The sequence below is a fragment of the Platichthys flesus genome, chromosome 4 (assembly GCF_949316205.1).
Source record: "Platichthys flesus chromosome 4, fPlaFle2.1, whole genome shotgun sequence".
Taxonomy (NCBI): domain Eukaryota; kingdom Metazoa; phylum Chordata; class Actinopteri; order Pleuronectiformes; family Pleuronectidae; genus Platichthys; species Platichthys flesus.
The window spans coordinates 10,450,480-10,594,658 of record NC_084948.1 but is presented as its reverse complement, the minus strand read 5'-3'; the positions used below and the strand labels follow the sequence as shown (position 1 = coordinate 10,594,658).

At 40.5% G+C, this 144,179-nt stretch overlaps 6 protein-coding genes across 7 annotated transcripts; 4 read left to right on the top strand and 2 right to left on the bottom strand.

Moving 5' to 3' along the window:
* Positions 1 to 56,077: 56,077 nt before the first annotated feature.
* LOC133951991 (microfibril-associated glycoprotein 4-like) lies at positions 56,078 to 59,151 on the top strand. 2 transcript variants are annotated; one of them, XM_062386263.1, is made up of 6 exons: positions 56,078 to 56,186; positions 57,039 to 57,197; positions 57,757 to 57,795; positions 57,867 to 57,963; positions 58,066 to 58,236; positions 58,736 to 59,151. In XM_062386263.1, the coding sequence occupies exons 1-6, from the start codon at positions 56,118 to 56,120 to the stop codon at positions 58,993 to 58,995; spliced, it is 795 nt and encodes a 264-aa protein (XP_062242247.1). In that variant the 5' UTR covers positions 56,078 to 56,117; the 3' UTR covers positions 58,996 to 59,151. The 2 variants fall into 2 exon arrangements, with proteins under 2 accessions (XP_062242247.1, XP_062242248.1); XM_062386264.1 differs by lacking the exon at positions 57,039 to 57,197.
* A 7,366-nt stretch (positions 59,152 to 66,517) lies between these two features.
* On the bottom strand, positions 66,518 to 96,754 carry snx19b (sorting nexin 19b). Its single transcript, XM_062386269.1, has 15 exons — positions 96,740 to 96,754; positions 96,225 to 96,289; positions 94,366 to 94,651; positions 94,019 to 94,213; positions 92,502 to 93,698; positions 91,690 to 91,888; positions 91,359 to 91,459; positions 91,118 to 91,237; positions 90,786 to 90,910; positions 89,293 to 89,386; positions 89,033 to 89,192; positions 85,972 to 86,101; positions 72,468 to 72,652; positions 71,804 to 71,891; positions 66,518 to 70,153 (listed from the first exon to the last, which is right to left on the bottom strand). Exons 1-15 carry the CDS (start codon positions 96,752 to 96,754, stop codon positions 70,030 to 70,032), a joined length of 3,084 nt encoding a protein of 1,027 aa, XP_062242253.1. The 3' UTR covers positions 66,518 to 70,029.
* Positions 96,755 to 97,294: 540 nt separating this feature from the next.
* On the top strand, positions 97,295 to 102,647 carry il4i1 (interleukin 4 induced 1). Its single transcript, XM_062385784.1, has 8 exons — positions 97,295 to 97,339; positions 97,512 to 97,617; positions 98,365 to 98,579; positions 99,711 to 99,823; positions 100,352 to 100,553; positions 100,846 to 100,914; positions 101,016 to 101,152; positions 101,879 to 102,647. The coding sequence occupies exons 1-8, from the start codon at positions 97,295 to 97,297 to the stop codon at positions 102,645 to 102,647; spliced, it is 1,656 nt and encodes a 551-aa protein (XP_062241768.1).
* A 968-nt stretch (positions 102,648 to 103,615) lies between these two features.
* On the bottom strand, positions 103,616 to 106,349 carry timm8b (translocase of inner mitochondrial membrane 8 homolog B (yeast)). The gene is made up of 2 exons (XM_062385787.1): positions 106,137 to 106,349; positions 103,616 to 104,302 (listed from the first exon to the last, which is right to left on the bottom strand). Exons 1-2 carry the CDS (start codon positions 106,236 to 106,238, stop codon positions 104,135 to 104,137), a joined length of 270 nt encoding a protein of 89 aa, XP_062241771.1. The 5' UTR covers positions 106,239 to 106,349; the 3' UTR covers positions 103,616 to 104,134.
* Positions 106,350 to 107,442: 1,093 nt separating this feature from the next.
* On the top strand, positions 107,443 to 116,011 carry sdhdb (succinate dehydrogenase complex, subunit D, integral membrane protein b). The gene is made up of 4 exons (XM_062385786.1): positions 107,443 to 107,595; positions 108,435 to 108,545; positions 111,953 to 112,103; positions 114,271 to 116,011. Exons 1-4 carry the CDS (start codon positions 107,547 to 107,549, stop codon positions 114,434 to 114,436), a joined length of 477 nt encoding a protein of 158 aa, XP_062241770.1. The 5' UTR covers positions 107,443 to 107,546; the 3' UTR covers positions 114,437 to 116,011.
* Positions 116,012 to 123,821: 7,810 nt separating this feature from the next.
* bco2b (beta-carotene oxygenase 2b) lies at positions 123,822 to 138,294 on the top strand. The gene is made up of 13 exons (XM_062386674.1): positions 123,822 to 123,956; positions 133,285 to 133,449; positions 133,575 to 133,773; positions 134,150 to 134,361; positions 134,540 to 134,655; positions 134,816 to 134,918; positions 135,059 to 135,187; positions 135,804 to 135,964; positions 136,051 to 136,218; positions 136,330 to 136,464; positions 136,825 to 137,007; positions 137,248 to 137,358; positions 137,683 to 138,294. Exons 2-13 carry the CDS (start codon positions 133,413 to 133,415, stop codon positions 137,797 to 137,799), a joined length of 1,671 nt encoding a protein of 556 aa, XP_062242658.1. The 5' UTR covers positions 123,822 to 123,956; positions 133,285 to 133,412; the 3' UTR covers positions 137,800 to 138,294.
* Positions 138,295 to 144,179: the final 5,885 nt, after the last annotated feature.

The following is a 144,179-nucleotide window of genomic DNA, read 5'->3' as shown; positions in this document are numbered from 1 at the left end:
TAGATTTGGTTGAAGAATGAACAAAGAAGCCAAAGCTGTTTTTGTATTGTATGGCTGATAATGGATGCAACCATGTAGACCATGTGCTGTGAAGAACATCTTTTCTCACTATGTTTATATCTTGGCATTTCATGATTAAATAACTTTGTAGTGTGTTTACTATGAGTTTTTGATTATATTTGAATTTTATACTTTTTATACTAAAAGTGAGTAACTGTAAAGCAACATCTTGGAACCTTGTGTGTGTATATATTCTTCAAAAGAAAAGTCCAAATCCAATAGATATCTGACGATAGTTAACCCTGATCTGAAATGATCAGCTACTACAACAGCACTGTCAACCACTAAATAATGCTTGATCAAAAAAAGAGTAACAGTCATTTTCCTGCATTGTGGCCTCTTGGCTTTACACATTCTGAGACCATATGTGAGATACTACACCTGAAAATATAACAGCACATAAAGCTATTAACAGAGGAGAAGCTAAGTTTGAAAAAAAAAAAAGCCCTGATAAATGAGTTACTGGATCCGGTCTTAACTATAAGCAGACATGACACATTTTATAGTGATGAACCCACCGGATGAACCAGCTGACTCTACTCACCTTGTCATAACTGAGCTTTATATGTGGTTTAAGATCAGGTCCACAATTTAACTTGGAAAAGACAGACCCAGTTAGCAGCTTGGAGAACAGTAAAGAACATTTAGAAGCTAAAGACACATATTTTCCACTGGAGTTAGTAGGGACAACAAAAACCATAAAAGCTAAAAGAGGGTGAAACTAGTACTGCATGCTTTTATGTTTTTCTATCCAGGCAGAATGATGAATTATTTCTAATGTTCATTTATTTTTGCAAGTATTTAATTTCAGTGTCAACTTTTCTTCAACAGCAGAATCCTGCCAACTACAACACACGCTCTGTTCCTTTGAAGAGGTAACTAGGAAAATTATTTATTTCATACCCTGAATTAAGAACAGGATGTATACATGATGTATAGATGTTAGCTACAGAGACAGACTGGTTGAATTGATGATAGGAGGTATGAACATAAGTTTTGAGGGAGTGATCCCCAAGCACGGCTGCAGCACTGATGTCAAACATTTACCTCCTTCCACTGGGACGTTAGACCTGTCATACTCAGTGTTCACTCGTCCAAAACAACAGGGTAGGGAGGTATGCCATAAGGATTCATACATCCTCACCACAGTCTCCTCGCAACACCATTTTAGGCTAAGCAGCTACAGCTAAGAGGTCTTTGAGAGGATCCCTAGGGTGACAGATGATTCTGGGCTTTCTCAGAGGACCCAAAGCTCCTGTTGCTAACCCCCCTTGCCTTGACGTTATTCCATTACAGGCAGAGGGAGACGGATTTTTCCAAGCTGGGAATGGGGATTGTTTGACGCTTGGTGCTTTTAGGGGTCAGGCCTTTCATGATAATGTGTTATTCTGACAAACGCTACATGGGAAGTTGCAGAAACTGCTGAATGCTGTACCTGCCAAGTCTCAGCCCCAGCATCATATGTCCTGTTTATGTCTCTAGCAAAGTAAGCTGATTCCATGTAAATGCAATGTTGGTTAAGTGGAACAATGAGTCACACTGGGGCTGTGAGACACAGCATAGTCTGCAGTGAAAAGAAGACAAATAGATGAAATGGAAGTAAGTAGATCAAACATACAGAATTATGAAGGAAACCCTTCTCTATTATTTTTCAAGGTAAAAATAAACATAAATACATGTTAAAATCCAGATATAGTTTTGTTTACACACTGTGTATCCATCTCCATTGGCTTAGTAATGCTGAGTCAGTTCATCTTTGTTTTTGAAAACAACATGCAAATGTAGATAAGCATCTTTACATCAGCCCAGAGGGTGGTGATGCACATGAAGCTGTTTGGTTAAAATACTTTCACTGTGTCTAACCCTGACACAATCTGAAGCTGTTTCTCTATCACCTTTAACATTCTGGTCTTTGCCCTGCTTTTATCAGACTCCTGCAGTCAACTGCAAGCTCCTTGAATTCTGTCCGTAGCTTTCTGGCCTAAGATAAAGCGCTACATGTCTCTCTGATATCCTTATCCACACCACTGATTCTGCCAAGCCCATTCCTCTTCTGACCTCCAGCCCTGCTCCCTAGTGAACACCACTGCTATTGTGAATGAATGTAACTCGACTTGTAAGTGTCGTGGACAATGTTGTTTCTCTCACAGCCTTGGCTTAATGATAACATCTGTTCAATGTTAGGTGTGAACAATTCAAAATGAATTGTCAAAATAGTTTTCTGATCTTACAATTAAATATAGACACAGCTTTAAGGCAACTATTTTCGTCTATATGTGCAAAATGCATGGAGCTAATGCATTCACTGCGTGTGCAGTTAATTTTTTAAGTTTAACGGCATCAAAACAAGTTCTTTGAGCCTAAGTAACTAAAAGTCACTAGATCGGATAATATGCTATTATCCGATCCGACAGATTTATGACATGCCTTTTCTGTGCCTAGTATCATCCAGTTTAACCTACCCCTTTTCTGTCTGCCTCTTTCCTAGTCTGCCTGCTCAGACACAGTGGAGTGGTAAGCACTGTTGCCTCACAGCAAGAAGGTTCTAGATTTGAATCCATATGGCCGGAGCCTTTCCTTGTGGTGATTGCATGTTTTCTCCAGGTACGCCAGCGTCATGCCACAGTCCAAGGACTTAATTGGAGACTGTGAATGTGAGAGTGATTGTTTCTCTGTAACTTGGAACTGTGATGTAAGCAAGGACTGGTTTAAGTCCCCTGTGACACTGTAAACTTTATAGACAATAAATGGATTTTTCTGTTGACAGACAATAGAAATAGTATTGACTGAAATGTGACCCATTTCAGACCACATGTAAATCAGTTCAGTTGAAAAATAAAGCATAAGCTAAGGGCTTGCACTTCTCTTCAGGGCAATGCTTAGCTGAAGGCCAGTTTATTAACATTGTGGCAGGGCATACAGTATTTAAGCTGACCCTCGCTCCTGTGGGAAGAATTAAGCCCACGCATTGATCTTGAGGATCGATCACATTTCAGATTTTTGATATCAGATCTCTCCATTAAAAAAGGCTGAGTCATGCTTCTTCAGGGTAAACACATGCAGTGTTTAGTTTTTTTACGATTGTGATTACATTTCTTATTGTGTCTCAAGATAGAAGTTAAATCAACACATCTTGCACCCGCAGTACACATTGGTCTGCATGACATGTTGAGACAGGAAGGTGTGTGCATTAGTTTCAAAGTGACCAATGGGAACCCAACACCTCACTGACATTTTATGTGTATTTAGCAAGCACATAAAGCAAATGATGGCTGATATTGATGTCTGGTCATTCTCTGGAAGCTTAAGGAGCCATATATTTCAGGAGCTTAATTGAGAGCGAATTCCATCTGAAGTGATGCTCCGTTATTTATTTCTGTTAATTACAGCCTTACATGGAGCAGGCTTGCAGCTGAGTTTCAAAGTAAACACAAACAGCTTTATCTCATTTCTCTGGCGCCTGGGTCATCATATCTAAACCTCAGATCAGGTGACACAGGAGTTCCTCCTCTGGAGGCAGAGAGGCTCTGGTTTAACTCTATAAATGTGAATGATCTTGGTTGTGTGGGGTTAACAGTGACGACTTCATCCACGGTCATTTACTGGTGGTGTCCTGTGACCGCACCAATCTTGTTTAAAAGTGAAGGATTGAGGGTCTTCAAACGGAGATTAGATACTGTAATATTCCCCCAGACCACAGCCTGTGTCATTTCAGCTGTATGGTTGATTAAATCTTATAACAGAATGTAGTCAAAAGCACATCAGCACACACACACACACACACACACACACACACACACACACACACACACACACACACACACACACACACACACACACACACACACACACACACACACACACACCTAACCTTACTGTAACCCTATCACGTCTCTGTGGAATGATTTATGTGATGGAGACTTGATTTCTGTCCCCAGAAGTAAGACGAGTCCCCCATCATGTGACTGTGACAAGATATTTAGGTCCCCACATTCAGTCATAAAAGTGAGGGGGTTATTACTCCTGAAATTGTTTTACGACATGTTTTAAGACATACATGCTGTGTAACTCAACTGTCACTAGAACTCAGTTTAACTTATCGTTTCCAGTCTGATCTGTCTTCATGATAATCTAAAGAGACATAAGTCCGTCTGTATCCTTTCCCTCTCACTTCTTCCCTCTCTTTGCTCCCTGCTAATGAGGACTAAATTGGGGGTTTTCCAGCGCCTATGTAGATTTAAGTTGCCATGGAAACTTTGCAAAATAAGGGCTGGGTTTAGTTAGCAGCTCACCTAATGTTTCAGCAATCATCTTGGCTGTAATGAAAAGCAGCATGTTTTAAAAAACGACACTGTCAGCAGCTCTTTACAGTCCACTCCTCTTGTGTTTTGTAGTTTTAATGACTATAGCAACAGTTTGTGAAATGTGCATTTAGACTCTTAAAATATTGTGAATAGCACCAGAATAAATTATCTTGATATGTTTTATAAGCTTTTCCAAAGCAGAGACTGTTCTTCTTGTTGCAGACTGTGACAAAGTGCTCAGAAGTGCTACACTGACTCCCAGTTGGTCAAAAAAGGTCAAGTTGATGCTGCAGACACCAACAATGAGTGAGGAGGTGGAATCAGTGGATTGCAGGATCTCCTGAAGATGGCAATAGGCTTTGATCCCACAGAGCGGCTCCTGCTCTGCTTTGGCCAGCAGCCATCGTATCGTCACGCTGGGAATTGGGTTTACTGGAGAGAAAAGGGAGTAAAGAGGACACTGGGAGAATCAGCTAAAGTTAAAGGAGAGGAAATCGAGTAACAGAGAGCTGTTTCCTCGGCTGTGGGGTGAGACAGCATGGTTTTAATCACAACACACGGTGTTTGCTTAACAAGTTTACACTAGAGCGCTTCGCTTTGGCTCACACCGATGAGCCTCTCCGAGGGGAGGAAACGTTTCAGAGGACGCTCTCACAGGAAGTCAGTCAGGTGGAGTCAAAGCAATCTAGGGGACACATATACACACACAGTTTGCACAGCTATCCTTATAAGGACTTTATACTCACTTCCATTTATTGTAGACAGCCTACCCCAAGCCTTATCCCTAACATTTACCATGACCAATTCATGCCCAACTAAACTTTACATCTTACCACTAACCTTATCCAAGACGTCAAAAATGACGTTCTGCCCCATTTGGACAGGGATCTGGTCGCCATGAGCTCTACTGGTCCGGACAAGGTCAATGGTTATACTGGAAAGGATCCTAAAAGTTCAAATAAAGTACAGTTTTAATTTTCTCTCTCATAACATGCTCCTCAGATCCTTGGCCTCATGCCCGTCACTGTAACAAACACAAAGTTTTTTGGGATTTTTTATATTATCAAAGTTTCCTCGCTGAATAACAGAGATGATCTTCGATTTAGTCTTTTTTTTTTTGCTGGGCCTGATTCTGGCAATGATTCTGCTGACTTCGACTTCACTTAAATGTCGAGTTAACTTATTTAAGATATTGCAAAAGACGACCTTAGCATTGACTTGATTGCGACATGATGACAGGCTGATAGTTGGGAAACATTACTTACTGCTAGTCCTCATTGTGAATTCATTCTAACTTTGACCTTAAATGAATGTACCGTCCTTGGTTGATCCTTGGCTTGGCTCGCTGATCCCATCTGTCCATCACTCATCACATGTCATGTGTTGAGTAAAGTTTAAGCCTCAGTTATATTCAGCTCAAACTGCTAAACCCTGGTATTACAATGGTATCAATCATATCAATTTGTGACTTCCTTTTTACTGCCTTGCCAAACAGTGAGAACATTTTGATTTGACTATCTAATCCACAGGCTTGAGTATATTACAAAATGCTTGTATTCTTTCACCTGCAGGAAATGTGCAAATACAGTACAGATATGCTCATGCCATAAAATGTAGGCATGTGTGCGTGTCATAGCATTTTAAGAACACAGCAGAGCAGGGAAAGCATGTGGTCAAGTCTGCATACGCACAACCAGTAAAGCCCATTTTTTATGATTGGTGTTCTCATGCTATTCACAGTCTGTTTTCAATGTGACAGCATTGGATCAAAGACCACTACTCGAAAACATATGAAAAACTAACTCTCTTGATGACATTATCTTTTTGGTTTGACAAGGTATCAGGTGTCATTTTGTTATAGAATGTGAGAGAAACACAGTGACGTAACCAGCACAGCATAAGCCTCACACAGACCATTAATCACAAATGTATTCAGAGTAGTCTCATGCTACACACTGGACCACTTACTCAGCCAGGAACTGGTTCCAGAGTCTGTAAAGTAACTTTGTCCACAGCAGCTTCAGCGTTTTTTATTCTATATATGAACTACTCCACAAAAACAGTTTTCTGAAATTTGTATAGGTAGATTTCTCTGAAGTCAATGCAAATGAGGGTAAAACTTGACCATAATACAGTATCTGACCCAAAACTGCAAAAGAGATAAATGGGAAAAAAATTGTGCAGAGATATTGTCTCATTTCTGCATGCTTATAATCAAAAACAAAGTACTGCTTTGAATTGCATAGATTAAAAAAAAAAATTATAAATAAAAGCTTGTATAATACTGATTTTCACAACATTGGCAAAGAAACAAGCCATTCACTTACTTGCTAGCTAACAAGCAAGCTACTCACTACTATTTTAATACAATTTTGCGAGTTCGGAGCCAGAACCTGTCTAGCACCATTCGGGGAATGGAGCCATTGTAGAGAGACCCATTTGATACTCACGTTTGACCAGTCATGTGTCAATCTCATGATAGCTTTAAAGAACTTTAAGTAAAAATTAGCAGTTGAACATACATCCAATGGATTACAGCTAAAAAAGGAACTGCATGATATAAAAATGTTTTATATACATCGCTTACTGTGTATACTTGAAGTCATCACCAACGTAGGGACATCTTCAGTAACATACAGTGTTGAAAACATACTTTTTGATTTAGGTTTAATGGACATTAATAAGTCAAAACAGAGCAAAATAACTGTTTAATATGAATTCATGTCTTGTTTCTGTTTTGCCTGAGGTACTTTTCCCAAGTGCCCAGATTACAGTCAGTCACTGACATTACAAAGGCCTCCTGCCATTTCAGATGAAAAGTCTAGTTAAAAGTGAATACATTTTAATGCATGCAAGTTTTTCAAAGATTATAAATGTTCAAACTCACGCACAATGAAAGCTAGAAACAAAACGTCAGGAAGAACAATTGTCCAGGTATCTCAGGAAAGCTAGCATTAGCATGCTAAAACATAAATTAAGCAACTTTATCAAACCCAAATCTATTAAATTAACCCAGAGTTTACACTGTCAGTGATATTATTAGCATTAGCACTTACACTTTGTTAAATTTAGCATTTTTATTCAAAAAATGTTTCATCGATAGACATGACAAAGTTCTCAGAGATGTAAAAGTTCTTGAACATCACCATCAAAATATACCAAAAACATGGCTTTTTGGAATTCAGAACTTTTGGGCTGTAAACATGACAAAAACTGAGCTGTTAACTGGAGCAAGAGGAACTTTAAAATCTGCGCTTAATAACACTTTTGGAACATAAAGAGCTTGTGATCTGTGAAGTGTGCGTGCCCAGGCACTGGAACCAATAGAGAGGTCTTTCTTTTATGATGGGTCGTCTTGTATAAAAGGTTCTCAGTTCTTTGGAACAACTCTGACTGCAATTCTTTTTTTTCTGTAATTCCCATGAACTCTGCCAAAATACATCCAATGTGTGTGCATATGTTCATGTAAGTAAGAAAGAAAAGAAAATGAAGGAAAGACAGATTAACTGCAGCATTCAATTAATTGCTAATCAAACTAAATGATTGAACACTGGAACTTATGTGAAGTCAAAAGGATGTATTCTACATTTAACACAATTTACTTAGAGAACCAGGGACTCGTAGTCAGGGGCTGTGGCAAACCACAAGGACAACTTCTAAACCAGAAGGGAACACAGGAACAAGTGACTCTGGCTCTAGAGAAATGGGCAACAGCCAGGGGTACAAATCACAGAAACCAATCCTTTGACCACAGCAGGACTCAATTTCATTCGATGGCAGAGCTGCAGCAGTGAAAGCACTGGCAATGATTATCTTACATGCTGCATCAAAGATGTGACAGTTGCTGCAGTTTTAAACAAGAGGGTTAAAAAAAAGGAATTGTGGTTGTGTCTTGTGAGTGATTATAAGTTAAATATCTGTGAAACTAAACATGCACAGTTCATTCTTAATGTTGAGGTCTCAATCTACTTTAGAATACCATGCTAATTTGATTTCACCCACTATGCAAATGTTGGCTGCTATTTCCTATTGCAGAGTGAAAGGGCCAAATGAAGAAACAGGTTGTTGAGATATTGAGAATTACGTGACATTACGAGAATTAGGTCAAAATTCAATAAGAAATATTGTTGCCATGGATATGGTTGGTGCACATCTAAGTCACAAATGTTGGAATTGTAGGATGCAATTGTAAGATTGAATCCTTTGATCCTTGGATCCTAAGATCCTTTAATGACGGTAGGTATAAATTAAGTGAATCAAGGTTCAATCCTCACTTGGTTTACATGGTTCACTCAGTTCACCTGGTCATTACTTAGCTACCTGCTACCGATTTGCTTGGTTTACTTATCTTTCTGGATGCAATTTGCTTTTTAATTTCTCTGACCTCAACAAATAAATTACAGAGAAACATGCAGTTGGAAATTGGGGGCGATCTCGACAGGGGTTCTCACAGGGTTATGATGGAAAGGAGCAGACCTGCTCAAACCAAGCCACAGGTGGATGGCGACGCTTTCGTACATCATTTTTGACAGTTTCCGAGATGAAGCTCAAAGAGATGGAGAATCTCAAACCTGCTCAAACTGAGCAACCAATCAGTAACCAGACTGACCCAACTACCTATGTCCTGCAGTGGAAGCTAAAGAGTGACATTTTCAAGGGTTATGGTTGGAAGGAGCCATGCGTTTTCAAGATCAAGACCGAAAGGAAGATGAAGTGCAAACCTGCTCAAACTGAGCAGCCAATCAGTCAACAGACAGACCCAACTACCGATGTCCTGCAGTGGAAGCTAAAGAGTGACATTTTCAAGGGTTATGGTTGGAAGGAGCCAGTCATTTTCAAGATCAAGCCCAAAAGGAAGATGAAGAGCAGACCTTTTGAAACTGAGGCTGTTGCAGCTGCTGCCTCCTGTGAAGAGCAGCCACAGGTGGAAGTGGATGTTGATGCTTCATCAATGCTTCAGATAACCGAGGAGGAGACGCAGCCAAGATCCATTTTCTCAACCATGGCAGCTTTGAGAGCACTGTGGCGAACTGTGCGCCAGGCTTTTGTCAGTTTGAAGATGGTCCTGACACGCAGCTGGAGGAGAATGGGCCAGTGCTGGAAGACATCATAGGTCAGACATTGATGAAGAGGTGCCCAGCATCTGGCTGTACCTCACTGAGCTGATCTGCCCGCTCCCTCCGGAGGCGTCTCCGTTGACCAACATATTCAAATATCTTGTAAAAAACATTCCATAAATAAAAGTTGTACATTCCTGATCCCTTCTCTGCTTGGTCCCATCACTAATCCAGCTATGAGATTAATAAAAGGAAACTTATGAAGAGTATATATGATCTAGAATTTTGTATCACGACAGTATCCTTGATACTAATATTTTCATTGACATGACAAAACCTGAATTATTGCCATGAAGTATCAGTTTACATACATGTCTTTAAGTTTTATATGAGGTCACATTAATATTTGTCTCAAATTTGATTACAATGGTTGTCTAGTTCACTACAGTTGTCATCTTCTGAGTCTGGTAAAACATTGAGTTCCACTTCCTCCCACTATCAAGAAATACATTTTAATTTGTATATATCATGTAGATTTGTGCATAAATGTACACAAAAATATACAAAATGGATATAGACATACTTGTTTAGGACTGCCCATACAATTTCCGCTAGGTACAACGTCTCTTTCAAGAGCAAACATCTGTCTGTCTTGTCTGTGGGTGGGTTTTATTTGTCTGTATCCCACGACCCTGCCAGACCTGTCACCCCAAATCCAGTGGCATACTCAAGAAGTGAAAGACAAAGAGCAGCACACAAGAGATGCAGGGATCATTGAACACAGGTGAAACATATTAGGAACAGGTGCAGATTATCTCAAGGGCGGGAAACACAACAAAGGAAGGAAATAAAGCTTCAGACACACAAGGGTCGTAATTTCAAAATAAAACAGGAAACTGAGAACTCAAGGGGTATTAAAATCAAAAACAACGCGCACTAAGCAGAAAGCCCGCAATCCAAAAAATCTTTAATTCAAAGCCATGACAAGTATTGATGACATTGCAATGAAATTTTGTTGGCATTCTTCACATTAGACTTTCTCAGTGAAACGGGTCAGATCATCCAATCCCAGTTATCCAGAGGAGACTTCTGTAGAGATGCCCGATGGGCAAGTTGAAGGAAGAGATGGAAGAAAGCCAGACATCGACTCTTGACAATATGCTCTAGGCAAACTGCATCAAACCACAGCTCTGGCAAAGATGCCTGAAGAAGGAAGCCCATGCAATATCACTGCTGTGATTGTGACATTATCCATCATTATCACAATCAGGCCTCTAGGATTCATGGCTTCAGCATGCTGCTGCCGCCAGTAGTTGTTGTGAAAGATGCTACTCGCATCAGACGGGGCTCTACATGAATATATTATCTTTTCTTTTTTTTCTTTTCAAAAATAAAAATCGATTTATTAATGTTTTTACTCTCCTCTCCCCTTAGTTGGAATATTGCCCATGGAAATGATTTAACATATTTGTGACTGCCCTCCAGAGAGTGTAACTGTTATTCCAGGGAAGCCTTATAGTCTTCATCAACATGAAAGGTAACTCACACTTTCTAAACTGTCTGACAATTTTTATTTGAGAATTTAATATGATTTTTTGTTTCTGCCCAGGGCGATGCTGTGGAAGCCGTTTTTCTAGCTGGACACCAGAGCTCTATGATGATGAGGTGAACAGCTACTGAGCAGCCACCATCAATTTTTACATAATGTATTAAGTAGCCATATTCAAGGGTTCAAGGAGAGTGTGTTACTCCAGGAAATTCTCGCTCGACCTTTATAAGAATGCTAGAAGCACAAATATTGATGCCCTTTTTAACTGTATTTTAGTTATCAAATCATGGATGGCACAGAACTTTCTCCAGCTCAACCAGGACAAAACTGAGGTCTTAATTATCAGGTCCTGAAGTTCAGGGATGGAAATTTAACGCAAAACCTGGGTGTTATCTTTGACTAAGATCTAAACTTTGTACAACATATTAGAACCATAACCAAAACAGCATTTTCTCATCTTATAAATGCTTTCAGATTGTGACCAATTTCTCTCTCGAGCCAACACATACTTTCATTACTAGCAGAATTGACTGTAATGCTTTACTTTCTGGTCTTACCAAGTCAAATATTGCGCAACTGCAATTATTATAAAACTCAGCTGCAGGCATGCTGACGAAGACAAGAAGGGGTCACACATTACACCAATTTTAAAGTCTCTGCATTGGCTACCTGTGAGCTTCAATTGATTTTAACATTATTTTACTTGCCTATAAAGCTCTTAATGGTCTTAGTCCTAGCTATCTATCAGACCTGCTTTTACCCTATGAACCAACCTCAAATCCTCAGGACCTCAGACAGTGGCCTTTTAATTATTCCCAAGGTAAAAATAAAAACTCACGGTGAGGCATCCTTTCAGTATTATGATCATCGTCTGTGGAATATTCTTCCTGAGGACCTGAAGGCCACAGAAAGTGTTGCCCCGAGGTGACTTGAATCAATAAAGTTATTGTTTAATATTAAAACTTGGAATAATCATATTAAAAAAAATTGATAACCAAATTTATTGAATGCCAAAAGGCACACCATTTAATGGTGTCACGTTAAATGTATCAATTGCACAACACTATCAACTATAAGAGAGAGGCAGAGGAGAGGACATGGAAATAAACATTTCAGCAGATTTTTCATCTTTCAACCACTGATATATCATTTTAGGAGTACCAATACTTCAATTTAAATCCAAGAGAGGTGTAAAATATTTAGCCTTTAATCTCAGAGAGATTTCTTTTTAAAAAGGAAAGACAGTCAATTAAAATTCTGTCGGTATAATTGCACAACATTACATTAAATTCAAATGAGACAGAGAGGTGACGATTCAACTATGGCAGTAAAGACCGCACGTCACATTTTGTTTTGAATTCTGACATCTGGTGACATCTTGACATCTGGCCGGCATGGTATCCAGATTCCTTGTGTCTTACAGAGAAGAATAACAAGGAGAAAGGACAGGGGGGGAGAAAGCTTGGAGGAGGTCGTGTTCCAGTAAATGACACGGAGACATACAGGTGGAGTATTTTGTCTCCTTCGTGTTGCAAATGAAAGCTTCACTCTCCATGCGAAAGCAAAAGCAGACGCCCAGCAGGTTAAGATTTAATCACATGTGGGACCAATGCGACACCAACTTGACCAGGACAGTTCCAAGAAGAGAGTTTTCAGTCAAGAGCAAGAATCTGCCCTTATTTCTGAAGCAGTGTGTTACATGTGTCCCCGTCGTTCCACAGAGGTTTACTAAAAACTGCAGAAAGCTTCACACATGACTTCCCTTTCCTTTTGGTTTGTCAGCTTTAGATGAGTTCAACATCATTGCGTTCTAGTACGTGCACTCCATTCTAGATCATACTCCAAGATCGTTCACGCTGACTGGAGATATGAACTGGGCAACAGCAGAGGATGAAGTCAAGGTTGTCGGCATGAAGCTCCTCACTCCTCATAGTCCTGTCTGAAAACCTCAGCACAATCCATCACCGCGCAACTGTGTGATCTCTGAGCTGTATCTGCTCTAATTGACAATGAGGGAAGGTCACAAGCCTTCAGCCTCACTTTATACATTTCTTTCACAGACTTTGTCAACGCTGTCAATAAACCTGCTGTCCAAAATGATCTCAACTGCAACATGCCCAAGGAGGCTTGGCATACACAATTACCTAATCCTTGTATGGTGGTGAAATAGGGTTTGTGTGTGTGTGTGTGTGTGTGTGTGTGTGTGTGTGTGTGTGTGTGCGTGTGCGTGTCAGCCAGAGGAGAATAGTGCATGTGAGTGCATGTCTGTCTACATGTGTGGGAAATCTCAGGTTACTCCCTCATCATTCCAGCGCATTCTGCAATATATCACTGTCGCCGCAAATGTAGCTTTGTTCCAAATAGTTTAGTCTGACAGGACCCACTTCTACATGATGGCGAGGGCTTGTGTTCTGCACCTCATAGATACTCATGCTAAAAGCCTGCTGAGACAAATGGAGGACATGTTTAAGGAGTTGTTTCCTGAGGCTGGATGCTCGTGTTTATAGAACAAATCCTCCAGGTTTTCAGGGATGATTACTTAACGAATCATGTAGTTCTAACGTGAATTGATTGCATTATGCTCATAAACAGACATATTGTACTCTAGTAGAATGTGCAACCGGAGCCAAGAATGGTTATCATGTTTGAGATGAGCAGCTGCTGCACATTTTCAGGACTTAAACAAACTTCCACACAGTATGTTGTGCAATATTTCTTCTAATCTAAATGACCCAAAACATTGCAAAACCTTGTGCAATACATGAGGTATTAGCAGTTGACTCAACTTATCATCACTTTCAGAGTGAACCTGATTCTCTGCAAGGATTGCACTCAGTACTGGTTCTAATGAATCTTTGTCTGTCGACAGTTTCAGAGCAATAATTGCTGGTTGCAGCCCCTCTCCCGAGGTCCCATCATGGTGTAGTGGGAGTTAATGCATTCAATTTATATTGCCCAGTAATCAATCAGTTGAACAATCAAAATAAGAAGTATGACATGCTGTGTTCTTCCACCCTGAAATCAGTACAGTAACAGAAAACAGTAAGCAGAGATGACAACATTATACATTATCAACATTAATGAATATATATGACCTCTGTGGGTGTCGAGTAACTCCCAGGAGCTTCCGACAGATAAGTTCTGAGCCATCAATCTCCTCTTCTCTGTGAAGACGAGGAAAAAGTATAGACTGCACAAACAGACAAGAGGCAAAAAGCAAGCACATGGCTAGCAAAAGGAAACGGGATGTGGAGGAGGCAGGGATCCAAAACATCTGGAATGAGGCACCAGCAGTCAGGAGAGGGAGGTCCCAGGACGTCCGATGGTCCAACACAGAGAGCCAGGGTGAGTTGAGAGTAAAGGGGGAGGTAGACATGCAGTCTGGACTCATTATGGAACGTCATGAATTGGAAATTTATGACAAGTAATTCAGGATAATGAGTTTGTCCTCAGTTCCCGCTACACCTGACATTAAAAGCCATTAATGTGTTTTGGAAATGACGTTTCTCCTTTGTAATGGTTGAAAATTGCCATTCCAAGAACATTGTTCTCGAATGAAGATGTAATTCAGTTCTGGCGGGGATTTCATAGCTTCTCTGGGGGTCTCATCACTGGGTTATGGGAGGAAAATAATCATCCCTTGACCGTAAACTGTTCTGCACAGTATATACTGAATCTCCTTTCGGCATGTTTGATGCCTAACCGAGGAGTATCTACAGAAATCCATATCCAAGCTACTGCCCAGAGCAACTCTGTCTCTCAAAGTCCATCCCTTAGATGTTTTCATTTGAAAAGTGAAATTGTGTGATATAGAGGAGAGGTCTAGGGATCATTCGAGTCACTGGGAAACCTCATCTGGGTACCACAAACGTATTGCCCTCAACCAGGGTTGTGTTTACCGAGAGAATAATCCCTATAAACGCCCCTTTCCTGTGATATTCATGATAACCATGGACTTTTCTGAAGTTGTGATATGTTGGCTGGCTTTTTCAGAAAAGGAGGACAATGAGTTGAATGGTAAGTTGATAGTCCTCAATTGACGCCTGTGCCGGCAGAGCGGACGCGCTAACCTGATAGGGCGCATAAATAAAAAGCAAGATGAGCCGTGTCGCACACGCGCTGCTCACGACTAGCCTGGGCTTAGTCCTGTATCAGTGTACATGTTGCTGTTGCCCAGCAGCGGTGTTTTCATGACTTCACACATTTTAATGTCAAGCCCATCATGTACACAACTTCCAACAACGTAACTACAGGCTCGCAAGGTTCATTTGAAGGCTGCAAAATTCGGTCCAACATTTACACTTTTTTTACTGAAGAAAGATTTTCACCTGCCAGGGATATCATACAGGTAAAATCAGGGGCTCTTTAAAAAGCCCAGGTGGGACAAATCGAAAGGCAAAAATGCCAATCGAGGTCATGAAGAATGAAGAGAGGCAGAGTGTATGAGAGAAGTATGCGGAGGATCATACCAATGAGCTGTTTCAGGCACACATCCACACTGTTGCATCAGACACCAATCTTGCTGTGGATAGTTTCATGAAAACACTGTAGTTAAGGTTCGTGAAAGATCGTGGATTTGGTTAAATGTGGATAAACTCATAAATTTATTTTGCTTGATTTCACTGTCAAACTTTTCTGTATTAAATAAGCTCATAATTTCTTCCTCACCTTGCACAAGTGCTGTGAGAGCCAAAACGGAACCATTAAAGTTTAACAATGCAGTTCTCTCTAATAGTGAACACGTGACTTTGAATATTTTGGGGGGAAAAAAACATGTTGTCTGTGAACATTTAACCGATGCATTCAGTGTCAACCTGACTTGCTAAACATGTTAATCAGAGACACATCTTCATTATGGTAATATAAACCATAATCCGGTTGCAATTATGCTTCATAAGTCTTTGCTGTTGAAAACTAGTTAAGTAAATAAACAATTTGTGAGAGACAGCGTCAAACAAATCTGCTTCACATTCAGTCTGAACACTGGAGGAATGATAACAAATGGTTTTATGTAGAAACTCATTTCCCCTTTGTTAGGTTTGTCATTCAGTCTAAATACAGTATTATAAACTATTAGAGAAACTGAAACTTGCTGCTTTCATAGTTCCGAACAGGTTTTATAAAAGAACGGCAAACTCGGATACACAGCACATTTTGTGATTTTGATTTTGGAAAAACTGTTATGCATAAGAAAATGTAATGTGTTACGGCTGATGCTTGGCTTCAAAATTCAAACATTCCGGTATATTCAGCCAGACATTTCGCTAAAATAGGTACCAGAGTTTAGTATGGATATTGATGTGAAGATGTAACTTTTGAAGGACGCCTTACTGGATGGAGAATCGCGGAGTATGAAAAAGTCATGCCGTTATGTTCGGTTGACGTGTGTTTTTGAAAACGCAAGCAATGTGATGTTTTTTAATTGTTGACAAATTGAACTGAGATCCACTTCAATTTCAATCAAATCTTTAAGAAACACATTTGTTTTTCTTTTAATTAATATTGGGTGATGGCGCTGAAATTAGTCATTTTGGAGTACACATTCATTCCCTTTCTTCAAGACGAAAAAGTGGAGAAGTACATGTAGAAGACACCAAAAATGCAAAGAGAATCACCTTTTGACTGGAATCTCTTAGGAAAGGCAGACTCTGGAAAAAGTCTTGACCTCACTGTGCGGACATTATTCAAATTTCATGTCTGAAAACAGCTTTGCATAGAAGAGATGGGTGGCCAGCCTAGCTTAGCATAATTAACAAAAACGGACACATCTAGATTTTCCATCCAAAACACAACAATTTGTAAGTTATTTATCTCATTAGATCCTTCTGCACACAAAAAGAAATGCAAATGGAATTTATCTTCTCTATCGTCTTCTCTTGTTTTCACAGCAGGTTTGACAGTATTTCTATTTACATGGGTTAACATATAGCCCTAAAATAAAATCAACCATATATGGCTATAGTAGGACAGATCGTTCACCAGATGTGTTAGCTAGGGTGAACTTTGTAGCCAGGAAGTAGTTACATCACAGTTTGTAGAAGGATAATGCAAAGAATGTTACCATGTTAACAAGGGAGTGTCAGGGGGTTTCTAAGGCCAATTTTGAACCTGCCAAGCTACTGAGCTAGCTGCTTCCAATGCATAAAGCATGAAGTGTTTGACTGGGTTTTTGCGCGAACTACCTCAATAACCAATAACTGAATTCCTCTTGAAAATGGGTGCTGCACAAAATAAACACCTTTGTTCACAAGGATTTGAAGACTTTTTTACTCCAGGTGAACAGTTTGGCGGGCATAGGATTGGTGTCTGTGAAAGATCGAGAGAAGATGAGAGTGAAAATAACCCACTTCTCACCCACCTCACTGCTCAGGACAAAAGCCAGGCCTGATCCATTATTTGTTCTGTGTGAAGTAAAGCCACAGAAATGCCTGTGCAAATGCCATGTGAAACATCTGGCGCAGCCTGCTTTTATGATATCATCTAACAGTCATCCATAAGTGTAACTCAATAAGGAAACAAAACTCAGTTGAAAAATGCAGGCAACCGAATGAAGCCGTGCTCATCAGCAAAGGTGGATATTTGGATATTTTGACACACACATCTACCAAATGATGTGTGGATATTTTTTGTGAGCTTTTTTGTGCATTTTGGTAAAACAGGGCTGTAAGCGTTATATCTCTAGTATGACTGGTTGATCTGTTCTGAAAATATTGAGCATGTACTCTGACCTGAAGATGGTGCTCGAGGAAAACAACCATTGTAAGAGATCATTCTTTTTGCAGGGATGTAAACACAATTCACAATGTCAAACTCATGGTGGCCCAAGCTGAGAGGTCAGATGATTACAAATCGGTAGATAGATGTTATGTAGTACTTTTCTAGTCAACCACGCTTTACGGACACATTAACACAGCGCAACAGTATGCTGCACTTTTTCTAACCAACACACACACACACACACACACACACACACACACACTGCTGGCACAGCCATTAGAGGGGGGGCAGTATTTTGCCCAAGGACACTTCAGTGTGGACTGAAGGAGCAGGGGATTGAACCACCAACCTGACAATGAAAAGGTATACCTGCTGATGGCGTTCGATTGAAAGTCAGCTATCACCAAAGTCTCTAGGACTTGTTGTCTGTGCACCTTGAATATCTGTTTCAACTTCATGGATGCATGGGCGATGATAAGTCAGAGGCTCCCTCCTCTGTGGACGATGAATGAACGGTAATACAAACAATACTTGTTGGGACATTTCAGTCTGGACCAAAGGAGTGGACCGCCTGATCAAAATGTATTTTTGTGTCGGTCAAAAATGACTGACCGAATACTAATTAACCGAAAAGTGTCTCCAAACCAACATCTTTAACCTCGAAATGACTAAATCTTGAAAGAAAAAAATCACAATTAGTGCATTCACGATCTGTTGAGTTTCTTTTGCAGCAGTGGCCCGTCTACCTAATTATATCCTCCTCACTAAGTTATTAGTTATTAGAATCTGAAAAAGACTGAAGTCTACTTTGTGTTTGTTTGATTCGCTCTTGAGTTTATGAGACATGTATTTAATAACATTGACAATAACACTTTGTGTGCACTCAGTTCACCTGCTACATACAATATGAGACCAGACACGCACAGCCAGGACATCAGGGTTAAAGTGACCCGAAATGAATCTGATCCAAATCGAGTTTCATCGTATAGATACTGCCTCCATGAAATATAAGGAAACAGTGTTGAAAACTCACTTTAGAACTGTGTGACAAAATATTTGTAAGATTCTTTATTTGTTTTTATCAAACATACATTAGATAGTTAGTAGTGTCCTATTATTGTGTTTGTTGTTTTGGCTGTGTTTCTCCATGCCTTCTCTGCCCTGACTGATGAAGAAATCCATTTGGCTTGGTCTGCAAATCTGAAATGATGGCACTGGTTGAGGTGGCAGATCCTGTTATGGTCAGACATGTTTAAAACGTCTCTCAGCCTTTGAAATGTTTAATTTGTAGGGGCATTCTGAAGTTACAGTTTGATTGACATCTGTTGGTGCATGAATTGTATAATTTGTATATGTTGTACTTCATGTAAGCATGTTGATTTTTTTACATTCAGTGCTAAATCTCAACTCTAAAGACATGCAGTATATAATCCTGTCGGCTATGATCACTAAAGTATAAACGTCAGACAGGTTTCTGTCATCTAGTAATGATTAGTTACACTCTTATGACTCCTCTAGCCAGAGCTGTTGTTTTAAAACCATATCATTAAGAAACAAAAACTACGACACACATCACTAATCATTATTGACTTCAGACCTGTAAGATTGCTAATCCATTTAGATTTCCAGTTGGAGCTGGAGTTGGACATCCATCAGCAGGCCCCCTCATTGACAGCTTCCAGCCTTTAATCCATCCACTACATTGACTGTAATGTGGAAATACCTCCATGAAGGCCACATGGGAGCCGTTCATCAGGCCGCTCTTACGCTGCAGCGACATGAGCAATCTTTCAAGTCCTGTTGGAGGAGGTCCTGGGGATGCTGCTGTAACACTATTATAGTCAAGGCTGTCTAAAAGCCCTGTGTGGTTATAGACTTTTAATCTAATGTGAAATCTAAAATAATGAATTATCTAGACAATGAGTGGGGTTTTAGTGGAGGGAGGATGTTTGCTACTTCGAGCTGTGAATAATTGTGGTATATTTTAATGTACTTTTACACAGCCAGTTCAACGTTGTTGCACATGTAGTCTGCTTCACCATTTATAACACATATGAACAAGGAATAGGCCAGAAGAGGTATTGTCACCGAGCAGGAATGAGTCCCCTTTAGGTTGCAGAAGAAGCAATCCTTATAAACAGATTATGAATATGCAGAATCTGTCCAAGAGAGATAAGAGTTAATGGAGGGAGCCTTCTGGTTTCTGTTTCTATTTCAACCAATCACATTTAAGCAGTCTCTAATGATTGCCTCCAAGTAGACAGGCCGTGTGGATTGAAAAAGAAGAGGAACACAAAATGCATCACCTTAGGGCTCTTTAATGGATCTGCTAGGCGGTGGTCTAGTGGCAGAAACTTGGACTATGGGCAGAGAAGGTCTCTGGTTCGTCTCTGGTTCGACTCCACGGAGAGACAACAAAAGACAAACCTGGATTGATCTGTCCAAAAATCCAAGAGTCTCCCTACCCTGTCTAGTGCCCCTGAGCAAGGCACCTTACTCCCCCAACATCTGCTCCCCGAGCGCCGTACGCCGTCGCTCACTGCTCTGTGTGTCCTGCACCAGATGGGTAAAAAGCAGAGATTAAATTTCCCTACCTGCATGAGTGTGCCTCTGCATGTCTGTGCATGTGTTTTGGATGAATAAATGGATCTTAATCTTAATTCATATGCAGATAGCTGTTAATAGAGATCTGCCAAAATGACGCCTCGACCTAAAACTCCAACAAAAAGTGTTTGAGTTTTGTGTTGAGAAATTTTTGGCTTGTGTGAGAGAAGAAACTAGTCCAACTGTATGTGTACATCGAGTCAGATGGCCCAGATATTCTCTCTGCACCAGATTAATCCTGAACCAGCGATGTCTTTCATAAGCAGGAATATTGCAGATCACAGGTTTCAAGATGTAACTTTGTCATCCACTACCATGTTTATAACACTTTCAAAGTTATATGCTTACACTAGGTAGTTATTTTAGTTATTCTTGAACCAGTTGCCAACCCAGAATACAAATTGTTAATTAATTTTCAGATAGTTAATTCATTTTTAGGGGTTGAAATATGTGAGCATTTGTCCATATATAATCTCTTCCATAGTGACAAGAAATGTAGTATCTATTGTCACAATGGCCATTAAAGGGAAATACAAATATATTCAATCTGAAATGAAATGCTTTCTCTAAGAAAAACATCAGGGAAGTAGCACAGTCTCAAATGTTTCACTCTCTTATCACTATATCTTTAATTCAGGCATGCTCCCACTGTCTTGATAAAAGTCATGACCAGTGCACTTGGTCTTTGTCGATTTGTTGCTATGCACATCAAAATATTAGCAAAACACAAAAACCAAAGTTTATTTAAGACAAAGTCAATTTAATCTCTCTGTCGCAGTAGAGCGATAGAAAGCAGGGCTGTGAGGATGCTGGAAGGAGCTGAGATTAAGAGGCGTGGGCGTGACAGGGGTGTTTGACTGCCTCACAGTTTCCAGCTCCATTCATCATTCTCAGATTCCATGTGTACAATGTGTTACCGTGAGGGGAGGAGAGGGAGAGAAGAGGAGGCCCAGCCTCGACAGCCTCTGATGGATCACCTGCATACTTTTACGCGATTTCTAATTAAATCTGCCCCGAAAGATAAAGTATCACGCTAGTCTCATACCTTTCACACCCTTACATGTTGTAGTCTGGAGCAGTGACAGGTCTTGAAATCAGAGGAGACTGTTTTGACAACATCACTGTAGGATCAGAGTTAGAGAAATATGCTCCTATTATGAAACTATCGTCTGACAAACGTCAGCCTCTTGCAAGACTTGCATTCCCTCTGCCAGGTACATATGTGTTGGAAATCACGACTTTCATCTTCAGCTTCACACTTTGCATTTGGGCCCAAAGAAGTGAAGCCCACAGGCCAAAACTTTTTTGGCAGTTTGATTGATTTCATTTGACCATGTTGGACTGAGACCGATATTCAGAGGTGCACAGTCATGGCTACAACATGCTTAGAGTCACCTCCTCTCTAGCATTTTGTCAACTAAAGGCAAACAAATAATTTTGTTTTGTGTCGAGCTAAATTACAAAGCTTTTATTTAGAAAAGTTTTGTACTTGGGTCTGAACATTGTGTCACTTGCTCAACAGACCTCTAAAGTAGCCACCCGGAAATGTGTAAAAAAAGTACCAGTAGTTCAGTAAAACTTTCAAACTTATGTATTAAACACACATATTAACAGTACATATCTCCATTGCAGATAAACCAGGTAAAATGAGCCCAATTCATATCACTGTCACTGTATCACAGAACCAAACGCCACATCTATTGAACACTCGTCACACAAAGTCGAACAGACAAGCGATAAAAAGTGAAACTATATTGAAGAACTGTTTGAGGAGGACTCACTAATGACAAGGAATGACTGTGAAGTATTTCCAGAGCATCAACACAGGAAAAGAGAATAGTCCATTCAAACAGGCGGGTTTAGAACGGGTACCAGACTAGTTGCCTAATTCATAATCCCCCTGTGGTCAGGATCAGTTGCTTCATAGCAGGTCTATTGGCGCTATTCATTAATGTCAACATCTGTCTGAGGTAATTGTTTTGCCTTTATCCCCAGTTGTATTTGACATAGACATTTAATCTATTTTCTTTATTAAACACATCAAAATGATCGCCACACTCTGGTTGGTGTTTTTAACTTGCCATCCCTGACTCTGTCTGAAAAGACTAACAGGCCATTGTAGTTGACTTAAAGATGCTAGAATGCTCAGCTCTACTTTATGTGTGCACATGTGCACATGCAATCTTTTTAATCTTTAAAGCAGTGTAAACACAGAGGGGCATTAGTAAAGCTCAACAATAAGCATTGATTGATTAAACTGGTGAGACCTGACTTTGGCTAGCTTAAACTGTGATAAGCCTGTTTTATTCTGAGTCCCACAATTGGCCCACCTAATCTGATTTTGTGAAATCAAACCACAGCCACTCGATGGAAAAATATAATTGTACGTTTTGCCGGTGAATTTTGAGTAATGCCTCTTAATCAAAATCATTTTAAAGATACACAAAGTGGGAATGCACTGAATGTACAAATCACTCATCAAAGCTGCCCGCCATCCTGATTCCTGGAAGCCGAGGAGTAAGCTTGAAACCAATGAATTCATTATAGTCAGTTTAAGGGGGGGGGGGGGGTTAATACACTGTTGGGTGAAACAACTGTATAAAATGAGTCTTTCATTACTGATGTTTTACAATTCACTCCTTCAAAATAGACCGGACGTTGTCTTTTTATTACTCAGTTGTGTTTATATGTGTGTGTGCTCCTTTACACGATATCATGTGGTAACCACATAGTTTTGGTGGTACTTGATGTTTTTATTGTTTGTAAGAATTCTTTGTACACGCCCCTCCTAAATAAACTTGATGTGACTTTAACTCTATGCCTAATGTTTTATGTTGTGCTGATTCTGTGTTGTCAACACACCCATTTATTTACAGCGGTGATCATAACATGGCCTCAGTAAATATATATCTGGATTCATTGTTTATTTCTATGATAGTTGTCAGAGTTGTGATACACCCACTGAACAAGGCAAGAAATAACAAGAAATTAACATTGTATGTCTCCAAGTTTATTTCAACAGCATCAGTAAAACATAACAAAAACTCTCACACAACCATGTTTGCTGCTTTCTAATATTGTTTCCCAGCAAGTGCAGCAAGTCGGAGTTAACTTATCCAAACACGAGTGCAGCTGGGCGTCACTGTGGTACAAGTACGGCTGTAACACCTGCAGCTGATTTAAATGTCACCCACACATCTTAGTTATCTTTATGGGATACACTTAGTAGTTAATTTTCTCCTTATTTAGTTTGTTAACCTTTGGACCTTGCACACGTTACATTCACGATACACATGAATCAGCTAAACTGATAACTGTCAATGTTTATTTAGAATTGCTGAAAGTACCGTAGTTTTCTATTTGTGGTGCACATGTTTAATGATGTGCAATGACTCCAGTTTTCTTGATTTAGCAGTGCTGCTGCTTGAGGGCCGTGAAGAGCCTGAGCAAAACATGCACCCCCCCAACAGCAGAGCTGTTAAAGGAAGGAAGGCATCAAGAGGAGGTAGTTTAGAAAGTTTGCTACTAGCAACCATGATACTAAATATTAGCCAATGTTCAACTTTAGTGCATCTAGTAGATGAATCGTTAATACTTACAGAGGGGATGCCCCCTCCTCCAAAGCAAATGTCACAGCAGGGGATTTAAACTTTTGGAAATACACTGCAGATCCATATTGAGAAAGCAGCACTAACTACAGGATGCTCACCTGCACAGACAAACTCTCCATCTGCACACACTCTCTCATAAGGGATTGGGCAGGGCAGAGAGGAGTTGTCAGAATTGACAGTTTATCAAGAGGGATGCGTCTTTGGTCAATTTGGTTTAAAGGGAATGATTTCCCTGTTGTATACTCGAAAACTAGAAATGAAAATGGCAAAGTAAGTAAGACAATGTAGCTGTTTGGCTGTTTTTCAATCTCTTCCTCACCCGTTTCCAGGAAAAAGCTCATATAGCTGCACATGCTGTTTCATCCTTGTTTCTCATTTTAAGACCGAATCGTCATCTACTTCTGTGTCTGCTCCAGTTTATCCCACCCAATCATTTCCTTCTGTTGCAAGCTAAAAGATGATACAAACTTCATCGCAAACATTTTCGAGTGAAAGTTGCATTGAATTCTACAGGCTTGTCTGTAATTAATTTCTCAAATTTGTGCAAGAGTACTGCACTGTCTAACTGCACCCACCCTTTGGACTTCTCAGTGGATCTCTGCAACTCAAGCCCTTTTTTATGACTTTTTGGTGAGTCCTCTTAAAGCTGTTACATTTGTTGAAGGGTGAGGGTTTAATGGACACAATATTGTGCCCTGCTGAACAGATGAAAACTAACTTGAGATGAGTTATTGTACTTCAAACACTGCCTTATTTTAACACTTAGGGTTAGGGTTAGGGTTAGGGTTTAACCGATTGGCTCCTGACCTGCCAGTTCTCTCTATTTATTTAATAAACTAGTAATTTACTAACGATACTTAACATGAATTTTTTTGACACTTTATTTTCTATGCTTTTTTGAAGAGCTAAAGATTTCACAGTAAACAAGAAATGGCTTAAATGTGTCCTCCCTTCATCTATATTACATTTTCAGCTCATTCATTTGTCAACTAGTTGGTCTGTTTTGACCAAAAAAGTTGACTGTTGGTTCACTGATGTGTATGAAAACAGCATCTGGCTCTAAGAACCCAAAGTACACTACCTGCCTCGCAGCAAACATCACACACAGTTACAGCAAACAGTGAGGAATATAGTTGCTGGCAAGAGCTGTTTCCTGAGGCGTTTGCTGGAGTCTGAAAACAGAGGTAACAGAGAGTGAATATTACAGCTACATTCATCAGGTGGCCAGAAACATGAATGATAATGTTGCTGTGTAACTGTTAGATATCAACAGTCTGTCAGGAAGAACACCATGTCTACTTCCTCAGCTGTCCAAGACTGTGAAAGACAGAATCGACAAATGTTGGTAAATACTGAAAAAGAATGGTCATTATCTTTTGTCTGATGATAGTAGATTCTTATAATCCAGTCTTATAAATAATATATATGTCTTATAATAACTTTATAATTCTGTTAGATCCATGAAAAGTCATTTAGGTTTTATATTGCATGTAATGTGAAACTTGTTAAGGGGTTTTGTTTAGTCCTAAAGAAATAATGGCAACATGTTGTAATTCTCCGTAGATCTGCTCTACATAGACTCTGCCACCAGGGACGGAGCTGCCAACCAATCCAGCTGGAGCTACCTTTTACAGAGTGAGTAAGAAATGCCCATTCACACTGTGTTAAATTAAGTAAGTCAATTATATTGCTCCTTATAAATCTCCAACAAATAGTGTCTGAGTGTGACTTCCTTGAAATGCTGCCCAGACTAGAAGGAGCTCTTTGTGCCTGGACAGTATCCAAAAGGGCATAGTGTGTGTGTGTGTGTGCATGTGCTAGTATGTGTGTGTGTTTGTGTGTGTGTGTGTGTGTGTGTGTGTGTGATGTCTCAGCATGTTAATGTTAATGCATGGTCGTCCCATGAACTCAGGTGCCCATGTATGCATGAATGACAGCAGCTGGTAGAAATTACCTGTCGTAGAGCTGAGAACTGATGTAGGAGTGGAGCAGGGCTCACGCCTGGCCTGGCCTGCTGAGCCAGTAAACAGCAGGGGGGAGCTTAGCAGTCGGGTTTAACAGCCAACACCTGCCCCTTATGGACCTGAGGTAGACTGCTCTACAACCGCAGCGTAAACCTGAAGAATGAGAGCTCACTTGTGGCACTGCTCTGACTGATTCCTGCATTCTTTATGCATCTTGTCAGAGCCATTCTGACAGTCTACCTAGGGAGATAAAGTCCCACAATAGTCGGCCATTGTGTGTGCTTTTATGTGCGGAGGTGTGTTTAATTGGGTCATGCGTTCCACTTTAATGAGCTAAGCAAATTTGTTCACTTGTGTGTTTAACCTGTATATCCGCAGTCCTGAATGTCCAATGGTACATTTTGATTACGGAATAATACAAATTTTTCAAACAACTCAAATAAAAAAAAAATTATTCCAACCAAATATCTCAGGATGAGCAGGTTTCATCCACCAAATGACACAATCGAAGTTGTCAACTTAGAAAGAAAGTTACATGCGAAAACTTTTGGTATTGAAGTCTGAAACCGGTGTTAATGGTCTGTAGAGATAGACGTGATTTACACAGAGTAATATATATATATATATATATATATATGTATATATAAACTGTATATATATATATACGTAATCTCCTGCCTCCTGCATGCTTTACCCGGAGGCCACCCCTCACCTGAAAGCACTTGAGATTTTCCTGTTGTTGTGAATAAGTCTGACACAGAGAATCTCCTGCTGTGTTGTCCATAACTGAAAGGCAAAGTCCGGCTGTACAGAGATGTTTGGAGGTTCATTGAGTTTGTCTGCTTTGAGTTTTCCTTTTTGTGATAATGAATACTGTATAAAATATTGTTCATATGTTTTCTGTTCTCAAAGGGCTTCATCTCACGGAGCCAAAGAAAAAAACTGAAGACAGAATAACAGTGAGAAAGACAGTCGAAGTCGTGGTTTCAAGCCGCCAATCAACGATAAACGAGCTGTGAACTGATTGACAGACAACTCATAATGGTTGCAAATAACTAAAAGCCCCTCTGACATGAAGAGGCCTAGTCTGTCAGTGAAGCAGTTCCAGGGGATATATTTGTGTCTCCGCTCTGCATCGGCTTTTTAAAGCCTCACTTCAAGGGACAGCTAGCCACTTAAAACAAATCTCAACTGTTTTCTCGCCTGGCTCCCAAATGATGGACTGAGCTCCACAATGACATAGGGACAGCAGAAAGTCTACACATCTTCTGCCGCAGGCTAAAAACACATCTCTTCCGACTACACCTTGATTTTAAGTCAAGTTGCACTTATGTGGCACCGTCATGTAGCACTTTGTAGTTTGGCTTTCTTTAAGCTTAAATACTTTTGCAATTATTGGAAGTCGCTTTGAATAAAAGCATCAGCTAAATAGTTTTTGTTATTTATTGTGATGTGTCCGTTGAAAATCAGGCATGCTCAAATTATCAACCAACTCTGCTGTTTTTCTCATCATCAAGTAGCAACTCATAAACCTCATTACCAGCAGAAGCAAACAGCTGTTTTAAGCTGAACAGCTCTCATAAACATAAAAGCACCCCTCAGGAGAGGAGGAGACCAAATCAGAGTCAAAAGGAGGATAAATGTGGGATCTTGTTCTTTCCACTGGATGTGTATACTAACATGCTTATGGTCCGAAATACAATAGGATGTCAGTGTTGTTTGTGCAGAACTTGAAAAATCCTGCAGCGAGTGTATAGTTTGTTAGCAGTAACTCAAAATATAGCTATATGTAACCCGTGACGTCTAGCCATGTCTGTGTTGTGGTTTATACGATTGAAAGGCCCGACCATGGATGTCTTTGGAGGAGATCCTTACTCTGACAAACCAAGCAAAAACCTAATCTCAGTTTTTTAGATATGTTGAGCCACAAATTAAACATCAGAAACCATAACCTTCAACTTACGAGTAACACACAATGACATGAAGCTCACGTATAATAACTTGGATGACAGAAATGCCATAAACCGAGATGTGAAGCAGAAGACACATCCTATAAGTCTTACGGGTGCAGGACCTTTACTAAACATTGCACATTGACCATACAGTCCAGGTAATAACTATATGCAAAGATTTTGTGTAGAACAACCATTTCACAACTTTTGTTAAACTGTATTTGGAGGAAATAGAAATATAACCAAATGTGAACCAGTGTTAATTTCGTTGACGAAAACGATGACGAAATATATTCGTTAACGACCCTTTTTCCATGACGAAGACGAGACGAAGACGTAACAAAAACGGGTCTTTGAAAATAAAAACTATGACTAAATCTATTTTTAACTTTCGTTGACGAGACGAGACGAGACCAAAATGTTGGTGGTTGACTAAGTCACAATAATTTTTTTAACATCATCGTATCAGGCCGTCATGAAGTATCAGGAGCGGGCGAGTGAGTCTGTGTGTCTATGTGTGTCTGCGTAGTGTGTGTGTGCGCTCCCAGATAGCGCAGCGGTCCGTAGCTCCGCCCCCCGACTCGCGCACTCGCTCAGGGAGACACAGTGAAAGCAAGGCGCGTTCACGTGGAGCAGCCATCAATGACTGACTGCTTCTTCACTATAGAAACAGTGAAAACACAGAGTTTCTCTGGTCTCAGCTGATCAGAGATCAGCGCCTCAGCTTCTTGATCAGAGCAGAAGCTGCAGTTGGTTTCTACCGAGCTGCAGTTTCTGTGTTCGCCTCCAGTCTGACCTGCTCTCACTTTTTGTTTTCACATTTAAAACTAAATATATATTTTTAAGCTATTAGGCTGCAGCTATATGTTTTAATTTGGCTATTAAATGTGACTAAAACTAGACTAAAATGGAATTCGTTTTCGTCGACTAAAACTAGACTAAAATGTAATTTGTTTTAGTCGACTAAAACTAGACTAAAACTAAGAAGGATAAAAATGACTAAATGTGACTAAAACTGAAATGCATTTTCGTCAAAGACTAAGTCTAAGACTAAATCAAAAATAGCTGCCAAAATTAAATCCCTGATGTGAACTGGTGGTCACCTACATCTACAAAGTTGTTCAATTAGATTGATCAAATGGATCTCCAACCATAACTTGTGCTGCCCTTTGCCAGTATGTTGGAGTTACTTGGCAGCTCCAGAATATATGGAAATGATCTGCTAACTCTTCTCCACAGTTTTTCCAACATAGACCCCTTCCTGTCTCACTTTTAACATCTCATCTTGCTGCACATCTGACCACACCCATCACAGGCTTTAGATATAAAACAGACTCTGGACTTTAAGCTACACGAGGCAGTGAAACTCTGCCCGCTGTCAAGTTGCTCTTTAGAGTCACTTTACTCATGTTGAGACAGGCAGTTTAGCATAAAACATGGTTGTAGTTCAGAGTGAAGTCCAACTTGTGTTGTCCTCAGTTGGCTTTGATAACAAGCAGAACCACAACAATTGTGTTTACTGCATTCATCCCCGGCTGTTACATTGCAGGTGAGGCAAGTGATGAAGGTGAGCCTTTGTCCTGCTATAGGAGGCCTATATGCTAACTACAACATGTGTCATATGTATAGATATATATATATATCTCTATCTATCTATCTATCTATATATATATATATATATATATATATATATGGTACGATGTCACTAAAATGTCAATTTACTTATTAATGCATTTTTTTAATCATACATCACAAATACAAAAGTAAATTGTGTTATATACAGTAAAATAAATAATCCTGATATATCTATTGATGTAGTTTGTAAAAGGGACAAAAGGCTGTTTGAGGCAAAAGTAAAAGGAACTGGGTGCCATGTAGTCGCATTTAAATCCCAATAATTTGATACTTTCTACAGTATATCTATCTGTTACTGCCTTTATTTTTTTGTTTTTTATTTAAATGCAAAGGCCAGCCTGTTGAGTGAGGAGGGAATGGAAGCCAGTAACTCACACACATGCAGAACACACATGTTTCTTTGTTAAAGAGAAAAGGATAAATGAGAGGTTTGGCAGTAACAGAAGTAATGTACTGGCAAGTCTGTTTATCACCTGTGTAGGAGGGTACCTTTAAAAATCCCAATACCTCACTTTGTCACTTTGAAAACCTGCAACTATCCCATCCCAAAATGATAGGTGGAGGCTGAGGGATGATGTCCTGGAGGGACATGTGGGAGACGTGCTGTGGGTAAGACAGGTGGAATCTTTCTTCACCCTCCTCTATGACGCATTTTGTGGTGGTGCAACTGATGCGAGATCCGTGAACTGAAGAGCCAGTTTGTGGAAAACACTGACGTCACTCTATCCCGCCAGCAGGGTGCGTTGACACTTTCTTCAGAGCCAAGAGATGAGCTGGTCGTCACGAATCCTCACTGTTCTGGATCTGAAAAAATCATTTAGCAGATTCCAAGTGACGTCTCACTGACCTTTCCCTTCGAGTGTCGCCAAAGTGTTTATCAAGATGTACTCATCAGGGTGGAATGACTGGAACGACAGTGTGTGCGTGGGCGTGTGCGCGCACGTGTGTGTGTGTGTGTGTGTGATGCAACTGAGTTACCACCCCTGTAAAGATTCTCATGTGGTGAACAGACCTTGTTTAATTGGAGTTCACTCAGCGTGCAAGTTGCCAGCGTGCACTGCTATGCTTTTACATTTCCTGTGCGCTTGTCAAGCAACAGAAACGTCCAGGCCAAACATTTACGATAGAGAAACAAGTGATAAGAATTACACATGCCACGCACAAAAACACAAACACACACGTTTGTACAGCTATCTTAGTGAGAACAGTCATTGGCATAATGCATTCTCCGGCCCCTTACCCTAACCCTTACCATCCAACTAAATTATATTACATTATATTTAATTTAGCGGACGCTTTTATCCAAAGCGACTTACAATAAGTGCATTCAACCACGAGGGTACAAATCCAGAACAACAAGAATCAAGAAAGTACAATTTCTTCAAGAAGGTCAAACTACAAAGTCATAAAAGTAATTGCAATTTAAGTGCAACTAAACTTTTTGTTTAAATTTTTTTTTTATCCAAGTTATAGTCAGAAGAGATGTGTTTTTAGTTTGCGGTGGAAGATGTGTAGACCTTCTGCTGTCCTTATGTCATTGGGGAGCTTGTTCCACCATTTAGGAGCCACGACAGCAAACAGTCGTGATTTTGATGAGTGTTCAGCTTGCAGTGAGGGAGCAAGTACTAATGTTTTGAAACGGATGCGGGCCTAACCCTTAAAGGGGACATTTTATGAAAATTACACTTTTGTAGTGCATCTACACGTTAATTTGGGTATCTGGCATGTCTACTGTCCCAAGAACTCTGGAAAAATGCAACTCCCGCGATTTGTTGTGGTTCCTCTATGTCAACTATACGCTAGATGGCGTCGGATGGGATTACGACTGTAAAATACGTAATGTTCCAACCGTGTCCATGTAGGGAGGCTCGCTACATGGCCTTGGACCACCCCCCGCCATCATCTCACCAGCTACGTTGAGAGACGGCCCGGCTCCGTCGGTCTGGCTCCCCGGCTAGCGTTGGCTCGTCGGGGGAACGCTAATGAGCTAACGCTAGTGCTTGCTGCTGCTACCCATCAGACATCTAAGTGGCCGACATAAACATGCCGATCGTCGAGGCAGAGACCCCCCGGCCCCCCACACTGGCAGGGGCACTGGGGCTCTCGCAGCCAGGCTTCGGCCCATCTGTCTCTGCTTCAAAACAATATGGTTGTAAGATTGTATCTTCGTCTCCACTAGCCATATTTCTACAGAGATTATGGATAGCAAAAAATCTGGGCGCTTGTATCTCGTGAAGGAGGGATGAGGGGGAGGGGGAGCGGGGGAGTGTGTGGGGGTGGGAGGGCGGGGCACTCAAAACCGGTCAATCTGAGGAGGGCTGTTTTAGACAAGGGGAAAAGGGTGCTGTTTTAAATGGTCCTCTGTGATATTTTGACTAAAATATGTTACAGACATTTCATTAAGACCCCAAGGAACCATATCAACTGTGGTAAAATGGGCATACGATGGGTCCTTTAACCTATCCATAACCTAATTGTAACACTAAAACCAAGTCTTAACCCCAAAACAGTCCATTAAAGGGGGGGTCACAAAGTCAGGACTGGCTGAAAGGTCCTCACTTTCCCAAAATGTCCTCACTCTGTTAATAATAACAAACTTCTCATTACTACAACAAAATATGAAACTAAGTCACTGGAATTTAAATTTAAAGGTGTTTCTATTTAAAGGTCCAGTGTGTAAGATTTAGGTGAAAGGGATCTATTGACAGAAATTTTAGATATATAATCCTAGTGATGTTTTGTCGAGTGTGTTTCATCTAAATTATACAAATCTTTGTTTGATTTACCGTAGAATGGGCCCTTTTATATTGAAAATGTACTTGGGGGGGGGGGGGTCCTCTATGGAGGCTGCCATGTGTTTTGTAGTAGCTCAGACTGGACAAACTAAACACCTTTTACGATAAGATACATTAATTGTCCCACACACATGCACACAAACACGACATGCAAGGGGGAAAATTTGTTTTCAGACCCATCTGGTGTACACAGGAGGACACACAGAGCAGTGGGCAGCCATGCACGGCGCCCTGGGGAGCAGGTGTTAGAGGAGTAAGGTGCCTTGCTCAGGGGCACTTAGACAGTGGGGTCGGGTAGGCACTTTGACAGTTTGGAACAGATCCAGGTGTTGTCCAGGTGTTGTCCGCCCAGGTGTGTTGTTTTTGTTGTCACTCCGTGGATTCGAACCAGAGACCACCGTCGGATTTGAAGGTTACCACAGGTTTTCTTTCATGTTTGGAAGGGGAGGGGGGGGTGAGGGGTATTCAGCTGCAACATAAAACTTCACCACTCTGTCACCAAATTCTACACACTGCAACTTTATTACACCATTTTCTAAAAATACAAATTTTATTTAGCTAACTGGTGGAAATGAAATATTTTGGTGTATATATCTATTCATCGATATATAGAAAAATATATAGTTATATATACATGTGTGTGTGTTTTATGTTATAAATATATATGCTGTACTGTTCCAGCAAGGGAATAAGCAGCAGAAGTGTTGGCTGGGATGGAATTTCTGTTTCTATGCAGCCACGCCAGCTCTGCTGTTATGTTCCATCAAATACAATGACATCATTTGTTGAGTTTCTAATGTGTGTGCATATTCCCGCATGAGCTCCATGGCGATGTGTGTTGCACAGTCAGCTGTTGGCTTATGACAACTCCATGACTGATGGGTAGCAGAGCCATTGGCACAGATTTCCACAGCTGCACTAGATGATACTACAATGGTTCCATGCCAGGCACTGGACATTCCTCTATATGTGGGAGAAATGAGGTAGTATATGCTCGTATTAAACAATATACAGAAGAGTTCATGTGCATAAAAACATTTTCATGCATGTTCTGTAACTACGTTTCACACATGTAAACATTAAAAAGCAAAGGCACACATGAACATTACCCATAGGTCTACGATTACACTGTACCCAGTGGTTTATGCAGGATGTGATATCAGATCGGTCTAAATAACATGTCCAATTCAGAGGGGAGATGTTTGGCTTTACAGTTGTAGTTAAAAGGATTCATTGAAGCACACAGCAACCTATAAACATATATTAGAAGGTAAATATATGCCTTTGGGTAAACTGGGTTATTTAATCACTTACACTATGAGCTAGTGAGATGACGCCCGTTCCCCCAAAAAGCCCCTAATATAACCTCCCGCCAGCAGAATGAGTCATTGGAACCGTTATTGCATAACTGAGGCTTTGAAAGTCAACTACTCACTGTATGATGTGGCGTGTGTGAATCCGATTAGGATTTCACATCCACCAAGTCAATTGAAAGTGTTTTCTCTCCTGATTTGCGGTGGCATGTGGTCCAGACCTTCAGAAGTTATTCACACACTGATCAACTTCCAGGGGACCAGATGTCTGAAGAAATTTGTTTTTCTGTTAATTGATCTCATGTCTGTGCTGGAAGTCATACCACGTTGATGTGTCCTTATTTGGACTTGAAACTATATATCTGGCATTGCTCTGTTCTTCTGATTATTGTGAGACATATTGAGATAATAACTTGTTCTTTTTTTGTAACAGTGCATGTTAACAGACCAAAATGTTCAACAAAATGGTTTGTATTTATACAACACTTTTGTAGACTTGATGACCATTAAAAGTTATTTACAGTACAGCTTTGCCATTCACCTGTTCACACACACACTCATTCAGCACATCTGCGCTGCACTTGTCTGTCATACATTAATCATACACTGCCGACACAGCCGTTAGGGGCAATTTAGAGAGAATAGGAAAGACAGGGATCGAACCACCAACCTTCTGGTTAGGGGACAAACCCCTTTACCCCCTACTCAAAGTTTTCTGGGCTGAATTATATTATTATATAACTCTAATCATAATTACCCACAAGCACTATTGCCTGTGTCTCTGTCTTTTTTCCCCAATTGGGCATTGCATGTTACTCTGTTGTAAAGTCGTCACAAAAAATCATTCAGGGGCAACAATGGCAGAATAAATTGTGCTTGTGTTTTCAAAATCACGTGGGTTTTGTTTGAGTTTGTGAGAGTCTCTGGCTGACCTGAGAGCAGCCACGTGTGGATGAGTGTTGGTGGTAGCAGTCAGGGATTGAAGCAGATTAGCAGCAGTGGACTGAAGAAAGTTCAGTGGGATGAGGTCAAGATGGCAGAACATCTCTCTGCCGGGTGTGGATGCTCTCCTTAATGCGTCTGTCCTCCCGCAGAGAACAACAGCAGAGTTAAGTGAAAGGGCAGGAGTGAAGTGTGGAGGTGTTTCATCATTCATCGAGCACTGGCAGAGCCCTGGAGCAGCCGCTTCCTGTCAAGGCCAATACTCTTTGTTGATGATCAGATTTCAGTCTCTGGCTGTGTGTCTGTTATTGTGTTTAGTGTGTTAATATAAGAGCTCATGACACTTTGTATGTATATTTGTGTTTTTATAAATACATTGTTCTATGATAATGTCCAAAAGCTCCTGCAGTTACGAGAAAAAAAACTCTGACAACTGCAGGAAACTGTAGAGTTTAGTGTGTTACAGCAACAGGAAGAATCCAGTTTCTAACAATAAAATACAATGCGGTGGACTAGTGGCAGAAACTTGGACTATGGGCAGAGAAGGTCTCTGGTTCGTCTCTGGTTCGACTCCACGGAGAAACAACAAAAAGACGAACCTGGATTGATCTGTCCAAAAATCCAAGAGGATTCTCCCTACCCTGTCTAGGCACCTTACTCCCCCAACATCTGCTCCCCGAGCGCCGTACATGGTCGCTCACTGCTCTGTGTGTCCTGCACCAGATGGGTCAAAAGCAGAGGTTACATTTCCCTACCTGCACGAGTGTGCCTGTGCATGTCTGTGCATGTGTTTGGGACTAATACGTGCATCTTAATCTTAATTTTATCGAACCACACCGCAGAGACAGAAGAATCCACGTCAGGCCGCTGCAGCTGTTCCACGTGTCACACTGCTGAAACCTCAAGAAGTGTCAGTTTCTTCTCACCACACTTCCCCTGCTGTTTGCAGCTCTACAAGTTATTATATCAGGTCTCATAGCATGTTGCAAACACTGAGCTACTAGAGTGGACAAACGCAGAGGAAATGAAGTGTACGTGTGTGAGAATGGGTCCAGGCACGTACTGTATGTATGTGACACTGTTTAAACTAAAGCACATGAAGTCCAACTGTTGACTCTGTTTGTGTAAACTATTTAGTGTAAGCCAAAATACATTATTTTCTTTACCTTCTGTCAGATGTGAATTATTTCCTCTCATTGTCCAAACATCTTTGACACCCAGGCCTAATACATCCAGAGCACAGTAATGTGTTTGCATTGAAGAATTCACAGTCAGAGCCGTATCTAGCTGTGCCCCAGGACAAGGGTAACTAATGACTATTTTGTTTTGGCACGAAGACATGCTCCGGGAGTTATGTGCTGTTTTTTTTTTCTGTCTCAGTAACATTCCAGAGGTGTGCAGTACACCGAACGGAAGACATTTTTTTGCGGGGATATGACATTTTTTGAAGGATCTGTCCTGGTACAGGAAGAAAGTCAACAGATAAAAAATCCCTGCAACAACCATGTCCCCTAAAAGTTATTCCACAAAGTTTTGTGGAAAATGTTCTGTAAATTTAGTGTAATCCTGCTAAATAACAAGCAAAGTGAAAACAACCTCCTTGGTGCAGGTAATGAGTTTGCCCACATGATTGTAAACATGTAGTTAGTCAGTAAAGCACAAATACACTTGGATTATTTTTTGACAATGATGTAGAGCATCTGACATTACAACAAAATACTGTTTGTAGAGGAGCAACAGAAACGTGGTTGTCAATGCAATACTGTGTCACTAGAAACAAATCTAACATGTCAGTTAAATGTCACTGGGTGAAGTTTTGAATACTGTCTCAGCCCTGTAATCATCGTCTCCAGCAGCAGCAGGAAGTTATATAAGTGAAATGCCAGTTGTACACACCTGTCCAGCAGACAGGCAAAGGATATTGAACTCACTGTATAAACATCATGTGGACAGAAACACGACTCCTCAAGAACTCTTTGGCAACACATTCACTGTGAAAATGATGATAGGTCTGTGTCGGTGTGTTTTTATCTAGTTTCACTGCCTCGACACTCTTAAACCAAACCAAGACACAAGATACAAACCCTGAGTCCTGTCCTACTGACTGCAGTCATCAGCAGAAGATTTTCCAGATGATCCAATAATGAACCAACAAAGAAAAATCATTTTTGGCCACATGGGAAAATACATCTACATCACCGCTGAGTTTTTATGAGGGAGGATTTACTGTCATGCATGGCACTACCAAAGGTATTATTTAGCTGCAATCATCATCATCATATCTAACAGCAGTTCCATCCTCTGCATTAGTGATGTTAGTTTAATATGAGTTCAGTTGTTTAAAAACCCTTTAAGAATGTTGAAATGGACACTGATGAGGAGAAAGGTTCCTCACCTCTGTTCTAACTGGTCCGTATTTACGTTGAACTGGCCAGGCCCTATTGCCTCGTTCTCCTGATGGAACGCCGCTGCTCAGTCGTGACAGCACTGTTTCTCTCCGTTGTATCCGGGCACCAGGGTAAACCACCATGACTGCAGCCCTGGCAGAGAATAAGGCAACGAGTGGTGACAGATGCTGTCTGGCTGTGAAGATGGGGGTGTTGGGAGATGTGGGAAATGTAATACGTGCAGGACTCGAGCTGTTCACATATACACATGCACTCACCTGCCCACATACACACAGCCTTCAAGGAAAAACTATCTGGTGCCCGGTCATACTGAAGGAAAGTACCTTTCTCTCTTTTTTTCAGTTATTTTGTTCATCCCTCTCTTTTGCCAACACATCAGGGCCACCAGCCTGTTGCAGCCGACTGTGAAATAGGTCATTTCGTGTTACATTATCTCAGAGGTTTCACACATTGCTTGAATCTATGTGTCCCTTCTCTCTGTGAGTGTTTCCAAGGTCTATCACATTTCCTCTCAACAGCAGGCGGGGACACAAAACCAGAAATAATGCAGAGCCTGATGAAGTTTCCCCGTCTGACCTCCTCCATAGGTTTACTATTCCTGAGAAGGATAATGTAAGCTAGCTGTCACTCAGCCTTGGCCCCCAGCAACAAAAGCCTACATTTGTCTCAGACATCTGAACACCTTAGCAGGGATGGATTATGGGACACGGGCCCCTGAGCACAGACATAACCCCCCACCATCTCTTTGTGGTTATTTTACAGATCAATTGTGTCGCTTTGGAGTTGCATACATTTTTTATGGTCAGTGTTTTGTGTCTCCTACTTTGTATCTTGAAGCTATCCAACAAGAAACATTAACATAATGAATTAATCTTTGGCAGTGTTGTCATACATCAAAGTGTAAGAGCAAGGGACATTTAAAGATAGTGACACAAGAGAAGAAGACAAAGGGTTATAGGTATTATTGGGATTTATTCTTTGAGAAGAAAGAATGTTTGTATATTTCATGCCAATTCTTCTGAATATATTTGATCTTATCCAAATTGACTAAAGCCCTTCCAAGAGCCAAGTGTTCAAATGGCTAAAAGGTTGTTGCCATATTTTGACTCATGAATTAACATCCATTTCTGAAAGAGGCCGACCACAGAAGAAAAGCTCTACTGTAAAAATCATGTAAATATCAGTGCTGCCTTCACATAATGGTCATCATTTTATTTTGGAATGAACAAAAACCTACAAAGAAGAAAACAAAACAAAGTGCAATTTTTATCCATGGCTACATCAATGGAGGGAGCCTCTCTATCAGGGGTACATTTGTTTTCCACTATTGGGGCCATTTTACACTTGTTAGAACAATGCTTATTACATTGTATTAAATTAACTATTACCCCATTATGACAAATTTTAGTCAAATCACCACGCTGTGTATTTTGGTTGAGTAAAGTTGTGTTCACGAGGCCCTGTAGTTTCAGAAAACACAGTAGTGGTCATGTAAGTGGTCAAATCGACAGGGTTACCTGAGTGCATGTAGAAAACCAAATACATTAAAATGCTACATAGCACACTGGGCCCCCTGTCGTTTGCCTAAAGGGCGAACCATCCTGATGAGGCAACATGGGCCTCAACATGTTTAGTCTGCTGCCTGCTGAGCTCCTGTTAGGTCTCATCTCATCCTGTTCATACTGTGTCAGCCCTGTCTTGTGTAACTGCCCTGTCATATTTAACCAGGGCAAATGGCTTGTGAGTCATATTGATGATAGAAAGCTTTTCTGATACACTGGCTTACAATATGTAACACTTTAGCCAGGAATGTAAACCTTATTTTCTATCACTGGATAAACATAGGGCACAAAAAACATAGTAGTGACTGATAGCCACTTGTGCGGGCTACGATGTAGGCTCTGCATTTAACTTACAGTAAAAAAACTGCCTTCAAGGCTTAAGTAGACTTATCTTTCTCATCTTACATTTTCACTAACATTTTTGCTTTGAAGTAATATCTTTCTTTACATCTGATCTCAGGACAGTATTAATTTGGCCAACTGGCAGAGCTATGTAAAAGAGAATTATTCAGTGTTCTTAACGTAGAACAAGTGTAAAATGTCTCAATCTCTACAATTCGCTGTCGGTATAGCAGGACTGCAAGGATATAAACTGCCTGATTACCCACCTTTAAATGTAATTCTACAACAAACATGAGTTCATTTTACAACTTTAGTGTTCATTATGTTTTCTTAAATAAAGTATACAAATCTCACCTGTCAACTCTAAGGTGGTGTCTCTTGCTCTTCAATGCCTGCAGTTAAAACCATATGCAGCTGACCGACCCTGTCACATGACATATATTATTTGTGCTGCGTGCGATCTGCAGCTCTCACATGCAAATTACTGCTACTTCTCACGGACCATAAGAAACATGCCCACGGAAAAAATAGACGTGAAAAATTGCTAAATCTTTGTGCATAGGCCATATTGAGGCTATGTAAAGATGACTGTACGCAAGTTACTTGTGGTTTCGGCTGAAATGTCTGAGTCCTAGTAAAATTCCTCCTGTGGACTAATGAACATGTCGGTAGATTTAAACTGGGGAGGAGGAGGGAATTACACGCCGCATTTGGTTTTCTGGTTTTCTCGATGCAGTTTTAACATCTGTAGTGAATAAACACAGATTCTATTCTGGACAATTCCAATATCTCACCGCGGCATAACATTACAGAGGTGACAAAATGGAAGAACAGCATTTAGCTACATACTCACCATACCCTCAAATAGTCTGTTTATATTTGTAATAGGTCTAATGGTAAAACAATATATTACAGTGTGTGGATGTAGAACGTGAAATGAGCTCATGTTCTCTCTTTGAAATGTATAAAAAAACAAAGAACCACCGTTTTTTTCCTCGAGTCGACTTCATCCATCTGGTATGTTGTTGTTTTGTAACAAGAGTCACATCTTAAGAGCCCACCTTGACTCGAAGTGTGACTGAAATCCTCTCGTCACTCGATACCTTATGAAACATTGTGTAAATGTTTTTTCAGTTATGCTAATTTGGAGGCTAACATGTCCCCGGGGGAGACACTAATATTCTTATGTCATCTGTGACATATTAGCCCTTTACATGCGATTGAGAGAAAGAACGCATTAGAACACAACTATGCAGATAGTTCCACTTTATAACAGATTGGCTCTTTGTGTTTTGGTGGATGTAACATGGAGAGTGTAGAGCAAGAGTCGAAAACCTGTTCGGAACCAACATTCAACCTTAGAGTTCCTATCACAAGTGGTCAGCCGTGTCTGGAGGGTCTGAATGAATCAATGCTGTGCAGGTTGATCTACTATGGTCACTGGTTCTGGAGTTTCCATTAGCTTGTCATTAATTACTCACATACTTTACTACACCTGGTTTACAAACTCATCATTATATCGTAACTGGAACACAAGGTATTTCTGATAATATGGCTTCTCTGACCGTGAGACTTAAAGGTACATTGGACATTTTGACTATAACACCATCATCTGGTCAAAAGCTTAATATGCCCTGGTGTGCTAATCAAACAGCTTTCCTCTTAGTTAGTGGCTGATGACTACTCTTGTTGCTGCTTGTGGTCGGACCACTGTGACTCTCATCAAGGCTTAATTTCCATCTGTTGTAATGCAGGGATCCAGGCTAAGAATAAGTTAACTGGTTTTACATGGTTTGATGCCATTTATAGAGGGAAACAATCCATCAAGTGGGCAGCTGTTTTTTTTTTTCAAATAAATGGATTTTGGTCTGTTGGGTCTGTTGGGTCTTTTCCAGGGACTAGGCTGTTAAACGGAAGAATTAATCAGCTAAATAAAAAGACAAAGCAGGTTATGCAGAAGGACGAAATACACAAGCCAAGGACTTTTTTAAACGTGGTCACGCTTACAAATGAAAAAACACTTACAAATGAATCATTAATGGTTTATAAAACAGAGATAAAACATTACCCAGTAGAGCGCTGCTCTATCCTCACATCGTTGAATAAGGTATACTATATTAAGGGCTTTATAATTTATAACTTACACCTTTATCAATGGGTATTACATGTATGAAAGGGTGAATGGAGTTTGCTGTTCCACCATTATCCCTTCACTGATAGAGTTACTATAATGATGATGCTGTGACATGAAGTGAATATGCACAACAATGTACAGAGCACAACATAATTGATCACGTGATGTCAAAGAGAGAGCGAGGGAGAGAGAGAGAGAGGAGTCTAAATTAAGACAGCTGTCCAAATACGAGTGTTCTGCTTGGTCTGTATCTCATCCACATGATGTAGCACATGAAACATTAACCTTTTCGCACCACCCTCTATTAAAAACACATCACAAATCAGAGCCATACTACAACACATTCACATATACACTTATACTTAAGTAGGAGAGCACACTTGAAACCGCTGAAACAAAAGAGCTCCTAATTGTCAGAATATTCACTCTGGGAATGAACCATCGTGGGAAGTATTTACATTACAATCAGCTCAACTAGATTCCATTCACACACCCTGAATCGAATAAAGAGCAAATGTTTTATCGCCAATCAGTTCAGAGGGAACATTGTGTGGGACTGCTTTGTTATTTGTCCCAGGAAATATAACAAAGCAAAGCGTTGAGCCAAAGATAAAGATCACACTCAAATACTGGTTATCAGTGTTCACACCAATAAATAAACCGCAACAACACATATGCTTGATGGGAATGGTTTGGCAGAGACTTCATTTAAAATAGTTATATATTCAGATTGGACTTAGTTTTGAATTGAAATGACAAATATATATTATCCTCTGAAAGATTAAAATGCCAATATTTGCAAAAGCTTAACACACAACAACCTCTGTTCCAGGTAATAAAGTGTAGCACACAGTGTAACAGTTGCTTCCCTTGACTCCAGCTCTTGTAAGAATTTATTTTCACATGGCCACGAGTCTCCAGGGATCATAGCAACAGAACAGGTTGTTACTGGATATTGTCCATGCCTTTATCCCTGCACAGCTGTAAAAACCTGCCGCAGCCGGCACATCTGGCAGCATCAGCTATCTGCCGCAACGTCACCCAGTCTGAGGTCACCACTGTCACCCACAAAGAGTCACCCACCGCCCAGCTGTCACTCACAGCCAGGTGCAGATGGTTATGTGTGTCTTTCTGTGTGTGTGTGTCTGTGTGTGTGTGTGTGTGGGGTGGGTTGGTGGGTACCGGTGTATTCAGTTTGTGCCTGGTACTGTAATTTTCTTAATTAAGAACTACAACTAATGCTCATAATGAAGGGAAATCAATCACTATTGCATGGTGTTTAGCTGAAGCTGCAATAAACAATACTTTTTAAATAACATTGATTCAAAGTTATGTGTATAGGTCTTTTTGAAAACTTGAAAAATTGCTGCTCTGCTGAACTTTAAAAAAAGCCTTTAACTTTACCCTATAAATTTTGTTTTGTTTTTGTCGTATCAATCATCAACCGGGTCCTATAAATTACTTCCATTTATGACTAAATTGTTTTCCCAATTACGTTGTGGCTGGATATATAAATGAACAACTTATCCTCATCACTTTAGAGGGAACAGCCTGTTCCAGTTATGTTTCCCTCAAAACATATTAGTTTTAGTAGATTAGTTGTATGTGTGTGGATTTCAAAACTTCTATCCACCTACTGGTGAGCAAAGTGGGTGCCTCCAGAAGCCGAAGAGAACAGATGCATTTCTCAGAGCAAATATTGGGCCAAATTAGTGTAACTGAAACCACGACTGTGTCTACTGAATACACAACTTCACTCTATCAACTTTACAAGGTAAGAGAGGTATCGGTGTTGTGCAGCTTGTTGAACTGTCCAAAGGAAAAAAAAAAAACTACCTCTCGTAGGGACAAATCAATAATTCATAGAAATGTAGGACTATTTCTTTTTTTTTCTTTTGTATTGCCCAAAACTCTAATTGCATTCAGACGGCATTTATAGCAGATTATTGGGTCTCCATATCCGTCTGCATCATTAACTGGACAAATTAAGTGACATATTGAAGGATTTCATTTTCCTACGGATGACTAATAAAAAGCATTTCCTCACAAGTATTTACAACATAACATTTACTGTACATACACTTGACATTCATATACTCCAATCAGTGTGGCCCATTTACTTTAATGGATGAACTGGGGACACCCTCTGTTTTTTTTCACCCTTGATTTTGTGCAAGTGCCATGTGTGTATCACATATGTGACTGTGTGTGTGTGTGCGTGTCTGACAGAGTGAGAGTGGAGCGAGTGAGGGGCACGGGCCAGACCAACAACATTGGTTAGTAACCACACAGCACACTGGCCAACACTAATAGCTGAAGCGCCTCACTGAGTTTAATGCTCCATCATCACCATCATCCAACCACCACACCCAAAGCACCCAAAATCCCCTTCTTTTACCTCTCTCTCTCTCTCTCTCTCTCTCTCTCTCTCTCTCATTCTCTCTCTCTCTGCATGTTAGTCTCGTTCTCGACCTGCATGTTCTGAGCAAGGCACACATGGCCTGAGCCCGCTTGTTATTCACCACATTTTTGCTTAACGCTGTAACAACATCATCCTCATTAATGCCGACAGGCCCCTGGCACTCCAAATATAGATGCAGTGCTTACATGACATTTAAAAGCTTTTCTATACTGAAGTCAATGACGTCATAATTGTTTCCAGTGCGTCGGGAGCTGAGTGCAGGACCTGAGCTGGAGCAGACCTTCTAAGTTAGCACATCTTCTAGATAGCACCTCCTAGTGGGTGGATGCACGCTGTCGTTGGAGGTCAAAATGGACGGGTACAAGAAGGTTCCTGTATTTTCCTGGAGCTTAAGAGATTTAGCTGCATTTGATATGTAAAGGGCATGGTCAGTGTGGCGTAAAGTAATCCAGATCTATGGCTTCAGGCTTGTTGCAACAATCTACACTGACTCATAAGAAATACTGATTTGACATAAACAGACGGGATAGCATAATGCTTATGTCCACACTGTATACACAGCAAGAGGGCTCTGGAAATAGCTCGTAATATTGGGCCAAAACGCTGACAACAGAACCACCTCTCCCAGCCGTGGACATTTCATTGTCAATGTGAGAAACTTCTCAGCTATTTCCCTGATGTTATTGACCAGAATCAATGGTGACACCCAAGTCAAACAGAAGAGGAATGTTAATCTCATGAGAGAAATACTACAATGACCAATCAGATAATCGGATTAATAGGGGCCAGGAAAGTGCTGGCCCACATTAGCCCCTCAGTCTGAGCATGAACAAACGCACAACTGTTTGGAGACGTTATCGTCAAAATCGTATGCCTCCTCTCTTCCTCCTCTGGCCTGTTGTCATGTGGCTGGAGCCCAAGCAGATCATTAAACAAAGCTGCGGTTTGGGTCAAAGCAGAGAACTTTCAAGCAACTATTAAGATCGTCATATTATATTAATTAATACAATTATCTCTATTAATTAATGTAATAGTACGAAGAGGGCGATTGTAATGTGCACTTGAGCTCTGTGACGCCTGTGCTGAAACTGGGCTGCAGCGCTGTTTAAAGTGCTAACGTTTTCCAAATGTGCTGTGACACACTGAAGGATGACATCATGAATGCATAAACCATTTTGTGTTGGAGCTCGCTGCGCTGGAAAGTCCCTCTGTTACTGGTGAGATGTGACAGCAGTGATCACAACACTGCATAACACTCGCTTCTGACCTTAGCTACCTCCAGAGAGGCTGACCAATCACACAGGCATGTTCCCACCAACCTCTGGATCCGTGTGTGTGTGTGTGTGTGTGTTTAACATGCATGTGAGTGTGTGCGTGTATTTGTGCGTGTGGTTTTAAATGCATGTGGGTGTGGGATTTCTATGTGTATGTGTGCAAATGCCTTCTCTGTGTGTGCGTGTGTGCCTGTGTGTGTGTTTGTGTGTGTGTGTTAGTGTGCGTAGATGTGTGTGTGTGTGTGTGTTTTCCCACCAAGCAGTCCCAGGGTCTGCAACAGGTGCAGCTGATTAACTAATTCCCTGCTCTGTTAGAGGAATTTTGCGAGAGGAAAAACTCTCCTCCTCTCTTCTCTCAGTGGGAACATTTGCTTTTCATCCATTTGGCTTGTGTCCAGGTAGAATAGAGAGATTTCAGCTGCTCTCTGAAAAAGATGCTCCTCATCCATCAGCATCCAAAACTCCAGGCTCTGCAAATGGTTCAAGTGCTGTCGTAACTCCTTTGAGAGCTTTTTCTAAAACCTGAGCATCGCATCATATTTCACAGTTTTTTGTACGAAGCTTTGCTAACAATACACATCCTGAAAGATTTATGCAATAAAACAGTTCAGAAATTACAGTTTTATCTAATTATATATATTAATCAGATGATCAGATTAGATTATATACAATCAAGAATAATAATGCATACAGGAAGATGAGAAATCCTACTATAGTAAGAATATTATTCATGCTGTGGTTTGCTATAAAAAAATATAACTCATGATCCACTTAGTGACTTTTTTTCCTGAGGTTTTTCTCGTATTTCACAGTCTGTGGCTGGACAGATGGTTTAGTTCTTTTCTGCAGCAAAGACTTCGGTAGTCATTTCAACACACAGCAAAACACCACCAATGTACATATCCAAGCGATCATTAGGACTAACCAAAGCAGAGGGGCGCATTACCAAGGTTAACCAGGGCTGTTCTAGTCTGAGCCTAGTCGCAATAAAATCATGTAGTGGGTGATAGGTATGAATTCTCATCTTAAATATTTAGTTCCAATAGCTGGAGGTTATTTTAAACATGTTTCATATTTGCAAGTGACATTGCCAAGTGATGTTTTTGCTGCTCCAGTAACTAAAAGAAAGAAGAAACATGTTGAGCAATCTCATTTGCTGACTTTTCCGTGGGAAATCAAAGCATAAAGAGCAACAAGCTTCTGGGTGTCGTCTGTGTCAACAGCCGCAGAGTTTATGAGATTTTCTGAGTAGTTTACCACCAGAACTCCTGTCACTGTTTAGATCACTGATCACTGGAAATTAAAGATCTGTTGAAATTGGGGAAAACAATCTTTTGTGCTTTCAGTTTGTAGGTTTCAGTCCCAAGTCTAATCGTAAAAGACACAAAACAAATGGTGTTGGAAAGAAAACCATTTAGCCTAGCACCATTAAGTGCTTAAACAAAATACGGGGCCAACTTTTCATTAATTCCTTGAAAAAATCTTGTTACATTTGGGCCAATCCAGCATTTTAAAGAGCCTGGGTCTGGGAACCATCAGCTTTTTAATCCTCTGAAAAAATTGTAAGTGGATCTTGAGGGTTTTATTTCCTTCCTTTTTTTGGGCAAACTATTAACATTAACCAGAGAGGGTTGGGATAGTGGGATGGCAATTAAAAGAATATTGACCAAGCATCCTACAGCACGGGTGACATGGAGAGCGTGTTATTATTCTACTCATGTGTCACTCCTGGAAACCACTCTGGAGAAGTGGTTTTGGTCTGAACCTGTTTTGTCAGCCATCTGTTGAGTTTCAGATTAAAGAAATTGAGGAAACCACCAAACCACAGTGTCTCTTGAGGAAGGCCAAGGATCTCAGAGGTTGAACATTAGTGGTGGTGGTGATTGGATGACAAATTACATGCTGGTTTCTGGGCTGAGAAACCTCTCCGACCTCAGTGGATCGTCTCTTTTAAAAACCTAATTATGTTTGACGAGAAGAATGAAGCCATTCTTCTTGGGCTTTGGCCAATTGATTTAAAAAATCGTAAATATAATGAAATATTAAAGTGAAGCTACATAGGGTTAGTCAAATCTGAACATGCACCGTTAGCAATCGTGCTTTCTTATATTGTGAATGTCTTCCTCTTTTTGAAAACAGTTTCTGTCTTCGTGGCTGTGGATGATACCAGTTGTTTTACACCACTTCCTACCAATTTCCTTCGACTGGAACAGATTATTTTTTTAGCTGATCTTTTCTGGAGCACTTTTTATTTATCTACCTTTTGCTCTTAAATACTCCAAAGGGGTTCTATTAGCTTCAAGTCAGCTGACAAACTTTGGCCAGGAGATTGTTTTAACTTCTGTCATCTTTACTAACTCTTTTGCAGTGTGTTTGGGATCATCGTCATTACTCAGTTTTGCTGGACGAACAACTGGAGGAGAGTCCTGGTGGTATCGAAACTTCTTCCATTTCATGTTTATTGAGACCAATGTGCTCCTGAAAACACTCAAAGCTTAAGAGATGAGTTCCTATGCCCTGAACCGTGTCATAATCAAAGAGAGTTCCTTAAACTTCATGGCCTGGTTTTGTCCTGACATGACAGAGCGAACTGTGCGATATTATATACACACATGTATGGCTTTCATAAACTAAACAATTAAATAAAATTTGCTATTTGGAATAAAATCACATATCTCACACACTTTGCAAAGCAGCCGCATTAAACCCCCACATGTCATTATTCCCAAATTCTTTCTATGTTCAACCCTGGACCAACTTTGTTGCAAGAGTTTTCATAGATGTATACAATTAAGAATATTAACACTGTATTTAACAATCCAGTGGGTTTCTGATATAGGTTGCTGTAGGATCTGAAAGGCGTTTAATCTTCTATGTCATCACTGTAATCTTTGGAGATTGTCATGTAAAAAGCCTGTAATGTTAAACACTGCAGGCTGGAACTGGCCGGGTGAAAGCTTTTGGTAAAATAATTGTAGCCTGTGGAATTAAATACCACACAAGACACAATTTAATGTTGTCGTTGACAAATTTAAGACAGGTAGTTGGAGCGTAGGAAGGGCCAGAAGGCAAAGCTTTCGATATACCAGTTGATCTACGTTCCAACCCTCACATATGGTCATAAATTTGGACTTGAGTTAGAATGAGTTTCCTCTGTTGAGTGACTAGACTCATTATAATAAACAACTTCAAAAGCTTGAACATCTGGAGAGAGCTAGAGATGCTGCCCATTCCCTTAACCAGTTGAGGGGATTTGGGCAACTAATCAGGGAGCCTTCTGGGCAGCTTCCATTGGCAGTTTCCCAAACACGAACGCAGTGAAGAGATTGAAGAATGGCTCATGGGTACACATCGGAACTATCTAGGGTCCCTGAAGAGGAACTGGAAAGTATGGCTGGGGAGACTAGGGACATCTAGATAACCATTCTGAACCTGCTGCCATGCATCCAGAAAAGTGGCAGAAAATGGATGGATGGATGAGTGGATGGATGGATGCCTGGAGGGATGGGGCTACGGATGCTGAACTCTTTTTAAAACCACTTTCACACCTTGTTTCACTCTTAACAAAAATGGGAGAGCAACTTCAGCCCCCCCCGGATCGATCAGCGCAGGTTGAGAGCTGTTAGCCGATTGATCCTCAGGTTTAAAAGGCCGCAGCGGAACTGTCAGAGAGAATGGAGAACGCAGAGGACTGATCACAGAGACTGAGCTGCGAGGCTAGTCACCAGCAGACACTGCTGGTTCTTTGACTTTAAGGGTTTGTTAGTTTATCTTTTCTGGTTAATTTAATAAAGATGTTGAAACTGGTTTGTGTCTGGCTGTTGTGGTGAGAACTCAGGGCAACGTTGATTGCCACAATAACATTACATTGCAATGTAACAATGGCCACAGTGGTAGACACAAATAAATGTGGGAAATTCTTTCTAGATATTATTACTAGATATATTAGGCTCTATGATATTCCTGGAAGAATAAAAAAAGGTAAGATGATAAAGAGGAAAATTGATGACTCTACTGATAAGACTGGGCCTTTGCTGGTTGCCTAAACATACAAGTACTTGTTAACTTAACCTTCAGCTCAGCTATGGGGATGTGAGGAATGATTCAGTGGCTGGTTTTCTCTGAAAAACTCCTGCTCATTGTTGTTCCTCTTTCCCATATTCTTCTCCCGCCATAACAAGGCCTCTTTTTAGTCCCTCCCCAATTGCCTCTTTCTTTTTTCTTGTTTGAGAACAAGAAACAAGCTGCGGCTCGAGAACACCCCCTCCATTAATGGTAACATAAACATGTTCTTTTAATCAAATCACTGGCAACAGAATGAAAACAATATAATATCTCCACGGTGATTAGGGTGAACTTTTGGCAAGATACAGTGTGTGTAATATGTCTGTAAACTGATCAGTTTTGTAACTTTCCCACAGAAAACTGCCCACTGAGGTTTCACTGGAACATTTAGCAAGGATGACGTGTGAGATCTGCATCTGTTTCCTGCGCTCAGTATCAGCTGCTGCTTCTCATAGGTGCCACATGAAGAACAACATCTATCACTGACAGTCCAATTATCATTTCCGTAATATGCTTTGAGGTTAAAAGTGTCATGATGACTGAGACAAAAGTTATTCTACAGGCTGCATCGATTTACTTTACTTCACAGCAGGCCACCAGACATATGTGGGGAAATACACTGCATTCATGTTATATGGAGAATATTCAGAGTGGGAAAAGTGCTCTGTAATATCTCTTAAAATGTCTTTACACAACACTAACACTAAAGCCGTGTTGAGAGCTGTCCACACATAGATTCTCAACTCAGACGTGATCACCGAAACACAGAAATCTCTGGAGCATTCAGGGGAGGGATGGTGCAGCAGGTGGAGGCAGAACATTTAGCTGCAAGGTCATGTGTTTTTGTTTACAACACTTGCCTTGGCCCTTATCACCAAAATATTGTCTTTTGCACGAGTCCAAGTGTCTTATACGACTAGGAATTATTTTAAATTCCTTAATTCATTAACTTCTTTTAATTTCCTTTTAACAAATGCAGACATACAGTACATCACATCCAATCGTTTTTAACATGAATTTAGATGCCACGGGTAGTATTAGGTTATTGGGGTTAACTGTCCATGGATGTCTTGGGCCCAAGCCATCAGGATCCAGGCATATCAGAATTGAGTTACACATTAACATTGTCCACAATCACAGTACATCACACATGACATTACATTAAGACAGTATTCCGAAAGAGAAAGAGGATGCCCTGCAAATGCCCATTGCTCAAAAGGAAAATCAAAGAGAAAAGAAAAGAAATATATCTATATTTGCTGCTTATCATATCAAATGGAAGTGTAGATCAATGGGGGACCAGTGGTTTATGAATACCTCTGTTTTCAGTTGTAATAGAGCAGTCAAGTGTTCCATCCTGTACATATCTTGAATTCTATCCCTCCATTGGGTTATTGTGGGGGGCTGTGGCTTCAGCCAGGAGGCTGTTATTACTTTATTTGCTATTAGAAGAAAGGCTCTTAAAAGTTTTGTTTGGCTATTTTCTTCAATAAGGCAATATCCCTAAAATAAGGTGTGATGGTTCTAATGGTATGTTTATAAATAAACATGTTTTTATTTCCCTTTGTAGTTTTTGTTAGTATTCTGATAACTTTGGACATTCCCAAAATATATGTATGTGGTCTCCCACCTTGCCACAACCCCTCCAACATTGTGCTGAGGTATTGCTCCATTTAGATGTTATAAGTGGAGTTTTGAATCTAATTTTAATCTTCCATCCAAATTCCCTCCAGTTTGGACTACTGGTTACTCTGTGTCCCTGCTCGCATGAGTGTCTATGAATTTTTTAATCCTGAGATTTTTGTCTTCTTTTCAGTTTTTGTTTGTTTTTGCAAAAACCTCCTGGAGGATCTACGTATTCTCACAAGGGCTCACTCAACTCAGGCGAATGTCCACAGCCTCTCTCAGACATTTGTGTTCTCACATAAAGCCCCTCTGGACAATTTCAGGAGATTATCCGGAATTCAGTGCAGGTGTGAAAGCAGTTAAGACTCTACAGTCATATGTCATCAGTCGTTGACCACCAAATAGTAGCAGTTAATCCATAAATCCGAGTGAACATGTGTGCCAAATTTGAAAACATTCCTGAGAGGTGTGGCTGAGATATCACATTCTCAGGCAAAACATGAATTCAGGGTGCCACCTATTGTTTTACCTTCTGCGGTCGAGTTACACTTGTGCAACATTTTACATGAGAGTTCTATGGGAAGAGTGTAAATCAGTGTGAAACTGACACTTGAAAGTTGATGGCTGATCTCAAAATCCTCCCCCTCCCTGGACATAGGTGTGCAGTAAATCCTGTGCTACTCACTTCTGTCAGTCCATTTACCCCAAAAATGTATTCCTTGAGGTGAGGTGTGTACTGATTAGTCTTGTCATGAGATATGTCCCTAAGTGGATGTGTGGTCTCTCCAGAGTTCCTACCTTTCAGCAGACCTGCCGGAGCTTTGCAGATGAGTAATGAAAGTTCTTCAAGCCCAAACAGCAAGTACTCATACTTAAACTCCTGTGAGATATCACATGACTTGGATGAGTGAACACCTAAAGACACCAGTGGCATTGTTCCTCAGCATGGAGTCCATTCCTTCACAGCCTGTCTCTTCTTGTTGCAAACAGAACTTTGTGTCGTTCCCTCATTAGCGTAAGGCTTCTATTCTTCACCACTGAACATGATGTTGGAAGTACGTTTTCATCAGCATCTGCTCTCTGCCATGAAACAAGCCAACATTGTGAGATTGAGCCTTGTTAATGAGTTGTGTACTGTTTCCTACCAGTGGCTTTAACTGCAGCAACAAGAATATAATGTATACATTATTATATACATCATCTTTAATCTAGTTTTGTGCTTTGGGTGACAGAGAACTGCTCTTTGCTCCTTGGGCATGTCGCAACAAGATGGCTGCAGAGATCTTTGTCTGATACAGAAGCTGTTTTTCATCATTTCAAAATATTTTTGAGCAGAGTGGCAGAGCCACATCTCTTAGTTTCCGATGTTGAAGCTCACCACAGGTATGTGTCTTGAATGATAGATCATCCTTTAGTTGCATTACATATCAGACCCCCTCTCCTCTCTTGCCACTTTTTCACGTTTCCTATGTTTTCCCCTCCCCTCATATGTGTAGTTTATCCTCTTTGTGTGTGTGTGTGTGTGTGTGTGTGCGTGTGTGTGTGTGTTTTCCTGACTAGGCATGGCCTTTGGACTGGTTTCCCGCCGACTCACCAGAGACTAATTTTCTCAATAACTGCTGCATCATATAAATATAAACTTTCTAACCTTCAGCCAAACAAGCACAACCAGATCTGCATCTATTTCCCTGCAGTGTGTGCTGCTGGCTGGGCGTTATCTATATTCTCCCTCCTCCTCCCACCACCAAAATGATCGTCATTCAACTCTCTCATCTGTGTCCATATTTCATCACCAGCTTAAAAACACCTCATTGCCAAATAAATAATTAGGGGTTAAGGTGAGGAGGGGTTAGATAGGGTGGTCTGGGAGGATGTCTTGGTGACCAAGCTGAAGGAGACTCAGTGTGGGGGGTTTCCATCTTAGGCAGCCAAACAATCTTCCACCATACTATTCATAGTTTCAGGAAGTCAGGAAATATTGCTCAATATAAATTCACATTTAGCACGAATCGTCCAGAATGACTCTATCATGGAGCGAGGGGACGGAACAATGTTTAGGGATTTGTTGAAGAATATGAGGATGGCGTAATTGAGGTGGCCATGTTGTTTTTTTGCAGTAAGTGAACAGGTTCTGATGTCAGAGATTTATGACTACTCTTAGGAGAAGGCTATTGAGCCATAAATTCATTATGCAAATGTCTCAGAACTACTCTGCAGTGATTTATTGATACTTAAAGGTCACGAATGTTGCTCATGTCTTCAGACCTCTTGGTGTGCTGCTCCCATCTTGCCTTTAGGTCACACAGCTGGAGATATGAGGAAAAGAAGGCAATGGCTTTACAATGGCCATTTGTAAATGAGCAGGACCCTAAAACTAATAGTGGGGATCAGATAATAACCAGTTAATGGACTGATGGATGATATAGATTGTTCCTCTTTTCCTTTTCCTCTTTGACAGCTGTTGAGGAAGACCTGGGTCTTTTGAAGGACATATGGTTAGAATATATATGAATAATAATAAAATACTTAAGAGAGACAACAACCCACTGAGGCTTTATACCTAAACTTGCTACTTTGTGACATATGAACTGAAATTCAAGGCAGACAAGAATGAATCACTGTCCTCTGTAGATTGTTTTACTGCTCCTGACTCATTATTCTCTGTTTATTCCAAACAAATTACTTTGCAGAAACATTAATCACATCAGATATTCTGAGAATGGTTGATTTACATAAAGTGTCATGTTTAAATGTCAATAATTCACATCTACTTGTTTTCCCCGTTCAGGCATCATTAGAACAACAGAAGCAAGATGAAGTCATGATGGTTTGTCTCATTGTGACCTATTGTGTTTGAAGCCTCCTTTTAAAAGACAGAGCTCTGGAGAAATGTTGTTACTTTACAGAAAACCCTCACATTCACATTTTCATTTTTCACACCTTACCATCACTTTGCGTGCATACAACTAAATTGAAAGTGTGACTGAGTCTGAAGAGCATCTGTCTCTCTCACGGGTTGTTATCTCAGCCCTCTTTGTGGACAGACACATCTACCCGGATGAGAATGCTGCTGCCAGCATTCAACATCACAGAGGCAGGCCAACAGATTGTGAAGGTGGCAGGGGTCGTTAGTTTAAAATGATACATAGAGCTGTGTGTCATTTGCGTTAGACTTGTTGGAGGTATGTGTCTGAAAGATCTGTCTGAGAGAGAACATTTACATTGAGAAATGCAGTGGGCCCTGGATTATGATTAAAATGGGCCATAGAGGAGCAGAAATTTGCTGTGACCACAGAGAATGATACTTATTTCGCATGTGAAATTCATGTTGTACTTCTGTATGATTTTGGTGGGAGGTGTGTGGTGGTGGTGGGATCACATGAACCAGGGGTGCTGCTGCTCTCGGCTCCAGAAAACAAAGTCATCAGGGTTTACAGCCAAATACATGTTCAACAGTTTCTGACAGCCTGAGATGAGAGAGGACAGAGGAAAAAAATCTCCTGTGATCTATTGTAACATTAAAGGAACAATATCATTGCTCACTGTTAGTACTAAAACCCAGCTACTTTGTTGATGCCAGCGTCTCACCTTGGGACAGTTTGCTGTCATTGTATTTGGAGTTTGTTGGTGTTAAACGGCCTGTATCCGCCCAGCATTTCATTAAACCTGTGCATCTAACTGCCGGACCGTGGCGGAGCCGGCCTCGTATGCAGAGGTTCCACCAACATGCAAGACAGGATGAAACAAAAGAAGCAAAGTATGAAGAGCAGGCTGAGGAGATGGAGTGCTAAGGTCTGTTTCTCAAATCATTTCAAGTCTATGAGCTGCACTCGAGGGCCATCAGAGCTGGTTTCCATCAGGATGTTTTCTGATTAGATGTCTCTGTGGAAGACTCCTCCTGAGTGCATCTTAACGTCTGCATCCACTTGCTGCATCATGATGATGATCTGGCAAAAATAGATACTAGAGTGGTGAAGAGGTGACTTTGAGCGGCTACTGATGTTTGTCAATGTATCCGCTTTACCTGTTTCGCTGTCCTGGAGTTTTTCAACGAGTCGTCATGAAATTTAGTCTTTCAAAACAACATTTTCGCTTGAGCACTTTGACCACTCAGCTACTGTTTGAAGGAACGGTTCTGCCCTATGGGGTTTTTGAATGATCAGATCCCAGACAAGAGGGAGACAAAGAAAGAAAGGCAAACAGATACAGAAAGATAATATATATCTAGGCCAAAAAAGAGCCAACCTGATCACCATAGGATGCAATCACTGTAGAGCTGTTCTAATTTGACTTATTATCTTGTAGATGCAAATGATCATTAATTAACCATTTGGATTACTAAAACATAAAAGCTAGAACTAAGAGTGTAAAAATTCAATTAGCAGTGATCATAAAAAATATATTAGTACCAAAAGTAAGCAAACTAAAGGCATGTAAGTAAAGGATTATAACTATGTTGTGGGTCCTAAGCAGCTTACTAAGCATCAGTGCAGGTTGTTACTGTTGAACAGCCGGATCAACCCATTATCCCCCTCTCTGTAGCTGACATAGTCTGATCCCATCAAGTTTTCTACGATTTTTGATCTACCTAATTGGAGTCAGTGGAATTCTCATCTCAAGTTTAAAGCGACAGGTTAAGTTGAAGGGCATACAACCTGTTTATCAGGGTCATAGCAGTAAGACACCACCAAATAAGGGTTCCATCCTGTCAGGTAGACAGTATCACAGCAGTGCGACACCTGGCCAGGTCAGTGGAATTTTCCATTTCCTTTAGAAACTGGTCAGTGGAATTTTCCTCTACATTTCCCCCTTTGATCATCGATAACAACATGATCTCTGACGAAAATAATCAAGAAACATCGTAACCAACATCAAATAGAAGAATGTCCACGAGTCGTCAGCCCACGCACTTTGCGTACGTACAGGGTCACATCCACCATGGAGAGGATCTAGAACATACGATGCAAGGCGATGAGGTCACAATAGGAAGCTGCTGCTGTTTTTGTGGAAAGGGAAAAAAAAGTACTTTTCCTGTAATTGAACATCATCATCTCACTATTCATTATCAAAATGTAACAAACTGTATTGATTGGCAAAAATAACTCATATTAAAATGTAATAAAACGTTAAATGTCATTATATAGTATATCTAAGGTTGAAAATATCCAGTAAAAACTTTTTTAATTCTTGCCAGGAAGTATTATTGATCAAGTATTTACAAACTTCATAAAGTAACTCACATCAACATTACAAATTCACAGAGATTTAAATTAAGGCATTATAAAATATGAAGTTGAAAGGATAATTGCAGCAGCTGTTTTTGTCTGGTGAAATCATTAAGAAACACATAAGCAAATTGGAGGGAGAAAATAACAAAAAAACTAACATTTTGTATCGTCATCAGGACCCTCTGTGCTATCTGTGCCCAGGTAGGGAGGGAGGGACACTGCTGTGCCCGTTCGCTGTAGCGGTTAGAAGAAAACATCAAAGAATAAGGGCATACACCCTGTTTATCAGGGTCACAGCAGTGAAACACCTGGTCAGTTGAATTTTCCATTACACTGGTGGTTTATTTAGATATGAGACGTCACAGAGTCGTGTATAAAAGACGTGAAGGAGAAGCAGCAGTTTATCGGTTTCCTCTGAAGGTGAAGGCGTCTCTTCAGTTTGACTCAAAGGTGAGTTCACACAGGTGAGGGGAGACAGGTGGGTTCACCCATTGGTTGACTGTGTTTAGTTCTATTTTCAGATAAGTCCAGTTTCAGCAGAAATCTGTTCATCATGGAAGTTTCCTGGAAGCTGGTGAAAGGAGGAATCAGGCAGCAGCTGATGCATCAAGGAGACCAGAAGGTGAAAGAATATTCAAACACTAACCAGAGGGGGAAGGTAACGAATTACAAATACTTTGTTCCTGTACTTAAGTATATTTTTCTCAGGCCCCTTGGCGTGTTTGCCGTCGAGGGGGCAACGCAAGACCCTTAGCGTCCGGAGGTTGTTTGGGCTGCCTTGCTCGACCGGGGTCAAGCAGGCAACATCAGCATCTGGGTTTCAGAATTTGTCTGGTGAAACACACAAAAGGGTTGGTGTCTCTGTCTGGAGCCTCTGAGTTGGATCTGAATGTCCCTGAGTGCAGATACTACAATGTCCTGTTGGTCCTTTATCTATAACCTGACCTGGGTTCTGCTCAGAGAGAGAAGAGGGATATGTGGAACCAGACAGGCTCTATTCTCCTGTACAGATAGAATATACACTATACATAATATATAGTTACATTTGTTGGAATGTGGAATTATGTCAAAAATTCCTCAACACTGATAATGAGTGAGTGAAAACTAGATGTCACTGAACACGAATTAATAGAAAATAACTTAAAGGGGACATATTATGAAAATTCCACTTTTGTAGTGCTTCTACACGTTAATTTGGGTATCTGGCATGTCTACCAACCCGAAAACTCTGGAAAAAACAACTCCCAAGATTTATTTGTTATGGTTCCTCTAAGTCAGAAACGTCAAGGCTTGAGTGACTGCAAATGAGCTTCCGTATCCTTCTCTCGTCACAAGCCGAATGGGAGTCTCTCTTGTGTAGCTTTGGGGACAAACTCTCTGGATCTTTATCTTGATAAGGCCCACCTCTTTTGACTGTGGCCACACCCCCATGACTCAAGAGGACAAAGTCTTGAAAACATCTGTTCTGTTCCAGCTGTTTCAAGTCGTCCTGCTCCTCCTCTTGGCTCCAGCGTTGATCATCTGCCATGTCGCCCAATATCCGACTGACTGTAGCCAGATCAATGAAATCGGAGATCACCACCAGAGCGGCCCCTACTCAATCTACCTTGCAGGAGAGAACCTCAGAGTCAAAGTACGTTCACTTGTGTTTTTATTAATGGACAGAAACATGTTCACCTCTCTTACGTAGAATCATTAAATCAACATGTCACCGATATTGATCAACAGCACCAGCTGCAGCCACATGAGGGGATTGCTGTTTAGAATTCGTCATGTTTCACAGTTTCCTGCTGAATATTGGAGATAAACTCTGGTTTTTAATAACTTCAGAATCTTATGAACTGATCGCAGTTCAGCTTCACTCTTCAACTGCTGCTGATTGTGACAGTTTGTGACTCTCAGTCAGTTCTTCTCACAGGAGACGGAACCCACTCACAAGAGTTACAGATAACAGACGCTCAGGGAGAGAAGGAGGAAACTTTCTCTTGTTCACACTCACACATCAGACTCACTTTCATCAAGCTGCTGCTTTTAGGAGGAAACATTTGAATGAAGTAGATTCGATTCTTGCCATGATCACCAGTATCTGATGAATCTCTGGGCTTCAATTGGTCAGTGTCACCTAACGTGTTGAAAGTGAAAAAGACTTGAGTGAAACATTTGAACTGATCACATGTATTGATGGGTTGCAGGTGTACTGTCAGATGAGTCCAGACCAACCAGCCTGGACAGTGAGTATTTTTACTGACTTTCAATAAGCGTAAAATCAGTCAGACTCATATTCAACTGCTTACCTGCTCAGGTGATTCAGACCAGGATGGATGGAACCGTTAACTTCTACAGGCCCTGGATTCAGTACAAGGTCGGCTTTGGTTCGGTGACAGGAGAACACTGGCTCGGTGAGAAGTGAAACCACAGGAACAGCTGAGAAACGTACTGTTAATACACAACCCCCTTCAACTGAGTATGTGTGTGTTTGTGTGTGTGTGTGTGTCTCACAGGTCTGGACAACCTACATTATCTGACCTCAGGACCCACGAAATTTGAGTTACAGGTGGACATTGAGGACTTTGAGGGACATAAAGCGTCCGCGCATTACGGGTTGTTCTCCGTCGACTCTGAGTGTAACGGATACACTTTGACTGTGTCTGGATTCACAGATAAAGGAGCAGGTAAGTGTGTGTGTGGGGGGGGGGGGGGGGTGACATTTATCATTAATCTTCTTTCATTCTTGAAAATAAAAATGTTTCAGTTTTTGGTCTTTTGTTGAGTCAAAAGAAAACTATTTAGAATCTTTTCCATGGACACTCTCCTCCTGAGAAACGGCATTGAACCGTCAAACAGAAACAGATAGAGACAGACAGAGACGGATAGAGACAGATAGAGACAGACAGAGACAGATAGAAACCGACAGAGACAGATACAGACATATAGAGACAGACAGAGACAGACAGACAGAGAGAGACAGATAGAGAAAGATAGCGACAGATAGAGACAGACAGAGACAGATAGAGAGACAGACAGAGACAGAGACAGAGATAGATAGAGACAGACAGAGACAGACAGAGACATGTTTCCTTCAGACAAATCCCTCGTTGATTACAGATATTTTCAGTCTATAACACTGTGTCTTCTCTATGACTTCTCTGTGTCTTCTCTGTGTCTATGTAGGAGACTCCATGATGACCCACAATGGCATGAAATTCTCCACCTTTGACAGAGACCAGGACCGGCTTTCTGAGAACTGTGCCTCAAAACACATGGGAGGTTTCTGGTACAACTATTGTCACCATGCAAACCCTAATGGGATTTATCGCTGGGGGCAGGAAAAAACTCCCTGGGCTGTTGGAGTTATTTGGTACACTTGGAAAAACACCAATGACTACTCTCTGAAGTCCATCGTCATGAAGATCCGTCCTGTGCAGCCTTAGTAACTTTCCAGAAGCAGCAGCAGACCACATGTTGATCAGTCTTAACATTTGTCGCCTTCATCAGTCAAAGTCAAATGAAATCTCACGTTGGAACCCTGATGTCAATCATCGACTGCTGCATGTCCAAAATAAAGTAATGCAAAAAATGTGACCTGATGTCTTTGTCTCGTGTGTCTTTTCATTCGTTTCATGTGTCAACATATGTCTCATTCATGTGTCTTCATTTGTCTCATGTGTCTTCATGTGTCTCATGTGTTTTCATGTGTCTTCATGTGTCTCATGTGTCTTCATGTGTATCATGTGTCTCGAGTGTCTCGAGTGTCTCATGTGTCTTCATGTGTCTCATATGTCTCCTTTGTCTTATGTGTCTCATATGTTTTCATGTGTCTCATGTGTCTATATGTGTCTTCATGTGTCTTCATTTGTCTCATGTGTCTTCATGTGTCTCATGTGTTTTCATGTGTCTTCATGTGTCTCATGTGTCTTCATGTGTATCATGTGTCTCGAGTGTCTCATGTGTCTTCATGTGTCTCATGTGTCTCATATGTCTCCTTTGTCTTATGTGTCTCATATGTTTTCATGTGTCTCATGTGTCTATATGTGTCTTCATGTGTCTCATGTGTTTTCATGTGTCTCATGTGTTTTCATGTGTCTTCATGTGTATCATGTGTCTCGAGTTTCTTCATGTGTCTCATGTGTCTTCATTTGTCTTATTGTGTCTCATATGTTTTCATGTGTCTCATGTTTCGTATGTGTCTCCATGTGTCTCATGTGTCTTCATGTGTCTCATGTGTCTCCTGGTCTTCATGTGTCTTATTGTGTCTCATATGTCTCCATGTGGCTCCATGTGTCTTCATGTGTCTCATGTGTCTTCATGTGTCTTCATGTGTCTCCTGGTCTTCATGTGTCTTATTGTGTCTCATATGTCTTCATGTGTCTACATGTGTCTTCATGTGTCTCATGTGTTTTCAGGTGTCTTCATGTTTCTCCTGGTCTTCATGTGTCTTATTGTGTCTCATATGTCTTCATGTGTCTACATGTGTCTTCATGTGTCTCATGTGTTTTCAGGTGTCTTCATGTGTCGTCATGTGTCATGTGTTTTGATGTGTCTTCATGTGTATCATGTGTCTCGAGTGTCTTCATGTGTCTCATGTGTCTTCATGTGTCTTAATGTGTCTCATATGCTTTCATGTGTCTCATGTGTCGTATGTGTCTCCATGTGGCTCCATGTGTCTTCATGTGTCTCATTTGGCGTATGTGGCTCCATGTGTCTCATGTGTCTTCATATGTTTTCATGTGTCTCATGTGTCCCATGTGTCTTCATGTGTCTCATGTGTTTTCAGGTGTCTTCATGTGTCTTCATGTGTCATGTGTTTTGATGTGTCTTCATGTGTATCATGTGTCTCGAGTGTCTTCATGTGTCTTCATGTTTCTTAATGTGTCTCATATGTTTTCATGTGTCTCATGTGTCGTATGTGTCTCCATGTGGCTCCATGTGTCTTCATGTGTCTCATGTGTCTTATTGTGTCTCATATGTTTTCATGTGTCTCATTTGTCGTATGTGGCTCCATGTGTCTCATGTGTCTTCATATGTTTTCATGTGTCTCATGTGTCCCAGGTGTCCCATGTATCTCATGTGTCCCATGTCTCTTCATGTTTCTTCATGTGTGGCATGTGTCTTCATGTGTCCCATGTGGCTCATGTGTGCAGGCCCGGCCCTAGCACATTTGGCGCTCTAGGCAAGCTTCACTCCTGGCGCCCCCCCCCACGAAAACTTATTATAAAATGATTTATTTCTACGTCGAAGTTGCTTGGACACACACACTCTAACCATAAGCCTCAATGTGCTAGCATGTTCTGACAACACCAAGGAGGTCCGTACCTCAATTTTTGCCTCATTTTACCCTAATGTTAGATTAATTTTTTTAATGTCAAAGTATTGGTTGGAGATATATGTTATGGGTCCCAAAATTATTACCACAGCAAATAAGTATATCTGTAGAATACAGCATGAATGCAGCAGCAGTAACGACACGGAGCATTCAGTTCAACATCCAGACTGCATCTTATTCAAATTAAACACAATTTCAAGTACAAGCATTTCTTTGAGTGTAACTGCATTTTAAAGTGCATACAACATACATTCAAATATTATGGTGTCTCTTTCCTCCAAACATCTCAATATACATTATCACTCATAAAGAAATATAAGCATTTACAATATTGACCATAACATTTTATACGGAAAATGTTAACCCCATATCTCACAACGTGTAAAGAAAGCAACAATATTTCTAAACTTTGTCACATTCACTTTTTCCCTTGAAATATATTAGAGATAATATCAATATTAAATGTTAAATTTAAACCCAAATATTGCTGTAAATCTGGTTAAAAGGACTGGTAAAAGGAACAGACCACTTTTTAAAGCATTTCAAGACAAATATTTAGTGAAAATACGTTTATATTTCCCGCACTTTACTATCGTTTTTGGCGAAGGTACAAAAATATGTCAATCTGTTGAGTACTCAGTACATTTCATAGACTTTGGTTATTGATTGACCAAAGTTGCCAAGTGACTGACTGTCAGATTTATGTTGAGGTCCCTAAAAACAAGAATAAAAAACATATTCCTTCCTCTTTACCTCCTACAGGTGGATATAGTATTGCAAGAGTTTATTCTATGAAATATCGTTGCCAGTTAACATATTGCAAACTCATTCACTCCAGATGAACAGTTTGTAACTAGGCAGTAACTCTAATGAAGGTTTCTTAACTAAGTTTCCATACTTGCTTTCTATAGTTGCAGATCAGCAGTACATATATGTAGTATGAAGGAAACTCTGGTTACATAAAATGATGCACACGGACAGGGGGCCATCGTTCCCCACCTGTTTCATTCACCACCACTGCATTGTCCCAGCGAGTGAGCGCAGGGGGAGCAGCTTTATTAAATTCCCAGTTTAAAGGTGTTTATGCTGCCGTTTCACCACTGGAGGAGGATTTCCCCAGTTTCACACACATACAAATACAGCATGAGCCATTCACCCAGGCGGGGAAACAAATTAAGCAGATGAGGATTCTGGTTACCAACCCAGCTGTGGGTGTTGCTCAGACTGTGGTTTGGCTGCATTGCGACAGTGAGGTGGAGAACTGGTAACCACCAAAACAAAAGGCTGGTCTGGGAATCAACCCCTCTCTCACTGTTGGTGCTTTTCTCACCCCCTTCCTCCATGGGGCCATCATTTATTTTCCTCATTCGCAGCCTCACTGTCATCCCATTTACACTGATGCATTTCCTTTAACTCGCTGCTGACAGTAAATACCCTTTCAGAGATCACACTCATTATTTCTGATGATGATCATGGTAATTAATAATAGAAGATACATAGTCAACCCACAGACAACCCCTGAGCTGCCTCTGCTACATCCTCACCTCCACTGCCTCCTGTTCTCAGCAGTAACAGGTGCGTCACCGTTACTTTGCCCTCTAGCGCCCCCCTATGGTCACACTAAAAATGGACGAAAGGTCCACAGCTTGATTATGTTGCCATCTGGAGGTGAAGGAGCCACACGTCTCGCGCCTTCTCAGGAACAATGTTAAATCCTCAGGTTTGGTGGGCTCCATGAGACTAAGTGTAAGATCAGTTATAAATGTAATTAAAAGTGCTCTTGATGTTACAATAGTAAAATAGCAGTGCTCTAATTCACCTTGGATCTGTCTCCCATTGCACTTAAGACGGTTAAAGAGCTACTTGACTGGCATTTGATTAATTTCATTTATTACAGTTTTCATTTTCAACTGTTCCGATATGTTATGTCTCCATTTAGTAGTTTGTGATGTTTGATTCAGAAGCTGCTGTGTGAAAACAGATGAACTTACTTTCAATCATATTCATCAGCATCTTAATGCGTGTGATGGTGATGAAGATGCAGACGATTTTGTATTTGCACGGTGTCACACAAATAGTTCTTACTTTACATATGACACACTAGAAGGCGCTGTGGCGGAGCGAGGTAACGTTGATCGACAATAAATTCTTCCTGGATAGTGTCATTTAAAATATGCATGTTGTTCTCAGCCAGATTGTAAAACTCCAGTGACCATCAGGGGAGATCAACACTTCCAGATTCTAAGACATTTAACATCACGTGTTGCACGTTTTTGTTAAAAGAGCAAACTTCTCACGCAGGAAAAAAGGAACTCCTCAACTCTGAAGAGAAAATTATAAGCCCATAACTTTGGCAAAAAGCACAAACGATTATTGTTTATATGCTAATGTTGTGAATCTCTCTCACTTTTTCATGAGCTTGGACAGATTGTTTTTCAAAAGCAGCCCTCACTCTGTTGAGTAGTTTGATTCTTCCTGGCTGGTCACAGTGTCCTGAGTTGATTTTTCATACATTTATTTGTTCCAGGATGTTACAGCCACAATGAGGCGGACAACAGAGCTGCTCAAAACATCCCGGAGTGGCCTCATAGATCTTTTGTATTTGATTTTATTTGAAAAAATGCTACTCATTACTTCCAGACGTAGATAGAGCTGAAGGTCAGCAAAAGTACCTGTGGGGGTTCAGTCTCAGGTTTGGTCCTTTAAAGGGCTGTCAGCTCCAACATGTATGTCCTCAGAGCTGCTGTATGTGTTTATGTGTTTGTGCGTGTGTGTTTTATTACGTAAGAAAGAAAAGAAAACAAAGAGTCAGACAGAGAACGACCAGGTGGAGTGAGCCTCTAGAAAACAAGCGCAGACAGGGCTGTGATGAGAGGGGATTACATAATCTGTAATTAGCGGTTAGCATGTAAATCTGCCCGTGCTGCAGACTGACGCTGATGTGAAACCACACTTCTACTCCATTAACTGCGGTGGCTTCATGCTGCCACTCAGGACCGCACGCTGATGATACAGACAATTAGCTCTGTGGTCTGGAACAAGATGGACGTCCTCTAATGACGCATAACTTTTGTCGTTTGTGGTAGACTGAGGAAATTCTTGCAATTACATGTTTGGCTGCTTTTTTCAACTCTGCTGCCGAGTAAACAAACTGTACGATAAGAAATAATCGGTGTTTGAATCTGACGGAACGATCTCACCTCAAAGTGAGATCAGTTCCCAAAGTGTTCTGGAGCTGGTGATCTCACCACAGCAGTAAATCCGAGTGTGTATTCAGCGACAATAAGTTACACAGATGGCACGGCTGCAAATGTCTGGCCATCACAACAAGGATGATGTCATCCAGAGAAAATGAATAAATAAAGCCATAGTAAAGCACAAGTTTGTGTCCATCCAAAGCCTCCATCCCACATGTGATGACTCTCACATATATTCAAAAGAAAATCCTCAAAGAAAATTAAAGAGTTCACTGTCTCGGACACTTAAATGTGGCTGAAACAATTTATTATTCAGTCCGAAGAATATGCATCTGCAAATCTTTAATGGTTCCTCTCACAAAACAAGACATGGTCTGAGGCTGGAGAAGGTTGTGTTGCACATTCTCTCTGGTTTAGGATTTTTCTTTTACAGACCGAGGAATTGATCAACAAATATTTGCAGCACTAGCTGTTTTTCTTACAGACGTTGTTTTGACTCTGGTCGGTTCTGACACGAACTCGAGCACAGGGCCTTTTTCTTTCCTGGGTATCGCTCACTTTACCAACGCTCTATTGCGCCCACAGACACTGCAGTGATATCCTGAGGCTCCTTACAAATTTGTTGTCGTGCTTCAGAATCATTGCTTGAGTGTTTCTGGCTCCTAACAATGTGCTACAGGAAATAAAGCCAGTTTGTTTAAATGGGCCTTATGGTGCTAATAAGTGTTGTTAATTTCCTTAGCTGGATCGTCAGTCAAATCGAACGGGGGCTGTGGCTCAGGGGGAAGAGCGGATCGTCCATTCATCCTCCATCCCCATCCAGTCTCAGCCAGCAGCAGCACAGATGTCTTCAGCACTTACAACAGCCTCAGCGAGGACTAGCACAACCAGACATGTACAACCAGCAACCCTCTTACAGCTGTTACTGCTCCACCAAATACACCTGACTGGCCCTCAGTCCTTACAGACTCCATGAGGACAGAGTTTGTGTGCAGGGGGCCATTTTCTGCTCAGGGGTCAGGAAGCAGGGTCCCTATTTTGCTTAGAGCCCCAGAGTTATCAAGGGCGACTCTGGTTTGACACCATTCTAACTGGTTGGTTCTGGATCTCAAGGCAGTGCCATGAAGCTTCTCTCCACGTTCTGCTGTGCATACTGCACTTGATGGAAACCAATTCATTGTTTTCTTTTGCACTGCATGGGGCCCCAACAAGATATTTATAAAGAGAGGTGACATGTATTTTTTACTTTAGCTTTAATCCTCAGGAGAAGCACACAGAACATAGAACTGTACATTAATCCCTAGATGATGCAACACGGCTGAAAGCTCATGAAAAGTGAGTATATGGACTCAAAGTGGAGAGGGTTCTATCAAGTTCATTTCTGAAGTACTCAACATAATGATACACATACCTACTAATTGCAACAAAATGTGTGTTGTTAATTGCCCCAGAAAGTGTATAGCCGAATTTGGTGTGACATTGTTTCACCTTATCGGACTGCCAGAGATGCTCACTGGTTTTACATATGCTGATCTCCGTCATGGCAACAACATTCTTAGAATCGCTTTGACTTTAGCAATTTGTCTTCAAAGTAAAAGCATAATGCCTTATGTCTGAAGATTGTGTCGGTTTCTAAAAAGACCTCTGAAAGAACCAAAATGATCTCTGCAGGTGAACCTGGAGTACAGACTGTCAGTGGCTTCCAATCCAGGTCACATCACGGGCTGATATTTGTTGCCTGGCAGTGATACATCACAGGAAAATACATAAATTTAAGTTTTCAAAATCAAATCTAAATCAATTAAAGTCAAAAAACTAACTCCAGGATGTTGAAATTGAAAGTGAAGCCTGAGCTCCAGGGTCATAGACTTCAGGAGAGTCAGAAGTCAGATGAGGACATAAATATCATATCTGACTGACAAAATACATTTATTCAGTGAACATTTTCAACAAAACACACTCATGTCTTTATCTGTATTCCTCGGTTTCTCAACTTATCCATAGAGTTCTTTACAATTTTATCTGTAAATCAAATTTCTGAGCAGTAATGCAAAGCGGCCCTGCAATGGCCTCCCACCTCCCCACCACCTCATCCAAACCCTCCTTTGTTGTTAGAGAAGTGGAGCTGAACACAAACTCTTCCAAGATATTGCTCTGATCTCTATTAAAGCTCGTTTAGAGGTTTTTATCCACAATCTCCTTGTTGTTGTTGGACATGAGTCTGCTGGCTACAGCAAATTAGTGGCGGGCTGCCTGAGCACAGCAAAGAGAGATTATATGGAATACAGACATTTGTGATGAACCTCAGCACTGTGAGAAACAAGGCATGGGATACATAAATTAAATCTCATAAAAAATAAGCCAGCTACTCACCAGCCTGCTGTAAAATGTCAAACCGCCTCAGGCCAAGAAAACAAGGAGTACGAGCAACAGTTGGATGTCTTCATAAATCATGTTTGGTAACTTTATTGTGTTGGCAGATTCAGGAACCACTATCAAGCATTTTAAAAGACTATGACATAATCGGTTAATATTAACACAACCACATGTTCAAAAGTCTGATAGACAACAAGACGCAACCGTGAACACCAGTGCAGAGGAGAAGGAAATAACAGTTAATCCTTATCATACATTACTATGAAAGACTTCAACATAAACTTGTGGAGAGTTCTCCAAATAGACCTTGCTGTTCTATGTAACATTCAATATAAATATGTGAGGTTCTAATAGTAAACAGCACTGTGCATTTTTCAAGTAGGAGTTAAACATCTACCATTAACTGATTGAAGCAGGAAAGTAGAGCAGCCACCACACGACAAATACTGATCTATTTTTACTTGGGTTTATGAGGACGTTGCTTTAACATGATCCTTTTAACAATTATTTAGTTTGCCGTTGTAGCTCAACATTCTGGTTATTTCTACATATGAAATGATCACATAACAAAACAGTTGGCTTTACAAAAACAAAAACAAAAAAAAAGATCCTGGTTCCAATATTATACAGACATTTGTTGTTATGATTGTTATGATTCAATTATCCAGTCTATTCAGCACACACTAGCCAACAGGCCGGATGGGTTTTTTTCTTATATTGCTGTGAGCTCATTTCAGATTCTTTTGTGCAGATTTATATTTCCACTATGATGAAAATCAAGATAAGAGGAAACATTTGATCTTATAATATTAAAGGATTTTGTTAAAGTAGTGATCCACCAAGCAGGTACGTTTCTGTCTCTGTGCCAGTTGTAAGAAGCAATGTGATCATGCTTTGTGGCACTTTGCAGTTTAAACAACATACATGGAATTCCTTCATCGGACAGAATGAGAAAGCAAATGTAAGACCCTCCTAACATTCTGTAACATACAACAACTGTAACATACAACAACTGTAACATACAACAACTGCAATGCTTCATTGTTCAGCAGTCGCTCACAATAAAAAAAGAACAGTAAACAGGTTCACCTTAGGGAGCTACAAGGGGCTGCTTATCAGGGTCACACCTGCAGGACACACCAAACCAAACTTCCATCAATCCCCCTGTAAGGCAAAACCTAGGGGGTAAAAAGCACTTCACAATACAGCAGGGGGCCCCTCTCCATCAGCACCCCACTCCTTCTTTTATGGTTGGAATTCAGAATAAGACATTGTCATATTTCAAACACATAAATAGGTTAATAAATACACTGAATCACAAGTAAACACAATGGAAAGAAACAAAGGAATTTAAGACGAGGATGCGGGTATAAGTGCAAAAACAATGGAATGATCGTAACATTGAAATATGGCCTTGTTTATCACCACAAAGACAGAACGAAACATTTCACACGACAAAACTGTCTTAACATTTTGGAACAAAAAGAATGTTGGCAGAAAATGTTGATGAACTCTGTACTACATCATTTGCGTTAGTGTGTGTGTGTGTGTGTGTTTTTGACAATTTTAAGGTTAAAACGTTTTTGGTTCATTCTTTAACCAAGTGGCACTGACCACAAATAAGGCAATAAGATAATAAGGCAATTTTCACAAATTTGACTGTAGTGACTGCAGATTGTGTGGTGACGCCACTAAAACCCTCTTCAGATGGTTTCTAAGGTGACTGAAGGACGAGGGTTCGGGCTCATATCAGCCTCAAACTGATCTGGGGCTTGTTAACTGGAATTCCGGGATTTTTCCAATTGAGGGGAATAAAAACATGTCATCTATCTTTATTTAGAATCTATGATCATGATTATCTGCTGACTGTCTCACACCTCATTCATACCCTGCCTTTATTTTGATAATCAACAGAATGCGTAACAATAAGTGAGTTAGTACCAATGATTAGACGCTGTTATTTTAAAGAACAGCACAACAGGATGACAACACATCACTGGATAGTCTGGGCATCGACTGTATTTCAAAAATGGACGACATGACTGCTCTGAAGAAGTGAAGCCGAAGCATCTCAATTCCCCCCCAGTGGACATGGACCAAACTTAAAGGTCAAAGTACAAGTCCAATAAAGTTTTCTCAAAAATGGATTCTGTCTTTTGAAGTGGTTCTTATAACACTGACTGATGTTTCTGACGAGTTTGGTTTATAATCGTTATTTGATGATTAATAACTAGGTGATATGTCATGATTAACAATTGAAACTGACTCGTGATTAGTCGAGCATGGACATTGACAGGACCCCACTACCATTGCTCATATCTATATATTATATATTTAACATTATATACATATTATATTTTTGGCTTCACTTCATCGTCCATCTTTATAGACAGCCTATGTATCAGAGTATAACAGTTTTGTGAGCTGTGGCCCTCAGAGGCACCAAATTTCAACCCAGTCAAACACCAATAGTAGATTCTGGACCAGTATGTTTGACAGCTCCCTCCACCACCGTCATCAACCAAATGAGGAGATATCTTTGGGAAGAATGTAACTCTTCCTTCCAGTAGAGTTCAGAGACTCACCGAAGCTGTTCTGGTGGCACATGGCGACCCAACGTCTTTCCAAAACAATTTATGTTGGTTTTTCTTCATTGCACAAGAGATTATGTATGTAATTTACCAACGCTTAAAAGGCCTGTGGTTAACCAGCCTGCCAGCCCACTGTTTTTACATTAGCCTACAAAAAAGTTATTGACTGGAGCTCTGCCAACAGCGAACGTCCTTCGTATACCTGCTTTTGTGAGGCTCGGCTCGGCTCTCTTATTATTTAGACATTAACTGCACCGTGGAACTTATTAAAAGAACCTACCTGGAAAGCCAGTAAAATGCTTCATTACAACTCACATGTACTTTTCATACATTCAGATAGTTGCAGGTTTTAAATCACTGCGAGAGACCTATGCTCCCCTCACGAGGAAGTATATTGTCTCAGAGTCACGATTGGGTTTATACAGAGCCAGCAGGACACTGACGAATGAAACTGTCGTCAACAGCTAAATCTTGGGGCGATAAATCCTGCTTCACTAGATGACAGAAAGAGGTGCGAGGACCTGTTCCCAGAGCCTTTGGGAAGGGATGAGGACAGAGTGTAAAAACCATCTGCAGTGAGTTTAGTCAAAGCTGGACGTTGACAACGGACAGTGCTTTGCCACATGTTTGGATGGCACGTCAGACACATTCGATCAAACACAAACCAGGTGCTCGTGTGTAATTAATGCTTCCTCAAACATGTGTCTTTGTATACAGGACAATGTGCTCAGGAGACTCATGGCCGTACATCAATACATAATTAGAGACAGGACAGACTGACCTCAGAAGATTAAAGTGGGGACAGAGGATATTCAGTCTGAGCAGAAATATTCACTCACACTGTGATCACAGAATGTTAGCAGGACAGGAGCATCCTCGATGTCACACTGCTTTACAGCATCTCATCTGAGCTGAATGACGAGTCAGTATGATGAAAAATAAAAGCTGGGTTTGCAGGTGCTCCTGTGGGTCGTCGTCTCATGCTAGCAGCTTCTCAGGGTTTTTAGAGAGGGTCTGCAGCAGCCTCCTCTGGAAGTCCTCCTCAGGTATTTCAGGAACCAGGAACTCCAGCAGAAGGTCAAATATACAGTAGACCAGGTGTCTAAGAGAACAGGAGCGGCACATTACTCTTTTCATCTGAATTAGACCTGGTCAGGATATACTCTGATAAAGTGGCTGATGTAAATTGAAAAACAAATGATTCAGGATCTTATTTGAGTTTGTGTTACAGTCGTTCTGTATGTTGCTTAGCCTCTAGGTGATAAACACAACCGAACTGTACTATGTGCATCCTGAGTTGATACATTTACTATCAGGAGGCGTTTACTTACAATAATATATACACATCCAGGTATTTAAAACTCAAAAAAGCACCAAACAACAGCTACCAATATATATAGTCTAATCAGGACAAAATAAAGTCTATATGTTTGACCTTCAGGGTGTAAATCAAACTAGAAGCCTTGACCCACCATTGCAGATTTAGTCTACGTACATTTCCTTCCAGACTCATGAGGTTTATACTTAAGACTTTAAAGGACTTTAGCATATTTAGCGTAGGAGTTATTGAGTTAGACAAACTCAGACACTCTGTGAAAGTTGACTTTACTGCAACATAATTTGTCCCACAGTCCTTGAGATGTCCCTACTCTTATCCTGATGTTCGACACCAGAAGTAACAAAGTCACCTGAATGTGATAAAGAAAAGACATATTCTGTATCCGTCTATGTGTATTCAATGTGCTCCCTGTGCATGTTAGAACTACATGGAGGTCAAGAGGCGCTCGCACAGAACTGAGACAAAACGCTGACTACTGACATTTTCCATGATTACAAAGGACATCATTATTAACTGAAACAAGTTGGAAACCAGTGGCTATCCAGCGACCTTCACAATTCAACAATTTTTCTAAAATCTAAACATTGGAAAAGTGAAGGCTTCTCGTCCCTTGGTTAGCATCATGATCGGCGGAAACAACGTATGGTTTGTTTCCATCTGTGAACCATTTCAGACCCTTAAACTGTTGTTTAGTGAAGAGATAGAGACTGAACAACAGCTCAGTCAACAGCCTGTTGTTTAGTGGACCAACGAGTCTTCGCCGTATGATGCCGAGTGTGTTTCTGTCTCTGGAGTGAGCTCACACTCTCCCAGGCCGCTTAATTAGATGCATCTGCTTGGTAATGCAAGCCAGCTCCTCCATCATCAAACAATGTGGCTGCATCTGAGTGCACAGAGCACGCAGCCACATGCAAGAGGATCATACAGCACAGTTTTGACATCAGAGGAGACATGACCTGTGAGGTGGGCTAATGCTGTGGTGTGTCATTATTGTTACTAGAGGTGGTCTCTCCAACAGAATCAAACTTCTCTCAGATTGGAGCAGAGAGGCCAGAGGAACATGGTGTGTTGCAACGGCGGAGATGTTCTTACTGACATGCCGTACATTATTTACTAAAATAACAATTTAAATATCCCATACATGCTCTAGAATGATTATCATGAAATGAAAACTGCACAAATTTGCCTCTAGAGAGTCAGGATTTTGATGATGAGATATTCACAATGTCGAATCAGAGTTTGCAGCCATGCTAGTAGCTCTGCTTTTTCAGTTTCTGATGCATTTGTGACATCAAACACACACAGAGGGGGAAAAAAATGAACAGCACCATCAACACTTCTCACCATCAACCATCACCATCTAGGCTACGTTTCAAAAAGGGAGGGATGATCACAATTATACAGTATATTCACCTGTTAATGTAGGGGTCTTGAAGAGAGTCCAGTGCCATCTGCCAGCTCAGTTTGCACTTGTCTTGTCCCAGCATGTCTGAGACCAGATCTGTAAAAACACAATAATATGGAGGATTATCTAAAGTTATGTAACTGGCTGTGTGTGTGTTTGCATATGTTTGTAAGTGTGTGTGCGTGTGTGTGAACAGCATACAGTACAACACAGCCCAACCCATGCTGGACATTGGAGGCCTGCCCTGATATGTGTTGGTGGTTGTGGCTTGATTTGATATAAATGTAAAGAGAGAGAGAAACAGAGGGTATGACATGGAACAGGTCCACAGCCAGTTTTAAGCTATGGACATTAAGGTGCCATACACTGGAACCATTGCTCTGAGGATAATATTTTACATATATATGACAATGTATGTTGTATGTAACCTCTGATAGGGATACTTTTATCAGGGTTTATTTGAGATTGTATTTATTGTTGTATGTAATGGAGTTGTTTAGTTTAAAAGGACGACATATTTTGTGCTGCAAATTTGGTTAGCTATCAGCCTGTATATAATGCAAATTGTACAAGTGAAATCACAGCACAGTTTGTCTTTGATTGGCCACGTCACTATTTCCTGTACTTGCTATTGACCTCATCTTGTCAGTGCTTGTCTGTGTGTCAATGTACCTGGTAAGAGTCTCATCAGACAGTGTAGGGCTTGTTGTCTGGTGCTCTCCTTCTCCTGCTGGCTGCGTTCCAGTTGAAAGGTCGTAGGCAGAGCTCCACCAGGCCATACAGCCTCCTGTATAACCTGCAGGTAGAACACCCAGAACTCTGTGGATGTCAAGTTGGCTACGCTCACATCTAGCCACCTGAAATTCACAAACACAGTGATACCAAGTTAGAACCAACGTTTAGATCAAGGTAGACTATATTCTTTCTGTTACTCAAGTTTGGAGACCTTTGTTTTTTGACATCATCCGAATATGTGGGGATTTGGAATCTGGGTGGGCTGGAACACTTCTGTCTGCAAATAAGTGTGTCTAGTGTCTCGTGACCTCGGCAACAGCTGATTAACCTGCTGACTTTAAGGTCCCACAAGACAGTCTGCAAGTTCAGTGAGCTGTGACCTTTTCATCACGCCTAACCTGACAAGTACTGACTGATCTTGTCCTCAGACCAGACAATCCTTTCAGAGGTAACCCGTGCCTCACTGCATTCCCACACGGATTTGAAAGGCAGGGCTCAGCAGTGGAGTGCAGCCTATAGCACAGTCTGGAAGCAATCTCAAACTGAGTCCATTCCCCGTAGATATTCCACATGACTGTTGGATTTAGGGTTGTGTGATGAGTAAATTAAACCCTTGGGTTCTGACTGATCTGACCTTTCCCCAAACCAAAATTTACCATAGGAGGAGTGGATACCCAGCCAAAGCTAAAAATAACATCAGTTTAGCTCAAGCATTGTATGGGTCAAGCCTGTGAAGGTGACAATTGGCAGTTGTCTTAAAGACGACACAGCTACTATGTACATGCAGAATAAGTTCAATTCCATCAAGTTCAATTCCATCAAGGTCTTAGCATCATTTCAGATCCTGTGAGAGTCCAAGACTTGCAGACACCCTGGAATGTTTAATACCATGCAGATGCTGTGATGCAACATTGTTTAAAACTTCAGAAAACCAAGGAACTCCCCCAGGATTTAATGTTCTGCTAAATGTTTGCTCACTTCATGTGGGCCCTAATAAAGTTATTTCATTAGCTTGTTCTGGCCATTCACCAATTTGCTGAGCTGCTCTCAGAGAAGCTTTGGATGATAAAGTTGTGCCAGCTGCCATTTCTGGCTTCAACGTTTGAGCTTATTTTCATGGTATTTTATATAAGTGCGAGAGAAGCCAAATTATAGATTGGCTCCTCTATATTGGTGTGAAAAAACACCATTACTAAAAGTGATTTTGATTATTCAAGTTTCAAGATTTAGTCAAGATCCCATAAAAATCATTTCTCAATAAAAAAAAAAAATGCCACAACTTCTGATTAGTGGAATTTGAGTGGATTTGCTGTTTTTCTTGCTATGTGACAGCAAACAAAATGAGTTTGCGACCATACTGGTTTATATGAAGATGTCACAACCTTCACTTCAGGGAACAGTTGTTTTTTAAAGCAGACATCAGCAAGTTGTTGATGTGAAGGGCCTGTTTCACAAAGGTACAGGACTAAAATAAAGAAATACAGACTGGACATTAGATTCTGTAAAGTTTAGGACAAAGTTCAAGACACAACACATGCAACATGCTCACTGACCATTTTATTAGAAACACCACACTGACACTGGGTAGTTCCTCTTGTGGCCTCAGTTCTTCATGTCATTGATTCCACAAGATGTTGGAAACTTTCCTCACTGCCTCACATCATCTCTGCAGATTTGCTAGCTGCACAGTTATGCTGCCAAACTGCTGTTCTACCACATCTGGTGGCTGAGGAGGTCACTGAGGTTCACTGAACTCACTGTCCTGTTCACAACACCTTTTGGAGACTTTTACTTTGTTACATTGTGTTCTATCCTGCAGGAAGTAACCCTTAGAAGATGGTTAACTGAGGCTGTAAAGAGATGAACAAGGTCAGTCACAATCATCAGACTGTGACATTCAAACCATGATTGACTGATATTAAGGCCAAAAGTGAGTCAAGAAAACATTCCTGACACCATCACACCGCCAGCTGCCTGGACTGTTGACACAAGGCAGGTTGGCTCCATGGTTTTATCTGTTCTTTGCTGACAGGAGTGGAACCTGACCTGGTCTCTGATGTAGTAGAACATCCACCTCAAGGCTGGACGGGTTGTTCATTCAGAGAAACAAGTCGGTTTACCACAGTGGTAAGAGTGGTTATCAGTTCCTGCAGCCTGTCAGTTCCAACCAGTTGAACCATTATCATCTAACCTCTTTCATCTGCTCCAGAGAAAATTCTACACTCTGTAATGGGACATTTTTGCCATTTCAGCAGTGTGTGTTTATTCAGTCAAAACTGTAAATACATCATTTCTGTGGTATTATTGAATGATGGCAACTTGGATTTCCTTAGATTAATTCCAGTTCCTTCACTTTCGTAAACTACTTGAAAACTAATTATAATGTTGTCGCTGGGCTTCGACCTTAAGTCCAGACAGAAAACCTGAGGTAGTAATTAAGAGCTGTAGTAAACACACCATTAAAAAGTAATGGGTTTCTATATAATATTTGTTTAACCGCTGTGAAATACTTGGCTGAAGGGGGGGTCCTCAAACAAAGGTATGTGTTTAGTTTTTACAGGCTTGGGGAGCTGCAGAGAATTTGCACAATAGCTGCTGTTGACCCAAGGCAAAATGTAATTCAAAAACACGGATGGATGCTAAATTAAATCATTCATCCACATTTAGCAGTAAGTGATTATTAGGTCGCCTAAAGTTTTAGCTGATCAATGGGACATTTTTCCATGAAAATATTTTCCACCAAAATTTGCTCCATTCTGACCCTTTGGTATGATTTGTAGAGTCACTGGGATTTGAAAGAATCTGGATGTGGTAAGCAGATTTGTCGCTAATCATAATAAAAACCTGTGTATTCATTTGAAATAAACTGTCGAAATTCAAATTCATGAGAGCACAGATTGAAACTGGTCCACACATCATGTTCTGTAACACCTGAGAGGAAACAGCAAACATTTAAAAATGTGAACATGAAGCACTAAAACACTTTTTCCAGTGGTTTCAATGAAGAGACAAAACATCAGATCTGTGTAAAGCCATGAGGAGACCGTATCACAGTTATAAATGAAACACATGCGTCGTCATGTTTTCTTTGAGGTTTAAGTGGCACTCTTTCAATCACGTCATCTCGCTGAAACCTCTTCTTTTGCAACTATATCTAGGCAACAGGAACAACAACATCACTAGCTGCTTATCTCAAAAACAAACACAAAATGCCTCATATTGACGTCACAGTAATGAGTGGATGGATATAAAGCTAATGAGAGGCAATTAAGTTGATAAGTGTTATCTTGGGAGGTGAATTCAGAGGAGGCGACTCGACCGATTCTACTTCATTCACTCTGTCACATCCTGCTGTGTAGTAAACACCAATTAAGCTGTTAACTGCTGAAATTAAGCTGATGTCAAAAAACACAAAAACAGATGCCCAGACCAGGACCCACGCATCATAACTCTACCCAAATGTGCTGTATGTCTCTACTACCACTATCAAACAATATGAAAAAAATCTATAAAAAAGACCTCTCAAAATATGAGCAGCAATAGACACATGCACACCAATTGTCTAATATCAACCCAATTAATAAAACTAGTGCCTGTCTGCCTGTTCTCTTTTCCTGTGTTGATGCTCTGGAGCTACCACAGTATTAGTCCTTGTCATTAGTGAATCCTCCTGTGACAGTTCTACAATATACTGTCATGTTTTATTGTTTGTGTGCTGGCCTGTTATGTGCAGCATTTTAAAAACAGTCTATGTTGCAGAATGAAGTTAGAATATGTGTTCATCCTACCTGGTTTATCTACACTTGAGATTTTATAGTCAAAGTATTTCATAACATGAAACTGAATCTGCTCTATTACTGTTCACATTTGTGGATGATATACATTGATGTCAGTGTTTTAACAGCACATTTTTATCAATATCACTGTGTTGTAAATACACAAGTTAGCAAGTCTCCCCTATAGCCTCATTTGGTTGGGATTTATATTCCAGGTGGTTCGGTGAGATTATTTCCCCATCCCCCTCATGATTTCAGAGCAACAGCATCCGCAGCAGGTTATCAATCTACAAATGACACAATATGGTTACTAAAAAATAATATCACTTGACCCACGTCTGTTTTAACGGCATTTGAATATACCAGAAAACTGCTAGATATCTGGCTCTGTAATTGAAGCAATAATAGAGAGACACATGTAGTCATAAAATTATTAAAATCTATAATCAGCATACACATTATTAAAAAAAGTTATGCCTTCCCTTTTACAGAATTAAATCCTATCCAAATGTGGGTGGGGCTGTTAAAGGACAGTCTCACCCCCACAGACAGGCCATTTCAAGTAAAAGTCTGAGCCAGGCATTCACCAAAAGCAGCTGTGTTCAGACAGAGGAGCAGAGATACAATTAGAGGTTAGTCAATGTGATGAAGTGCTAATTGTCCCATGTTCACAGCCAACCCTCAACTCAGAGCCATCACAGTTATAGACAGACGAGACTGCTAAGATTAACACTACATCTGTTTATATACAACAATCTGATTATCATGTGCTAGACCCAGACGCTTCATAAGGGAAGAAAAACACTCACATTTATTTCCATAGGAAAAGCACTGATCGCTAAATCAGAACCACAAAATGTCACCAGAAGTGGTGGGATTTAACAAAGTAGGCTACATATACTTTGTTACTGCACTTGTATCTAAATTTCACTTAAGCAGATTTATCTTCAGGTACTTTTCACTCTTACTCCACTACATAAATATACAAATATTAGTACTTTCTACTCCCCCTCATTTTTTAAATGTACTGTACAATCTTTATTTTAAATTCTTTTAAGTAATCAATAATGAGAGGGGAACTGGTCCAATGATTCCTTGCAGGTCTGAACACCACAAATAAAACAGTAACTAATGCTGTTTTACAGCCGTCTGTCCTGCTGTCTGAGGTCAGCTCTGTCTCTCTGTGTTATGTTTGACTGTTTCCCCGTACAGTATGTGCTGGGCCTGGTTTTACTGGGACACTTTCGGTGTCTTGTTTCCCCGTGGCTGGTCAACCCAGACACGTGGCGTTATAAGAACCCTCAGCACCAATTCAATCACATGTTGCCGACACAGAGATCAACATTAATGACATCTTGGCTCCATGCATGTTACATTAATACCCAAACTGACACAAGAGCAACCCTGAGATGGTTCAAACATGCACGCACACACACACACACACACACACAGCTATTTGCTTTCAACCAATTAGAGCTGACAAATGCCAAGTAATTCTATATGAGAGATTGTGGTCTGGTTGAGTCTAACACGGTGCAGCATTATTGCTACCATGAAAACAAACAGCTCTACTGTCAATGACATCTTTAATGCAAGAGGAGAGCGTTTAACCAGAGGTCTGCTCTCTGGTGTGATGGCGCCGTACTAACGGGTGCCTGTCGTAGCAGCTCCTGGTATTACTGTCGTTTTTTTGTGTTTTTATAAGGTTTGCTGTTTGGTTTTTATATTTATTTCAATATTTTTTTATTCTATTGTATTGTATTCAAATATACAGACTGCTATGACGACTTAATTTCCCTTCGGGGGTGAATAAAGTAATCTATCTATCAATCTATCTATCTAACCGTTTTAAAGTCACACTGATACAAATGTTTGTCAACAATCTGGTATGTGAGCCTGAGAACTTTTCAAACTTCATGCAGATTTGTGTGTCCTCATTCCTGGCCCTTTTTAAGTAGGCAATAATCATAAAGAAAAGTGTTGTGCAGTAGGCGACTGTCGCTGACCCGAGGCCACCCAAGAGAAAAACATGCGGGCTCTCACGAAAGAGCACAGGGACAAAGCCAGCTCTTCTCTCTGCTAGTGATTACCCAAGCTCCTCTGCTGGGCTTGCCAGGAAAGAGACGTTTACAGTGCAGGTGACACACTATAATCCTGAGAGGAAAATCCCCTCAAGCATTGCATTTTGAGTTTCCAAAGGTACACAAGCAGCAGGGGTAGAGAGTAGGCAGTGCCAGCCTAATATGAGCTCAGGAAGAGATCTCTGAGAGAGTTCGACATGAAAGGGTTTACCTAGTGTTGGCTGGTTATTCTGCATTGGTCCATTTGAGATGAATGAATAAAGTACTGTACATGTCCAGTATTCCTGATTACAGACAGTATGAGTAAATTAAATTATTTCAACATTAGTCTGGTTTACATTTACATTTATCATAAAACTGGGATAAGCAAATGTGAATCAGTTTGTTTCCTTTTCCTTAAAGCCACTGCAGAAGTAGCGACCGTACCCAGCCAGAAAACACCTATATACCATTTGGTAACATTATAGTCTCCTCGCAAGCTTGAGTGACATCTGCTTCACATGCCTCACATACATTATGATTTATTTGCAAGGTCTATTTCCTTTGAATGCTGTTGCATATTTTTATCCATAAAGCACATCCGCTGAAAATTTTTTCTAGTATGCCGAGAAATGGTTTGACCCAATAATTACACAAATATACTTCCAGGATGTATATACCAATTTTTTAGCAAAAGGGAATTTTAAGTTTGACATTTAGTCATAACACCCTTCATTTACAAGGCCTCCATTAGTACCATGTGTCCTTAGAAACCTCTGGAAGACACTATGGAGGTTTTTCCAGGATCAGGCATATTTATTCAAAGTTGTAAGATAAAGACCAGTTACATTCACAAGTGCTCAAGGGTTTAAATCAACTGATTAAATTAACAACTGTTGGGCTCAGCTCCTACAATCAGCAGCAATCAAGATAAAGGGGGGATGCTTCAAATACTTGGCAGGAAATCAGTAATGTGTGATGCAAGAAAACTCAATTTAATATAAATCAGCTGAGCTGGCCTGAAACTATGTCTGTGTTAGACTCCACTGGGATTTGTTTTAGTGACCATTTATGGAGAACACAGACAAGTATAACCAGGTCACGTTTGAGCTAAAATAAGCCTACAGCCAGTTTTCAACAGACATACTTGCACAAGTATGTCTCTGGAGACAGAAGATGAACCATGACTTAGGAGCCACATCTCAGAGCCCCAGCTCAGGTGAGGGTTTGAAACACACCCCAGAGATGTGAAGGGGCCAAAGGGCCTTATTTAAGACACAGTGTTTATTATGTATCAAGTCCACTGCAAACATCCCAGCAGTGCTTCAGCATTGAAACACATGTCCTCAAACTAACTTTATCAAATGTGGAGACAATAATGGCCGGTATTACCTTTCATGTCTGGCCAGGGGAGGATTTCCAGGTCACTATAACTTTATAACACTAAATAAGGATAAATGGACAGAGGCTGGAAGTGTGTTTCATAAGCTCCACAGGAAGTAACCCAGGTAATTGATCTATGATGTCCCCTAGACAAAATTAGGGAGGTCTGAAGGCATTCGAACGGAACTGCAGAATACTGTCAGAATACTGTAAAAGAAGTCAATATTTATAGTTCAGAAATGTCTTCAGAGAAATACAAGGAAAAAAGGCTGTAACACAGTGTGAGATACAAGCTGGCTGAATCTGCCTCATCACAGGAACAGCCTGTCTGAGGATACCTCCCCCTCTCAACACAGGCTGGTAGCTTGCACCATTATGTAACAAGGATCTTTTCCATCCAATGCCAAATCTATCACGTATGGCCCTGCCATCTGACCACCAGCACACTCAGCCTCAGAGGGAATTCCTGCTGACAGAAGAAGCTTGGAGCTTCCATCCTGGTTCTTCTGTTTGCATCTCATGTCTGGCATTAGGAGCCACATGTTAGCACATTGCACCAGAGCAGAAGGAAAACAAGACTCTGATATCAGCTCCTCACAGAGAAAAACAACCAGATGTTTTATCCCTGGTCGAAGAGAGACCGCTGTTTCAGGTCCAATCATTGAGAAGAGTTAGTCCCTGGATTCCTCTCACTGAGAATCCATAGGTCTTCACACTGCAACAAGGCATGAGGTCCTTTGTTATTTTAAGACTAGACGAAAAATGATCTCTGACACTTGTTAAGTCAGGCAGAGCTACAAATGAACCACCATGTCCACAAGAATAAATTCTCGCAAATGAAGTCACAACTAGACTAAAACGGTCTTGTATTCACAGCCAGACACAGATGGCTATTTTAGCTACATATATTCGTCCATTGAGTCATTTTAGACCACAGTGCCTGAACAAAATATTCTTCTCTCTCTTGAGAACAAGGTGCCAAGCCAACACCAGACAAATGACAAACTGGCAAATGACCCAGTTGACAAGACACCAGCAGCTAGCTGGAGCCATAAGATGTGTCTGCATGGTGATGGACTGTGCTGCAACATTACATCCAACAAATAGCTGCTGTTATGCTTATTGATGAAAGCTCAAAAGGAATCAATGCAATGGCCCAATGCAACTACAACGCAATAGAAAATAACTAACCATAGTTTACTACATGTCTTTCTCATCCTGTTTTGGACTCTTCAATGTGTCTCTATAAATATAGACAAAACGACAAATAAAATATAAAAGGTATTATGTATTATTGTTATTGTTTTTATTGTCACTCTTTAACCTAAATTCACTCACACTACTTCGCTCCCTTCACTGGTTACCAGTGGCTGCCCGCATCCGTTAGTACTAGCGTACCGTGCTGCAAACGGATCGGGTCTAGATCCAGATATGGTCTAACCTTACACCACAGCCCGTTCACCATTTAGCTAGCTGTCGACTCAGAGAAGAAAAAACTGATTACGATATACTGTGCCAGTGGACTCGTGTAATAAATCATGGATTAAAATATACTACTTATGAAAGCCAGTATAATGTTGTGTTTGGTTTATTTTGGAGTTCAGACCACATCTTCTGACTTCTCTCCAAATGCCATAATGTGGTCATTGGCTAAACTGTGCAGCAGGGAGAAAGAAACCACTTTCCCCGCAGCCAAACTACTTGTTGTTCACTGCCAGTGAAACCCAAGCACCCCACTGGATGTCAGATGGAGATGCCTGGGTATTAATTAACAGTGTAGCTGGAGCAGAGGCAGGGAGAGCATAAGAAAACAGAGAGTGAGCGTGTTCTCTATGAACACTGTTGACAAGCTTTAAAGCCTCCATGCTCCCCTTCATCCTCACCTCACCACCACCTCACCAAGCTGTGAACTGAATTGTTTATGGAAGTGTTAATATGCGATTTAAGGGAGTAAAAATAAAGGATCATGTCATAGAATGACAGGTGCAGCTACAGACTGGCAGAGCAGAGGTGATCCAGTGGAAAGGCCTTCAGACCAACGAGGAAAAAAACAGAACAAGACTGATGGTAGGACAGGTGCTCAAGCTAAATCAAGTCAATTTTATATTTATGGCATCAAATCACAAGACTTTTTTAACATTGTGAAATAAGGCATTTTTACTAATTTTAAGTATCCTTAGACATGCTTGTGAGGTTGTCACAAAGTGGCTATACTCTGCTTCATCTAGACACAGTTCATCTAGAAACTGACAACAATCTGGCTCCAGTCGGATTTTCCATCCAGACTGTCTAAGAGAAAAAAACTATACTGATCTTGTCCCACTTTCCAGTCCATAAAAATCAGACATCTCCCAAACGTCAGCTTCACCTTGGACCTCATTTATATTAGCAGAGAGCCGGCATTTTCCAGCCAGATCTGTCCCAGAAACACACAAGATTTAGCCACCGAACATTGGGTCCTGGTTTCTTCTCTCAGACAGAAGCACACACCTGCTTTGTTCACTTTGAGCTCTAAATTAGATTCTTGGATATGTGCATCCACTGAAGCAGTGGACTGGCCTGGATACATTTTTTTTTCGCTGCCTTCAGCTTTCATTTCCCTCTAGCTAACAGCTGTTAGATTATATAAAACCTGTCACAATATTTGTCAAATCTTTTCAGTCCCAGTACAAAAAAAAGCTCACCAAGAGATTGTGTGGATATATAGCTATAAATGAGAAAAATGGACCAAAACAGAAAAAAGGTCCACTTCTAATTTCAAAAAACAGTTATAAGCAGTAATGCACAATGAGGTTTATGGATTTTTATAACTTAAAGGACAGAGTGGAAGCAAAACCACTTCCTCCACTGAGCTCCTCAGTTATCTCCGGTACGTAGGTTTTATCTATAGAAGTTTAGTTTCCTGATTGAAGATACTCTACTGAGTGCCATGCGACTTTCTTCTTCATCCCAACATCTCAAAGTGTTGTATCACCCCTGCAGTTAGAGAACTGAAGAAGCCTCTTGGATGGGAGGTGAAACGTTTTCAAGAAATATAAGCGAGTCTGCACCATGATGCTGGAGCCACCAACACTGCTGCCCTGTAGCTTAACTGGTAGCTTTCAGAATTAGCTACGAATGGAAAAATATAAAATAGCAACATATTTTGTCTTTTGTGTTTCTTAATTTGATGGAGTGCATTCAGATATTCCCAAGCATTGTTCTGGTAAACCTCATTGAAGACTAAAAACCCAAGGTTGTGGCCAGGACACATTAAAGCACCCTGACATATGGTAACATTTTGAACAATTATTCACATCATTCTTTAATCCCTTTTTCCATTTACAAGAGAGGTTTTTAAATTGCGCTCTTGTGTATTTTGTATTTTTTTTAGGTATTCTTGCTTGATTTTTTTCATTTCGCTTTTATGTAACTCCATGCCGGGAAAGTTTTATTGTTTGATTATATTTATTGATGTTTTTTGTAAATGGTAAGTGGTCTGTATTTATAAATCACTTTTCTTGGTCTAGATGACCACTCAAAGCACTTTACAGTAACGTTTTTTGCCATTCACAAACTCATTATACATATCATACAGTGCATCTATTGGCAGCACATTTTCAAAGCGAATGTCAGGGGCAATTTGGGTTCAGTATCTTGCCCAAGGACACTTTAGCACGCGGAATAGGCTGGGATCGAACCTTCAGGTTAAAGGCTTACACGCTCTACCAAAGTGGTCTATCTATCACTTTGCATTTGTTTCAGCTCTTCTATAAAAATAATAAATTAACAGTACATGTGGTGTTTCTATTACAAGCAATTCAAAGCATCCAATCTCCTCTGCACCGATAAATCAGTTGATGAGAGGCGATACCTGCCACACTGAGAGCTGTCACTGCCATGTTGACAGACTGCCGCCTAATATAGATGAGGCTAAACTAAAATACAAGGTCGTTCATGCTTGGCTGGTGGAACTTCTTAAAATAGAGGGGCCCGGCATCAATGTGAAGCAATTATAGTCTGATACTGACACCCCAGGGAACGTGAGGTCACAGCACGAACCATAGAACCTGAGAACATTGTCTACATGTTCAGTTTACTGGCAGCACGAGATATGTACCTCACTGTTTATGTCAGGCATTCTCTTAAGGGCCAAATAGTGCAGGCATGCATGTGCACATAAACTTCAAATGCAGAAGTGAAACGCCTTCCATACTTTTCAAAAAGTGAGTGCAAGCTAGTGGGCATTTTTCTTTACTGATTACCTTTCTGTTTTGTTTCTGTATTAATAACTGCATGGCAAGTGAGGAAAGTGATGGCAAGTGATGCCACCTATTTCTTAAGACATAGACCTCTGCAAGGAATCAGAGTCTCTTTCAAATATCAACTCTTTTGACAATCCAAATAGCACATAAGCCTGTATATAAGTCCCCATGGCTCATTAACAGCTCTCACTCTCTGTGGAATCTCCGCTGAGAAACCTATGTCTTCCTGTCCTGACCTGGCTGTGAATACAAATTCCTCCTATGCAGAAGTTTCCATTGCATTTTTTTGTTGCATGAGAAAAAGCCAGTAAAAGCTGTTTGAGAAGACAGACTCATTCAGAGGCAATCAATGTGAGGGGGGGAGATAACAAATGCTTTGCTTTATGGCAGCATCAGTCAGTAGGAAAGATGGTCGCGCAAATGCAACTGATATCTGCTGTAACCAATAATAGGTAAAGTCAATGTATATGTAGAATCACAGTGAGGTTTCTCTCTGTTATATTACAATATCATATGATAAGCATCATTGTTATGTTTGGCAGTTCCATGGATTGAGGTGACTTTTGATTTTTCAGCCACTAATTAGCCTGCAGCCTTGGCCACAAGAGGGAGACAGATAAATTACTGAAACATCAACTTTGATAATGGCTAGGACAATAAAACAACATCAATTATGATCACCAGCAAGATTATACCTAAGTCTTTTTGTTAAGTGTCGCCACTTGGCTGCAGGCCAACAATGTCAAGCTCCAATTTTATGGGGAGAGTCACAACTGCTCTTTCAATGATCACCGGAAAATAGTTGCATTATAAAATTAATGAATCAATTCTATAACAACATTTTACCACAGATAATACTTCTACAACAAATTTACAGGGATTGACCTGCATCAGTCCAACAACACCATTAGTTAGATATGTTTCCCATTCGACCGATATTCATGAGGAGGAGTATCTGTCATACAACCAACATCTTTGCTGTTATGGAGTTTTCTTCCCAGGGATCTGTATGTGGTGCGTCTCTCTTAAATCATCACTGATCACACAGCCTGGGAAAGACTCAGCATTACATGGCTGGAAAGAGAAATATCTGCGCTACTTTATTTAGATTGCAGTCATCGCACCCAGAAATACAGCAGAAATTGGCAGGATGGCTCTAACTGAGATAACTCACAGTACTATATATTATTGTGCCCTGCCCTGCTCAGCAAAGCCAAAGAGTATTGGTGCAGAGGAAGGTACAAATGAAAGAAAAACAAACATCTTTGAGGAAATTATGTAAACCCTTTCCTGTCATCAGTGTGTATGTAAAGATGGAATTAATCATTAATCCTGCCTCTTCCATTTTAGTAAATGGGACATGGGCTATACTAAAAAGAAAAATTATACATCAAATTACATTTTCTCAAAGGGGGTCTCCGTCATTTGAGGTAGATCTTATCACACTAATGCGTGTACGTTTTAATCTTTCCAGCAAGCTTGGTTTATTATCTATTTGATGTGTAATGAATAACTAACTGACTCCTGATTGGTCAAGCAAGTGTATCAGCAGGACCTCAATACTACGGCTTAGGGCTGTGTGATATGACTTCAGATCAATATCACTATTATTTAAAACTTTTACCTCTATTACAATTAATGAAGGATCATTTTATGTTCCTCTGCTCTTTTCTAATCACTCACATGAAGAACTGATCTTAATAAAATCCTGCTGAATTCATATTTATGTTCCTGGATGAACAGGAAAAAAAGACGATGTATTGTGAAAAGAATCATGCGATCTTTGCAGCAGAATTATTACATTACATACTGCCTCTGCCTGATGGACCACCCATCACAAAGGTCAATACCCAAATGTGCGGACATATGTTTGAATGAAATATGCACGATCATGGATTAACTGATTTTGGATGCATTTGACATCTGCTATTGGACATATGACTGATCTCGTGTATTTCAAATGAATGTGGCATGTCACCTGTTAATAAAAGTCCCAAACAGCAGCCTGATGGTCCTCTGAATGTTTTCACTGCACAGCCAGCTCCACTGTTCTTTCATCAGCAGACACAGGATGTTCAGAGCCACCTCAGCCAGCGCCATCTCAGAGGCTGTGCCCACGACATACAAGACACAAGAAAAACACAACACCCGGTTTTTACTATGCAGACTCATAAATTCATTACTGTGTTAGATAGACTGACAGACAGATTCCAAAATGATATTACCTTTTCTTCAGTGTGCATCTGATAAACAGTTTGGTTCTGTTGTCACATCAGCACTACATGCATTCATTAATACTGCCCTCATGTGGCAGAGAAGGAGAAATTACTAGAGGTAGGTGATTATTATTGTGAACCGGATTGCCTGATTGTATTAAATTCAAGGCAATTTTCTTAATTATTGATATAAATTACTTGATTAGAAATCTTTTGAATTTTAGATTCCGAAGAAGGTGATACAGTTAATGAATATAATATTTCATATAAATACAAATGCTATACTACTGAGTTAATAGCACTGAAATAGTGTACTTTGGAAACCATCCATCTATGATGTGACTTGGATTCTTTATTTCATTTAAATGTTCTATTCGGAGTGATGAGTTAAGAAATACAGTGCATTTTCAAGGGTACTTTCTACATTTTACTACATTATTTCTTCTCGGATCATGTGACACAACTTAAACCATGTTTGAAACTTGAACCAGTATACAATTATCTATTTTGGTGTTTGAGCTGGCTAATTTGGAGAATAACAGGTGTTGGAAAGAATTTTGTTGACTATAACTTGAATATTGAAAAAAATCAATACTATTAAAAAAATCGTTTTTATTTGTTTTATATACGTGTCCTGTGTGGGGGGTTTTCGGCCTTCTTACAACGGCCTACATGCATGTGAAAATGTAACACCTTATCTGCACTGGGTGCGTGTGTAGCGCATGACAGCTGCAAGTCTTTTTTACAATGCGTTTGTTTACCCTTGTATTGATAAACGAGGAGGGAAATATATACTTGAAAAAGAAAGGCCATTGAATTAGTATCAGTAATTCAGCAGGGACTGAATGTAGGTATTGGGTTGCTTAAAATGCAGTGTAAAATTAACACACTGTGGTTATATTGGTTGTGGAACATTGCAGCATCCGTTCAGTACAGACGCTTCATTCAACCTTCATTCACTCGGACTGTCTGGAAAAAGACAGTCAGAGTGAGGGTCAGATGCCTGAACAAGGAAGAAATGCATTTGGGATTCAATTAAACAGAAAAGGTCTTATTCCATTGTCAACTAAATGCAAAGATCGTTTCAATACAATGTGAATGAGTGACAGACAAAGATGGAGGGGTAACGTGCGTGATGCAACAAGGGGGAAAATGTCAGAGGTCAAGACAGCTAAGCGGTAGAGTTGGGGCGAAGGCATGGGTCCCAAATGATACCACCTTAAGGACTCAATCTCTGGTTGGATGAACGAGGATTAAACTTTTTGGTGTCATGTCTGGAGGAAAGCAAGCACACCACAGAACGGTGGTGGCAGCATCATGCTTTGGGGTTGTTTTTGAATAGGAGACTAGTTCGGTTTTAGGCAGGGCTGATCAGAGCAAAGTACAAAGATATCCTTCATAGAAACTGAGTCCAGAGTGTTCAGGACCTCAGACTGGGCTGACGGTTCACTGTCCAGCGGGACTATGACCCTGTAAGATCACATCTGTGACAATGCAGCAGTGGCTTAGGACCCAGATAAATATCTCGAGAGAGACCTGAAAATCGACAGCCGCCATTCAACCTGACGCAGTTTGAGAGGATCTGCAGACAGAATCGTAGAAAAAACCCAAATCCCCAAAAGGATGCATACAACAATGTGATATTAAAGTTCTTCCTTTTTAATAAATCCTGCTGTCATAATGGGAGGTTGGGAAAATTAAACTGGTCACAAATTTATTTAAAACATTTTAGCATGAACCTAGAATATAACAAAAGGAGAAATGTTCACTTTCACTTCTCTCCTCCACTTAGTCCCACTTTCATATGGTGCAGCTGTCTTCCCCTCCAATGAGTCAAGTTATATAAAGCTGAAATGTAAAAGGATTATTCCACACATATAGTTTCCATCAACAAAGATGGCTGTTTGCCAAAGCCGAGCAGAGTCCAAACTGGGTTCAACTGCAGGCTGACCCATGCCACTGTTTGTGGAAACTTTTTGGTTTGGAAAGAACAAAAAAAAAAAGAAAATCACGTCTGTCTCATCAAGGCAATTCCTGAGCTTTTGTCTGTTCAGCTACAGCAGCATGCCAAAGGTTGCCAAAACATATAACCTGGTCTGGTGAGTCTGATGAGTGACTGCAAAACACAAGCTGGTTTCGATCAGAGGGCGCTGCTGTAATTGTGATCAGATGTTGGATGGAAACTGGTGAGTGAAGCAGACAGGAAAGAAGGAAGACACAACAGGGAGTGAGTCAGTGTGCTGGTCCGACACGAAGGAAAACGAAAGCAGACAAGCCAGAGTGACGCAGACAAGCAGACATGATGATTGCACAGATAATGACAAGAGGCCTGGAGGTTAAAGGATAAGACTATTATAAATATTTGATGACAATATGAAGAATACAGAAAATTGCTGGCCTTATCATTTAAGGCTCTAGACAAATTTGGGATTTCAATTAAATTACAATATTTGATTAAAAAAATATTCAGGATCATCAATCTAGCTGTAGCAGCTCTCTTTGTAATATATGCTTAACCTCTGGTGCCAACACTGTTATGACAGGTCCTCGAGCAGTATAGACGGACGCCATCAACAGTTCAAATCTCAGAACCTGTCCTCAGGCAGTCGATGGAGTAACTCTGCTTCATATGGTGGCAGTTGGGTGTGAAGACCTGTGATGATTAGGGTTTTACTTTTAAACTGGTGTTCTTTGAGGCGAGTCTTCTGATACCTTTTAAAATGACCAACAGTCACTCTGGGAAATTGATCAACTAACAACCTGACTGACTTTTACACAAGGCCAGTGTTTCCCATTTCAGGTATCTAGGCCGTTTGCTCTTACCACGCTCCTGACTCTGCTTTCCTCTCAAGCTGTCATCCAGGTAGCCTCGGAATTCTCTGCCCACCGGGCTCTCCTGCCTCTCCGACTCAACTCTGATGCACAGTTTTTCTTGTTCAGTGATAAAGGCTTGCAAATCTCCCAAGGACATCTTGCCGAAAACCTTCGAGGGAACAGAAAAGGTGAAATAGAAAAGTAAAATGTAGTTACTGTAGATTTCAACTGATGACGAAATATCAGTCGTTCAAATGTGAGACACTTACTGTGCTGGTTTGCTCCCAACTGAACAAAACTGGTGGTCTTATGTCAGAGCCGTTCATAGAGGGACTGCTTTTACTACTGAACTTCAGACGAGACCTGAGAGTCAGAAAAAAAAATTCACCACAAAGGTAAAATCAATATTTCCCATAATTCTGTTGTTCTCTGCTATGAATGTTCTTTTTATTCACGTTCAACAAAGAGCGGGTTCAGACGCCCCAAATCCTGATCATGGTTGAATGCACTTATTGTAAGACTCTTTAGATAAAAGCATCAGCTAAATGAAATGTAATGTAATGTAATCCCCTTTCATGCAAGACATGATCCCCACAGGCTTCCCACTTAAAGTCCCCAATAGTATTTTTTCATTAATAATAATGGCAAAACTGACTTAGGAGTAAAACTGGCTCTCAAAGAGTGCCTGCTCCTCTCTTCTCAACCTTATTGTGTTTTTTAATGAAACTAAGTTTTATAATTTATAACTAGATTATTTGCCCCAGAAATCTTTTATATACACCTGTACTGTAAGACCATGTTTTTGTGTGGTAAGGCAATCCTGCCAATGCTCCTTTAGATAGAGACTGTAACATTTTCCATAACATTTTCATAATTTCACTTATGTTCAACCCCTTTTCAAGGGTAACCAGTTAGAGTTGATTTGAAATATTCTCTTGATTAAAGCCCTACATAGGTTGGCTTCGAATTACATTGCGCAGTTGCTGCTCCCCTACAGAGTAGAGTGCTTCATTAGGCAGGATTCTTCTGGACCGCAAGACCAGAGGTGACCGGGCTTTTAAAGTTTTGGCCCCTTATTTTGGAACAATCTTACTAAGGCATTTAATGATTGCTATAGAATTATTAGACACTTATCATAAAGTGTCCCAGGTATTATACATCCCTAACCACAAGAGAGGGCCATCTCTAGGCATTTTGTTACAATGTTAAGTGCCTAAAAGTGTCCCACATATTGTACATCTCTAACCACAAGTGTGGGACATTTCTAGGCATTTTGTTACACTGTAAAGTGCTTAGAAGTGTCCCACATATTGTACATCTCTAACCACAAGTGTGGGACATTTCTAGGCATTTTTCTATAATGTTAAGTGCCTAGAAGTGTCCGGCTCATTCTGATTGGTCGGGACATTTCTAGGCATTTTTCTATAATGTTAAGTGCCTACGATTATTGAGGCAAAATGCCTAGAAATGTCCCACACTTGTGGTTAGGGATTTACAATACGTGGGACACTTGTAGGCACTTATGTAACAATATTCAACTCATGTCTTGATGAGTATTTAAGGGACATTTTGTCATAACTGTGGCCAAAAAACATGTTTATTTGGGGACAGTGACCTTTGACAAATAAATTCTATTAACTCAATTTCTACTAAACTATTGCTTGCATTCATTTTTTTTATGTTTTTATTGTGAAGCCCCTTGTATTTGTGTTTTGAAAAGTGCTTTATAAAAAAGTTTGCTTTAATTTGTTATTTGTATTACTTGCTCTTCTTGTCCAAACTTATTTTCCAACCATCCACCTCTGCTTCGTTATCCTCTGTGGGGCTTTGAGGCTCTGAACGAGGAAAGGCTGTCTTCAGGGTGTCCACAATGGCATTCACCATAATCTACACACAAAAAACACACACGTGCTGTATTTTAAATCCATTATGACCCCAGCAGAGGCTCAGACCATCAAACAAGTTTTTATCATGTCTTTACATCGTTGCATCATGGTCTGATTATAGTTTTTACTAAGCATATACAATATTCTTACTGTGAAGTCAACTACATTATTATTCAGCTGTACCACAGTGAAATATTCAGGATCAAACCTTGTCTATGCGTGACACAATGAAAGGTTTCTTGACAAAGGCAATCCTGGCGTCCGTATTGAGAGCCAGAAACTCCTGCATCTCCTCACTGTTGGCTATTTCAGGGATGGCACAGAGTTGCTGAAAAAGAGAACAGAATGTCGTTCTACAACCTTAAAGATCAAAAGCCATGTCAAATGTAAAAAGTGCATATATATAAAAATACTTAATTCTTTAAGTGATAAAATATCAACCCACCAACCTTTAAAAAGGTTTCTAGCAGTCCTTTCCGGGCCTCAATCTTGTCACTGTCCATGTTCCCAAATGGCATGTCTGGAAATATTTTCCTTGGACCTTTTACACCTACAGCAAAGTAAGATAACAGTAACATGAAGGTTGTAGGCTCAAGTAACAAACATAAATCAAACGTCTAAACAATGTCCAAGGAAAAAGTGCAAATCCAGGTGCATGGATTTCTCCAGACAAGAGATTACTTGGCCACAGTGCACATTGGTGGCTCCAAGGATCCACAAGAGATTTCAAATTTTTTATTACATACATAAAATAGACAAAAAAGAACAGACTCCCCCTACCTTTGCTGAGTTTCCTTAGGTCAGTTTTCTCTTCCAGCCGTGTTTGCAGGTTGAGGAACTCGCTGTATCGTCTGTTGACCATGTGATAGGCTACTGGCTGAATGTGAGAGGGATTCTCACAAGTTGTCTGTACGACTTCGGCTTCATCAGAGCCGGACTGGAGGCTTCCTGGGCTCTCAAAACCCATTGCTGTCTCATACTGAAAACCAACACAAACAATGGTAAAGCTTAACTATATCTGATGATTCATGTCTGAATTTATATTGCGTGCAGCATATTGCAGTTTGTGGCACAGCTTTTAAAATGTCTTAAGGCATAATGCTATTATACCAATGTCCAATACAATTAAGTTTTAAAAATAATGCAGTTTAACAGTTTGTGTCCAAAATGCCAACATAAGAGCTAAATTCCGATATAAATAGTTCTGGAAAATCACCATAAAGCATTAAATGGAAGAAAGAAATAGAGGCCACTTTTCTTCTTATTATTGCTTCTTATTTCCATTTGTTGATGCATTTCTACCAAAAACTGTCAATTAGTAGAACGTCATTTATGGTTTTGTGTTTACGTGCACAAGCCCGTGCATATGCATGAATGACTCGAGGAAAATGGGGCTTATCCATTTAACATTACATTGCGACAAAGCGCTGTTAGTAGTGAAAAACTCCCCTATTCTTCATTTGTAACTCTTCTTTGAAAGTTGTCTTTACCTTTGGATTATCATATTTGAGCCCTTCATCAGCCTGGAAAAGTACAGGATAACAAATGAACAAAATAATGATTGGTGAACAGAGGAAGTGGACAGTTCTTACTTTGATTGTGTATAAAGTGTAGGGGTGTGAGCCAGTTCCTCTGTGTTCCTTAGCTGTGATGGTACCAGTGATGCGGAGGTTCTGAATGATGACTGGTCCATCTGGGCTACTGAGGGGCTGGAAACTGAATGATGGCATGGGAGAAGTGACCTGCGAGGGACTGACTAGTTCATTAGGGTTACCCAACCCAGTCTGTTCTACGCTCAGGAGAAGCTCCCTGGTTGGGTTTACTGGTGGGGAACTGGCATCCCTCTCCAGGTCCTGGAGGTTGCTGACACTAGGAGTCCCCTGTGATGCCCGAACTGATGAGAGGCCATAGCCATTTGGATTTTCTGAATTCACCCGTATGCTTTGGCAGGAGCCATCCAATGGACAGGGACAAACATCCTCCAAGTCCACACCAATGTTATTTTCAACAGATGTGGTAAACCCTTTGCATCTGTCATCCAGAGCCTCCTCTTGGCCTATCATGACCAGTGAATCGGTGGGACTCTGTTTATATTCAGCCAAAGGAGAATCAAGGTCTGAGTCATTTTCCTGGTAAAATGGGTTTGACTTGCTTCCCCTCATAAAATGCTCTAGAAAGGGTGGAGGACTTTCTTCTTCTTCAGTGTTATTCTGTGGACAGTCCACCTCCCCTGAGTCGAAGACGTCATAGGCAGCAAGCTCAGCCATCTCTGCCTCAGGGACAATTTCAATCTGTGCTCCTGCTTGAGGAATTTCAGTATTCCTTTGAGGAACCTGTGCAATCTCTTGTAATGCAGGGAGATCAGATTCATATGTTGGTGGTGATGGGGTCATCGGCTTTGTCGCAATGCATTCCTGGGGTTTGCTGGACCTTCCAAATATTTCAATTATAAGGATGTTTAACCAGTCAGGGTCAGACAGTTTGGCAATAAGAGGGAGAAAGACATTGCAGGTGATGAGCTCTCCAACCACAAACCGTCCAGTATGGGACTCCAAGTGCGGCAATGGCACCAAAACATGCAATAACAAATCTACAAATCCTCTGGTGTAGTTTAGCTCCGCTTTGTCACTGGTCATGGCAAGATGAGGTGTGGTAAGACTGGAATAGGCTTTCCACAACCGCTCGCTCTCACAACTCATGGTCATCTGCTGCTCGGTCACCAGCTCCTTCGCTCTGATGTAGTCCTGCAGGTGGCAGCCAAACAGATCGAGGATCCTCTGGGTCAGCTCCTGCAATGATTTGAAAAGTTTATCTTGCCCCTCTGAAGTCCAGTTGTTTAGAAATTAAAATTATGGTCTTCCATGAGTAAATGTGGTTTCTATTAATTCTGCTTCTATCATTTAGAGTATAAATATTGCAGTAATGGGAATTTTGTTCATTTACCAATTAATCTACGACAGAATACAGTGTGTAACAAGTGAAGGGCTCTGAAGCAACTGTAAATGTAAACTTATTGTTTTCTCAATAATATTAAAAAGGGCTATTACAGGCCGTATGGCATGCAAAGAATGCAAAAGCTGCCAACACAGAGGAATTTACATTAACGTACCTTCCTGTCGACATGTCTAGCACGTGTTTTCAGTTCCATGGCCATACAGATCATGGCCTCTTTGACTTCTGTCTCAAAACCAGTCTCAGAGGACACCGTGCAGTACCAGGAGGTGACAAAGTCCCTGATGATTTTCCTCACTGTGCTGTGGATCTCTTGGTCCAAGTTTTGATCAGCCTCCACGGAGGGTGGAACCTGACATTTGGCAAGGATAAAATGAGAATGACGTGATACAGGATGTACATAAAGCCTATTTCCCAAAAGAGTCTTATGGTTAAATCTCAACCATGTATAACCATTTAAATGGTTACAAAGCAATACACCAGAATAGTGAGTTCCAAAGTTACCTGCTCCAGTGTGATAAACCTCTCCAGATGAACCACACTGTTGGAATCGAGGACTGCCTGTGAGCCAAGCCAGCCACCGAGCACCACCAACAGGCTGGTGAACAAACAAAGCAGCCAGATGTTGACCAGCAGGTGGAACAGAACCAGCCATGCCAACACCACACCAAAGCCCAGCAAGCTCCTCTGTCCCATCACCTCAGCCATGGCACCCTCCACGGCGTGACTGTCTGGGTCGACACCGTCAGGAAGGGATATGGAGATTATACATGCCAGAGCCACATCACACCTTCAAAAAATAAAAGCAATTATGCATACAGATTAGATCGTGCTCTGTCCTGGTATAGACAGTCTGAAAAACCATTGGCATACATTCAAACTATTTGATTTGTTTTGTGTGTATGTGTGTGTGTATGTGTGCCTGTGAGAGTGTGTCTGTGTGTTTCTTTGTTTCTTTGGATGCAGATCAGTTGAGAAAAACAAACAGGTGTCACTCATGTGCAACTCTCAACAGAAGTGAGAAGGAGCTGAGGTGGCTACTGATGACACTAGGAACTATCGTATATACATGATGCTGTCTGATCACCATTTGTTTCTCTGTGATGTTACTGACATGTTTGTGCTCTCTTTAAGCAACCGACGTTTGTGCTAAAGTTGTTGAGTAAAGAGAAACTTTCTGAACTTGTGAAACGCTGTCTATGACTAGAACTTAATTATTATGAAGTTAAAGTAGTCCTAAGTAGTCCCTTGGATCAAGCATGTTAATCAGTGGTATAAACAGAGTCATCGACCCTGTTATCACTGATCAGCCGATACTACTTCAAACAAAGACTAATTGTACTAACATGATTCTTGCTGTTCTGGGTTTGTACCCTCATGATTGAATGCACTCATTGTAAGTCACTTTGGATAAACGCGTCAATTCAATGACATGTAAAGTTATATGTAATGTAATAATTTACCAGATCTTCTCATTTAACGACTGAAGTGTGACAATCTATATAGCTGGAGTTATGGTGTTATGGCTGCTTCATGTCTCTGCCTGTTGCAGAGATGTAAAAATGTCACTTTAGAAAAAGCAAAATGTGTAAATAACAGCATTAAATACAAGCGACCTCCAGTTCATTTCCATTCATAACGCCTCGAGCAGGTTTATGCTAGCAGCTAACGTCGGTATCACGATGTCTGACCAGTGTTTACTGGTTTTACTAATCTCAGCCAGTGTTCAGTTCAATCCCAGTTGTCACATTTTATTTATCCGTGATAACGAGTTCAAACAGCTTGGGGAGGTGATGAGCTAACGTTAGCTGCACACAAACTTGTTTGCTCTGCACCAAACCCCGCAGAGAAATGTGAAGTTGTTACATGACAAACATCCGCTACTATAAACCTCATGTTGTTTACTGAGCCGGTTACAAACCACCTCTTGACATTTGACAAACAGGTTAATCCACACCGGACAACACAATGTCCACTTCAGTGTGCTATTGACTGTAAGACCTACTCCTTTACATGAGGTTTATTAGACGAGAGTAGGGACTAGATGTCAAAGGCGCAGTCGAAATATTAGAGACTTAATAGTTTCTTTCCCTGTCAAGTATATTCCCGAAGTGAAGACAAGACGCTGTCGACTCGTCAGAAGTCTGTGATAATGTCACGTGTTTCGTTATAATCAGCCAAAGCGCATAACAACCTTAAATTGTGTAGTTTGTGGCCTAAGCCTGGTCGCATAAGAATATGACTCGATGGCAAACAGCAGCACCGTGCCTCTACAGGGTGCAATGTGAGGACGCTTCACACACACACACACACACACACACACATTTCAACGAGAAGACCAAAAACAAGAGACTGCGTTTCACCTGCACGAGCTGTCACAGCACGGGGGGTGGGGGGGACGTCCATGGACGTCGAACACTGCGGTCCGCTTTGTTTACTTCCGGTATCGTGACGTACCTTCGAGCGTCGGCACGGCGCGTTCACGTGGTCCGAGTACCGCGGTAACACGCCAAAGGCGGCTTGAAAAACCAAAGCGCGCCTATTTGCGGGTTTACGGTACAGGTCCCTCGATGCTGACAAAATGGGAAATTAAAACCTTTCCAATAACAGCATCATATTCAGCTACACACCATTCCTATACTGCTTGACAGTAATAATGATTCCCACTTTCCGCTGAACCAAAAACTGTTGCACTTCATACCAGGCTGTGGCATAAGCCAGCAGAGCATTGGATGTCTAGACACTTAATGCTCCTTATGTTTTTTGACATGTCTTTAAATAAAATAAAATTGTAGCTTCTAAATAACTTTCTTTATTTCTTTCACTTTCCTTTCCTACAGAAGTGTTTATTCAGAATTTTGCTACAAATATGAATCACCACCATACAGCCCATGATGCTGTCAGGAAAATGAAAGTTACTGACCATCCTGCTTTTGCATTGATTTACTGCAGCACCTGAAAGCTGTGCTTTTACCTGTTGGACCCAGACGGGGGTGGGTTAGTGGAACTGCTTTGTTATGGCATTACAGAGGATAGGACATTAAATTAAAACATCTGAAAAAATGTACTGCTGTTGAGTGTAAAACGATTCATGGGATGTATTGCAGCTTTAAATTTGAACGAGGCATTTTTTTCGATACCACTGGCTTTCAGGTCAGATATTGAAATGAATGAAGATGGAGGAAATGAGGTATGCAGATGACTAGTAGAAGCTCACTAATCTGATTTGTTCAGTATGATTGACTCTGGAGCCGGTGTGGGAAAATATTTCCAGACTCAGGTCCCGAGGAGCCACACAGTCCCCTCATTAAGATGACATTGTGTGCAATTTCACACATACCACGCGTCCAGGTTTTGCAGGTTGCTTTCATATAGGGGGGACGCAGCATTAGAAGTGAAGCTTTATCAAGGACTCGCTCATTTCCCCTCAGTCATGCAGAGGTTTATGATGACGTACGAGAATTTACCACTGATAAAGGTGAGTGGAATGTGGCCTGAGTGAAATCTCATTTGTCATTCACTCCTGCATTTGCTGCTCGTTTCAAATCTGATTTAATGTATGTGTGTCTGAGTTTATTTAGATCAGGTGGATATTCAAGTTTTACTAGTTAATCATCCACTTAACTTATTCAATTCTGTGTCTTTGGTAGGTGTCATTTCCCTCTTATGGTGTCAGGAGCAGCAGCTCAGGGAACAAATCTAGATGTTGGAGTTCCATCCTCAAGATGATCCCTCCCATGGCACTGTGTAAATTCTGTGAGTATTAAAATTTAAAGACACAACGTTCATTTAATATTTACAATTGATGCAATACTGCAATGTCTTTAGTACAAATATTTCAATGTGTTCAGTTTACTTTTGTGCAATAATTCATAACTGCATAGCTGATTGTATACATTTTTTGTATTTATTTATTAACAGTTTTTTGCTGCTCTTTTATTTTGCCTGCTTTTCTTGTCAAATCAGGCAATAATTCTAATGTAGTGAAATAATAATAATAATTATTATTATTATAATAACTTTATATGTACAGCACCTATACAAAGTGCTTGGAAAAAAAAGAAGAATGAATTAATAAATGGTATTCAGTTCAAATTTAAGTGCCAAATCATAACATAAAAAGGTCAAGACCTTAAAGGTATAGAGAAACATAACAGTTCCAACAAGGAGCAAGCACTTTGGCATATCTGTCTAAAAACCCAATGCAGCTATTGGAATTTCATAAATTATAAAATGTCTCTTTCAAGTCTAAGTGAAAAATCTAAATTAGCATTACAGTATAAGTGAATTATTGCAAAATGCATTAAGACCATAACATTTATGTGTAGACAGTCATTTGTCATGGGTTGTACTTAGAGGCGAGAGACATGACCACGTTTGTCAGCTGAGCAGATTTCAGTTTGAGTGGTCAGAAGTCTGAATAGCCCCTCACTTCTCCATATTCACCTCGTGATGCTTTGAATTAATCCCCCTTGATGAATCGGTACTTTCTGTCTCCGTCAGTTCCTCTGGTTCTAGTGGGGGTTGTGGTGATTGCTGTGAGTGGGATCACTGGAGACCCTCTGAACGACTGCCTGGCAGACGGAGACTACAGTGAGCTTCTCGACATCGTGAACAAAGGTCTCCCCACCACCAAGACGTCCCGTCATGTGGCAATCATCGGTGGCGGCATTGCAGGACTCACGGCTGCAAAGTATTTAGAAGATGCTGGCCATCAGGTAAAAATGTGTTTATGGTGATGAAAGAATGACCTGAACTGGAAAACATTGAAATCAAACCTTGAGTCAACCTCTTGATCTATCTGTGTTTGTGTGTTTGTGTGTGTGTGCGTGTGTGTGTGTGTGTGTGTGTATGCGTGTGCGTGCGTACGTGCTTGCGTTTAAACTTTAACTTTCTTCTTGTTTCACTCTTATCTTTTCTTACCTGTTCTTACCTGTTGCTTGTTTTGTTCTTACCTTTTGTGGCCTGTTACGGTGGCTTTGGATGAGCGGGTAGAGCAGTCGTCCTTTTAACCAGAAGGTCGACGGTTTGATCCCAGTCTTCCACATCTGCATAAGTGTCCTTGGGCAAGATACACAGAAAAAGTGCATCTACATGGGGGCACTGTATGAATGAATGGGTGAATGGCAACAGCCTGTACTTTAAAGCATTTTGAGTTGTCATCAAGACTAGAAAAAAAGTTAAGATAAATACAGACAATTTAGGCCGTTTAGAATCTACTCAGTGTTAATGATTCAGGAAGTTTTTAAGATAGGCAGAGTTGTCCGCAGTGGTCTCCCCTGCTTTAAAACAAACATACCCACAGGTTAAATCTAGTAGAAACACTAAATAAACAGTTTCACATTGAAAATACACATTTATGAAGTGCTCAATGCTTGACTCGGAACACCTAGAAAGGCTGTCAGCTAATCTGCTGCTAACATTTGCTCACCTTGTTTCTCTGAGAACTTACAATCCAGTTGTCCAATGACTCTCATGCAGTGGAAATACACAAATAAAATAAATTATGATATAAATAGTGCATTACAAAAATATGGAATATAATCCATTTTGACTACTTTGACTTATTGTGACCATTTAACATAATTGACAAGCAAATGAATGAATCCAATCCCTCGGTTAAAATGACATTTCAAATGACGAATGCTGGGACTTGGCAGAGGTATGCGCTCTGAACACCCTTCTAGTTTGTCTGGTGCATTTTTTTTGGAGAACATCAGGATATTTCCTTCTCTGAAAATGCACAGGTTGTATTTTAATGCCCACTAATTCCTTGAATCCTTGAAATGATTGTATGCTGTGTAGACATGTGTTTAACATGATGATCCTGTGTCCCCATGGACAACAAGGTCACCATAATAGAAGCGAGTGACCGTATCGGAGGACGTGTGGAGACCTTCAGGAACAGAGGAGAGGGCTGGTATGCAGAATTAGGTGCAATGAGGATCCCCAACTTTCATAAGTGAGTGTGTCGCTCAAGTACAATAGGGTATTCAAACAAATTAATTTCAGTGGTTGTCAACTATTCCGTGAAAGTAATTGACAAAGCCTAACATGCTGCAGTAAGAAAGTTTGATATCATAACAATCAAATATCAACATTAAGGCAAGAGAAGCGACTGCTATGAGTCATGTGCGTTTTTGTTAAATGCTGCTGCTGTTGCATTACAAGTGGCAAGTTGATGTTAAGTTTGTGCAATTTATCACATATTTAGAGACATAAATATTATTGAAAAAGTCACAAAACTCATCACACACGTCAGAAATGCAGTGAAACAATGGCGCCCCCTGCAAAAATTGTATCAAAAAATTCCAAATATGGGTTTTACAACTGTAAGCTGGACAGAATCAGGACTTCATCTGTGAGTAATTGGCACTCCGCTACACACTGACTCAAAAAGTGGACATTGCTCCTGTAAGCACTGGTCATTTTAGCTCAAATGAAAAATCTTACATATAAAAGCTTTATATAATCAGTATATATCCCACAGGATCCTGCTCTCCTTTGTCTCCAAATTATCGATTTCCCTCAACCGCTTCATCCAAGACGACATCAACACCTACTATCTGATAAATGGAGTGCTACAGAAAACCCTTGATGTGAAAAGTAACCCTGGCTTGCTGAACTATAGCCTGAGCGAAAGCGAGAGGGGGAAGTCAGCCGCTCAAATCTTCAGTGAGGCACTGTGGAAGGTTTGTTTACTTTCCTCTCAGAATAATTCCTAATGTTTGCAGGTTTGTTAGAATAATGACCAACAGTATCATGGACACACTACATAAACACCACAACCAAACAGCCACATAAACAAACAAAAACAGCTCATCTCATTAAATTAAAGTACAAACAGAAGGGATTCAAAATAGTACAAAACCGATACTAGGCAAAACACATTTTTATATAGTTTTTTTTGCAATGAAAAGTGCTATAGATAAAGTCTGACTGATAAAGACTGACTTAATACCTTCTTTCTTTGTATGTGCACAGGTGAGGGATGACCTAAAGAACTCTGGCTGCAGTGCCATGCTGGCTAAATATGATTCCTACACAGTGATGGTAACAGTTTGTGGATTTTGAAATTGTCCCACAGGCCATGGTTTGAATTTGAATGAAAGCGTTCACCACCTGAAAAACCTTTTCCATTCGACTGCTGACAGGACTATCTGGTGAAGGAGGCCAAAGTGAGCCGTGGTGCCATGAGGATGATCGGGGACATCCTGAATGAAAACAGCCTCTTCCACTCATCGCTGCTGGAGACGCTGTACATACAGGCAGACATCAATGACAACACTGAGTGAGAAACATTCCATTGTACCGTTTTACTATGCGCCTGGCAGCACACATGGACTGCATCATTTTTTTGTCTGATTTGAATACACAGCATATTGTGCACAGCATATTTTTCAATTCAACAAGCAACGATAACAAAAAACTCTCCTGCCTGTAGCCTTAAGCCACATTTAATGTTAACCTTCTAAACATGACCATATGGTGTTGCTTGTATAATACAAGATATATCATGGGCAAAATATGCAGTCAACGCCATGGCTGAGCATTTCCACCATGGAACTGCAAAGAAGGAATCTACCTCATCAACCGGGAGGCTGGGGCCGTAACAACAAGGGGAAACCAAGTCAAAAGAAGAACCTCAAAGAGGATGTTCATGCAGAGATTATCCAGTTTAAGTGATTTTGTAGAAAAACAAGGGACCAGATGCATGCAGGGGTGAGGCAAAAAGTCAAAAAGTCAAAACTGAACTAAGCAAAAAAATGAACACACAGGTGATGTACGAACGACCTACACAGACAGAAAACTGTTTATATATAAGTTATTTGATGTGTATGTTGACTTTTTAGTTTGGTCCATGTTCGATCATCAGTCAATGTCTGTCTGAATTACTTCGCTTGTCATTGTGTAGTGTACACTACTTAGGTTTGTGGTTTATTCAATGAAACTCTGGATAAGTAAAATCTGAATGGTGTATTGTGATTACGTTTTTAAAGGTGTGTCTTTGTTCCAGGTACTTTGAAGTGACCGACGGCTTCGACCATCTCCCCAGGGCTTTCCACCAGATGTTAAATTCCACAGTCCTTCTCAACTCCAAGGTCAAGCTGATCAACCAAACAAGCGGCAGCAATGTAACCGTAACATATCAGGACCGGGGTAATTCAGGCTCTCTAACCACCCTGACAGTGGACTACGTCCTAGTTACGGCCACAGCCAAGGCCACCCTCTTCATTGACTTCCAGCCGCCTCTCTCCTGGGACAAGATGGAGGCCCTGCGCTCGATTCATTACACCAGCTCCACCAAGGTGGTGCTCAGCTTCAGGGAACGCTTCTGGGAGAACGAGGGCATCAGAGGGGGGAAGAGCATCACAGACCGCCCCGCGCGCTTCATCTACTACCCCAGCCACAGCTTCCAGGGCACAGACGCAGGGGCCCTCCTGGCATCTTACACCTGCTCCGACGACTCCACCCTCTTCCAAGGGATGAGCGAGGAGGAGGTGATGGCAGTGGTCCTGGAGGACTTGGTCAAGATGCACGGAGAAGGAATAAGGAACCTGTGGACAGGGGGGCTGGTAAAGAAATGGGGCCTGGATCCTTACAGTCTGGGAGCCTTTGCCTTGTATATGCCGTACCAGCAGGGGCAATACGCCGGGGAATTGTTCCAGAGTGAGGGACGGTTGCACTTTGCAGGAGAACACACAGCGTTGCCCCACGGGTGGATTGAAACTGCCATGAAGTCTGCACTCAGGGCAGCGAAAAATATTAACAGCTTTACACTGTAGCTTTGTTTCTGACTTTTCTTTTTACATATGTTCGAACACATGCACTCACATTCAGAGAAATGAAAAACATCATTTTATGGAACCTTGGAATCCTGTTTGTTTTTCATCCAACATCCATACAAAAATACATAGTGAGTTAATTGAACAATTAGAAAAAGAGAAGCAGTAAATTTGATGTCATCTGGGACTTGAACGATTCATTAGCTGTCAAGATCGATCATTTCATGTTGATCGACCAATCGGTTAATTGTCTGATCAATTCAATGCCAGCTACTTGGGAGATGGTGAAGAGCAGCATCAGAAGATAATTGTGTTGTTTTGAGGGAGTTCCTGATGACTCACTCTTTCTACACCACTCCCTATCAAGACTTTCATTTCTGAATTGTATTATATATTATTATTATTATCATTATTATTGTTATAATTTCAGTTCAGCTGGTTTATATTTCAGGTATTTACATTTACTCATAGGCACAAGAAAATAAAATGTCTGAATGAAGTAATTGGTTAAAATGTTATTTGTGTGTCAGAGGTCTGACAAAGGTGTTACAAAAGAAAACAATGTACTCAAGTATCAATGAAAAACATCCTCCTAAAATATATTGATAGAACTAGAACACCTATTAGACCAACATTAGGCCCCAGACTGGCGTATTGGAGGGGAGTTCTCCCAGGGCCCATGTGGAGTGGTTTAGTGCTGATACATGAATATACTTATACATTCATGTTAAAATATTATTCTGTCGCAGGTCGAGGGAAATAACACCATGAACAGACATGAGTCGTTTGGCAGGTGCCACTACTGTACATGTAGCCTTTGCCAGCTTTAACAGAAAGATTCATTTTCAAAAATAACTGACAAGGCCAATATATATATATATATATATATGTCTGTGTACATCCATCCATAATATTGCCCCCCACCCCTTTGGCCAATCAGTACGTTTTCAAACAAAGATACAACTGAGGATTATTTCTTCTACTTTATTATGGTACATTTATTTTCATTTTTATTGTGTCAGTATACATTTACTTGCGCAGAGGATAATGGTTTTCTAATAAATGTTACTATGACATTGACCTTGATTGGGAGCTTTCAGTCGTTTCAAATAAATATATGATATGAGTCTGTTATTAATCAAAGCTGTCCTTCATATTCGTGTGGCCATGCTTCAATAAATTCGCATCTTCACTCCTTTTGCTCAGTTACATGATTTTGTCAATGGTGCGACACTAAAACAGACAAATAAAAAGTCACGGAAACCTGGTAGTCCAAACACATGCTGGTAAATTAACTCTGCCTAGGGAAAGCTGCTTGTCCCCAATTTTGTTAAGTAGACAAAGGATCACAGTGTCAGTTCACTAAGGTCATGTTACGTGACTCTTTGTGGACCCTGCAAACACCATAATTCATTCTCTTCCATCACTGTGTTGGGAAAACTTTATTTCAGTCTTAATATAGTCCTGTTGGCATCTATGGTCCATCATCAATGAGCGCCCTTCTGCACCATCTGTGTGAAGCGGTTGGTTATGGTCAGGGTGGTGTCGATGAAACGCTCCACGCAGCTCACCAGGCACGTCTCCGTCCTGTGGTCCAGCTTCGAGCCCGGACTCTCCACACACTTGTCCCAGCAGATGTCAGTGAAACTGTGCACCTGGGATCGAGAGGGGGAGAATAGAGCAGATTAACAGAAGTATGGGAATAATAATTCATGGGGAATTGACAGATCACAGAAAGACAATTATGTTGGATTATCAGTAGGTGGTTACTGACAGGATACAAAGCTAGACTGAGGATGGATGCAAAAAAAGCGGAAAGAAATCATCTGTAATTAAGTAATAAAAATTACGTTTTTAACATTGTTTTTACTTTAGTCCTAAAAATCTAGTTACTAAAGATTTGTGGTTAAGATAGTGAGTAGAGGTGTTTGTCATTAGTCTTTAAGTTCTTCTCCAGGTTTCAATTAAAGCCTTAAAACCCATCTCTGTTCCTAAAAATCCTATATTTACAAAACCTTTTCCTTGAAAAGAAATTCCTTCATGGCCTGAAAATGGCCATGGGTAGTTTATACTGGCTGTTCCCATCCTTGCATTTGATGGCCCATCAGATGTTAAGGGTCATTTAGGCTGTTGGTGCAACGTTTTCAAATTGGCAGGGATTGAAGAAGTTCCTTTCTCTCCTGGAGGAAAGAAACCTGTGCCATAACACGTCTGTTTCCGTTTCCTCCTCTTCATCACTTTTTTCCAGCCGTGTTGAATATTTCTTGAGAGGTAATTGTTAAAGAGAAAACTACACTGAGGCTCTGCACCTCAGGTCCGAGTAGAAAAGGGAAACCAGTAGTGTCTTCATCACAGCTGGCCGACCCAATGAACAATCCATCAAGTTCTTACATGTAACACCTTAGCAGATCTATAAAGAAGGAAATTAGCACAACCTCTGTCTTCGCCCACCCCTGCAGTTCCTACCCTTGACATCAACCACACAAACCTAGATATATATTATTGTTATATATTATATATATTATTGTTAAGCATAGTCTGATATTAATCATGACAAAAGTATGTCCAACAACTCGTTTATAATCGAACCCAAGGTGTCACAAAGCAGTTGGTGATTGCTGTATGTCGATGTTGGAAAATGCTGTGAAAACTCCAATAGGACGTTATGATGCAATTAAGATGCAGACATTGCCTACATAACGTGACTAAGGTCAGAATACTCTATTTGCCTCATTTTTTTTACAGCTTATTCAGGGTATGACCTTATTCATGTCAAGGTACTCAGAAAATGGTGTTAACATGACATTGTCTTATTCAGACTTTTGTCTTAATGAAGTAGATATCAGAATATTGGTGTCCATTTAAACTGTCTCTAAACATCTAAAACATGCTTGGTCCTTAGATTAAAGGGACTTGGGCCTGCATCTGAAGTTGCGACAGACACTTATTCTGTTACATTGCAACTTGCAAAGTTATCCTTGTTGACTAAAGATACTTGTAAAACCCCCCAAGGTACTGTGATGCTGCACACAGTTGTCATTGTGGCTGTACTTTGGATATTCTTGATTTGATTTATAATATTGTGATAGCCCTTTAGATGTATATACACTGTGCTTTTGGATGTGTTGGTGTATGAATGGGGGCTGCACGGGCGCTGTCCGGTGCTGAACGATGTGTTTGACCTTTCCTTGTGGTCAATAATGATTTCAAAAAACAGATTTATTTAAAGTAGCTGAAACGGACTGTTTTCTAAGCCTCTCGAGTCCAGCTCCCCCAAAGCACGGGTACCCTGTCACCGGCCATGAGGGTGTTATATCATCAAAAACAGCTAGAGTATCTTATAGTGTCTCAACAGTCCCACCGCAGGAGAGAGGCTGTCAGCTCTGAGATCAGCACCGGTGTGTGATCTCACGTGTTGCGGACATGGAGGCTACAGGACCCTGACAGGTCCGGTTCGTGGATTCAGGTGAGTCCGGTTATTAAACCAACCTGGGCCTGGAACTGAGCTTTCTGCTGCTCCACAGCGATCATCCGCTGCAGCTCCGACGCCTCCGCCTTCTCCGACGAGTTGAAATTATCGAAACTGTCCATGGCGTCGTTACGAGGCGTAGCTAGGCAGCGGCAGGTCGGTGCTGGGATCCTGGAGAAAACGTGGTGGACCGAGGTGACCTTCGATTCCTGCGGGTCGGAGCCGGCCGCAATGGCTTGTGGGGGAAAAGCACTGATCTACAAAGCATATGGAGCGGCTGTCTAAATTAACATGAACACGAACTGCGCCCCCTCTGGTCAATGGATGAAGAGCAGGCGGCAGCAGGGAGCATTGACACTCTCCAACAACTGATATTACTGTAAAGTGAAGAAAAGATCACATGTCTCATGGTGTTGGAAGGAAATGTGTCATGGCAACGTTGGTTCTAGTCTGGAGCAGAATATCCGTATTTGTATGCTGAACAAATATACATACACAACTACTAAGGCTTTATTTGCAATGCGGACTGATGATGAAGTTCAATACAAACAGTAAATATCACTAAATACAATAATCCTACAAGCCATTGATATGAATTATTATTTTAACATTAAAAACATGATAAAACCCAATTTACTAATCAATGTTATGTGACTCAATTATAAAACGACTCTCACTATTTTGGAACACATGAATTACATCTTGTACACTGTATAAAGCTCTCCTCTTTACTGGTGATACTGATAAATAGTTAGGATACTTAGTATTTGAAAGGTGTATTGGTGAGTTGGTCAATCTAAAGTGAAACAGGAATGGGGAAACAAGAAGTTTTTGCTTTTATTCACATTATGATATTTTCTACAGCTTTCATTTTGTAACTTTCCATTTTTTGATTACAACTGCGACACACTTATGATTTAATAAAAAACATAAAGGTTTAGCAAAAGTTCAGCCGCCTCGGTCATCTGAGGTCATATTGGGAAGGTTTAAATGACGTCAGAGCAAGCAGGACCGGCATGCATTGCTGCGCGGGCCCGCGCTCATCTGACCCATCCATGTACTTTATAACTCAGCGTTTTAATGCGACGCCAGAAGTGACACTAACAAAGATGTTTAACGTTTAAAGAGAAGTAATCTCCGCTTCCAAATGCTCGGTCCCGCTCAGTGCTGCTTTGCAGTCCTTGACATTTTTGAAATTGTATTTTATATTCAAGGTTTGACCAATTCTGGTAATAGTTAATTTCTTTTCATGCAAATTAATTGGCTTTTTGTTATTATACATTTTTTTGGTAGTATCAGCAGTAGTAGTATTAGTAGTAGTTGTAGCACTTTAGCTGCTATGATCTCCTCTCACACTCAACATCTTTGTTCCGCTGACGAGACGTCAACTACATCCGGGTAACCGTGGTGACCTTGGTTGGAGTATCATCATGGCCGCGATCGTCAGGTTGAGTTCTGTGTGTCGCAGAGGAGTTAGACGTGAGTTCTTCTGTGTGTTCCCGGTGTTTGAGTGTTTCTCAGTGTGCGCGCTGACTCCAGTGTAACTGTGTGTTTCTACTGAGAGGACGTGTTGAACCTCGGCTGTGTTCGAGACCTCCCACGTTCACCACTGTAGCGAACAAGATCAAGTCGCCTGTAGCGGGGTTATGAGTGAAAACCACCTCTGTTCGACTCGAGTCACTAAACCTCTCATCTCGTGTCATACAGGCTTTTATAGTTCATGTTTAGACAGTGACGCTCAGTCAGAGGCAGCTGAACTCACTGCGACGTTCGTGCTGTGCGCTAATCACTGCGCACAGCGTTTGTGAATTACAACTTCTCACACACGTAGTGACGGAAACTGTGAGGGAACCATCCTGAAACATGGGACTTCATTCTTAAAAAGCTGAACGTGGACCATGAACATGCAGGTCATCGTTCCCACTCTGTGGTTAAGAAAATCCGACTCAGCTCCTAGCTGGCTTAATACAATTCTCCAAAACACAAAATATGTGTCTGATGTTTTCTTTCTAAATGTTGAATTCATGAAATTCCTCCTAATAATGTTGTTTTCCCTTCATTTTTCATTATAACTTGTAAAGCATCTAATAAAGGTTATTATTATTGTAGTTATATAAATAGCATTGTGCAATAAATATGCCGGGGGTGAAGGGGGAGAAAGGTGAATAGTTTGTATGTATCGTTGCTTTTCATTCAGAAAGATTTCAATCACAGACCAGAGTCGGATATGTAAATAATCTCTAGTGTGTTGAGACATGATTTAAATAACCTACTTTATACGTTAGCTGTAAATGTGACATGTTGTCCTTTCTCCTCAGCTCTGTTGTACCAAAGCACTCTGTTGTCCAGGCCGCTGGTTGTACCTCACAAATACCAGGAGCAGCCCCACCTGCTGACAGCGAGGATTCATGCGTCCCAGGCTCTGTACGGTCAGTGTCAACATACAGGCAGCAAACATACATACAAGCATTGATGTAGCACCAATCAGTCAGTTAAACTTATTCATAGTCAGCCAAATGTATCAATTGTTTGAGTAACTTTTCATGGAACAATGCAAAAGCGCTCATCGATCGTCATTCCACAAAAGAGAGACTTGGCTATCTTACCTCATGTTAAATTGAGCTTAGCGAGGTTCGGGCTGTTTGGCAACAATAGGCTCTAGAAAATAAATGTATTGGCAATCCTTTGTCGTGTTCTAGTCTGGAAAAGTAATCGATCAATTCAGAAAAATGTTTGCAGGTTAAAAACTCAGGTCTTTTAGACTCAGTACTTAGCAAACGGAAGGCGTGGCTCACAGGAGCCTCCGAATAATCCCAGAGATGAATCAGCAGCACAACACAGGTTCACCTCCGACTGACCTGAACTCCGTTATCACTGCAGCGTGTTGTAACTTAGCTCTCACTGGTATCATGGCACAATGCATTGTGTAACGTATGTTATAGAGATTTGTCCACTCTGTTCTCTGGTTGTACAGAATTTACAGTAGTAGCGCCTGGACCAGGCAGTAAAACAATATTAATAATTGTTTAAATATAATTTTTATCAATAGATAACGTAGATAGATAATGTCAATATAATGCTTATACATTGTGTAGACACAGTTTCATTTAATTTATATTATACAACATAAATACTAAATATGAAATGAAATGTTATCATATGTATGGGGTTTGGTGGAAACCAGGAATGACTTGTATGAAAGTCTAACGGAAGTATAAAGAAAAAATGATCTTTTACATATTATAAGAGAAAAATTCCACTATTTGCACTATTGCACATAATTGCAATATTGTTTGTTCTTCAGCTGTATATATACATATTTAGATATGTATATTTTATTTTCTATTTTTAAATTTTGATATTCTATTTTATACGATTTTATTGAAATTGTGTTTTTCTTCTATTGTAATTACTTGATCATTGCTAGAAGAGAGCCTGTGACGCAAGCATGTAATTGCCAGCGACTGCTTAATGTTATTGTTGTGCATTTGATAATAAACTCTTGAATCCTGAATCTTGAATCTAGACTAATACTGAAAAAATATTTTAGACAGCAGAGCATTTTTTCTATTTTCTTTTTGTACATGGAATTTGAAACAGGAACAGAAAGTGAGGAGGTTTTACACATTATTGGTCATTCTCTGTTCATGAAGAAGAGTCTAGAACCACACCCTCGCTCAAGAGCAAAAATCGGATTTTAAACTTACAAGAAATAATAATGTGACATTTATCGAGATACCAGTCCTACACCAATGAATGGGTAAGGCTGTCAGATTCATGTCTAAGAGGATCGTCTTTGTACCTTTCTTGATGTTAGTTTATACAGGATCAACAACTGTTGGACAGAAGAAGGACAGGTCAGCTCAGCAATGCAATAAGAGACATTTTAAATCAAGCGAGCTCAAATACAGTAAAAGAGCTCAGTATAAAAAAAGTAACATGTTGTGTGTGTGTAGGTACCTCTCCGTTTGCAGGGAACCCAGTTTCTGTGTCTGACAGGACAGCAGCTGGCTCACAGCCCTGTGTGGTCGTGCTCCACATTTAGCACACCAGATGCTACAGTGGTGTCATTATTTCGACACCGGGGTTCATGTTGGGTCAGCAGACCTCACCACTGTGACCCACTGCTGGGTTAGTTACCGTCAGCTTTATCTGTCAAACACCAAAACCTGGTCACATAGAAGACAGTTTGGTTGGCTGCTACACATAAGAGGAAAATCGTGACGCCTTGTACGATAATCAGCTCCAACAGAAACCATCAAAAGCCAAAGACAGCATCACTAACCGGATGTTGTGTACTTGTACAGCTGCGCCTAAAAAACAATAAAACGCACCTTCATCCAAATTTGTCTTTTTTGCTACAAAACACACAATATTGGTCCTCCTCAATGTTTGTTTTCCTTCTGAAGTCTCGTCCAATCACGCTCCAGTTCAGAAGGTGTTGATTAATGCGTCTTAAGGTTTTTGTTGTTGCTTGTGACATCGATCATGTTGCACCGATGGAAAAGTAACGGAAAGGCAAACTCCTCTACTGGCAATGGGAACGGAGTTAATCGCCTTTTTAGACAGGTTTACCTGTGTTTAACTAACTGCGCATACCCGATCATTTTGGTGTAAACCAGGTATTATTTTAGCTTTTTCTTTCACATCCCTCACAATGTGCGATTTCCTTTGCCGACCTGTTCAGTGTCTCTTGCTCTGTAGTCAGAGTTTTTCTCAGTTTTTCTCGTATTAGCTATTTTCACTTTATGCAAAGGCTCTGATAGATTTTACTCTCTTATCGCCTTAGAACGATCTCTCTGCTCTTGTTAATCCTTCTTAAAAGCAAACACAGTAATCACAGGTGAAACCCAAGAGCAGACACTACGAGCTATTTTACGGTTACAATCCATTGAAACAGGAACACATGGGCAACAGGAAACACCTGTCATGTTCCAATATTTTAGGACATGGACAAAAAGAGTGGTTTCAATAAAGGGCTATGTTTAACATCTATGAACAGGTGCGTGGGTGTGTGTTTATGTGTTTCATTTGTTCTTTTTATTGTGTTGTCTGACTGTGTCTAACGGTTTGTTGTCACATGTTAAAGTAGAGTTGTTGAACTTTTTGTGAGACACATTAATTTACACCCTTGTTGAACTTTAGTTATATTTCTAAGTGAGCTTTCGAGGTGCAGGCTGCCACATGAAGTTACTTTAAATCAGAGCTGGGATGTTTTTCTCCCCAAAGAGACACAAAATGACAACATGGTGCTGTTTCAGCTTGGGGATGTTGCTCTGGGTCCCATTATCTGTCTTTGGCTGGCAGCATCTTCATATTTTACAATACAGACATAAAACTGGTGTCTATCTTCTCACTTTTCTCAGAATGTAAAGATGGAGGACGTGTCTCCTCTTCCTCCCTCCATCCGTAAATGAAGCCCAAGTAGCGAGGCCCCGCTGATACACGTGCCCAGCCAGAAGGAGTCCATCTCTCCTGTCAATCACAACGTTGTCCTTTTTATAGCATCAAATAACTAATTAAAACCAAACATATCTGAAAAAGGATCACTTGGACATGCATTAATAAGATCTACCTAAAAAGTTAGAAACCATCTTTGAGAGAAACATGTTTGATATATACTATACTTTTTTTAGTTGGGTTCATGTCCCATTCAGTAACATGGAAGAGGAACAGTTAAGAATATATACTGCAGCCTGCCACCAGGTGGCGATGGAGATGCATTGGCTTAATTTTTCGGAAGCAGTCCTGTCGTCCATCTTTATACACAGTGTATGGTTTTTACCAGGCAAATGATTGTGGATGCTGACACTTTGCTGTTTCTCTTGCTCCTCAGCCGGCGCCGGCTCCAAAGCCGCCTCCATGCACTGGACAGCAGAGCGAGCGCTGAGCGTCCTGCTGCTGGCCATGGGACCTGTGGCCTATTTTAGCCCCGGTCCTGTCATTGACTATTCCCTGGCGGCTGCCCTGACACTCCACGGCCACTGGTAAGATACTTATGAAGGTGTCAGACCCTCTCTAATGGTGCCACATCTTCACTTCTAACCCACAGGTTTCTAATTACATATATTCACTTCATCTTTACATGGTAACTAAGATTAAGATGCATTAATTAGTCCCAAACACATGCACAGACATGCAAAGGCACACTCACGCAGGTAATTTAACCTCTGCTTTTGACCCATCTGTGTGCAGGACACACAGAGCAGTGAGCGACCATGTACGGCGCTCGGGAGCAGATGTTGGGGGAGTAAGGTGCCTTGCTCAGGGGCACTAGACAGGGTAGGGAGAATCCTCTTGAATTTTTGGACAGATCAATCAAGGTTCGTCTTTTGTTGTCTCTCCGTGGAGTCGAACCAGAGAGGAACCAGAGACCTTCTCTGCCCATAGTCCAAGTTTCTGCCACTAGACCACCGCCTCTCCCTACACAGCAGACATGTTTTCTCTGCTGGTTGGTCAGTGGTTAGGAAAGTCAGACCAGTTAATCCCACAGTGGTAGGGATCGTTATTTACGGTCCGATACTAAAATAGAACAATTTGACCTTTTTGAAGATTATGTTCAATTTTAGGGAAGCACATTTAAAAAAAACCTCTCTCCGTGAATGTGATGCTCATTAATTGGCCACTAATCTTTAACCAACAACAATAAGATGTTCTATTTAGAGTTGTAAATGTCCGTGACATGTACAAAAAAAAACAATGTAACAAATAAATAAATGGAGCGTTGCCACAGACTTCAGCCTCTTAAGACGAGCAGTGACTTTGAGTGGCCCGCACAGACCTCACCTTTCCTGGGAAAAAGCCAACATGGAGGTTGAATTCCTTCATCACATGAGGTCCTCAGGGAAGTGCAGTCCAGTGTGAAATCGTTAATTTGACTCAACGTCACCTCTGTGATCTTAACATCCACACATTGTGATTTAACAGATCAAGAGCATTGAGGTAGAGTCAGAGTCCTTTGAAGCCTTCAAAACCTCCTTTCCCAAAGGTCTCGACCCGGTACTATGGTCTAACGGACACAATGCTAACTTTGTGCCAGTTTTTTTTTTTTTTTTGTCATCTGTCTCACCGTAGCTGCCTGCGGCTATTAATTCAGCCCTGGTTAGTTTCGGCTGTTAGCAGACTCGAGAAGGTGACTTTAGCTTAGTGTCACAGCGATGTGCTCCCCCAGCAGTTAGAGTGCAATCAGCATGGCAAGTTAAGGCCACAGACCAGGCATTACTAGTCATAAGTCTCCTTTAGCCAAGTCTCTCAGGGGCGGGTTGGTGTCTGCAAGGGTCAAGCTTTGACCTCTTTGACCATAACAGATTAGATCAATAATCTGTCCAATGTCATTTGGCGTCAAAGAAAGCAAAGTTTGTAGAACTTCCTGTTTTCATCTGGGACTGGGGATAAGCAGTGTCTGTGGCTAATAGGATTTTATGGCACTGAGGAATGTTTGAAGTCAGGGGCAACCTGGTGAATGTGGCCTCAGTAGAAGACATAGTATATAATGTGGAGTTGAGCACTCTATTAGGTCCTGGGGGTACACTTACTGCACGTGTCTTAGAAACTTCTGATCTTTATTTGTGTTTATAGTTAACGTGTAAAGTGAGCACAGGTCAGCGGGTGATTGAGGAGGAACATGCAGAGAGTAAGAAGCAAATTAACCGACATGAGCAGGATTAAGGCTGTTTGAGGCCCTATTTTTAATGTTTTTTTTTTTAATTTCAGGGATTGCACTTATTTTACTTCAAAAATCAGCAGCATCTTATTTGCCCAATGGTGGCAAAACTTTGGCACACAGGTCGGTCACTTTTGACCGAAAATCAAGTCCGAAAAAATACGTTTGACTTTTAGGTTTGGTCCATGTTGCAACCACTACCATAGAAGAGGCAAACAATTCAACAATAAAAAGATAAATAAAACAGTTTATAAACAATGGTCATAAAACTAAGTTTTACTACCGTTAAGTTTCTGCATGAATGGCAATAATGAAGCATTTAGAACCTGCTCTGTGACTGGCTTCTCCTCTGATGCAGTGGCAGCTGAGGCTCATGGGTACAACAGGAGGTTTCTAACACCCAGCTGAAGTGGAGGACATGGCTGAAAAACATTGTGAACAGCTCTAAATTTTGAATTTCATCTTTCCTGCACATTGTGTTTGTCTCCTAGGGGCCTGGGGCAGGTGTTGACAGACTACGTTCACGGGGACGCGAAGATCAAGGCCGCCAACGCAGGTCTCTTCCTCCTGTCCACCGTCACCTTCGCCGGCCTCTGCTACTTCAACTACAACGACGTCGGCATCTGCAAAGCCATCGCCCTGCTCTGGAGCAAATGAATGACTGTGGACTTGCGAGGAACCAGAGGCCGGGACGGGAGCAATCCTGTCCTGGCCGATTTGTAAAAAAAAGAAATTCAAGGTGTTCTATGTACATTCTTATAAATATATATCATGTTGACCATTTTGACAGTGATTGACATGTGTTTAATTGCAATTCATGTCTATCAGTTCGGGCTCTGTCTTTTTGTCATGTTCTTGCACAGCTAAGACTGGGTTATAATTGGGCAACAGAAATCCATGATCTTTCCTTGCATGTGGGGGATGAGCTTCTCTTTTTGTTCAGTGTCGACTAAGTTGAAGCTGCGTTCTCACTAAGCAACATGTCCGGTTATTAAATGTCATGACCCAATATTCCCAAATACAAGAAATCCAGTATCTTGATCTGCGGATGTTATATTTACCAGGGACATGCATAAAATTAGCATTGGGGTATTTTTATCCAGGCTTGGATCCTTTTTGTCGCTGACGTCTTAAATGTACTTTCTTTCAAACACCATGAGTTAACGCTTCAGGAATAACAGTGCAGCACTATCAGATTGAACCTTTGTTTGTGAGGGACTTTACCCCCCCCCCCCTCCTCCTACCATTTATAAACGATTCATAAGGTCAATGTTTCTGTTGTTGCTACAGCCTCATCAACATAGCACAGTTCAGAGTGTACTCCTGTATCTTGTCTGACAGAATCAAACGCTGTTTGCAGCTTTAAAGTGAGAAATGTTCCTCAGCCGAGTGGGCCGAGACTGTTTTGTGCAGAGTTGAGTGGATTTGCTTGTCATGGCCGGTTCGTGAAGGTTCATTGATGGTAAGGGAGGCTCGATTTCAAATCCAAGCCATCCAGCAACTCTCAGCCGACCTGTGCATCTCCGGCAGGAGAGAACACACGTCAGCAAACAGTGCACAAGCCACAGCAGGGTCTGAGTTTAACAGCTGCAAAATGCCGTCCTCTGCCAACCAAGTATCACTCAAGACCTTAACGGTGTCAGTCATATTAATGCCTCTGTAACATATTGACTTGTGTTGTATTTAATGCATGAACTACAAACTCCTTCCACTGTGAGTCAGCTAACTTCCAATGGGGGGGGAACAAACCTTTATTTTCACCGCTTGCAAATTATTTACAACCTTTAGGCTAATAGGGCGAAATATCAATGTAATCTGGGGACATTTACGCAGCATATAATTGCTAGTCCTTGCATGCAGCTATTACCAGCAGTTATTTTTGACTGAGCAGGGTTACATGTCGGGTTCACAGATTCACTCCTTTGTCACAATGTTCATGCAGTAAATGTTTATGAGCGCTAACGAGTTTGGTGTTGGTCTGTTTGCCTCCATCGTCAATTTGTCATATCTGTTCAGCTGATGTCAGATTATACGCACAAAATTGTGAGACGAGTGCACTGCACCTGCTACAGTGGAATAAACTTGTCTTCATGGTTTCATACTTGTGACATATTATCACTGAGCAGAAATCTACACTCTTTCCCAGAAGTATGTATGTATGTGGGAAAGTCACAGCTTCACTTTTACACATTGATGTGGGATGATATTAAAGAACAACATCTAAAGCAACAATCATTTCTGAATACCTGTTTGTTTCAGAAACAATAAAGTGCCACGGAGGTGAGGAGACACAGAGGCTCAGTGAAGGTAGCCTGTATGGAACTGCTGTGATATCAGATGTAAAGGCAGAAATGAAACGGAGCAATGAGAAGGAAAAGTTAGCTTGGCTGCATCACCTTTACTATTGGTCGGTTCAATATCAAGACATGAACTGAAGCCAAGCTGCTTCTGAGGGTGTGTTGGATGTAACCACAATCGATACGTAATCAGTCACCTCCATCCCTGTCCATGTGTTTGTTGGTTTGTAAGCAGGACTTCTCAAAAACAACGCAACGGATTTCCTTGAATCATGGTAAAAAGATGTATTAAGGGTCAGGGAAAAGAACTCTTTACATTTTGGTGCGGATCCGAGAATCTCTTATCATTGTGAGATTGGGTAATTTTCACCATTTGACTACTCAGAGAATAATTCATTATGCTTGAAAAGTCCAGGGGACTGACATTTCTGATAGTGTGCAGATCCAAATAAATTTCCAGTTGTAGAGATGTGGCTTCATTAGCAGACTGTTGGGCCTTGAGGAAGGTGTGCACTGTACCGAGCGCCATTGTTATGAATAAAACAAATTAAAAGTACCAGTGGGAAAAAAATAAACAACAATCATGTATAATTAAGTAAAATAATTATGATAAAACAGTGTCTATGAATGCTGAAGTAACATTTCCTTTAAAGGAGATTCAATACGTGTATTTCATATACTGTTACTTCATATCTTTATCATACACAGTAAGTTCCTCAGATTACGTATTTCATTATTTGTTATTTATTTAATGTTATTAAAGACATGTATTTTCATATGCTTAAGGGTAAGCTAAATTAAAATTCAATTTCTAAAAAATACAAAAGTTTCTATATTCCCAATGATACAGAACCACAGAGCAGCTGAACTCTGCTGACTGGTAAGATGTACCCACAATGTGTCTCTCTTTGCTGTTTCATCCATCAAGTGTCGCCAACATTCAAATTCCACTTGAAACGGCCTCAATTACACCAAGTGTTTAGCCTAAATGTCCTTTGATGTCCTCCTCCAGAGCCAGAGGACATTAAGTCAAAAAACATGGTGTAAATTACCTGTCAAGTCAAATTTGGACGTCGGGGCATCTGGACTCTTGGATGACACCACAGGAGCAGTATGGATTCAGTTAGTTTTTTTTTACGTTTGAAGAAGTGGTCACCATTTACTTCAATTGTATTGGATCTGTCTGCACCGCTGTTTACCCCTGAACCTCCAAAAGGTCTTGTGGATTCAAACAGTTCACCCACCCCTCCATTGGCACAGTGGTGAGTAGATGAGTGAATTTTCATTTTTGGGTGAACTATCCTGTTAAAGCTACTATAACTCTACAGCACTCCGTGTGGGTGGCGCTACATCAGGCACGTGCCCCTTCTGCTAGAGCCCAATTCTTTCTTCATTCATCAATATTTAACAATAAAAATTACTCTCTGTCATCAATTCCCCCAAAATGTGTTTTGTTATCTGACGGGGCATTTATTTGACTTCTTGTCAGGAAGAGAATTTAAAGGCAGTTTTACTGTTTTACAAATTAGACAAGTTCACTAGATTTGTTTCATTTAAAATAAAGTAAAAAATATAATTTTTTGAAATGAAAAGTATTTATTGAAATGAAAGGTAGGTCTTAAGTTGAGCTACATGACAGTCTGGTGAGGTATATTGAGGTATATTATTAGTGTAATGCTGCTTATGCTTCAACTGTAAGAAAACAGTAAAAGTGTACAAGTGTGTGTACTATGTGTCAGCTTTATAGAGATCATGTAAGTCACACTTGATTATTATGCACAACATTGATTTATCTCATTTACAAAAATTGCAGCATAATGCCAAGAAAAGAGAGACTCCAAAAGCAGAAGGACAGGGAGCTGCAGCAAGCAGCTCAGGGTAGCAGCTCTCATTTATCTTGGAGCAGGCCATCAACTATTAAAACAAATGAGGGAGAATCAGTTACCCTTCCTGGTCCAGAGGAGCCATTATTTATTATTCATTATTATATTTATAATTTTATAAATTATGTTGGCGATTTTTTGCCCTTTTTTGGGGGTTTGAGCACCTGCCCCCCAAAATGTCTGTGCACGTGCCTGCGCTACATGAATCTTTTTATCGTGGCGAACGACAATGGATCAGTCCTTTGCTGGGAAGCTCCACAAAGAGACAAAAAGCTTTATCCACAAGCAGGACAGCAGTTTCTTTCACAAAGCAATTTATTTTTAATGAAACAAAACAAGGTGTGCTTTTTTATGAGAACTTTTTGAAATCATTCAGTACATTCATATAAAGTAGCCTCAGAGGACTCGTCAACGCCATCGGGACCTTTACTACGCAAGACTAGTTTTTTCAGAGAGGGATTCCCGTCGACACAGGTGAATCCCAGGAATTTAGAACGGTACACAGTGGACTCGAACATGAACTTGTTAGCTGTGAGCTGTGTCAGGTAGAACAAGGCCTTGTGTCCATTATCGATAATTTCGATTGGGAGAACCTGTAGAAAAAAATAACATTAGTGGCAAACCGGATAAAAGAAAAAGAGAATCTAAGCAGCACAGCATGAACCGTAACACAAAAGGTTAAAACAGTTTACTATGGGTGATATATTTACACATAAAACTGCTGCAGCTTTAACTTTCCCATAATTCATTGCATGTTTATGACGTGGCAGGTCCTCTTTGTTTGCATTGGCAGCAGAACCACTCTGCAGGTGGCCACTCCCTACTTCTCAGCAAGTTCAATTCCAGGCCTATTGAAGGATGAGGGGGCCTTCATTTCACACATCACATCACACTGTAAATACGCTCTGTGTCATCCTCACCATTGCCTCAGTACAGATTTCATTGTTCTCCTTGCAGCACGCCACCAACTTCTTGCCATTTTTGTTGGCGTACAGCATGACTGGTACCCCCGGGCCTACCTCCTCGGAAGAATCATCATATGTGCGGATGTTGAATTTGCACTCTTAAAAGGGGGGGGGGGGGGGGGGGGATGAGAGAATAACATGTTAGTGAATATTAAAGGATTATAGAAAAGCACAAACTAGCTATGTGTTAAGGAGCTAGAGGTGGGGTAAGCAATAATATTTAGCTAGCTAGCTGTAGTTTATATGCTGGAAATAATCGGTTTAAATACACAGCTCTGGATCTGTGTCTGGGAAAGATGCAAACACCCTCGAACTTACAGGATGTTATACTCACAAGAGCTCAAGCACTACAGCTAACTTTAATAAGAAACTCTATACAACGTTTCAGTGTAGTTCCCCAGTGGCTGGTACACAATGCTACCAATTAACCACTAACTTATATAAAGTGCACAGTGTTGTTCCAGCAACAACATAAACTAGAAGAAATGATTCTGAAACGGAGGCTAAAACCATGAAACCAATTGCTGCAATTAGAACCACGGCTCTCCGACCACAACCCACAGCTGCAGGTGCAGGTTGTAGAGCTCTTATTTTTACCACTAACTAGGAGTTCATGTTTCTGTCTGCGTCTGCGTTTCACTTAGCAGGATTACACAAAGATAGGTGGATTCCTGTCAAAGTTGGTGGAGGGATGTGGTGTAGGTCAGGCGGTGGATCCAGGAATTTTGTACTGCACTTTCTTCAAAATGGCAAAGTGTTTTATCTATGAGAATTCTGTGTGAAACTGGATGAAAACCATTCCTGGGGTTGTTATTGATGTATTGTGTGTAATTTCATATAGATCCAAATAAAAATCTAGACCAAGTGGGTTTACATGAGGCTCAAAATATGTCAGCCAATGTATGAAACATGTAACTAGCACCATTGTGGAGCTGAGAACTGTACCTGGCCTGTTCTAACTTATGGTGACTGTCGGGCCTTTGCGGAGGTCCAGGGCTCTACTGAGTAAGATTCTAGATACTAATGTAACCAACAGTTATTTCACTGCTAACATTGTAACACATGTAAGTCATGAAAATGAGTACAAGATGTATAGCATGTACAAATATATGACTCCTATCTGCATGTGTCACATGCCTGTTTTGGTCTAATCATGATTGGTTGGTAACTTAAATAGGTCACGAAAAATAATAGATTATAGTGCTAATATTTTTTGTGGCAATAAGTAGGAATTTCATGCAACTAATCTATAATATATAACAGGGTCTACTGTGTTCTTTGTCACGGCTTAACTCATAACACATTGTGCATTCATGTGGTGTTGGAATAATACGAGTGATTTTTTTTTACGTGTTTTTTCCACATTCCGACTTCGAAAGCAGATGAACACACCAAAGTTGGAACAGTGACTGCACAACTGGGGAAGTTGGCTTTCCGAGCAGCACATGGGTGCACAGACAAACAGTTGCCTCACAATATGCAATAGCTATTTTCGAGTCTTGGTTAATACCATTCTGTTAGCAATCGCCTTTTCTCTCTGGATGTACAGTACATGCGTTGTGTTATAGGCCGCTGACTGTTTTCTGCCTCAGAGCTGATCAAACATCTTCAGTTGCTTGTGTAAGTGAAAGTATTTTGCCTCATGTGGCTGCATTTTACCGGGTCGACAATGCTCCTGTGTCTGTAGGTGCTGTAGTTGAAACTGGTCTGTAGCATTCAGAAGCAGGATTTTGTTGTCCTTGCACCGGAGGTTGTATGTGTGGCTCTCACCAGAATCTGTGAAACCGTCTCCATCCAAAACTGTTTGTTTTTTTTGAGAGAAAAAATATGACATCATAGACACGTGCTATCCCTGCATTTATTTTCTACTACAAATGAAGGCTAAGTGGGGAATTATGAGACTGAGGCATCTTACCATCTTCAGCATCTTTAAACAGAGAAGTAAGCAGCTGATTAGATTTTGGGTTATATTATATAACAGCATTCAAAAACAACAGGAATTAGGTAAAAATCTTAATAAATATAACAAAGAATTCAATGTTATAAATAAATGCAATAATAATATCTTATTCACCACCTGAAAAATAATTAGTATGGAGTATGAAATCGCTTTTACCATCAAAGTAGAAGGCGTCATTGCATGTACCATAAAATGTAATAGGGGAGCAGTCATTGGCAGCCATCATGAACCTGGTGAGAAACAACATATCCACAGCTAGTATCGAGTGATGCAAACTTTTTAAATTCTTGCAATAACATGTTGTGCAAACCGGAGTTGAGGTACATTTTCTCTCGCTGTGGGTGTGTCACATGTTGTCACTACAGATAAACTTATTGCAGTCAGAGATCAGACATGGACCGAGTAGAGATGTAGTGGAAGAAGGTTCTTAGATGTTACAACCTACAGCCTCCCTTAGATGTAGTTAGATGTCAGTAGAGTACAAAAAAAAAGAAGGATTATTATAGGCCAACAACATTATAGCGTTTTTATTAGATAGTGGGCACTGCTGTCTGATGCTTAAAGAACCAATGACCCCCGCTTACGTCTTAGATGCCTCTGTGTCCCTGCGCACCATGAGATCCATAACATACACCTCTGTGTCATTGTGCAGAAAACCAAAAGATAAAACAACTACTCTTGATAACAATATCCTTGATCTAAATTGAGAGATAACTCTGTGGAAAGGAGGCCTTTTACAACCAAAATGTCAGAAAATAAAAACCCACCTGTAACCCTGTGATAACAGTGTACAACCTGAAACATGCTTCTGCGACTGCGTATGCGTCTTTTCACGCCGCTGTGGCGCAAGACTCGTTTTCATTCATGCTTCCCCAACCGTTGCGCGTCTTACAAAGCCATTCCGCGCCAGAACACTAGGCGGAGTAATGCTTTTTGTCGAGACGACCTTAGAGACGCCTTCTTTCTTCTTCGTCGATTGTTTATTTACATAGCCACTGCGGCTCCTCGTAGCCTTTTTCTGGCGGACAAATCCGCCAGTCAGTGACAGGTTATACAAGTGATCATACTATCGGATATCTTCTGCCAAGTGCTCTTCTATTTGGTCCATATTCGTTCTTCTAAATCTTCCGTGATTTCTGCCGGTATTATGGGGCATGAAACCGGAAATGCAGCTCCAGAAGGGATGTAGAGCAGACCAATCACAGCCTTGCGGGCTGAGTGAGCTTGCGGAGCTTTGCCGTAAATTTTAGAAAAGGGGGTCGACACCCGTCAGCACGTAAGGAGGGATACATAAGCACGTAAGGGACCCGGAAGGGCTCTTGCGCTTACGGGCCCGTGAAAACGCGAGTTCACCATACTGCGCTGGGAAAACGGTGGAAATGTAAGAAATTGAAAAACAACTATTCTGGATCTGCCCATACATCCACATCTCAATTTGTGGATCCTTCTATTAGGTCTGGTGGAAATCCATTCAGTTTGTGTAATCTTGTTTACAAACTTCAAATCAACCCCCACCAAAGACAGGTGTGAAAACGTAACCTCCTTGAAACCTGAAACATGCTTCTGCGTTTTCACGGGCCCGTAAGCGCAAGAGCCCTTCCGGGTCCCTTACGTGCTTATGTATCCCTCCTTACGTGCTGACGGGTGTCGACCCCCTTTTCTAAAATTTACGGCAAAGCTCCGCAAGCTCACTCAGCCCGCAAGGCTGTGATGGTTCTGCTCTACATCCCTTCTGGAGCTGCATTTCCGGTTTCATGCCCCATAATACCGGCAGAAATCACGAAGGATTTAGAAGAACGAATATGGACCAAATAGAAGAGCACTTGGCAGAAGATATCCGATAGTATGATCATTTGTATAACCTGTCACTGACTGGCGGATTTGTCCGCCAGAAAAAGGCTACGAGGAGCCGGAGTGGCGATGTAAATAAACATTCGACGAAGAAGACGTCTCTTCTTTGTTTGTTTTGTTTTCGAAAAAAAAAGTTACTCCGCCTAGTGTTCTGGCGGTGAATTGCGTTGCAACACGCGCAACACGTTTAGGAAGCATAAACCAAAACGGATCCGTCGATGCGGCTGCTTGGCCTTCCGCGGTTGCAGTCGCAGGACTATAATTAGTGAGATCGAAAATTCCGTTGAGTGCCTCTTATCTTTAGCCATAAGAGCTTGTTTTGTGTTTTGGCTGCTAAGGCAGGTTTGATGAGTTTAAATCCAATAATGGTTCACTACTTATTTTGCCCAGCAGTTCTGCCTATGGATGTTTGGGTTCAGTAAAAACATCAGATCACATTTAATATCAAACAGGCAACGAGGTCCTTCCTGAGGCTTCACACACTGGACAGCATTAGCTAGCAGAAGAGATTCGACGTGAAGAGAGACATTGGTGTAATAATGTGGATTTGATGCAGCAGTGCTGAGTTAATGATGAGTAGACAAAACAACTGGAACTTACTTGTAAAGATGCAAACTGATGAGCTTCTGTCAGTCCTCTGCACGTTCACCTTCACAATCACCTTCACACAGAGAGACAAATCAAAACTTCTGCCAAAGCGCCTTCAAACCAAAGTTATACAGTGTGTGGGCGTGTCTGTGAAATGCAAAACATACTATTTAATGATTCTTTCTTTCTCGTGGTCTTTGGAAATAGGTGTGAGAGACCTGTGATACTCGTTGGGGGCAGTGTTTCCTGCCACTATTTGTGTGTGTGTGTATGTGTGTGTGTTTTTTTTACTGAGAGCGGGAGACGAACCCACGATTCCTCATCTTGTATCAGGTGAAAGTGAAACTGTCTCTAACATGTCCTGTTTTTTACATCTGCTTATTCTCTCACTTCTTATGTTTCTCTAATGTTTTTTGACATGTGATTAAAAAATGGCAATTGTTCTGCCCCTCAAATGTTCATTTTGTTTAGCTATGCAACAGCGACCCCTCAGGGCAGTTCAGGGATATAAAATTGCCAGGGGTCAAGGTGTGATTCGCCCGGAAGCATTTCAGAGTTAGTTTATCTGCGATTATTTACAGACCTCAGCTCCTCACAAGTTGTGTTATTCTTCTGCGGGCTAACGCATCGTCTGTAAGTATTGTTGTCTACGAATTGTGTCCTTACAACCAGAGGGTTATTTTGCCACACAGTTTTATGTTTACAACGGCACTTCTCCCGAGCAGCTAAGCTAGCGTGTAGCACCGTGTCATTTAATATATACGAGCCGCCGTAAGACGCTCATATGTATTTTTAAGTATCCACTCCTTTGCCATTATTAGTTCTGTTTCAATAAAAATAACTTTATTTATACTGCACTTTAATATATATATCATAAACAAATTGAGTTGCAATACGCTGTGTAAATATAAAAACAGAACAAAAAGGGGAAAAGACAGTGAAATGGAGACAACTACAAAATAAAGAAAAGCATTTATAAAAAACTATAAATTCAGTTTTGGCTCTGACAGTGCTGCAGTCCGCCACCAGAGGGCTGAAATACGCTGAAGTAAATATCACAGTGGGCTCCACACCTTCCTTTTTTTTCTTTAAATTCTCCTGAGCTAGAACAAATAAATGCCTGTATTGTAATGGCACAAATACTTCAGTACATGTGTACGTGTGCCTATATTTGTATTATTTTACTTAGAGCTCAAGTTCCTCTCTGTGTTTCTATAGTTGCCCATTGTAGTCCCTAAAGTTTAAAAAACAAATAAAGAAGCAAACTCCTGTTAAACTACGTCAGGCTACATTTTTGAACAATCAGGCTGATGGACATGTATGTAATCTAGTAAAACTCTAAGTATTGGTTAATTTGTTTAACATTTTTATTTGGATTCGCTCAAATCAGCCCTGACTTCGAGTAGCTTGTTGCTACTCATTACTGAGAACAATTACAATTTTATAATAACACCGCGTTCTTTAACTAACATATACTGTCTTTCTCCTCATATCTTCACGTCTATGGAATGGAAACCGATGAACATAAGATATTTGGTTGAGAAAGTGGCATTAACGGTCAGACGTTGAACTCCACAGTGTTAAGAGTAGAGCATTGGAATGCTTTGGGGTTTCACATGGAGCACATTACCTCATCTCATGGGTAGTGAGGCCTGATGCAAACATCCATGAGTAGCACGGCTCCTGTTTTATCTGTGACCGTTTCCCTGCAAGAGCTGAGGAGGCTGTGACCCTGAGCCTCAGAAAATAACTGAATGAAGTTAGGGCAGAAGACGTGTGCACCGATGTTTTTATTTGAAGGTGAAGGAGACAGAGAAAGATCAAACTTCCTAGCAGGATGTTTTGAGATTCTTCTGAGGACAGAGCACTTTTTAATGAAACCACCGGAACATCTTTTACAACTTCACACTGGCACAAACAAGAAACTAAGGAAAAATGAATGTCTTCATGTTAGTATGCTAATCAAACTCCCAGTGTTTGCATTAAAAGGTGATGACGTTGCACCAGTGGAAGTAATATCAGCTCTTGAGTTCAGGGTGAAGACTATCTTATCAATGACATATTATAACGCCTTGTCTAATAGGGGTTAACCTCAGTCTGACTTCAGCAGTGAGAGATAAGAAGCCCCATAAGGACAGTCAACGAAAAGTCAAGGGGTCTTATAGAGTTTATGTAGGTACTGACAGAGGAAGTTGCTTTTCATCAAGTGTTGCTTCATGAAGCCACAGGGTTTCAGCGAGGTCTGGCCTTCAGTGAATCAGCGCCCTGCGGTGTGGTCATGGATAGTGGGCACTGCTGTCTGATGCTTAAAGAACCAATGACCCCCGCTTACGTCTTAGATGCCTCTGTGTCCCTGCGCACCATGAGATCTATAACATACACCTCTGTGTCTTTGTGCAGAAAACCAAAAGATAAAACAACTACTCTTGATAACAATATCCTTGATCTAAATTGAGAGATAACTCTGTGGAAAGGAGGCCTTTTACAACCAAAATGTCAGAAAAGAAAAAACACACAGATAACTCTGTGGAAAGGAGGCCTTTTACAACCAAAATGTCAGAAAAGAAAAACACACCTGTAACCCTGTGATAACAGTGTAATCTGTCAGCATGAGTTCACCATACTGTATACAACCTCTTGAATTTTCACTGACTGGCTTTATGGTATTTCTATCTCGTTTGACTAAAGTCAGCCAGTTACATTGTTGTTTGAATTTGTGAACAAACCTCAGAGACCCACCGGCAGCTGGTTCACAGTGATGATCACCTGAGGGTTACATATTTTCAAACCACAGCAGGGGAAGTGATTTAGGGGCTGGTTTTATTTTAATACACCCCAGCTGAGAACAGGAGGATCTGAGGCTGAACATTTTTATGAAATTATTAATAAACCGTGTGATTTTAATCGAGTCATATTTCGAACACTTTATGGCCCCAACCTGCTCTTGTGACCTGTGTGATGAGGTTCCCTCTGGTGGATGGGGACAGAATACGGCTCTGTTGTGCAGATGGGTGGAATCAGGGGCAGCCAAGAGCCTCTGCCCCTGTGCTAAATGTCCTTGTTGGAACATTTGTGAAATATTCCTGTCATGCTCGATTTGTTAGGCAGTTTTACATCTGCATTGCAGCCTGGGGCTTTACTTGGACCAATTGGGACTGCAGGCAGTCCTGGCTTTTGATTGGTTAAATGTTTAACGTGCTACCTGTGCGTTTTAAGTAAGTTTTGATGAAGCTACGGATCAGACAGCACATTTGTCTTTGACTGTGCTCATATTCCTATCCACGGTCCTTGAGTGATCCCGAAATTTTTTTGTTTGTTAATTGACAATAATATGGGTAGAGAAAAATGTTTGGACAAGGATGCAAGATAATGTTTTTTGTATTCATGCATATGTATATGGATATATAAAATAAATGTACATATTCATATGCAGGTAAAGCATACAATATAATTAATTTAAAAATAGTATATGTATATGTAGCGTGTTTGGCTGACACTACAAACGCTGCGTTGTGACTTGCGGTGCTAGGTTTCCATTACAGCAACTTCACAAACTTTTGTCACAAGTCTTCATAATATCCCTTACTATTTTTATCTATTTTCCAACTCCCTAGCCAAAAAGTTTGTTAAAACGCAAACAATATAAATATAAATAAATAAATATACGGTGTGTATAAAATATATTGTTATAAAACAAGTGTAAAAATCTAAATTATTAACATATATCCAATTTACATGACAAATTACATGAGGGGAGCTCACATACCTGTCTGAAACACAAGGTGTCACATGACCAGCTCTCCATACACGTCTTTATTGTTACAATGAGCTACATGAAAAACCATGGGTGCTCGGCTAGCCTATAGCTTCAGAAAGCTAACTAGCATGTTAGAAAAAGTGCTGTACATGATATAATAAAGACAAACACACCTTGTGTAAACAATGAGCAGTTCTGTGACCTCTACAAAGTAATATGTGTGTGTGCCTCTTTTCACCTCAGTTCGTTTAGACCACGCTTGAACTATTGGAACGAGCAGCCTGTCCTTACCTTTCCTCAGCAGCAAGGCGGGAACCGAGAGAAATAGCACATATTGACAGGAAATGACGTCACAAGAAGGAAAATCTGACTTAGCAAAATAAAACTCCCCACAAGAAATGCACAAACTAACAGATATATACATGAAAAACAACAGCATGAACTAATTTTTGGTGAAATATTAATTAATAACATTAATACATTGGTTTCACCTACATAGGTATTGTTTCATAATAATCAACATTCATATAGAATAACAACTGTATATGTTTATATGTAATGAATATAAAAGTGCTGTGCTGTAAACAGAGTGTATATGTTCAGCAGCTGTTTATAGGGTCAGTTTTCTGATCACATGATAAAGCCAGAACACAGATATTGGTATTGATCTTCTTATGCCTCACCACAACATCAACACTCACTTTTTAAACAAGAAGGTAGACCTCAAATGTTTTTTCTCACCGCACCAGCCCTTCATACCCCCAACTCACCATCAGGCTGCTCACAAACACGAGCGACAGTGTGTCATCGAGCCATTGCACCCTCGGCTGCAATCTGCCAGCTCTACAGGACCTGTTTTCCTCTAGGTCCCTGAGGCGTGCAGGCAAGATTGTGGCTGATCCTTCCCACCCGGGTCACAAACTCTTTGAGGTTCTTCCCTCGGGCAGGAGGCTGCGGTCCATCAGGACCAAAACCGCCCGCCACAAGACCAGCTTCTTCCCGGCTGCCGTTGGCCTCATCAACAAGGCCCGGTACCCCCACCTGACTCAGACTTTTATTCCAACCCCACACCTCAAGGATGTGTTAAATTAATAAATTAACACATTATCTCATATTATATTATACGGTATTACATTACATATTGCAATCGGACACTGTTTACTGTTTTGCATTTTGCATTTCACTTTTTACTTCACTTTTTATATCTTTTATCTATCATATATTTTTATTCAGAAATGTTTATGTCAAAATAAATGCTACTTTGTATAAATATTGGAAAAAAGTGAGTAAATAAGAAGTAAACAGTGAGTAAATATATACTGGTTTTCTATTTGTTATTGCTTTTCCTATGTATGTTGTATTTATTGCCTTTTATGTTTCTATGTTCATTGTAAGCACCAATAACCAGAGCAAATTCCTTGTAGGTGTAAACCTACTTGATTCTGATTGTGGTGAATGGATGCCTGTAGCACTGGATTACCTAAACTTCATGGCGGTTACACATAGTGGCACATCACCTAATCCAACTCTGAATTCAAAAGTTTGAGCAGGTTGAAGATAAGACATGTTTAGAGTATACCGGTATACTGGTTATACTGGTGAAAATCCAATCATGGGTTCCAAAGTTGTGGCACAGTGAACCTTAAATCCCTGTGAACAGTTGTTTTGTTAGTTACTTTGCCTCCAGCGTTTTCCACCATAGAGCTTATATGTTGGGTTTTCCAAAGCACTGCAGCAAGAGTGGCCGGGACTTTCCCTCTATTTTCTGCTTTCCTTGTCTGTGGCGACAACAAAATAGCCATGAGGATGAATCAGCTGTCCATGAAGCATTGCTTCATGGTTATCAAAAGCACTTTAAGCTGATGATAAAACTGAAAGTGGGATTTCCGACTTTTTCTATTTTTAAAACTATTTCTCACCAAAAATTCAACACATGAGATGAGTCTCATATCTGTCTGTGCAGTTCATATGGAGGTGCAAGCAAAAGTGGGATTCGTTTAACTTATAGCATTTACCTACATATTAACTACCGATAGCGCAGAATGAATATCTGTACAGCTACAACTTATTTCTTTTTTAAGACTCTTTAGAAATTTAAGCTTAATTATCAATGGGTTTGATCAGAACTAGAAATTACTGTATTGGAGATAATCGCCTTTGAAAGAAACCACATAGCCACAAACCAATACAGTTTATAAGTAACTGGAGAGAAACAAAATGACCATATTGAACCTTTTGTCACAAAGCCATTGCAAGATGAATGAAAGGTACATAGCTGTTACTTGCAGAGGAATGTTTTGACCCCATTTAAACAACAAACGATCATTTTTAAACTTAATTTCTATGGCAGAGTATTGGCTGTCATTTTGAAGGGAAAAAAACTGGGATGTCCAGAATAAGTTCATGATATAATGCGCATAAAGTTGTAATATTTCTGTTTGTGTGTAGATTAATAGATACAAAAATAAATAGAATAACATAGTGTGATAAAAACTGAGATTTACTGAGTGTATATTTGTTTTTTAACTTTGGAGGTACTGTTAAGCTTTAGGCTAACAACCTGTTGACCTCAGGTCTTTATGTAATGTTTGAACATTACACCGCTATCCATCTTCTCATTTGACACTTGGAACAAAAATAATTAAAACATTATTAATCACATTTTTTATTTTTATTATAGTCATTAAAAACATTTTCTTGGGCTTAAATGGCTGAACTATTTAGCTGCATGTTATATTTTAATGCCCAAACTAGGTCATAAAATACAATTTTTTTTTTCTGAAAATACAAGGAATGTCATCCATGTTTTCCTTTTTGCAGACGGGAATTTGAGAGTCACATGATGTGGGCACAGGCCAATGCAAAACAACGGGCAGATAAAACCTTGGCATCTCACCATTTAAATTGTGAAATTACTTAATTTTGCCTAGTGGACCAAAGTAACTATTACACGTTTACAGATGAGATACTATAGCTTCTACGACAATGTTGTGCTGCAATATGGATCCTGGTTTATCATTCACCAGTAATTAGCCGATTGTTGCTATGATGTCAGCTCTCTGTTCTACTTGATATTTCCAGCAGCAGTTTTTTTCTGCTCAAGACAAGAAACTCTTTGGTCTTAGTTGCATCATTTGTATTTTGAGCTCATAATGTACCAGATATTTCATAGAATAGATACTTTGTAAATATTGCATATGTAGGGTTAGGCAGTTAGGGTTTAAACTCATCTTCTTTCTTTCTAATCCTTTGCAGAGATGACCAACAAAAAAAAACGTCAATGCTTGACTGTACTGAAAAGGCTAGAAACAAAGGTGCTTTAATACTAAAAGACTGTTGCAAATGTTATCATACAATCAGAAGCATTCACAAGATTATGGAGGTGAAGGTCCAGGACTGATCGGCCACAGCCTCAACACTGGAAATCCTGCAAATGTCCCAATTATGCTTCTCTAATTGTGTCCATCCATAATAAGTGGTGGGGTTTCTGCAGGGCATGAGTTGTTTTTATGGGAATTTCCTTGATGTGCCACACAGAAGCTACTTGAGTAAAAATGAAATACATTAAGTTTTTATTTTCAAGGGAAATTACCTGAAACTAGGTCCAGAAGTTGGGAATTTACACTGAGGTTTTTCTTACTATGACATTTCATTTCGAAGTGATTGGGAAAGGAGACTGATGCAATGCTTTGCACTGATCGTGTATTGAATTTATGTATCATCACTGTATAGATTGTTTAGCCCCATGAGACTGTTTGATTGAAATTTTGAAAGAGACCTTTCAGTTTGTAAAATTGAGACGACATAGAAACTGGTGCATGTAAGGGATAGCTTGATATTATTGGGGAAACAATTAACTGGTTCATGGCAGAGTCTAAGATGAGATTTCTCATATTAGTACACAATAAAGACTGAGAACAGATAGAAGCGCCTAAACTGGCAAAAAGGTGTAAAAACAACATTTTGTGATTTTGCAGCTGCCTATTTTTGTCCAGGAACAGAAACAATCCCCAATACCCCTTCAAAATGAATTAAAACACATTTATACCTTGAACCTCACCACTTTGTTTGTTTATTTGAGATTCAGCAAAAATTACAACATTTAGTAAGTTTAAAAGTGCTGACAGGTGGATTTGATACCTTTGGAAAAAAGTTTGACTCAGGGAAGATGTAAACTCGCTAATAACGTTGCAGTTTTGTGAAAATGTTGGTTGCCTGGCATATTCTATCTATTTGAAGCATTGGTTTCACACCAAGAATTAATGCCATGCCAATTCGCGATGTGACATACACACAGAACAGTAGAGGGAGTGTTATTGCAGAATGGTGGTGAGTTTAGAAGATAACCTAAAAAAACAACTCTGCTGTAATTTGGATCTGTACGATGTGTGTGTGCATGCAACTCAAAATAGCTTGGGACAATTCTATTTAAGAAGTTAATGTTAACCTTAGAAAACGAATGTAAACAAGGCCATTCTGTCTGTGCCTAGTGGAAAATGTGCCGTAGGTCCTTTCATGAAGAACAAGTTGTGATGCTATAAGGTCCATCACCTCGAGCAGTGTAACCACAAGTGTTCCAGCAGTGTTCTTTATCCCAGATAAACATCAACATTTCAACATTGCATGAAAAAGTGTGTTAACCCTCTGGAAAGGCCATATGATTATGGAAATATAATGTGATCTAACCTTCTTGTGAGTCACAACTGGAGACATCAAGTAAGGACACGTTCTTACATGCGCAAACCTTTGGTGGGCCAGGCCCATTATGTTCCATGGTGTTGATATAGATAAGACAAAGTAAGAGCTGATAAAGCTATATGGTTAAACAAGAATGAGCTGTGCCTGTAAGATGGTCTGTCCTATCAAGTAATGAAGATAAACTGTTGAACGTGAACTATCCTGTCTCCACTTAAATGGGTCATGATATGCATATTAAATATCTAATTTAAAATTAATCTGAAATACTTCAGACCTACTAAATTTGTTAATTAAAGAATGTAATATAAATCAGCACATGTGATTTTTGTAACGGCACAAATAATAAAAAAAACACCTGGGCCAAAAATTACCTTAGATTCAGTAATCAGGCTGACCAAATTTCACACAATCATAGATATCAGTTACTGAAATTTTGAAATTATTATTCTCTGAGAATTCCATAAAAATGGATCCTCCATCCAACAGTGGAGCATTTGTAAGATGCGGATTGGCTCTGCCCCAAGAAATAAATAGTTCTTTTCTTGCCCGTATCCCTCCCCTGCACCAAGCTTGTGTGTCATATTAGCTTTTATACATTTTCTCCCAATTATTCAACTTGCATTCATATGAATTGATGAAACAACACCAAAAAACACACAAACCAGTCAGTGATATTCTCTTAAACAGCAGAGGAAAGCCAAAGTGATAGTATTTCAAATAATTCCAGATATAATAACATCTTGCATACATTTCCTCGCAATCTTTAGATTTAAATTTCCCTTGTCCATCGTTCAAATGATTCACAAAAAGCAATTCCCCCACAAGGTTTACAAAAATGGTTTAGTAGTTCTTGTGTAAAACTGCTCACAGACGACAAACAGGGACGTCAGCTCCCTGGCAACGGTAACGATCGGCGGCAGCGTTAAGATACAAGCAAATTGTAAAAAAAAAATGTATGGCAAAAAAACACTTTTAATGAATCAACCATTAGAGCACCTCTTTCTGTGTGATACAGATTGGATGCATGAACATGACTTATACAGTAATACATGTACTGTCTGTATCACATCATTCATGTATGCTACACCGTGAATTATACTGTCTGACCTGCAGGTATTGGGTATTTTGTTAATGCTTGAGATATATTTAAAAGTAGAAAAAAAATTACGAAATATTCCAGAAATAGAAAGTGCATAAGAAAACAAGCAGATGGTGTCTTCGATTCCCTCCAGGCAACTTATCCTAGCTTATCTGCCCTCCTCATATCCACATATCTGCCTGCATTATTTACCATGACAAAGACATAACTATGAGGACAGACGAACTACTTGAAATGAACTACAAATACTGCTGCGGTGGTTTTTCTACTTTTTCTACTTTTCTATGAGGTGATTATCGCTCAATAAGTTACTGTACCACTTGTATTATCTGATGATAACAAAGTACTATTTTTTAAGCCCTTACATAAGCATGAAATCGCGGTCTGCTTTATCTGGCCGTTTACAGGGGGTGTGACAGAAAGCAGAGCAATATAAAGCAGTAGAGCCAGTGTGGGAGAAACAGCAGCGCTACAGGAGGAGTGTTTGTGCAGGCCTTCCATCTCCGCTATATACTCAAGATACAAAGCTACAGTCATGACCTCCATCACTCATCAACCGAAGAGAAGCCCAGGTAAGGATTTGGTTGTACTAGCATCTTTTACATCTTAATTTAATACCAAATATTTGATAACAGTGCCCTTTGCTGTATATGACGAAAATGTGACTGTGGTTTGCACTTAAAATGTTCTCCTGTAGCGCTCAAGAAAGCCAAGTCTCGGCAGCAAATCAACCACTTCACAGACGTGCAGGGGCTGCCGTGCATTGACAAGATCGTGAGCTCGGTTGAGGAAACCCCTGATCCCATCAACACCGACATCATCGGCAAAATCCCAGAATGGATCAATGGGAGCTTCCTGAGAAATGGGCCTGGGAAGTTCGAGATCGGAAACCATAAGTGAGTCCAAATGCATACATTTGGGGGTTGAGAATAGAATTTCTCATTTGAGATGTTGGGAGACATAAATATAATTGCCTTGTGTCGTGGAAATTTAGAGCCTTGAAAATAATGAGTTATTAGCTCTGCAGAGGGTTACACAGTCAGCAACATGGCTCAGAGTGCAACCAGGAGAAGTTAAAAAGGCAGGTTTTTATACAATGTGATAAACAGGTAACAAAACAGAGAGCAGACAGGACACGTCTGTTGCCATCAGATTCTCCACAGTAGTAAGACTTTGATTGGGGGAGTTTTTCATTACACTTGACTTGTCGTCCAGTGCAGCCACCACCTCACACAGCTGCCTCATTTCTCCTGTTCCCTCCCTTCTCCTCAGGTTCAACCACTGGTTTGATGGTATGGCTCTACTGCACCAGTTCAAAATATCTCACGGACAGGTGACCTACAGAAGCCGCTTCCTGTCCAGTGACAGTTACCAAGCCAACAAGGAGTGCAACCGCATTGTGGTGTCTGAGTTTGGGACGGTCACCACGCCGGACCCCTGTAAAAACTTCTTCCAACGCTTCCTGTCAAGATTTGAGATACCAAGTGAGCGTCCCACTGAGATGCATGAACACCAATGTTTTGATGCAGTTAGATGTAATAAGACTGTGAAGAGACTTTACTCCCACATACATAGAGTAACGTGAAATACATGATTGTACAGTGAGTTGTTGTTGAGGTTGTGCTGTGTTATTAACCGTGACACCTTGCTCCTCTTCTGTAGAGCCAACAGATAATGCCAATGTCAGCTTTGTGACCTACAAAGGAGATTATTATGTCAGCACGGAAACCAATATCATGCACAGGGTGGATCCTGAGACACTACACACAACCAAAAAGGTAACACCGAGGTTAACGCACTTGTACCACGCGACTGTGTATGAATGATTTCCAGAGTTAATAGCAGGGTTGCAGGCTACTGTCACTCATTATATCATATAAGTATCTTATCTAAATTAAATTAGATGTATCTTAACATTCATGTATGTGTTCCTGTTAGGTGGACTGGAGCAAATTCATTGCTGTGAATGGAGCGACAGCCCACCCCCACACTGAGCCCGATGGGACAACATACAACATGGGGAATTCCTACTCCAGTAAAGGTATTTTGAGGAAACATCACTGCCAGGTGTTCACCTGGCATCATTGAAACCTGTGCAGTTAGAGACGAGGGGGCAGAACATTAGTACCGTGTCTCTGGAGACCTTTAGAAAGAAACTTCATATATTATCTGTGTTGACAGGAGGACTGTACAACATCATCCGGGTGCCTCCAACTAAAGAAACCGAAGATGAAACCCTGGAAAGAGCCACCGTGCTGTGCAGTATTACCCCTGATGACAAGAGTAACCCCTCCTACTACCACAGCTTTGGTGAGTAAAACTTCATTTTTTTTCAGTCTTCATTACTTGTGCTTTGACTGACCATTCATCTAAAGGAGCAAGTTTCACTATTTGTGTATTCTACAAATCTGCCTGTTTAATGTGATTAAATTCAGAGTTTCAGATATCCAACACACATGTTGTAAGCTCAGTCTCTAATGTCATAGCAATCCCTGGCTATCCTACCTAAGAATGATCTTGGTACTGCAACTACCAATGGGTTTCATTATTGATGAATGTGCAGATTTCTTTTCTTCAACTCCAAATCCCAAAGATACTCAGTTTACAAAGAAAAGAGGCAAATCATCACATTTATAGGCAGGACAATGAGAAACTGCCAATTTTCCTTATTTTGTGGGGGATAAATGACTAATGTTTACTTAACTTAATTGTTTATTACTCGATCTACTAATCAATTGCGTTCTTAAATGATCCCAGTGAGTACTGTGCATCTCGGATTCCATTTTGAGACAGATATATAGAGAGAGAGAGCCCTGGTATCAGGGAAAGGTATTTTCTCAACTGTGGGTTGGTCTGTCGATTCTGAATCATGCATTCAGCCTTGTGAATAGTTGAGACTAATATAAATCGTATTCATCCATCACAGCAATGTCTGAGAACTACGTGGTGTTCATCGAGCAGCCCATCAAGATGAACCTGATGACGATTGTAACAGGCAAGCTGAGAGGAAAGAGCATCAGTGAAGGCTTTTCCTGGGACCCATCCCTCAACACAGTGTTCCACTTGATTGGCAAGACGACAGGGAAGGTGAGTCTCTAACCCACCCCTCTAAAATGCTGTCTGTTGTAATGTACATCAACCAAAAGTGGGTTGCTTTCACCCGTCTCTTCCAGGTGAGCTCCGTCAAGTATCTGGCCAAGCCGTTGTCAACCTTCCACCAGATCAACGCATACGAGGAGGACGGCTTCTTGATCATCGATATGTGTTCTTCAGATGATGGACAGGCCATCTCCAATTACAACATCCAGAATCTACGAAAGTCTGGAGAAGCTCTCGATGAGGTAAAAAGGCCACAGTCAACAAACTGTACCTTCAATGATTCCGTGTTGTGTTCATGCTTAGTTTTCGGTCTGTTAGTTGGTTTTCTGAAAAGATTCTCATCTCCTCACCAGGTGTATAACACCTTATGTAGAGCGTTCCCGCGGCGTTTCGTGCTGCCTCTCCACGTCAACCTTGATACACCCTATCACCAGAACTTGAACCGGCCCAACACTCCAGCCACTGCTATAAGAACTGATAAGAACAAGGTAGGCTACAGGATCTACACACAGTTTATCATTTCTAACACCTACTGATAACACAAAAGAGCAATCAGTAACTTAAGACGGTTGGTTGATCAAATGGTATCACTTTCACAAAGGATATGCAGTCTTACAAGACCTACAGGTTTACGACCTTATGGCCTTGTAAAGAATGCTGCATAAAGCTCTCTACAGTGTCACATATTCAAAGTAATTGAAAACATGGTCAGCACTTTGGATGCACAAAATACTGTAGTAATACTGCACACTACAAGTAACCAGTGAACCAGCCATGCATAAAATCTTGAAAACTTTAATTTGAAAATGAGTGCCCTCGTACCCACACTGCTTTACTTCTTGATGCAGGTGTTCTGTACCCACGAGGACCTCCACGGGGACGATCTTGAACAATATGGTGGGATGGAGTTCCCACAGATCAACTACGGCAAGTACAACACCCATCCCTACCGCTACTTCTACGGCTGCGGCTTCAGACACCTTGTAGGAGACTCCCTGATCAAGATGGACCTCAATGGAAAAAACATGAAGGTGAGTCCCTCAGATGTTACCAACTGTAAGAGACTGGCTGTGAATGCATATACCCTTACCTGTACGCGGACTATATGATACAGTCAGAGTTATACTGTAGTATGTCAGCAAATAAAATATAGCTAAATAAAACGGAGATAAATGATCAATAAGATGGCTTAAAATGACAAGACTGTAAACGAAAAGTAAAATGTGCTAACACCCAAACTGCAAGACTGATGAGTCATGACTTTCTGACAGGTGTGGGAACAACCTGGTCTTTATCCATCTGAGCCGATCTTCGTACCCTCCCCTGATGCCACAGAGGAGGATGATGGTGTCGTCTTGTCTGTTGTCATCACCCCAAACAAGGTCAGTCAGGTTGAGTGAAAGACTTTGGATCATGGATATATAAAGGGGTCTAGACTAAGCTCCCTTGTTTCCTCCCATCTTAATGATGACTCAGTACAATCGTAGGATCTGAGTATTTTTAGGTGAGATAGGGATATACAATAGCAGAACCAAGGAGAGTGTACCATATGTATGTTTACAAGAATTGTATCTCTCGATTTACAGCAGCCCAAACTGGTACTTAAATATGTCAATTAGAAAAATCTTTTTAAATGCACACAGCTGATTTCTGGAAATCTTAAACTGAATTAAATCTTAACCCAATCTTTTGACGTCGTCTTGTAGGAGAATAGCACATTCCTCCTGGTTTTGGACGCCAGGACCTTTGAGGAGCTGGGCCGAGCTGAGGTGCCCGTCAACATTCCCTATGGTTTCCATGGAACATTCAATGCCACAGCATAGACATGTGGGGAGGAAATAAACGCTAAATACTCTTCCAAGCTCACATGAATGGAATTGATGGCAATTGATTGTATACAATGTAAATATTCTCCTTTGACTCTTTGTTTATATCTTTGTACATGCAAATTTACGCATGTATGGATGCAGTTTCCTTGTGTATAATGAAAAACTATTACAGCAATTATATGAAGCTGTTCTGTTCATGTCACATTACTTTGTTTGGCTGATGCTCTCATACAGAGAAACTTCCAAAAGAGAGACAACAGTAATGCTTCAGAACGGTAAAACCTTATTGCAGGCACCAACTTCAAAATGCTGCTCATTAGACAAGCTTAGACAAGCATTAGTGACATTGGCAGCCATGGGTATCCAGTGGCGATCGATGAGCAGTGGAGTGACATGTGCCCTATTAGGTTGATTGAAGACCTGACACGCCACAGTATCCTGGACCATCAGTTCAGGTTTCACTGTGCAACATGTTGGGATTATTGAAAATGTTGTAACTTGTGTATATAAAATGAAAATGTATAATAAAAGTAATAAAAAAACGTTATAACCTTAAATGCTTGGAATATGTCTTAGTGTTTCAATTCAAGCAAATTTACAGTTTAAGATGAGGTCAAAATGACCAGACTCTCTTCATTTCATTTGGTAAGAATAAGAAACTGATAAGGAAGCACACACTTGTCAGGTCAAGGCCCACATGTCGGAGTAATGAATGGACTATAAATACAATGTAAATACAATTTACATTTCCTAAAACATAAGACTGTTAAATCCCTCAATAAAAATCTCCACTTTAACAACTTATCTGAATTTGTCAGATCCTTGTGACCATTCTTTACTTTTTGAAGATAGACATTGATATTTAATCAAAATTTTCCAAAATAAGCACTAACTCTAGAATTAGTTAATTTCGATTTATGAGGCTGAGTCAACAAGGTCTTTGGCACACTTGCACCCTCTGCTGACCAACTATTGCACATGAACGCAGTGTCCATAATTAGAAAGTGCTCATGTCAATAGAGACTCTGTGCCTCTGTTCTTTCATTGTTCCCTTTTCTATTTGGTGTATGTGCATTTGATCGAGAGGGCTATCTCTCAATCCCGCTATCAATGAAGAAAACATATCAAACATTTTTAGGCATTCTTTTTTATTAACAGTCATAAACACACTGTGAATACTGAACTTTAGTACTCTATAAAAAAGAATGGCATTATACTATAAATCACAACAAGTAAGTTTAATGTGAAGAATAAATAAATAGTGACATTGAGATCATTTGTGTTGAGATTAGAGAGAATAAATATATTTCTATTCAAAATGAGTTTCTATTTTAACTCATGACTCAATAAACAGAATACATGTATATAAGTTTGTTATTAAAGTAATGCTAGACTGTATGAAGCACTGAATGTATATTTGAGCGTTTTCAATAAGCCATAAATACAACATATGAATATATGAGGGCACATGTAAGGGACACAATTATACACAAAAGAAAACCATTCCTCAGTTAAATAGACTGGTCACATGTAGCTGACAGGCGGTGACTAACCCTGCAGGTTATCAGAGATCTGAGCGAGAGTGTGCCTCAGATGTTTTTTCTTCTCTTTCAGGTAGGACTCCAGGTTTCGAGCTTCGGTCAAAATACCCTGCAGCTTTTTCATCTGTGCAGTATCTGCTGCAGCACTCTTGCTGGAAAAAAAACAAGCAAAAACACTGACAATAAGTTTTGTTTACAATGAAAATGTAATAAATAAAAAAAAACATTACTTAATCAATTAAAATGGTGGCAAAGCTAGATTTTTTTTTTGCATCATTTAGGATTTGGCTTGCCAGTAATGACAATATCTTTCCTGTCTTTTCTCATCAATTTATAAAAATGTCTGCCTTAAGTTGGTAAATGCAGATGTTACAGTAACCAGGGATTGTGTCGTGAGTGAGTGGCTCCCTGAGACCTAAACCACACTACAGATGCAAGGACCCATTTGTTTTGGCCGGATCTTAACTACAGAACCCTGACTCCAAATAAGCAAAATGGCACACTCAAACAAATGATATTTCTGCTTCATGTCTGGATAGAAGAAAGAATAATAGATAAAAAAAAATAAAAAAAAATAACAGTGTGCTTTTACTTTGTGGACAACTTGATAAGGAGGAAGAAATTCTATGAACGTTGCAACCATGACAGATATTGGCCAGTTTTGGCCTGAGGGCCGGCTGTTGCAGACCATGGCAATATCGTTAAGTTTATTAGCATCGATTTCACAGTGCCGGCCAAATTAAACTGTGGTTGTTTTTCTAGCAAGTGAGAAATATGACTTGTTTGTGTTGTGGCAGTGAAAGGTCAGGGGATCACAAAGGTTGTTAGTATTAGACTTCCACTTTATTCACCACAGCCTTCTGTCCTCGACAAGAAATGCTGAAACCTTTGTCTACAGCACAGCATTTCAAATAGAAAGATTGAATTTGAGTTATTACTGTGCAGCTTTCTTCTCCTTGACTTTATTACCAAATACGAACCAGCACCTCACCAGAATATTGATGTTTTTTCCTTCACTTGTTCAATGTTTCACAGTAAGCAGTTTTCAGATGAAGAGCTCAACAGCATAATGAATATTTATTGTTTATTAGTGGACAACCGAAGGAAGTCAGATTAACTTGTTAGATTATGGCCTACCGTAACACCTCAGCAAATTGTGAAAGCAGCATGCTGATCTCTCTACCTGCACCTGCAAGGAGAAATGCTGACAAATTCATAAAAACATCTTAACTTGACAATGATTTGCCATTTTATTCCACTTCATTAAATGATCTTTATAGATTTTTGTCAATATTTTATTCACGTGAGTTGACAATAACTAGGTGTGGTCATTGGTCGGCAGTTCAAAAATACACACCCCCCGGCCAAATATGATGGCTTGACAATATGATTCTGAACACACAACACATGTCAGCAACAATTTTAAGTCCACTATACTTGTTCCACACCTCTCATAGACAACATATGTTTGTGGATCACTTCCTTTTAACTTCCTGTGACCTGTTGCTTGTGTCAGTATCAGTGAGAGAGCATTTTGATGCTTCTTGCATTTGTTAAGGAAACAAAGGGACTGAATGACGTTGCACATACCTGCAGTTGTAGCCTCAAAAAAATCCGCTGACTCTAAAGTGGAGCTAGTAGAGCGATGTCTTTTACTTTTTGGGGGAGATTTGTCTCGTTTTTCAGGTGTACATGCCATCTATTGTAAAGAAGAGATTAGTTGCCCGTAAACAATATCTATCTATCTACCTATCTATCTGTTTCTGTATAATCAGTCAAAAAAGTAGCAGTATAAATACTTGCATTACTCCAGCCATTAATTGTTCTCTGTTTAATTTTTGTATTAATTTCAGTGGGTAATTTTATTTTGGATCCCATTCAGCATCAACTTATGGGTACCTCATTAACTGCTGCGATCATTTCTTTCTTCCACAACATATGCACACATTACATCTGACATGAATCAAACATTTTTTTCTCTCTGAATCTTTATTAGCATTTGCAGCTGAGACTCTTACCTCTTGGGATGTTGCCTGTTGGGGGCCTTTGCTGTCTTGTATTGCCCTCTTGTTAAATGCTGGTGCAATGGGCTTTGCAGCCACCGGTGATATTTCTTTCATTGTGTTGTAATTCCACTGCAAATAAAACACAAAATTAGACATAACAACCATCTGTTAGTGTCTCACTTACACCAAAAAGTGTTACAATATACAGTAGTTGGCACACAATAAGCCTATTCAGCACATTTCGAATATTTTTAAAAACTGGCTAGTGTCAAAAGTAATACTTTAAAGCAGCATCATATGAACCATGTGTTCCACTGACTATCAATGTTCCTTATTGTAATTTGAATGCATACATTTTAATCTGATGATCCCTCTCACTCTATTGACTACCAAAACACCAGTTTGTTACAAACCATCAGGGGACAAAGGGGCCCAGCTCCTGGTGTGGAGTAAACCCTGTTGTTATTGCCCTGCTTCAGCTTTTGTAACTTGTTGATCTTGATACTCAATCTAAAATCAACTTTACTGTCATTTCTTCCATATGTCCAGGACAATAGATGGAATCCAACGCTGCTAAACACACATATATACACAAGCAAACAACTAATAAGAGCTAAAAAACAACAAATAATTGCTAAAACACAAAATTACAGATATAACACAATGGATATGAGCTTAAGAAAAACACAAGCGAAGCACACTGTGAGGATACAAGGCGCAGGTGGGAAAAGCTGCAGTGAATATTTACAGTGCACGTGGGGTAAATAGTGCATGGATGTGTACAAATGTCTGGTTACTGATTGTTATGGAAACATTGGCTGACTGTGACCTGACTATGTTCCTCAGTACCAGCCTCTTGGTCAGACACTTCCTGGTGGAGAGTTACATGCATATTGACTCACATGTGGCAGTTGGCTCACATGTGGTACAAGATCATATTTATCCGTTGCCTATCTTAATTAATTAACGTTTAGTTTGTTTGTGTCTTAGTGTTACAACTTTGTGTAAATAATACTACACAAAATAAACGTATATACTGCTTTATAACGGAGTTAAATACATAAACAAGCGGTTACCAAACTAACTTTACACACATTCAGTTGGCTGGTTAGCATTAGAGTGTATTTCCACCGGTGAAATGGGCTAACTAGCAAACATAAAGCTGGTAGGAAGTGAGACAGTTGAATGCTAAGTTAGCAGGTATGCTAACCTCTAAATTACCTGCCGCAGTACAAACAGAACTGACCAAACAAACGGTAACTGACGTCTACTTACAAGACTTAGGTCCGTGTCACAGAGTTTAAATGTCATATATTCATTCACCTCAAAAACTATTGATTAATTATTAGAGTGCAAACAATCACAGCTAATCAGAAGTGATTATCGATCCTGGAGCGCGCCCTGAGCAACGGCCGTGCTGCATTCAGGGCCTCTCGTAAATTCAGTCATTCTACCAGAGCAGGTAAACTATCTCTACTGACCGATGAGTACATTTCTCTCATTGATTAGATTACAAAACGACTAGTTACACACACTCACCTTTTAATAGTGTTAATACACAATTGAAAACGGTCTCTTTTAATGAGGGTAGCACAAAGTGAATGTTGTGGTTTGGCATAGCCATAGCCCCCAAGTCTTAGTGGAGTAAACAAATATGTAACTGTCTGAGACAAGGTTCATAAAATAATTCATTTTGTATTTTTTACTACATAAACATTTAAGTTCATACTGGCATTAAAAATTATGCAGAGGTTATGTGTTACCATAGATATAGATGTGTTAATTGTATACAATGTTAATGGAATATTCGTTAAAATCTGATGCTGTTAAAATAAGGTTCACTTCATGTGTACTGTAAATAGTCACATGACCTTAGTCAGAGGTTATTCAAGTTTGCAATATGGAATATAGCTTACATGGACACAGAGAGTATAACTTTATTCTGCACATGGTTGAAAAGGCGCACACTCTGACTGCAGTTCATTGTTTGAGTGAAATACTTGCTTAAGTGATTGTATTGACATTATGGATATTTTATTTAAATTTGGCCCATTTCTGTTGCGCAGATATGTTTATCTACAGATATCAGCTTAAGAGACTTTCAGTAAACTATGAAGTGATATATCTTTGAAACCATTGAACTGACGCTGTTACCCAATACTAAGGAGGATTAGACCTGAGCAAGACAGCAATAAGGTGGTGGCTTTAACTGCAGATCAAAACTGCTACCTGGCTTATGGGGGACCAAAGAGAGTATATTTAAGTCATTATAATAAATAATCCAAAGAAAAAATGCCAGGTATTTAAAAAAAACACGAAATTACAAGGTCAAAAACTTGATGATGACCCACATATTGATTGTGAATGTGGATGAAGAAATTCATCAACATTAGAGAGGGAAAATATAGACTTGAGCTGAGTAAACACAACCTCAGCATGACCCCAAATGACAGACATGACATTTCGACCCGTCATAGCTTGAAAGGCAGAGGTGACACATCCATCATCTGTACAGTTTATCCTTCGAGGGTTACAGGGGGGCTTGAGCTAATCCCAGCTGTGATTGAGTGAGAAATGGATTAATAAAATATATTTTAGCTAAATAAGTAGTGTGCAGCAGGGTTTTTTATTTCCATCTGAACACCGCAGTCAATGAATGGCACAAAACGGATATAGACAGTGTCTGTGATGTCACAAACCTAAGAAACCAATCCTGTCATTTTGTGGGTGGGGCTCAGCAGCTGGAAAAGGCTTCTGAACTGCAGGGGGCGCTGTGACGGTGTTGGGAGTGTTGGGAGATAAGTGAGGATAGTGGTGGTGGATCTTG

Bases quoted from the DNA above. Each gene is read 5' to 3' on its own strand.
- LOC133951991 (XM_062386263.1), top strand. From the start codon at position 56,118: ATGGAAGTTTCCTGGAAGCTGGTGAAAGGAGGAATCAGGCAGCAGCTG. The intron at 57,198-57,756 runs GTACGTTCACTT...GATGGGTTGCAG, and splicing joins GAGAGAACCTCAGAGTCAAA to GTGTACTGTCAGATGAGTCC. The intron at 57,796-57,866 runs GTGAGTATTTTT...TTACCTGCTCAG, and splicing joins CAGACCAACCAGCCTGGACA to GTGATTCAGACCAGGATGGA.
- snx19b (XM_062386269.1), bottom strand. The intron at 89,387-90,785 runs GTAATACAAATA...TCTGACTCTCAG, and splicing joins AGTTTGGACAAGAAGAGCAA to GTCTCGTCTGAAGTTCAGTA. The intron at 72,653-85,971 runs GTGACATGCCAC...TGTGAATTTCAG, and splicing joins TTTGGGACTTTTATTAACAG to GTGGCTAGATGTGAGCGTAG.
- il4i1 (XM_062385784.1), top strand. From the start codon at position 97,295: ATGCAGAGGTTTATGATGACGTACGAGAATTTACCACTGATAAAG. The intron at 97,618-98,364 runs GTGAGTATTAAA...TGTCTCCGTCAG, and splicing joins CATGGCACTGTGTAAATTCT to TTCCTCTGGTTCTAGTGGGG. The intron at 98,580-99,710 runs GTAAAAATGTGT...ATGGACAACAAG, and splicing joins TAGAAGATGCTGGCCATCAG to GTCACCATAATAGAAGCGAG.
- timm8b (XM_062385787.1), bottom strand. From the start codon at position 106,238: ATGGACAGTTTCGATAATTTCAACTCGTCGGAGAAGGCGGAGGCGTCG. The intron at 104,303-106,136 runs GTTGGTTTAATA...TCTCGATCCCAG, and splicing joins AAGCTCAGTTCCAGGCCCAG to GTGCACAGTTTCACTGACAT.
- sdhdb (XM_062385786.1), top strand. From the start codon at position 107,547: ATGGCCGCGATCGTCAGGTTGAGTTCTGTGTGTCGCAGAGGAGTTAGA. The intron at 107,596-108,434 runs GTGAGTTCTTCT...CTTTCTCCTCAG, and splicing joins GTGTCGCAGAGGAGTTAGAC to CTCTGTTGTACCAAAGCACT. The intron at 112,104-114,270 runs GTAAGATACTTA...TTTGTCTCCTAG, and splicing joins CTGACACTCCACGGCCACTG to GGGCCTGGGGCAGGTGTTGA.
- bco2b (XM_062386674.1), top strand. From the start codon at position 133,413: ATGACCTCCATCACTCATCAACCGAAGAGAAGCCCAG. The intron at 137,008-137,247 runs GTGAGTCCCTCA...ACTTTCTGACAG, and splicing joins TCAATGGAAAAAACATGAAG to GTGTGGGAACAACCTGGTCT. The intron at 137,359-137,682 runs GTCAGTCAGGTT...GTCGTCTTGTAG, and splicing joins TTGTCATCACCCCAAACAAG to GAGAATAGCACATTCCTCCT.